The sequence below is a fragment of the Oncorhynchus clarkii genome, chromosome 18 (assembly GCF_045791955.1).
Source record: "Oncorhynchus clarkii lewisi isolate Uvic-CL-2024 chromosome 18, UVic_Ocla_1.0, whole genome shotgun sequence".
NCBI lineage: Eukaryota > Metazoa > Chordata > Actinopteri > Salmoniformes > Salmonidae > Oncorhynchus > Oncorhynchus clarkii.
Window position 1 is genome coordinate 39,828,725 of NC_092164.1, and position 130,431 is coordinate 39,959,155.

General features: G+C 42.7%; 6 protein-coding genes across 13 annotated transcripts; 5 read left to right on the plus strand and 1 right to left on the minus strand.

Annotated features, from left to right (window-relative positions):
- The first annotated feature begins 1,897 nt into the window (after nucleotides 1–1,897).
- LOC139372321 (secretagogin-like) lies at nucleotides 1,898–10,064 on the plus strand. Its single transcript, XM_071112049.1, has 11 exons — nucleotides 1,898–2,027; nucleotides 2,210–2,280; nucleotides 2,626–2,718; nucleotides 3,224–3,313; nucleotides 3,465–3,521; nucleotides 7,022–7,099; nucleotides 8,124–8,179; nucleotides 8,283–8,328; nucleotides 8,483–8,542; nucleotides 9,591–9,659; nucleotides 9,936–10,064. Exons 1-11 carry the CDS (start codon nucleotides 1,958–1,960, stop codon nucleotides 10,062–10,064), a joined length of 819 nt encoding a protein of 272 aa, XP_070968150.1. The 5' UTR covers nucleotides 1,898–1,957.
- An 18,087-nt stretch (nucleotides 10,065–28,151) lies between these two features.
- Nucleotides 28,152–73,744, plus strand: LOC139373478 (protein MTSS 1-like). 4 transcript variants are annotated; one of them, XM_071114035.1, is made up of 15 exons: nucleotides 28,172–28,659; nucleotides 33,828–33,889; nucleotides 36,140–36,213; nucleotides 58,672–58,756; nucleotides 59,017–59,108; nucleotides 59,689–59,763; nucleotides 60,308–60,319; nucleotides 64,877–65,034; nucleotides 65,806–65,913; nucleotides 66,099–66,196; nucleotides 66,718–66,928; nucleotides 68,585–68,836; nucleotides 69,224–69,379; nucleotides 70,564–70,720; nucleotides 71,006–73,744. In XM_071114035.1, the coding sequence occupies exons 1-15, from the start codon at nucleotides 28,588–28,590 to the stop codon at nucleotides 71,641–71,643; spliced, it is 2,250 nt and encodes a 749-aa protein (XP_070970136.1). In that variant the 5' UTR covers nucleotides 28,172–28,587; the 3' UTR covers nucleotides 71,644–73,744. The 4 variants fall into 4 exon arrangements, with proteins under 4 accessions (XP_070970137.1, XP_070970136.1, XP_070970138.1 ...); XM_071114036.1 differs by lacking the exon at nucleotides 60,308–60,319 and having other exon boundaries at nucleotides 28,152–28,659; XM_071114037.1 differs by lacking the exon at nucleotides 68,585–68,836.
- LOC139373480 (NADH:ubiquinone oxidoreductase subunit B9) lies at nucleotides 72,947–77,487 on the minus strand. The gene is made up of 4 exons (XM_071114040.1): nucleotides 77,342–77,487; nucleotides 76,799–76,991; nucleotides 74,932–75,045; nucleotides 72,947–74,300 (listed from the first exon to the last, which is right to left on the minus strand). The coding sequence occupies exons 1-4, from the start codon at nucleotides 77,428–77,430 to the stop codon at nucleotides 74,169–74,171; spliced, it is 528 nt and encodes a 175-aa protein (XP_070970141.1). The 5' UTR covers nucleotides 77,431–77,487; the 3' UTR covers nucleotides 72,947–74,168.
- LOC139373479 (TatD DNase domain containing 1) lies at nucleotides 77,464–81,638 on the plus strand. The gene is made up of 12 exons (XM_071114039.1): nucleotides 77,464–77,796; nucleotides 78,279–78,344; nucleotides 78,547–78,596; nucleotides 78,871–78,934; nucleotides 79,060–79,203; nucleotides 79,364–79,406; nucleotides 79,540–79,625; nucleotides 79,717–79,757; nucleotides 79,888–79,964; nucleotides 80,069–80,139; nucleotides 80,246–80,372; nucleotides 80,596–81,638. The coding sequence occupies exons 1-12, from the start codon at nucleotides 77,730–77,732 to the stop codon at nucleotides 80,696–80,698; spliced, it is 939 nt and encodes a 312-aa protein (XP_070970140.1). The 5' UTR covers nucleotides 77,464–77,729; the 3' UTR covers nucleotides 80,699–81,638.
- Nucleotides 81,639–82,136: 498 nt separating this feature from the next.
- Nucleotides 82,137–86,847, plus strand: LOC139373481 (E3 ubiquitin-protein ligase RNF139-like). 2 transcript variants are annotated; one of them, XM_071114042.1, is made up of 3 exons: nucleotides 82,137–82,446; nucleotides 84,010–85,719; nucleotides 86,089–86,847. In XM_071114042.1, exons 1-3 carry the CDS (start codon nucleotides 82,284–82,286, stop codon nucleotides 86,121–86,123), a joined length of 1,908 nt encoding a protein of 635 aa, XP_070970143.1. In that variant the 5' UTR covers nucleotides 82,137–82,283; the 3' UTR covers nucleotides 86,124–86,847. The 2 variants fall into 2 exon arrangements, with proteins under 2 accessions (XP_070970143.1, XP_070970142.1); XM_071114041.1 differs by having other exon boundaries at nucleotides 84,010–86,847.
- A 4,781-nt stretch (nucleotides 86,848–91,628) lies between these two features.
- LOC139373482 (transmembrane protein 65) lies at nucleotides 91,629–115,691 on the plus strand. Of its 4 annotated transcripts, XM_071114045.1 has the most exons (9): nucleotides 91,839–91,941; nucleotides 92,472–92,709; nucleotides 101,042–101,116; nucleotides 104,764–104,808; nucleotides 106,717–106,784; nucleotides 108,917–108,971; nucleotides 111,408–111,450; nucleotides 112,873–112,978; nucleotides 113,208–115,691. In XM_071114045.1, exons 2-9 carry the CDS (start codon nucleotides 92,565–92,567, stop codon nucleotides 113,325–113,327), a joined length of 657 nt encoding a protein of 218 aa, XP_070970146.1. In that variant the 5' UTR covers nucleotides 91,839–91,941; nucleotides 92,472–92,564; the 3' UTR covers nucleotides 113,328–115,691. The 4 variants fall into 4 exon arrangements, with proteins under 4 accessions (XP_070970144.1, XP_070970145.1, XP_070970147.1 ...); XM_071114043.1 differs by having other exon boundaries at nucleotides 91,629–92,709; XM_071114046.1 differs by lacking the exon at nucleotides 101,042–101,116 and having other exon boundaries at nucleotides 91,835–91,941.
- The last annotated feature ends 14,740 nt before the right edge of the window (nucleotides 115,692–130,431 follow it).

The following is a 130,431-nucleotide window of genomic DNA, read 5'->3' on the forward strand; positions in this document are numbered from 1 at the left end:
GCCAAAGCTGCCAGTCTGCAAGGAGCCGCCAGAGCTGCCAGTCTGCAAGGAGCCGCCAGAGCTGCCAGTCTGCAAGGAGCCGCCAGAGCTGCCAGTCTGCAAGGAGCCGCCAGAGCCGCCAGTTAGCATGGAGCAGCCAGGGCCGCCAGTCAGCATGGAGCAGCCAGGGCCGCCAGTCAGCATGGAGCAGCCAGGGCCGCCAGTCAGCATGGAGCAGCCAGGGCCGCCAGTCAGCATGGAGCAGCCAGTCAGCATGGAGCAGCCAGTCAGCATGGAGCAGCCAGAGCAGCCAGTCAGCATGGAGCAGCCAGAGCTGCCAGTCAGCATGGAGCAGCCAGTCAGCATGGAGCAGCCAGAGCTGCCAGTCAGCATGGAGCATCCAGTCAGCATGGAGCAGCCAGAGCTGCCAGTCAGCATGGAGCAGCCAGAGCAGCCAGTCAGCATGGAGCAGCCAGTCAGCATGGAGCAGCCAGAGCTGCCAGTCGACCAGACTCTTCCAGATCTGCCAGTCGACCAGACTCTTCCAGATCTGCCAGTCGACCAGACTCTTCCAGATCTGCCAGTCGACCAGACTCTTCCAGATCTGCCAGTCGACCAGACTCTTCCAGATCTGCCAGTCGACCAGACTCTTCCAGATCTGCCAGTCGACCAGACTCTTCCAGATCTGCCAGTCGACCAGGATCTTCCAGATCTGCCAGTCGACCAGGATCTTCCAGATCTGCCAGTCGACCAGGATCTTCCAGATCTGCCAGTCGACCAGGATCTTCCAGATCTGCCAGTCGACCAGGATCTTCCAGATCTGCCAGGATCTGCCGAAACCACCAGCCAGCCAGGATCTGGTAGATTCATCAACCTGCCTGAGCTTCCTCTCACTCCTGAGCTTCCTCTCACTCCTGAGCTTCCTCTCACTCCTGAGCTTCCCCTCAGTCCCGAGCTGCCTCAGTCCCGAGCTGCCCCTCAGTCCCAATCTGCTCCTCAGTCCAGTGGGGTTCTGGGTGAGGACTACTAGGCCATGGTCGGCGGCGAGGGTGGACTATCCAGGGACGCGAGGAGAAGGGGCTAAGACATTGATTGAGTGGGGTCCACGTCCCGCGCCGGAGCCGCCACCATGGACAGACGCCCACCCGGACCCTCCCTATTGTTTTGAGGTGCGTTCGGGAGTCCGCACCTTAGGGGGGGGGTTCTGTCACACCCTGGTCAAAGTATTTTGTGTTTATCTTTATTTATTTGGTCAGGCCAGGGTGTGGCATGGGTTTTTGTATGTGGTGTGTATGTATGGGGATTGTAGCTAGTGGGGTGTTCTAGTTAAGTCTATGGCTGTCTGAAGTGGTTCTCAATCAGAGGCAGGTGTTTATCGTTGTCTCTGATTGGGAACCATATTTAGGCAGCCATATTCTTTGAGTTTGTCGTGGGTGATTGTCCTTAGTGTTAGTTTGCACCAGTTTAGGCTGTTTCGGTTTTCATTACGTTTATTATTTTGTAGTGTTTGTATTTTGATTCGTGTTTTACGTTTGTTTAATAAACATGGATCGCAATCTACACGCCGCATTTTGGTCCGACTCTCCTTCGCATCAAGAAAACCGTTACATGAATACACCCCTGATCACACACAAACAGTTCACTTTCAAAGCCACATACAAGCAGCTCGTTGTATTCCTTCTCATCTCTACACGCTCTCCTCCTCTCACCTATATATTTTGTATAGTTTTATCTAAAAATGATAACTTTTTAAATGTTTATCTATTTTAATTTTTTATGAAATTAACTGAGGAGGATGGTCCTCCCCTTCCTCCTCTGAGGAGCCTTCACTGTTGCACACCTACTTGAGCATCGTAGTCAAGTTGGTCTCCCTTGTTTGCGTTTGGTGGAGTTTAAACTGAACTACAGGGAAGGAAACATCATCAGTCTCTGCGAGAAATAGACTTATGCATACGGATAAAACTATCTTTTGGGCACCATGGACAGCGCTTTTGACAACCTGGATGCTACAGGCTTCCTACACATATGGCAACATTTCGATGTTGACAGTAAGATCTTACTCTTGAATAGTTATAACTATGTTGCCTTTTGTTTACTATTCATATTAATCTGTGTTAGTTTATCAGGCAATGCTTTCATCGAAATTCAGACTGAACTTTGCACCATGTCTTGAAGATAAAACAATACGGCCATTTTTTTTATTTTATGTTATGCATTTGTTTGTTTATAGATAATGGTTATATTGAAGGAAAGGAGTTGGACGACTTTTTCAGACACATGATGAAAAAACTTGGGATGAGTGTAAGTAGGCTACTATTCCTTTACCTTGTCATGGCTAATGCATAATGTGTACTTTCAGACTCCCTCCCCCCCCCCCCCCCCCTCCAAAAAAAAAATTATACTACAGTAGGCTTAGGCAAGTAATATTCTAGAATCTTCTAAACAGACCTACTTTGCTGACCTTTGTTGACGGCATTCAACCGGTGTCAAAATTAGATAACCTCTCTGAATCCAATCATTAGTCACGTTTTGTCTTTCATTGAAATGGAATGAATTCCCGAAAGGGATTTTGCACAGGTAACACTGAATGAAAGACACAAATAAGTGTAACGAATATGTTCAAAAGTCACTGTGTTGTTCCTAAAGGATGAAATAACGGATGACAAAGTTGGAAGAATGAAAGAAAGGTTCATGTCAGCTTATGACACCACAGCTGATGGTCGCCTGCAAATCCAAGAGGTGCGTTTACTTGTATTTCCTCAAACTTTTATTTGTCTATGTAGTGCATTTAGTATTAAGTATACTTAGAACCCTGCAGGTGTGTTTGTGTCAGAGAGAGAGAGAGAGAAACTGATCAAACAACAAGTGGTAATTGGATTGTAATCAAAATGCCCTAACAACACCTTCTGTGTGTGAAGCAGCCTTGAAATTACATAATTGCTCTGTCATTTGCATCATGTTATTGCCTTGCTTCATCTAAGAGCATGCAATGAATTAGAATGAGTTTATGTCGAAAATGTAATTGAATTGCATCTCATTTCATCTTTCATTCTTTTTCTCAATGTTATGTTGACAGAGGAGTAAATGCCCCTTGAAGCTGAATGGACATGTACCACCTTAATTCTATCAATTTGTAGGAAGAAAATACACAAGATTTAGTTTGACAAAACATTTCCCATCAGTGACCGAATAATGCCTGCCTGTGAATGTTGATAACTTATTTGATTGAACATAAATGTTCCAGTTGGCCACCATGATGCTACCGGAGGAGGAGAACTTCCTACTACTGTTCCACAGAGAGACGCCATTGGACAACAGTGTGGAGTTCATGAGGGTAAGGTCAAAGTGTTTCGGTCCAAAAACCTTCAACATAAATGCACAAAAAATACAACCTATTATTGGTTGGGTAGTGTGTCCTGTATTCTCTAGAACACTTTCATCAAAACTAAATCTGCCTCTCCCCCCCCCCCCCCCCCCCCCCACAGATCTGGAGAAACTATGACACTGACAGCAGTGGATACATATCAGCTACAGAACTCAAGGTACAGTTGAAGAATGCCCTTCTCCTAATTTCCATGCGTTCAGTGAGACCCTTGCCATGGCCCTCTCAGAGACATTGTCTTAGCTAGTTGTTGTCCACTTTCTAAGTAAACATCAATGAGTGGCCAGAGTTGTTCATGTTCATGTTTACACAGTTGCTCTAGGTCTATGTTGACACGTTTTGTTTTAAGGGTCTTTCAGAAGGATGCCCCCTGTCCTCTTATGTGGACAAGGCAATAGGGTCGGGCCAATATACGATTCAAACGAATATCGTGATATTTGACATTGACAATACATTGTGATGTGCAAGACTAATCTATTTGAACTTTTCTAATCAAAACAGTGCAGTTTTATCAGTTAGTTTATATCAATATGTTGAAAATAAAGTCTAAATGAATGAACTTATTGTTCGCCACACTAAGGTTATTTCATTAGAATGTGACCATAATATCGTAAATAAGCACAAATACTGCACAGTCTGGAATAATCTAGCAATTATCGACGCGAAACCATTATATTGGATACCGCGATATTTGGAGTAGCATATCGTAGAAGAGCTCTCCCCAAATATTGCACCAACCCCACAAGGCAAGGCACAAGTACTTTTCTTAGAATTTCCAAACAAACACATGGTTTATAATCCACAGTACATTTTCTGAAGAGTAAATGGACAGGATGTACATACAGTACATGATACTATTTGTGAACACTTTGATTCAGAATAACAGACAAAAGTGTTGTGGCACACATTTCTCCCCTTTTTTTATTCGGAGTGTCTGCAGATCCGACTTCTCTGGACCCCTCTTCCCGACAGCTAAAGGTCAGAAGCTTCTACGCATTGCAGGATTCTCTACTTTACGCATAGTCTCCACTCTGCTCGTTTAATAAAGTTAGATCAAAGCTGAATCAATGTCTGCAAAATCACGTAATGATAGTATTCTACATAACAGAACTGAATATAATAGCATAGTATAACATTACTGTAAGTAAAATTGTTTTTTTAAAAACACCACCTAATTTCTTATGAGATTTGTGAGAACCGTCGCATTATTCTCTCGTGTGGCCAAAACTCAACAGTGTACGACACTAGCCAAAACATGTGTTTTGATTTAAACTAAACACAGGTATGCTACATTTGTACGTGAAGTAGAGGTAAAGAAACACTTGAGCAGAATGTAATTCAAATCTTCAGCTCTGGGGACAAGGGTTCCAGGGGGCAGGACGGGGCGGTTACCTACGGATTTGCAACTTCTGACTTTTTTTATTTTGTATCTATTTATCCTTTATTTGACCGGGGGACGTCAAGTTGAGAAACCACCTTTTTTTCACATGAGACCAAGGCCATGTTTACCAAGCGTCTCAGACTAGTAGGACTACTTACAGTATTCAGGATCGGTTTTGTCTTTTAGATTATAATGAATGAATCCTAGATCAGGATACTTACTATACAGTTGAAATCGGACGTTTACATACACCTTAGCCAAATACATTTAAACTCAGTTTTTCACAATTCCTGACATTTAATCCTAGTAAAAATTCCCTGTCTTAGGTCAGTTAGGATCATCTCTTTATTTTAGGAATGTGAATTGTCAGAATAATAGCAGAGAGAATCATTTATTTCAGCTTTTATTTCTTTCATCACATTCCCAGTGGGTCAGAAGTTACACTCAATTAGTATTTGGTAGCATTGCCTTTAAATTGTTTAACTTGGGTCAAACGTTTCGGGTAGCCTTCCACAAGCTTCCCACAATAAATTGGTGAATTTTGCCCATTCCTCTTGACAGAGCTGGTGTAACTGAGACGGGTTTGTAGGCCTCCTTGCTCGCACACGTTTTCAGTTCTGCTTACACATTTTCTATAGGATTGAGGTCAGGGCTTTGTGATGGCCACTCCAATACCTCGACTGTTGTACTTAAGCCATTTTGCCACAACTTTGGAAGTATGCTTGGGGTCATTGTCCATTTGGAAGAACCATTTGCGACCAAGCTTTATCTTCCTGACTGATGTCTTGAGATTTGCTTTAATATATCCACATAATTTTCCTTTCTCATGAGCCATCTATTTTGTGAAGTGCACCAGTCCCACCTGCAGCAAAGCACCCCCACAACATGATGCTGCCACCCCCGTGCTTCACGGTTGGGATGGTGTTCTTCGGCTTGCTAGCCTCCCCCTTTTTCCTCCAAACATAACGGTGGCCATTATGGCCAAACTGTTATATTTTTGTTTCATCAGACCAGAGGACATTTCTCCAAAAAGTACATTATTTTTCCCCATGTGCAGTTGTAAACCGTAGACTGGCTTTTATATGGCGGTTTTGAAGCAGTGGCTTCTTCGTTGCTGAGGGGCCTTTCAGGTTATGTCGATATAGGACTTGATTTACTGTGGATATTGTAACGTTTGTCATCGGAAGGAGATCAAGGTGCAGCATGGTAAGTGTTCATGATACTTTAATTACTCAAAACACCAAACAAAAAAATAATGTCACGCTCTGCAGGCTTCACAGCGCTAACAAAAAACAAGATCCCACAAACACCAAAAGGGGAATGACAACTTATGTGTGATCCCCAATCAAAGACAACGATAAACAGCTGCCTCTGATTGGGAACCACTCGGCAAAAAACAAAGAAATAGAAAACATAGAAATAAACTATAATGCCCACCCTAGTCACACCCTGGCCTAACCAAAATAGAGAATTAAAGCCTCTATGGCCAGGGCGTGACAGATAGATACTTTTGTACCCGTTTCCTCCATCTTCACAAGGTCCTTTGCTGTTGTTCTGGGATTGATTTGCTATTTTCTCACCAAAGTACGTTTATCTCTAGGAGACAGAATACGTCTCCTTCCTAAGCGGTATGATGGCTGCGTGGTCCCATGGTGTTTATACTTGCGCACTATTGTTTGTACAGACTAATTTGTACCTTCAGGCGTTTGGAAATTGCTCCCAAGGATGAACCAGACTTGTGGAGGTCTACAATTATTTTTCTGAGGTCTTGACAGATTTCTTCTGATTTTCCCATGGTGTCAAGCAAAGAGGCACCGAGTTTGAAGGTAGGCCTTGAAATACCTCCACAGACACACCTCCAATTGACTCAAATGATGTCAATTAGCCTATCAGAAGCTTCTAAAGCCATGACATTATCTGGAATTTTACAAGCTGTTTAAAGGCAGAGTCAACTTAGTGTGTGAGTAAACTTCTGACCCTTTGGAATTGATACAGTGATACAGTGAATTATAAGTGAAATCATTTGTAAACAATTGTTGGAAAAATTACTTGTGTCATGCACAAAGTAGATGTCCTGACCGACTTGCCAAAACTATAGTTTGTTAACAATAAATTTGTGGAGTAGTTGAAAAACGAGTTTTAATAACTCCAACCTAAGTGTATGTAAACTTCTGACTTCAACTGTACCTATCCTAGATCAGCACTCCTACTCTGAGACACTTGATAAATATGGGCCCAGCTCATCTCATCGGCTGTCTTCCTCTGTGTCCTCCTAACAGGGTTTCCTGCAGGACCTGTTCCTCCAGCACAAAAAGACCATATCCCCCAACAAACTGGAGGAGTACACCAACACCATGGTAACAACAAGCCCCAGCTCCTTTACTCTGTGCCTCAATCTGAGGACTCTTGAAATGTTGTCTCTCAAATGAGTATATACTACCTTGTTCAATGGGCAATTAAATTTGGATGTAAAACTGATTTTGTAATTTAAGTTTATTTCCTCTAAAATGATGATTGGTAGAGAGCTATACACTGAGTGTACAAAACATTAGGAACATAGACTACTGACCAGGTGAATGCAGCTGAAAGAAACGGCCCCTTATTGATGTCACCTGTTAAATCCACTTCAATCGGTGTAGAGAAAGGGGAGGAGACAGGTTAAAGAAGGATTTTTATGCCTTGAGACAATTTGAGACGTTGCGTATGTGTACCATTTTTAAAGGGTGAACGGGCAAGACAAAAATATTTAAGTGCCTTTGAACAGGGTATGGTAGTAGGTAGCTATGATAGTAGTAGCCAGACAAACCAGTTTGTGTCAAGAACTGCAACGCTGCTGTGTTTTTCACACTCAGCAGTTTCCTGCGTGTACCAAGAATGGTCCACCACCCAAAGGACATCTAGCCAACTTGACACAACTGTGTGAAGCAGTGGAATCAACATGGGCCAGCTTTGGACAGCCTTGTAGAGTCCATGCCCCAATGAATTGAGTCTGTTCTGAGGGCAAAAAGGGGATGCAACTCAATATTAGGAAGGTGTTCCTAATATTTTGTACACTCGGGGTATATTGTAATGCTACTATACCATTCAGTGTAGATAAGGAGTGCACTAAATTAGTTATTTCTCATTGAAGTATGTCATTGGCTGTAATAGTCTTGCCTATGAATCCCCTCAATAGTATTAGTAATTGGATGGTACTAGACTGTGCTGGAGGGTGATCAGCTCTTTCAGTACTGTTGTCCCCAAATAAAATAATCACCAAGTAAAATTCTGAGTATGTGTAAATGTACCTGGCGAAGAAAGGTGATTCTGATTCTAATGTTTCTGTGCTTTAACAAAATGGCTAATGAATCTGATGCTTTATTATGTTTATTTTCCCAACAGATGGAGATGTTTGACAAAAACAACGATGGCAGGCTGGATTTGAATGACCTAGCCAGGTACTAATTATCAAGCAATTGTATTCCCCACATTGCTTGGTGGCTCTTACTGTGTGTCTAATTGTTTGTGAGTCACGGAGCCGAACTGTTTTCCTTCTCCCAGAATCTTGGCTCTAAAAGAGAACTTCTTGCTGAAGTTTGACATGAATGTAAGTATAAAAATGTTTGATGAATTTCACTGATAACTTTCAGTCAGATAAGACGTTGTCAATTCACACTCCATCTTCAATTACTTACTGTCGTCCTCATTGGCTTGAATTAGAGGAACTAAATTGTGGGTGTTGTGGTACCACTCTGTTTCAGGCTTGCAGTCAAGAGGACCGGAAGAGGGACTTTGAGAAGATATTTGCTCACTATGATGTGGTAAGTCATTATACAGTACGTTTAGCCACAACATAATTGCCTTCAACTTCAATTGGAATTGTATGGTTCATTGTGATAAGCATATTTCATTAAATTACAATTCTGCTTATAATGACTTGTTGTGATTTTACTGATGCTTCATTGGCCTTAATTATAAAATATAATATTAGTATAAATGAGATAGAATACACAGCTGGATTGAAAGTGGATCAGTACAGTGGCATAGGCACGGGTGGACTTGGGTGCCCACCCACTCAGATTGAGCAACATTTTTTAAATTTTTTTATCTTATCTTTTTACCTAAACATGCAAACACCATCACATAGAATTCATAGCAAGCACTGCACTGGGTTAGTCAGAGTTGATTTAAATATAACAGAATAGATGACTTGGAATGACATTCACGCTCACAGGAGGGGTTGCCAAAAACAACTAACTGAAAGCCACACCCCCAATAATCCATGAATATTACTGAATTGAGGCATAATATGTCACTGTGCTTGTGTGGATACATGCACCATTGCACTGCCTGTTTCATTTGGTCATTTGGCAAACAAGACAGCTCATGTATTGCCTTATTCACAGTCAACACATGCTAGATTTTCTCTCAGCCTTTTGGCAAAATATGTAGAATAGCATTAGATGAGCTATAAAACTGCACATTTTCCTCTCTGCCCCATGGAATTTTTTTTAGAATTGCAGGAAATTACCTTTTAAAACAGAAAAAAAAATCTCAGCCTCATGGCAAAATGTGTAGAATAGCATGAAATTAGTTATACATTTCTGCAGGTCCACCCACCAACGAATTCCTGGCTACACCACTGGATCAGTACTAAGATGTATTCACAGTACTTAATGAAGTGGTGGTCCTGTTGCAGTGCCATGCTCCTCTGTGCTTCGTGATTGTGGATGTAGTACATAGTCCCATTTAAAAAAAAATCGGAATTCTAAACAGAATTTATATGCTGTCCTCTTTATAATCTCCCAAGGCACACCAGGTGGTAGATTTCATTGCTCTTTCTGAAGTCAGCCATTTTGTTGTTTACAGAGTAAGACGGGTGCTTTGGAGGGTCCGGAGGTGGACGGCTTTGTCAAAGACATGATGGAACTGGTCAAAGTAAAACATGTTTTTGCTATATCCTATTCTACAAATGTAGTTATATAAACGTATTATGTATTAACTAAGATATCTGATGCTGTTATATTGATTCTGCATTATTGTAAGTTAAGGTCTCCCACTTCTGACACCATGTTACTTTATATTTATATGGGTGAAGCAACAAGAATTGAGTCAAGTTAACAGTGGGTCCAACTGTATTAGACTGTGAAGGATTTGAACTGTGATCGATCTTGAACTAATGGTTTGAATATGCTTTCTATATACCCAACACAGCCTATCATTAGTGGAACAGACCTGGACAAGTTCCGCAAGCTGCTCCTGGGTCACTGTGACATGAACGGTGATGGAAAGATCCAGAAGAATGAACTGGCACTGTGCCTCGGCCTGAAATACTCCTGTTAGTAGTCCTCCACGGGAAGAATGACAGACATTTTCATTGCCCTAGTTAGCACCACAGGCTAACCGCTAACTCACTGATAGCATGTCGCAATGCCATAGCTAATACCTTTTGGACAACCCAAGAGCATTGCATGATGGCTGGTTGAAAGGAAGTTGTTGCATAGAGTAGACCCATTGGGGAATTGGTTTTGTGATCCTTAATTTTGTTTGACTGTATCTGTTTTGATGACAATTATGATTAGCTTTGAGAGTGTTGTGTGTGTGATCCATGCACGTTGCATATGCCTATAACTTGCAGACATGTAGTGGTGATGTAAGTGTTTTGGGACGGAAGTTGTATTGGGATATTTGTGGGATGTATGTTGACTTTATTACCATGATGGCTGCATTTACTTTTCAGAACTGTGCTGTTTTTGATGTGCAAGAAAATATGATGAAAATAACTGTCAAAATGGTTTGACATTTCACCTCCTAGTTTAAATAGTATTGGTAGACAACATGTAATGCAATACAGTGTATGATATGAGCCACAATCTCTGTGTCCCTGGGCATCTGCATGTTTCTCCATTCTGTAAGAACAGTCTGCAATCATAAGCACATACAGCTCTGTTAATGAACAAACTATTTATATAACCATAACTCAATTAGTAGTGCATGTCTGGTGTATACCCGTTGAATCAGAGCAGACAAATCTGTGAGCCTTGGGCACAAAGGAAATATTGACCCGCAACCGTGATGATGTCCGTGCTTCCATTCTCCATGAACTCAGTTCTTTCGTGCAATAATGGATTTTCACAGAGTTTCATTGCTTTAATGCTTGGTAACCAGAGCATTTCAAAAGCACAACACACAAAATGCTATGGAAACTGATTGAACAGGAACTCCAAGCACCCATTAAAGAGATATACAAAGCAAACATGGTCTGTAGTAAGTAGACCAGTATGCCTTTAAAAGCTTTTCATGAGTTCATTGGGCACTGTGTTATTCTGTGAAACCATAGTACACTGTTATTTGTGTCTAGTTGTAGGCTGATGTCATTGCTAAAAGCCCCACCAGATGCCTGCCTGATTATGGCAAGTGAAGTGTCTCTAACTTAACAGCCGCTCACCAGCAGGACAATTACAGAGGACTGCGGTAAAGAGAATAATTATTGTGCCACTTGCTGTGCCCTCTTTGAAACTTGCTGTGCCCTCTAAAATTCCCAACCACAGTATGTATTTTTTGCTCTTAATTCAGTAGGAATAAATTAGTCATGGTACTCAACAATACATGTATTTAGTCTCTTGTCTTAAATCAGTGCTTGTCCTGAGTGAAGTTGAAGCTTTCGAGGCACTTAAAAGAAAAATGTCAAAAAATAGATATCGGTCATAGAGATACTTCCTCCTAAAATATATAAATCAAGGTACATAGACTGCTATTTAACTAGTCAGTTACCTGGCCTTGCCATTGTTAGAGAAGAGGCCAGCAATTGAGAGAAAAAAAATCCAGTTCAGATATTTGAGATGTATTCATTCATTACCTCCTGGTTAATCACATTGTGGTTATGCCCTGTTCTTAAGGTGACCTATAGCGGTTTGGCATGTGCGACCATAGATTGAAACCTGAAAATATCATGTCACAACCCATTCCTTGGATGGATCTTCCACCACGTTGCTAGACAAGATATTAATAGATTGGAATGGGTGGAATGTAATCAATGGAATTGAGCAAACACGTACTGTACAACCAAAAGTTGTGTTCATAATTGTTTTTCCACACTAGAAAAATGAACACACAACTTTAATTTGCATGCGCTTGATACTGTTCTATTCATTCCATTCCAGCCATTACAATGAGCCCGTCCTCCCTGTTGCGTCCTCCAGCCTCAGTCAGTCCATTCTCTCTCCCCCGTTGCGCCCTCCAGCCTCAGTCAGTCCATTCTCTCTCTCCCGTTGCGCCCTCCAGCCTCAGTCAGTCCATTGTCTCTCCCCCGTTGTGCCCTCCAGCCTCAGTCAGTCCATTCTCTCCCCCCCGTTGCATCCTCCAGCCTCAATCAGTCCATTCTCTCTCCCCCGTTGCGCCCTCTAGCCTCAGTCAGTCCATTCTCTCTCCCCCGTTGCGCCCTCAAGCCTCAGTCAGTCCATTCTCTCTCCCCCGTTGCGCCCTCTAGCCTCAGTCAGTCCATTGTCTCTCCCCCGTTGCGCCCTCCAGCCTCAGTCAGTCCATTCTCTCTCCCCCGTTGCGCCCTCCAGCCTCAGTCAGTCCGTTGTCTCTCCCCCGTTGCACCCTCCAGCCTCAGTCAGTCCATTCTCTCTCCCCCATTGTCATTACAGGTGATTTCCCCATACGGCCACCTGATTCCTGTTATTTCCTCCAGCCCAGCCGGCACTGAGGGTAATGACACTGTGTGCTCCCTCTCCCGGTGCCTCCCCTTCAGACTAAGCCATTCTCCAATGTATCGGAAGCCTGTGCCATCACAAATCAGCCATAGAGGAAATGAAGACTGCCTCTAATCAAGATGTCTGTATCAAGGGATGATGGGAGGATTATTGGGCCGGATTTGGAGTTGAGAGGAAAGAGGGGGATGCCAAAAGAGGCTTGCTGGTTGCAGGCTCTGCAGCTGAGCCACAGAAGACAGAGTTGGTGGGGTCTGATGGCTAAATTAAAGACTATGTAATACTCGCTGATAGCCTATAGCCTGGAGCTAATAATGTGCCCTTAGGTTCTCTGGGGTTCATAATCAAACCCCTCCTTGACACATGATTGTCGACCTCTTGCCAGGCTCCTGTTTATATGTGAAGATACTCCAAAACGGTTCAAACCTGTCCAATAAGAAGTGTTTCATGTAGCAAAACATTTTTGCTACAGTGTGGATTAATAAACAGAACCAGGTGAGTCCAGGTGAAAGCTATGACCCCTTATTGATGTCACTTGTTAGATCCACTTCAATCAGTGTAGAGGAAAGGGAGGGGGCAGGTTAAAAAATGATTTGTAAGCCTTGAAAGAATTGAGACATGGATTGTGTGTGTGTGCCATTCAGAAGGTGAATGGGCAAGATAAAAAATATTTAAGTGCCTTTGAATTGGGTATGGTAGTAGGTGCCAGGCGCACCAGTTTGTGTCAAGAACTGCAACGCTGCTGAGTTTTTCATGCTCAGCAGTTTCCCATGTGTATTAAGAATGGTCCACCGCCCATAGGATATCCAGCCAATTGGTCACATACACGTGTTCAGCAGATGTTATTGCGAGTGTAGCGAAATGCTTGTACATCTAATTCCGGCAGTGCAGCAATATCTAAGTAATATCTAACAATTTCACAACAAATACCTAATACACACAAATCTAAGTAAAGGAATGGAATTAAGAATATATAAATATTTGGACGGCATAGACTAAGATACAGTAGATAGTATAGAATACAGTGTATACATTTGAAATGAGTAATGCAAGATATGTAAACATTATTAAAGTGACTAGTGTTCAGTTTATTAAAGTGGCCAATGATTTCAAGTCTGTGTATGTACCATCTTGTCATACCAAGATGGCATAGCAGTCAGACGTCCTTTGTCCTCGTCTTGTCGTGTCCCGTGTACCGTATATATATATATTTTTTTTTAAATCGCATCTTTTATATATTTTATTTTCCAAAAACTCAACTTCAAAACTCTGTCCTGCAACCCATCAATTAAAAAAAAAAGTATTATTTACCTCAAATATGAAATCCACAATAGAAGCTAACCAGAAGCTAGACAGAAGCTAACGTTAGTATTCAGCTAACCACAGTTTGTGGTCATCAGCTATCCTTTAGCTCGAAAAGCTATCGCCAGTTTTGTACAACGCGACTCAGACCAGAACATACCGGATCTATTTTTCTCTCCATATCCCCGGATTTCAACCGCAAGCTCTGGACATTTACACTGGGATCTCACAGCTAGCTAGCTGCTATCCGTGTGACTATTGGCTTACGTCGTTCCCAGAGCAAACATCAATTATTCCGGAGCTAGCCAGCTGAAGAGTTCCATCAGCCACTCCTGGGCTACAATCACCTATCTGTGATTGTAGCCCAGGAGTGGCTGATGGAACTCTTCAGCTGTTTTACTGCCAATGCGGAGCCCCACCGGGCCTTCACGACTGGACTACCGATGTAATCTGCCCAAGGGAGTTATCCAACTGGCCCCTCCGTTGCGACGTTTCCTGAATGCCCATCTGCGGCCCGCTAATCATTAGCTGTCTTATCGGCTGCTATCTGAATAGGTCTATCGGACAATTCTTCTTGGGTCACTATAACTATAACTATTTTGCCAATTGGATTGATCCCCTCTACCACACGGAACCCCACTAATCTACCGACGGAAACGCACGAGGTGGCTAAAAACAGACCTCCATCCTATGCTAGCTTGCTACCGATGGCCCGGCTAGCTGTCTGAATCGCCGTGACCCCAACCAACCCAACTACTCACTGGACCCTTATGATCACTCGACTAAGCATGCCTCTCCTTAATGTCAATATGCCTTGTCCATTGCTGTTCTGGTTAGTGTTAATTGGCTTATTTCACTGTAGAGCCTCTAGCCCTGCTCATTATACCTTATCCAACCTTTCAGTTCCACCACCCACACATGCGATGACATCACCTGGTTTCAATGATGTTTCTAGAGACAATATCTCTCTCATCATCACTCAATACCTAGGTTTACCTCCACTGTATTCACATCCTACCATAACTTTGTCTGTACATTATACCTTGAAGCTATTTTATCGCCCCCAGAAACCTCCTTACTCTCTGTTCCGGACGTTCTAGACACCCAATTCTCATAGCTTTTAGCCGTACCCTTATTCTACTCCTCCTCTGTTCCTCTGGTGATGTGGAGATGAATACAGGCCCTGCAGTGCCTAGCTCCACTCCTATTCCCCAGGGGCTCTCTTTTGATGTCAAACGCTCCCTGAAACATTTCAGCGAGCAGGCCTTTCTAATCGACCTGGCCGGTGTATCCTGGTAGGATATTGATCTCATCCCATCAGTAGAGGATGCCTGGTTTTTTTTTTAAATGCCTTCCTCACCATCTTAAAAAAGCATGCCTGTTTCAAGAAATGTAGAACCAGGAACATATATGGTTCTCCAGACCTGACTGCCCTTGACCAACACAAAAACATCCTATGGCGTTCTGCATTAGCATCAAACAGCCCCCTTAATATGCAACTTTTCAGGGAAGCTAGAAACCAATATACACAGGCAGTTAGAAAAGCCAAGGCTAGCTTTTTCAAGCAGAAATTTGCTTCCTGCAACACAAGCTCATTAAGGTTCTGGGACACTGTAAAGCCCATGGAGAAAATAGAACACCTCCCAGCTGCCCACTGCACTGAGGCTAGGAAACACTGTCACCACCGATAAATCCATTTTAATTGAGATTTTCAATAAGCATTTTTCTACAGCACTGCACCCCCCATATCAACTCGCCCAAGCCTTCCCCATTTCCCCTTCTCCCAAATCCAGTCAGCTGGTGTTCTGAAAGAGCTGCAAAATCTGGACCCTTACAAATCAGCCGGGCTAGACAATCTGGACCCTTTCTTTCTCAAATTATCTGCCGAAACTGTTGCAACCCCTATTACTAGCCTGTTCAACCTCTCTTTCGTGTAGTTTCAGATTCCCAAATATTTAAAAGCAGCTGTGGTCATCCCCCTCTTCAAAGGGGGTGACACTCTTGACCCAAACTGCTACAGACCTATATCTATCCTACCTTGCCTTTCTCAGGTCTTCGAAAGCCAAGTCAACACACAGATTACCGACCATTTCGAATCCCACCATACCTTCTCCGCTATGCAATCTGGTTTCACAGCTGGTCATGGGTGCACCTCAGCCACGCTCCAGTTCCTAAACGATATCTTAACCGCCATCGATAAGAAACAATACTGTGCAACCGTATTCATTGACCTGGCCAAGGCTTTCGACTCTGTCAATCACCACATCCTCATCGGCAGACTCGATAGCCTTGGTTTCTCAAATGATTGCCTCGCCTGGTTCACCAACTACTTCTCTGATAGAGTTCAGTGTGTCAAATCGGACGTCCTGTTGTCCAGGCCTCTGGCAGTCTCTATGGGGGTGCCACAGGGTTCAATTCTTGGACCGACTCTCTTCTCTGTATACATCAATGATGTCGCTCTTGCTGCTGGTGAGTCTCTGATCCACCTCTACGCAGACGACACCAGTCTGTATACTTCTGGCCCTTCTTTGGATACTGTGTTAACAACCCTCCAGATGAGCTTCAATGCCATACAACTCTCCTTCCGTGACCTCCAATTGCTCTTAAATACAAGTAAAACTAAATGCATGCTCTTCAACCGATTGCTGCCTGCACCTGCCCACCCGTCCAACATCACTACTCTGGACGGTTCTGACTTAGAATATGTGGACAACTACAAATACCTAGGTGTCTGGTTAGACTGTAAACTCTCCTTCCAGACTCACATCAAACATCTACAATCCAAAGTTAAATCTAGAATTGGCTTCCTATTCCGCAACAAAGCATCCTTCATTCATGCTGCCAAACATACCCTCGTAAAACTGACCATCCTACCGATCCTCGACTTTGGCAATGTCATTTACAAAATATGCTCCAATACCCTACACAATAAATTGGATGCAGTCTATCACAGTGCCATCCGTTTTGTCACCAAAGCCCCATATACTACCCACCACTGCGACCTGTACGCTCTCGTTGGCTGGCCCTCACTTCATACTCGTTGCCAAACCCACTGGCTCCAGGTCATCTACAAGACCCTGCTAGGTAAAGTCCCCCCTTATCTCAGCTCGCTGGTCACCATAGCAGCACCCACCTGTAGCACGTGTTCCAGCAGGTATGTCTCTCTGGTCACCCCCAAAACCAATTCTTCCTTTGGCCGCCTCTCCTTCAAGTTCTCTGCTGCCAATGACTGGAACGATCTACAAAAATCTCTGAAACTTTAAACACTTATCTCCCTCACTAGCTTTAAGCACCAGCTGTCAGAGCAGCTCACAGATTACTGCACCTGTACATAGCCCATCTATAATTTAGCCCAAACAACTACCCCTTCCCCTACTGTATTTATTTATTTATTTTACTCGTTTACACCCCATTATTTATATTTCTACTTTGCATATTCTTCTACTGCAAATCTACCATTCCAGTGTTTTACTTCCTATATTGTATTTACTTTGCCACCATGGCCTTTTTTTGCCTTTACCTCCCTTATCTCACCTCATTTGCTGACATTGTATATAGACTAATTTTTGTACTGTATTATTGATTGTATGTTTGTTTTACTCCATGTGTAACTCTGTGTTGTTGTATGTGTCGAACTGCTTTGCTTGGCCAGGTCGCAATTGTAAATGAGAACTTGTTCTCAACTTGCCTACCTGGTTAAATAAAGGTGAAATAAAAAAAATAAAAAAATGTAGGCAGTAGCCTCTCTGCTAGTAATGGCTATTTAACAGTCTGATAGCCTTGAGATAGAAGCTGTTTTTCAGTCTCTCTGTTCCAGCTTTGACGCACCTGTACTGAACTCGCCTTCTGGATGATAGTGGGGTGAACAGGCAGTGGCTCGGGTGGTAGTTGTCCTTGATGGTCTTTTTGGACTTCCTGTGACATCAGGTGCTGTAGGTGGCCTGGAGGGCAGGTAGTTTGCCCCCGGTGATGCATTGTGCCGACCGCACCACCCTCTGGAGAGCCCTGTGGTTGTGGGTGGTGCAGTTGCCGTACCAGGTGGTGATACAGCCCGACAGGATGCTCTCAATTGTGCATCTGTAAAAATGTGTGAGGGTTTTAGGTAACAAGTCAAATTTATTCAGCCTCCTGAGGTTGAAGAGGCGCTGTTGTGCCTTCTTCTCCACACTGTCTGTGTGGGTGGACCATTTCAATTTGTGCGTGATATGTACGCCTGAGGAACTTAAAACTTTCCCACTTCTCCACTGCTGTCCCGTTGATGTGGATAGGGGGGTGCTCCCTCTGCTGTTCCCTGAAGTCCACGATTATCTCCTTCGTTTTGTTCACGTTGAGTGAGAGGTTATTTTCCTGACACCACACTCCGAGAGCCCTCACCTCCTCACTGTAGGCTGTCTCGTCATTGTTGGTAATCAAGCCTACTACTATTGTGTCGTCTGCAAACTTGATGATTGAGGTGGAGGCGTACAGGACCACACAGTCATGGGTGAACAGGGAGTACAGGAGGGGGTTGAGCACGCACCCTTGTGGGGCCCCAGTGTTGAGGATCAGCAAAGTGGAGATGTTGTTTCCTAGTTTCACCACCTGGGGGCAGCCCGTCAGGAAGTCCAGGACCCAATTGCACAGGGCGGAGTTCAGACCCAGGTCCTCAAGCTTAATGATGAGCTTGGAGGGTACTATGGTGTTGAATGCTGAGCTATAGTCAATGAACAGCATTCCTACATAGGTATTCCTCTTGTCCAGATGGGATAGGGCAGTGTGCAATGTGATGGCGATTGCATCGTCTGGGGACCTATTGGGGTGGTAAACAAATTGAAGTGGGTCTAGGGTGACAGGTAGGGTGGAGGTGATATGATCCTTGACTAGTTTCTCAAAGCACTTCATGATGACAGAAGTGAGTGCCCAGGGGGCGATAGTTATTTAGTTCAGTTACCTTTGCATTCTTGGGTACAGGAACAATGGGTGGCCATCTTGAAGCATGTGGGGACAGCAGACTGGGATAGGGAGTCAACATGGGCCAGCATCCCTGTGGAACGCTTTCAACACCTTGTAGAGTCCATGCCCCGACGAATTGAGGCTGTTCTGATGTTTTTTACACTCAGTGTAGTACCTGAATGTACTAATAATATTTTTTAAAGCTGTGAGTGAAAATATAATCAGGTACAAAATGGAGTAAATAAATGTTATCACACCTGGCCTGATGATATGAAACATGCTACATCCAGTAAGAAATTCAACGTGTTATTTTCTAGTCACAGAACTTGACTGCAAATATCAGAATATCCATCAGGCCTTGAGGCTAAGATGCCGTAAATAGCCGACTACTAGGTAGAGAGTGTGAGGTGTTCCACACGTGTTAATTTTATTGAAATACATATTCCTGAGGGAATTGGTTATATACTTTTCTTATTCAATTGCATTTTCCAAATGTCTGATTTCTGATCTCTCAGCCGCAATGTGTTTTCATTGTCAATATTGCATGCCTGATTTATTGTGAGGAAAATAAAGTATCTCTTGCAGCCTTTGCCATTTTTGTAGTCATGTGAGGACCTCTTGTGGTAGTCTGTAGTACAGTACAATTAGTACCTTCCCTCATTCATAACCAATTAGAACCACAATCCTAACCCTAAACTTAACCCTAGCTTCATGTGCACATCCCAGTTCAACCCTAACCCTAGCATCAACCACAACCCTACCCCTAACACTAGCTTCATGTCCACATCCCAGTTCAACCCTAACATCAACCACCACCCTACCCCTAACCCTAGCTTCATGTCCACATCCCAGTTCAACCCTAACCCTCAACCACAACCCTAACCCTAACCTTAGCTTCATGTCCACATTCCGGTTCAACCCTAACCCTCAACCACAACCCCAACCTTAACCTTGGTTTATTCTACTTCATTTTGGTTTATCCTACTTTATTCTACATTGTATCCTACTTTTCTCTTTGGGCCTGTAAGGTGCTAAAGCTCAGCTCTACCTGGCTCTCCCTTTGGCACTTGGTGCAGGAGGTCAGCTCTGGGTAGCTCTGGGTAGCTCTGGCTCAGTTACATCAGTTCAGTGAAAACCTTTCTGGGGACTTAAGCTTATTCTTATTTTGTTATGGAAACATGGCACTCTCCGCTCCTTAGCACACATGCACTCACTCAAGCACACGCATACACTCCTCCACCCATCCACTCACACACATACACTCATCCACCCATCCACTCATCCACCCATCCACCCACACATATACATTTATGCTACACACACATCACAACTCTACCAGACTCTTAGTGTTATTGCAAAATAGAGCACAATTTAAACACTTGCCCCCCAATCCACCCTTCCCCAAAACAAGTGTCAATATTGGACAATAAATTGTGCCTTTTTGTATTGTACGTATGCTAAAATGTTTTTGGGATTCTATTGAGCCATTTACTTTATGTTCGTATTGTTGCTGCATTGTCGAGGATGATCCATTTCGTTGGACAATACATTGGACAATACATTGGTGCGTGTATAAGATGTGTACCCTCCACATACAGTACGCCTAATTAAACTTGAAACTTGATGGCGATAGTGTCAGTAAAATAACCACTAGGTGGCCATAGCTGCATTGGTCACACAGTACAGTACATTTCAACATAAATAGGATAATGAAAACTTTGCGCATCTTGGCTTACCACTGTAAGGGGTAATGAGGCCTGGTTCAGCTTTGTGTCAATTTACTATGATAAAGTATTATGGCTAGAAAGGAGATGGAATTATATTTATTGACATTTCCTAAAGATTGGAAAGCTGCCGCCGTCACCCCCCTCTTCAAAGGGGGTGACACTCTAGACCCAAACTGTTACAGACCTATATCCATCCTGCCCTGCCTTTCTAAAGTCTTCAAAAGGCAAGTTAACAAACAGATCACTGACCATTTAGAATCCCACCGTGCCTTCTCCGCTGTGCAATCCGGTTTCCGAGCTGGTCACAGGTGCACCTCAGCCACGCTCAAGGTACTAAACGATATCATAACCGCCATTGATTAGAAACAATACTGTGCAGCCGTCTTCATCGACCTGGCCAAGGCTTTTGACTCTGTCAATCACCGTATTCCTATTGGCAGACTCAACAGCCATGGTTTCTCGAATGACTGCCTCGCCTGGTTCACCAACTACTTCTCAGATAGAGTTCCGTGTGTCATATTGGAGGGCCTGTTGCCCGGACCTCTGGCAGTCTCCATGGGGGTGCCACAGGGTTTAATTCTCGGGCTGAATGTTTTCTCTGTATATATCAATGATGTTGCTCTTGCTGCTGGTGATTCTCTGATCCACCTTTACGCAGATGACACCATTCTGTATACTTCTGGCCCTTCTTTGGACACTGTGTTAACTAACCTCCAAACGAGCTTCAATGCCATACAACACTCCTTCAATGGCCTCCAACTGCTCTTAAACGGTAGTAAAACTAAATGCATGCTCTTCAACCGATCGCTGCCCGCACCCGCACCAGCCCGCCCAACTAGCATCACTACTCTGGATGGTTCTGACTTAGAATATGTGGACATCTACAAATGCCTAGGTGTCTGGCTAGACTGTAAACTCTCCTTCCAGACTCATAATAAACATCTCCAATCCAAAATTAAATCTAGAATCGGCTTCCTATTACGCAACAAAGCCTCCTTCACTCACATTGCCAAACATACCCTTGTAAAGCTGACTATCCTACCGATCCTCGACTTTGGCGATGTCATTTACAAAATATCCTCCAACACTCTACTCAGCAAACTGGATGCAGTCTATCTATAAGTCCCATATACCACCCACCACTGCGACCTGTACGCTCTCGTTGGCTGGCCCTCGCTACATATTCGTCGCCAGACCCACTGGCTCCAGGTCATCTATAAGTCTTTGCTAGGTAAAGCTCCACCTTATCTCAGCTCACTGGTCACCATAACAACACCCACCCATAGCACACGCTTCAGCAGGTATATCTAACTGGTTATTCCCAAAGCCAACACCTCCTTTGGCCGGCCTTTCCTTCCAGTTCTCTGCTGCCAATGACTGGAACAAATTGCACAAATCGCTGAAGTTGGAGGCTTATATCTCCCTCACTAACTTTAAGCATCAGCTATCTGAGCAGCTTACCAATCGCTGCAACTGTACACAGCCCATCTGTAAATAGCCCATCCAACTACCTACCTCATCCCCATAGTGTTTTTATTTACTTTTTTGCTCTTTTGTACACCAGTAGTTCTACTTGCACATCATCATCCTCACATCTATCACTCCAGTGTTCATTTGCTAAATTGTAATTACTTCGATACTATGGCCTATTTATTGCCTTACTTCCTTACTCAATTTGCACACACTGTATATAGATTTTTCTATTGTGTTCTTGACTGTACTTTTGTTTATCCCACGTGTAACTCTGTGTTGTTTGTGTCACACTGCTTTGCTTTATCTTGGCCAGGTCGCAGTTGTATTCAAGGTCGCATTCAACTCATTCAGGGCTTGATGATTAATTGACCAGTTGAATCAGGTGTGCTTATCCAGGGTTACAATAAAAATGTGTACTGTTGGGGTTACTCAAGGACCATGGTTGGGAAACACTGCCCCCCCCCCATAGCTATCCCTTCTCGCATGTTCCTCTTGATCTGCTCATCATCTTCTACTTCTACTTCTACTTCTAAAATCTCACAAGAATAACATGCATTAATACCATTGTTTCATAGGCTTCACATTCCTTAGGTTACAGTATTACAAGTATAATTGATCACATGTAGAAAAAAAGGAGGAAGGGAAGCGCTGCTAAGGTACAAAATAGTAGGATTTGATAGACAGAAGGTGCTCTTTGGTAAAAGGGGTAAATTGGTCATCAAAAAGAAAGGAGGACCAAGGCACTCTTCATATAATTAATTAAAATGCCTTAATTTGTATGGCATGTTCAATGGAAACAATGTTTAAACATTCCGATGCGTTTCGGCTGCATGGTCTTCAACAGGGAGTAAATAGGTGATCGCATATTTCAAATGAGCCTACTAGTTTTACAAATTAGGTTGCTGACAATGGCTAGAGGTTTATGGCTGTTTGACAGAGTTGTCACTGGCTGAATCACAATACACATTGTTGTTGGACATGATGTAGGCCAGGGTTCCCCGCAAGTTTTCTGAGCAATTTATATATATATATATATATATATATATATAAATAAGACTGTTGGAAAAGCATTCCAGGTGAAGCTGGTTGAGAGAAGGCCAAGCGTGTGCAAAGCTGTCATCAAGGCAAAGGGTGGCTACTTTGAAGAATCTCAAATATATTATATTTTGTTTAACACTTTTTGGTTACTGTCACACTGACCTTAGATAACTTTTATTTCTCTATTTTGGTTAGGTCAGGGTGTGACTAGGGTGGGTAGTCTAGTTTTTTATTTTCTATGTTGGCCTGGTATGGTTCCCAATCAGAGGCAGCTATCTATCATTGTCTCTGATTGGGGATCATATTTAGGCAGCCTTTTCCAACCTGTTGTTTGTGGGATCTTGATTGTGTATTGTTGCTTTTTAGCCCTACAAAGCTGTACGTTTCGTTTGTTACTCTTTCTTGTTTTGTGCCGGTTATCATAAATAAAAATGATTAACCTACCCCACTCTGCATCTTGTTCCGACCATCCTTGCAACAACGATCGTTACAGTTACTACATGATTTCATGTGTGTTATTTCATAGTTTTGATGTCTTCACTATTATTCTACAATGTAGAAAATAGTACAAATAAAGAAAAAACCTTGAATGAATAGGTGTGTTCAAACGTTTGACTGGTACTGTGTATATACAGTGCCTTGCAAAAGTATTCATCGAGTTTGGCGTTTTTCCTATGTTGTTGCAATACAACCTGTAATTTAAATTCATTTTTATTTGGATGTAATGTAATGGACATACCCAAAACAGTTTAAATTGGTGAAGTGAAATGGAAAAAATAACTTGTTTAAAAAAATTCTGAAAAATAAAAAACGGAAAGTGGTGTGTATATATTCACCCCCTTTGCTGTGAAGCCACTAAATAAGATCTGGTGCAACCAATTACCTTCAGAAGTCACATAATTAGTTAAATGAAGTCCACCTGTGTGCAATTTCAGTGTCACATGATCTGTCACATGATCTCAGTATATATACACCTGTTCTGAAAGACTCCAGAGTCTGCAACACCGCTAAGCAAGGGGCACAACTAAGCAAGTGGCACCATGAATACCAAGGAGCTCTCCAAACAGGTCAGGGACAAAGTTGTGGAGAAGTACAGATGGTTGGGTTATAAAAAAAATATCAGAAACTTTGAACATCCCACAGAGTACCATTAAATCCATTATGGCACCACAACAAACCTGCCAAGAGAGGGCCACCCACCAAAACTCACGGACCAGGCAATGAGGGCATTAATCAGAGAGGCAACAAAGGGACCAAAGATAACCGGGAAGAAGCTGCAAAGCTCCACAGCGGTGATTGGATTATCTGTCCATAGGACCACTTTAAGCAGTACACTCCACAGAGCTGGGCTTTACGGAAGAGTGGCCAGAAAAAAAGCCATTGCTTAAAGAACAAAATAAGCAAACAAGTTTGGTGTTTGCCAAAAGGCATGTGGGAGACTCCCCAAACATATGGAGGAGGTACTCTGGTTAGATGAGACTAAAATTGAGATTTTTGGCCATCAAGGAAAATGCTATTTCTGGTGCAAACTCAACACCTCCCATCACCCCAAGAACACCATCCCCACAGTGAAGCATGGTGGTGGCAGCATCATGCTGTGGGGATGTTTTTCATCGGCAGGGACTGGGAAACTGGTCAGAATTGAAGGAATGATGGATGGCACTAAATACAGGGAAATTATTGAGGGAAACCTTTTTCAGTCTTCCAGAGATTTGAGACTGGGACAGAGGTTCACCTTCCAGCAGGACAATGACCCTAAGCATACTGCTGAAGCAACACTCGAATAGTTTAAGGGGAAACATTTAAATGTCTTGGAATGGCCTAGTCAAAGCCCAGACCTCAATCCAATTGAGAATCTGTGACATGACTTAAAGATTGCAGAACCCCTCCAACTTGAAGGAGCTGGAGCAGTTTTGCCTTGAAGAATGGGCAAAAATCCCAGTGGATAGATGTGCAAAGCTTATAGTGACATACCCCAAGAGGCTTGCGGCTGAAATTGCTGCAAAAGGTGGCTCTACAAAGTATTGACTTTGGGGGGTGAATAGTAATGCACGCTCAAGTTCTGTTTTTTTGTCTTATTTCTTGTTTGTTACACAAAAAAAATGTTTTGCATCTTCAAAGTGGTAGGCATGTTGTGTAAATCAAATGATACAAACCCCCCAAAAATTCATTTTCATTTCAGGTTGTAAAGCAACAAAATAGGAAAAATGCCAAGGGGGTTGAATACTTTCGCAAGCCACTGTAAATACAGTGCATTCAGACAGGATTCAGACACACATTTTGTTACGTTACAGCCTTATTCTAAAATGGATTAAATAGATTTTTTTCCCTCATAAATCTACACACAATACCCCATAATGACAAAGCAAAAACAGGTTTGGAGAAATGTTTGCAAATGTATTAAATATAATAAACTGAAATATTACATTTACATAAGTATACAGGCCCTTTACTCAACACTTTGTTGAAGTACCTTTGGCAGCGATTACAGCCTCGAGTCTTCTTGGGTATGACGCTACAAGCTTGGCACACCTGTATTTGGGGAGTTTCTCCCATTCTTCTCTGCAGATCCTCTCAAGCTCTATCAGGTTGGATGGGGAGCGTCGCTGCACAGCTATTTTCAGGTCTTTCCAGAGATGTTCAATCGGATATAAGTCTGTGCTCTGGCTGGGTCACTCAAGGACATTCAGAGACTTGACCCGAAGCCACTCCTGCGTTGTCTTGGCTGTGTGCTTTGGGTCGTTGTCCTATTGGAAGGTGAACCTTCACCTCAGTCTGAGGTCCTGAGCGCTCTGAAGCAGGTTTTCATCAATGATGTGCTTTGTTCTGTTTATCTGTCCCCTCAATCCTGACTAGTCTGCCAGTCCCTGCCTCTGAAAAACATCCCCACAGCATGATGCTGCCACCATCATGCTTCACTGTAGGGATTGTGCCAGGTTTCCTCCAGACGTGACACTTGACTTTCAGGTCAAAGAGTTCAATCTTGGTTTTGTCAGACCAGAGAATCTTGTTTCTCATGGCCTGAGAGTCCTTTGGGTGCTTTTTAGCAAACTCTTAGTGGGCTGTCATGCGCCTTTTACTGAGAGCTGCAGAGATGGTTGTCCTTCTGGAAGGTTCTCCAATCTCCACAGAGGAATGCTTGAGCTCTGTCAGAGTGGCCATCGGGTTTTTTGGTCACCTCCCTGACCAAGGCCCTTCTCCCCCGATTGCTCAGTTTTGCCGGGCAGCCAGCTCTAGGAATAGTCTTGGTGGTTCCAAACTTCTTCCATTTAAGAATGATGGAGGCCACTGTGTTCTTAGGGACCTTCAATGATGCACACATTTTTTCCTATGCTTTCCGAGATCTGTGCCTTGACACAATCCTGTCTCGAAGCTCTACAGACAATTCCTTGGACCTCTTGGGACCTTATATAGACATGTGTGAGTGCCTTTCTAAATCATGTCAAATCAATTGAATTTATCACAGGTGGACTCCAAGTTGTAAAAACATCTCAAGTACAATCAATGGTAACAGGATGCACCTGAGCTCAATTTCGAGTCTCATAGCAAAGGGTCTGAATACTTATACTACCGTTCAAAAGTTTGGGGTCACTTAGAAATGTCCTTGTTTTTGAAAGAAAAGCAATTTTTTTGTCCATTAAAATAACATCAAATTGATCAGAAATAGAGTGTAGACATTGTTAATGTTGTAAATGACTATTGTAGCTGGAAACGGCAGATTTGTGATGGAATATCTACATAGGTGTACAGAGGCCCACTATCAGCAACCATCACTCCTGTGTTCTAATGACACATTGTGTTAGCTAATCCAAGATTATAATTTTAAAAGGCTAATTGATCATTAGTGTCACATTCGTTGTAAGGATCGGACCAAGGCGCAGCGTGAGTAGAGTTCCACATAATTTTAATAAATCGAAACTCACTGAACAAAACAAACAAATGAAACGTGAAGATACTGATGTGCACTAAGGCAATACATAGACAAGATCCCACAACAGAAAGTGGGAAAAAGGGCTGTCTAAGTATGATTCCCAATCAGGGACAACGATAGACAGCTGCCTCTGATTGGGAACCACACTCGGCCACAAACAAAGAAATAGACAACATAGAATGTACACAACATAGACTGTACAAAACTAGAGTAGCCACCCTAGTCACACCCTGACCTAACCAAAATATATAGAAAAACAGAGATATCTAAGGTCAGGGCATGACAATTTGAAAACCCAATTATGTTAGCACAACTGAAAACTGTTGTGCTAATTAAAGAAGCAACAAATCTGGCCTTCTTTAGAATAGTTGTGTATCTGGAGCATAGCATTTGTGGATTCAATTACAGGCTCAAAATGACTAGAAACAAAGACTTTCTTCTGAAACTCGTCAGTCTATTCTTGTTCTGAGAAATGAAGGCTATTCCATGCGAGAAATTGCCAAGAAACTGAAGATCTCGTACTACGCTGTGTACTACTCCCTTCACAGAACAGCGCAAACTGGCTCTAACCAGAATAGAAAGAGGAGTGGGAGGCCCCAGTGCACAACTGAGCAAGAGGAGAGGCGACTCCGGGATGCTGGCCTTCTAGGCAGAGTTGCAAAGAAAAAGCCATATTTCAGACTGGCCAATAAAAATAAAAGATTAAGATGGGCAAAAGAAAACAGGCACAGGATGGAGGACCTCTGCCTAGAAGGACAGCATCCCGGAGTCGCCTCTTCACTGTTGAGACTGGTGTTTTGTGGGTACTATTTAATGAAGCTGCCAGTTGAGGACTTGTGAGGCGTCTGTTTCTCAAACTGGACATGCTAATGTACTTGTCCTCTTGCTCAGTTGTGCACCGGGGCCTCCCACTCCTCTTTCTATTCTGGATAGAGCCAGTTTGCGCTGCTCTGTGAAGGGAGTAGTACACAGCGTCAGTATCTTGGCAATTTCTCGCATGGAATAGCTTTCCCACTCATAATATAGAGAGATATGTGATAGTATACAAATGTAAGCAAGATTTGGAATTATTATGTTTTAGTCAAATAATATGTATGTTTGGGCTTCTTGTAGTCAATTTGCAGTCGATAAATGATGTGAAATCTAAATATCACATGACATCTAAGGATTAGGTCTACTGTATAAAATGTGATATAAAAAAGTTTCGTTTTTTCCAAACCCTTTGTAATGTATTATGATCCATGCACCGCGATGCATAGAAGTAGGCCTACAGTAGTATCCTTGTACTAGCCTCAAAAGGAGGGGCGACGCGGACGCGCGCTCAAGGTTTGCATGCTGGCGCGCGTGGGTAAAACACTTGCAGTATCGCATGTCAGCTGTGGCAAGAAACTTCATTAAACCTCGACTATGCCGTGATAGTACTCGAATTGTTTTCGTTTTTTTGTCACACGTTTTTAAACAAGTGGTATTTCCTCTAGGATTTCCTATTTGTATTCTTCTTTCAGTATGGTCTTAAACGCAAAAACATGGAATGTATATCTGTGTGGAAACTAACGTGGGGTTTAAATCTCACGGCTGTTTTGCTTTCCATCGTTCGGGAGTGCTGCCTACAGGATACTGCAGCAAGTCTTTGAAAGGATATTTGCCCTTAAAATATACTTTACTATTGAGTTTCTTTTTTCAGTCAGTTTTGGAGGACAGAATACACATTTTTACTACAGTTTTGGCAAGATAATACATTGCTGAAAATGGAGACTGTCATTGAAAGAGAATGCAGTGCGCTCGGAGGACTTTTTCAAACAGTGATAGGCGACATGAAGGTAACACTTCGGGGACTCATGTATTCATTGTTTATCTTAATACCCTACGAAACCTAAATAAATATTATCTTCATTTTAATTTTTAATAGAATAATACGTTTTTATTGATATGGCAGTACGTGCCCTTATATGTTTATACCTAATCGATGTGACATTGACTGTGATAGATAAAGGGCATGCAATTATATTTGATTTTGCAGAATACGATAAAAAAATTAAGAGTGGCTGGTAGGCAAATTATTGTGTACAGCCTAGGCTACTAAATTGCGCTCACGGAGGGACTGCCTAGAATCGAGATACGCACGGTGGGTGTGTTCTGATTCGTTGACAACAAACGGATGCATATAAAAGGCTAAATGATCCAGGATATGGATTAGAATAGAATGTTCTAAAACCACGTCAATCAAGTAGCAGTAAATGCATGTCCTGAAGGTTTCCCCTTGACTTTTGTTCTGAGGAGAGCAATAAAATGTGTCACTGTTGAGATGTTAAACTCATTTAGGCTACGCATCTGTTTTTATTTTGCTTTTATCTTACACTCAACAGTTGGAAATGAAAGAAATGCTATTTTTGCACAATGTCATCTCCGAAGGAAGCATGACAATGTGTATTTTCTATGCTTAGCCTAACAAGCAGAGAGAGAGAAAATAATATAAAATATAATATTGTCGCACGCTCCAGTCTGCCCGAAAGTGTTGGCGCGCCTATTCTTACACGTTCCCACCTGTTCCTCTGACAACTGAATGCATTACCCCCCCCCCCCCCCCCCCCCCCCCCCTCATATTACAACCTACAATGTGTTGTGATAATTGCGTTGTTTGTTATTTCATATACCTTGCGACCGTGATATATAGGCGTAAAGGGTCGAGACAATAAAAGGACACAGTGGAAGTATAAATTCAACCACACCTTTGTTTTATCACAAAACCAGATAACAACCTATTTCCAGTGAAGTCCACAAAGCATATTGCATGTACAGTAACAGACAGTTGTTACATGACCTACAGCATGGTCAAGCAAGTTAATGTTTCCAACTTCAATATTTCAACATCATAAAATCACCTCTGCCTAGTCTAATACAGTGGCAACTAAAATATATCAAAAACAATTTAGTGCAATCAACGTAAGCTAAATATGTGGCTCGCCATGGTTCTGATTTGTGTTCGTGCAAGTAGAAAAACATGTCGACTCACCCTACTTGTAGAGAAACGCCAACGCCATCTTCCTCTCTTGACGAAACGGTCTATCACTCTGTCATACAGTACACACTTTTATTTTTTTGTTGTCCTAGGCTACCTAGCTAAAATGCTTACTCGCTAGCCAAGTTAACATTAGCCTTCTACATCTAGCTACTTATTGAACTTCCATCCTCTCAGGCCAGGGGCACAACAATGTATGTATGGTTGGATCAGAATCGCCTTTATAATCATTGGCCAGTACTGGAGAATTAAGTAAAACTACAAGTCCAAATCTCCAGCCATGGCTTATGTAGGAAAGGAACAATTTTAGCCACCAGAGGACAACAACACAACGAAATGCAACAATTAAAGTTTTCGGTCAAATCTTTTGTCAAGGGAGGTCGATGCTCGCTGGCTTTCCTTGCCTTCAATGCTACCGGCGGCAACAATGTCATATCGTTTTGACCAGACAGCGTAAGATAGAGGGCCTGCACATACCGAGGGGCTCTGTTTCGTGCTTTCTCCGGTGAAATACATTCAGCCTTTTGCAAATTGTAGGAAAATTATGAAACACAGAGAGGCGAAATATATATTTTTTTTAAATTAAAAATATTGGTCAGTTGTTTTGGGAAGCCAGGCTTCCTTTGGCATCCATGAATACAGCCACTGGTGGTGGATAAACATTTGATGTAGGAGAATAGAGATTGAGATTCCAAACAAATGAAAACCACGATGTCCATGATCTGGTTTGAGAAACTTTTGCAAAGCCATGTGATCAACTCTGCTTAACTATAAACTATTTCAGAGAAATGGGCAACGTTTGTAGATTCTGATGACGACAAATGCTTTCCTGTGGTCTAACATTAGGCAGAAATATGTTTATTGATGATAGCCTTCTACAGCCATTTCAGACAGGTTTTATTAGACCTGTGTAATAAACCATTTTCGTAGGTGGAGGGCTTTTCCAAAGGGCACCAGGAATTACACTCTGGTTTGCTGGCGGATGTGTACATGTGTGGGTGGGGATTTTCTGTGTGCCTATATTTGCTCGCCAATGTTTGTGCTTAAATTGAATCAGCGTGCTGGATGGTGTGTGTGTGTGTGTGTGTTAATACATCATTCATTTAGATACTGTTCACACATCCCTTATTGTCTAAGCAGACATATTACCATTCATCTGTTTAACTGGAACCAATCCTACATGCCTTTCCTGAGCTCCAAGCGTTCTTTAAACTGTGTATAAATACTGCAGTATGAATGACAAAGAAATCATGGAATTCAGTGGTAATTGAATCATTTCAGAATTGGTTCTATAGAGGTGCACTTTTAGGTATTATTTGTGAGTTGTGCTACTTCCTGGATCTGTTTTCTGGATACATTAAGCCTAGTCCTGAAATAAAACACAGGCTACTCAATGGAGAGTCTAGGACTATTTTTAGTCTAGGCCTAATACTGTATGTGTCTGGGAAACCGGCCCATAATGCTTTATTCTCTATTACCCCTTCAAATGTATATGTGTTTGAGCACCATTACATTATTAATCTGTTGGCTCGAGGTTGAAGGTAATGCTATCGAGGGCATTGGATGTAGGCCTACTTTGGTTTATTAATAAGTATTTATATTAAATCAGAGTGGATCATCACTCTGGCTAAAATAATCCTCTCACTGGGGGGTTGGGGTGAAATTACTAGATGAACCATAGAACTGAAATGGATGGAAAAGATAACCAGATACAAAGCAGAGCTCTAGGGTTTATGACCATAAATTGATGGATCCATGCGAAGTCTTGTTGAGCATAGAGCCATGTTCTTTTTACCCATTTTCATTTCTGAGATGAGCACCATGCGTTAGAATTGCCTGAGTCAAAGCCTGATCTTTTTGTTTGCCTGATTCAATGCATTTTAAATGATCTGCATTTATTCAGTCACTGCATTGAATTTGAAATGCCGTTTGCGATGCTAAAATGATCTCTCAGTAGGAAATCAAGGCACAGAAGCCATATAAGTGAGTGGCGTGGTGAATTCAAGCAGTGCATATTTCATGTAATTCCTCGCCCAGCGACGTAAAGGATGGGTGCCAGGGAGAATGAAGTGCAGCGTCACTGCCTCGATCGTGTTGTCACGGTAACCAATGTGGAGGGCTAGTGCCGTGGATGAACAAAAGGATGCCTGAGTGAGGCACTGAGAGACGGCAGACTTCACATGTATTCCTCCTCTCAGGGGAGTGCGGCTAGGGCACTAATCAATCACTCAAGACACATCACCTTGACAACGACAAGTCTGACAGTGTGCTATCTCGTTAACCCCACCGCCCCGTAATGTGATTGTTCGGCCCCATTATCAACTCATGGCTGTGATCCATTGCTATCACAGTAAAAAGGCTTACGGTGTATATTTTCTACGGTGTTTTCTATGTTCAAAACAATGGGGTTGTGGGTAGTTATTTGAATTGAGTAGTCTATTCAGAGAGTGAATTGAAATGCACATCTTGTATCTCAAATACACCATGTTCATGTATTATTACATGTTTACTCAGAGTGGAGGAAGTTGAGCTGGAATTGAATTGACCCACCGAAGTAGTTTAACCCCTGTCTGTCTTCCTGTGCAGGTCTCCTCATCAGTCGTGGATACACTTATGAACTTTTACACACACCACACACACACACACACACACACACCACTAAGAAGACACTTGTGTTTGTCCACTCAGCGAGCATGTCACCCCCAGCTAGAGGCCGTTCCCTGTTGACTTCCACGGTCTCTTGCCTTCCAGCTGTGGTGAGGCCTTGTTAGCTTCACCCAGACTGCTCTGGTGACAGATGTTTACTGCATGTCCCCCAGACTATAGCTGGCTATCTACCACTCTGGCCTTTCACCACCACAGCCCTGAATTTAGACATTAGATGCCTGGGAGGGGAGGACAAGGTGCTTCAACCAGAGGCCAACATGTCATTAGACAGGCAGGCTAACCTACAGTCACCTGCTTCTAAGACGAGTGTCAGTCCTATATGGTACATTTCAGGTCCCGTGTTGCTCAGTTGGCAAGAGCATGGCGCTTGCAACCCCAGGGTTGTGGGTTCGATTCCCACGGTGGACCAGTAAGAACATGTATGCGCTCTGGTTAAGAGCGTCTGCTAAAAATGACTCAAATGTCAAGTAAAAATATTTCGGGAGGCAGGTAGCCTAGTGGTTAAGAGCACTGGGACAATAACTGAAAGGTTGCTGGTTTGAATCCATGAACCGACTGGGTGAAAAATCTGTCAATGTGCCTTTGAGCAAGGCACTTAATCATAACTGCTCTGGATGAGAGTGTCAAAAATGTACATTTGCAATGTTCTTGCACCTCATACTGAATAAGCCTTCAAAGTCTCAGCACTAACAACAAAGGCAACACTCAATCGATGGGATTTCTATGATGTTTGAAGTCTATTTAAGCAATAAGGCCCAATATACCACGGTTAAGAGCTCTTCTTAAGCACGACGCAATGCATAGTGCCTACCACAACCCCCCCCCCCCCCCCCCCCCCCCCCCCCCCCCCCCCCGAGGTGCCTTATTACTATTATAAACTGATTACCAACTAAATTGGTATATGGTCTAATACACCACGGCTTTCAGCCAATCAGCATTCAGGGCTTGAACCACTGTTTATAATCCACTTTTTAGAACTCTTCGGTTTAGTGTAGTTCAACTTCAGTCATGGTAGCCTACATTCTCAACAGAGATACCGCAATGCACTATTGGGACTTTGAATTGAACCCAATTTGATCCTAACTGTATCCATATTGCCTGTGGGCTATTGTTTTACATACACTGAAAGTGAGAGTGGGGTCTACAATCTCAGTATGGGTCTATGGATTTACTTTATTGATCTCTCCCATTGTTGCTCTTGTATATGTGAGATTTTTCAGACATGAGCTTGCGGACATGTTGCATTAGAAATGTTTTTGTGTGTACTCCTCGTCCTCACATGTTTCTCTTTTATGTCCTCAGAGCAGTTACCCAGTGTGGGATGACTTCATCAGCAAGGCCGGGAAGCTACAATCACAGCTCAGGTAAACAAACAAACAAAGCAAAACAACACAACAAAGAAACACGGGACTTACTGCACATCTCTACACACACACACACACACACACAGGCACACTCCATTTACCCAACCTCATAGAAACAAAAACAAAAAATCCTTCTTCTTCAAATGTTCTTTGTTATCTGTCTAGAATTTCACACACACACTGCCCTAGGTCTGGTGAGCGTGTTTCTGGATCACAGTTGCACACAGTCACAGCTGAAGGTCATGAGGGAAGGAAGAAAATACAAAAAAAAGGGAAAAACTTAATGAACCTTTCATCAACTGAGATTAACGATCAAATCATAAAGTCATTATCTCAGCGTGGTGGATCAGCGCAGCGCGCCAGACGCTTTTATTTCAGGCCAAGGGTTACACCGGGTTAACCCGCTGAAAAACATCTCTACTTCCTTGTCCCGCTGAGGTTTGTGGAGGAAAAGGGTTCCTGAGAAATCCTGCCACTGATGTGACGGAAGCCAGCTGGAAATGTCCTCCTAGCCTCTTGGCCTTTTTCTCATTCAACAAGTCGTCTTGCATCCATAGCTCTATAGTCTCGCCTTTTACTCTCCGCAGGGAAAGCGAAACATGCGAACATTACAAACAGCACATGCATTTTTCTAGTTTTCTATTTTTGCAGCTCTTTCTCACCACATGGTAAATGGTGTGTCTACAATAGCATGTTGTGTGAAGCAAATTCGTGTTTTTATTTTTAAATTTCATCTGTGTACAGCACTGTGCATGTACGTGCTTACGTGACACACACCTCTGTAATCTAGAACAGTAGCAGTGGCAGGGTGCACCAACTACATGCTATAGGGAGGGAGTTCCAGAGTGCCAAAGGGCAGAGACACATAACCTCTGCAGTGCCAATTGTGTGCGACCTAGTCCGGGTGTTTTCCTAACACCATTTTAAAGGAGAATTTAGCTTTTTAAAATGGCATGTTATAGAAGGGTCCAGACCCTTGTTTTTTTTTTTGGCGATTTCCTCATCCTCGTTGTGCAGCTCTGGGAAAAAAACATGAATTAATGCTCCGAAAACAGCCAAGTAAGTCCTTTTAGAGCCCCCATACTGCACAACGAGGATGAGGAAGTGAATCGCTGGTTGGGGTAAGTGAAATTGCTATACAAATAATGTGTCTGGACCCTTCTACAACTTGCCATTTACATCCAAAATAAAAATGGGGTATAAAACGGCCAAATTCTCCTTTTAAATATCTCATCTGAATTTAGAGTAGACACTCTTTAAGAAACCATGCTCTGCTTTAAATAACGAAGAATGCGTGCATCCACTTAGCCTTGTGTTTTTCTGAGCTCAAATGAATAGTCGTTACTTCATTAAGAATGAGAGAAAAGCAACCCTTTGGATTGCACATTGTACAACAGACTACCATCATGCAGCATGTGGCTCCGTTGAATTCCTTATCCTGAAATGATTTATGACATCAAATTGGTTGATGATACCTTGCCTACCTACTGACTTCAATTTCAGCTCAGTTTCTTGTCAACAAAGGTCAGTCTCTACTTTATACAATTTCAGGGAGGGCTGGAACAGACAATTTAGTAATGGATTTGTTTCTCTGGCTGCATGGTAATCTTAAAATGCAAGAGCATAGAGGTAAAAAAAAAAAAAAAGCCTCAACAATAATCCTGATTAAATCTACTGTGACCCCTTCATCCATAGTTTTGTACCCCCATGCAGTGTGGTTGCTTATGGTTACCACCTAAAGGGGTTTGAAATTGTGTAAATACGGGGATGGTTGAAGGTTAACATCTTCATATAGTTAGATGGTGAATACTCATGAAAGGTCATGCAAAAAAAATGGGAATCTAGTTGGATGCAACCCCAGTCTTTCCCCAAATTCAATTTCCATGTGGGGTGCAAAGGCCCCTAAAGCAACATCCATCACCCATCCGGGCCCTCTGGCATCAAATTGTCAATTGAAACCAATTTCAATACGTGCGGGGGGGGGGGGGGGGGGGGGGGGGGGGGCGCATTAGAGCTAGATGGAGGGACCCACCGCACGTATACAATTGTAGGGTAAACACTGACCCAACCTTGACCAGACTACTAACTCTGTCCACCCCTTTCCCAAAGCATATGGTGCTACTGGTAAAGTGATTCAAACCATGGTGAATATGGGTGTTGTATGGTTGTAGGCCGATGTTGTACATACTGTATGTTCTGCTGCCAATAATAATCAGAATGGTGACCAGCTGTGTCTTTCTCATCTCCCAGGACGACAGTTGTCGCGGTAGCCGCCTTCCTGGACGCCTTTCAGAAAGTGGCTGATCTGGCAACCGGCAGCAGAGGTAAGCAGATGTACCTCATAGTCGGGGGGCTATGAAGTGTGTGTGTGTGTGTGTGGTGTGTAGGTGTGTGTGTGTGGTTTGGAGGACAAATGGCAGTGGAGTATTGTGGGGCCTGGTCGTGATGCTAAGGACACATATTGACAGAGGAAATCACGTTTTCTCCTGGTTGTTGTTGCAATCTTTCATGTTCAAATACCTGGATAAGACTTGTCATAATCATTTAGAATGATTTACAAAGACCCACATTGTAATAATGTATGTGCCCCTCTTTAGCCAGCTCTCTGCTTAACCTTTCATTTGGACTTCAAAGAGCCACTAATAGTCATGCTCAGTCACCCTCCTGTTAACCTCTAACCTCTAACCTGCCTTTCTGGCAGACACTTGAGCACTGAGCTGTCCACCTCATTGATGGATGCATGTACAGTATGTTCATGTCTTGGAAACTATGTTTTCCTCATACCCACTATCCTAATACACTATGATAGTGTTTTCGTCAACATAACTGGAGCTGCCTTGTCATTTCTGAAGGCATGACACTACCTAACTGACGATGTGGGGAATATTTTTGCCATACACACTTTTATGTGGTAATAGTGAGTATTACATTTATGTAATGCTATATGAATGTTTTCTGAAGGAGTAGTCTCCCTCGCCCTCAACAATCGGAACTGTCAATCCAATGCAACGTCAAGCTTCCATCAGCAGGATTTGTGGTCCTAATGTTGTTGACAGAGTGGTTGTGAGATGCAGGAAGAGTGGGTTTGTGGTCAGGTCGAGGTTGGTCTGTCTGCCCACTACAGAGCGCTGTCATGGCCACTGACTGTCACGGTGACAGAGCGAGCCACGACCAGGCAGTCACTCTTCGCTTGGCTAATTTAAGGGTTAGTAGGTCAGTGGAGCTTTTTTCATTTAATGTGAGGGGTGTCACATCTTAAAGAACTGTCATGTTCAGTCAAACACTTTTTAAAAAGTGTTTCAAGTGTTAACATGAGAATATGGTTCAAGAACACGGTCACACCATCCTGGGCGGTTGAACCGTGGTTGTGGTCGCGCCTATGACGGTGCAGCTTTGTTTTGGGGCGAGACTGGGCACCTCTGAGGGTTTACTGTTGAAGTTCACAGGCAGGGCATGTCCTGAACAGAATGGACTTCATTTGGAGACTTTTGTCACTTTAATTAAGTGGTAAGGCGGGATACCACGGCAGTGGACAGAGTGAAGTGAGAATGGTGACTTCCTTTTCCTCTCCTCTCCTTCTTTTCTCCCTCCTTTCTAATATGTAGGCTACTACCCACAATGATTTCCAAGGTTTTATGACATAACAAAGGAAGCCCATATAGGGCCTTTATTATCAATATGTAAAATGTAAGCAAAAAAAATCGGCATTTAAAAAAAAATCTCCCTTGGCTTTCATTATAAAACCCCTCTGATTCTTCAGTAATATGTTTTCCATTTTTCAATACCTCAGTAATGACATATTGTAATGCCACATGTTTTTATTCAATCCAGTAATGGCTATTGAATCTGGCTGCCATAGGTTCAGTTCAATCATTACGTAAGCTACATAACCCTATTTATACATTTCCGCATATTCATATCCTCTGCTGTAAATTATTGCAGCTAGACAATCAGACGCTCACAACTCAAAGGCCACAGTGGGAGGCCTTTCAACACAAAGGATGAAAGGTCAACATTTGACAATACCTTTTCTACCGTGTAGGTGTATGGGAATATCAACCCAACACAGTGGAAATAGCCACCTGTGGTAAATAAAAGCATTTTCTTATGCTGAGCACCGCAATCCAGTTTGTCTATGTCATTTCTTTCAATACCAGTTTTTGAATAGGCTATTATATAATATGGCCGAGGACAGCGATTCTCAACTGGTAGGTCGTGAGGTTTTGAATGGGTCATGGGTATCTGAGTAAAAAAAAAAAACTTAAACCAGGTAGAAAGTGTGTTGACATTTCAGTGTACTTACATTTTTAAATAATTTAATCTCTGAACAATATTTCTTCAATCCCAGTGTTTTCAATATAGAGTTTAGAAACGCTATTTGGGTAGATTTTTTTTGGTCTCAAACCAGTGAGTTTAACTTTCTTCATCAACAATGTGGGCAAAATGTTTTTATTGACAATGAAAGAGGTGGGAATGTTGTTCCCTTGTTATATAATTGCTACAATTTAATATCAATATAGCATTAAAAAATAGTTTTCCAGATTGTATTTTGCCGATTGTTTTTCGTAATGCTAGTATTGCGTCGCAACTGAGACAACCTGGTTCAATTTGGGTCCCGAGGCAAAACCAGTTGAGAACCACAGGCCAAGGAGAGGAGGTTGACGAATGAGATTGTCTGCCACAGTGTATGTATGTTTGCAGATGTTTTTGTTGTACGATAGGACCGTCTTTTCTCCATGTCAACATACATTGTCATATAGACATGAAAATGTCATTATGGGAGGTTCCGTAGTTAGCCACACTGCACCATGATTAGCCATTGGCTGTTTTTGTGTGCTAGTCCCTAGACTGGGGAGATTGACTGAGTGTAGGGAGGCCCATTTCTCAATCTAAAGTGGAGTACGCCGAAAATAGCAGTGCTTTGCCCTCTTTTCATTCTTCCCTTTCATTACTCGGTCTGACTGTCTGGGTATGGTGTGAGGCAGCCCGTATGATGACCATGTAAGGTCAGGGCCCAGCACAACGTCCAGTCACGGTTTTGTTTATGCGACACACAAGGCCACTAAGGTTTGTTTATTTTGTGCCCTTTGTTTGTGCCTTGTCTTTTGTTCCAATGCGTGTTGCATACAGTATTATCCACTTACGCAATCGCACAGCCTTTTGAGGAACCTCGAGGTTTCTAAAGGACAGGCCTACAATTGTCAGTGCACCTCCCAGATTGTTTGAACTAAGACAGCCACGCTACTCCAGTCCGCACCCCTGTCCTTTACCGTTGATCCAGGATAAACAGTCCTTCAGTAGGCTACGCTAAACCCCCCCCCCCCCCCACCTCATTTTCATATTTATCTGCGTCTCAAAGAGTCCGTCTCGAACGGATGGCCATAAGTGCTTGGCTCCTGTCCTGTCCTTCCACACAGCAACTAGTCACAGCCAGACCGGTGCTCATGGCAACAAGTATGGAAATCAGGAGGGCTGGTCCCGCCTCTGGAGCCATGCTGTAGGAGTCCTTAGCACCTCAACGGTGGGACACGGCATAAACAATAGAAGGTAGACCATTGTGAAGAGCCGTGTGTGAAGACACCTGACATAGGACTTTGTTCATGTTGATGCACCCTTGTTCAGTGTGATGGGAGTTTGATTTCAATTTCCAATGGATATGAACATAGGTACAGTCGCAATGAGGTTTGCTTGCATCGGATCATGTGAGCAGCCCTTTGTGTTAATTAATGGCCATTTGGCACTCAACTCTACGGCTACATGCATCATAGAACTAGAAATTACAGAACAGTCATCACTGCCAAAAGGATGTGGTAAGCACATGTTTGCTACACATTGAAGTCTCAGTTTGTATGCAACAAGCATTCAACAGCTAAATCCGGCCTACTTCCTCTGACACAGCACCGTTAAGGTCTTTATATGAAAACTAGGAGACGCAGTCATTCTGTCTGCTCTATTTCTACATCCAGCACCTATTTGCTCTGTATTGTGTGGCTGTGGTTGCCATGGCGCCCCACTGCCAGGAAGGATTCCTTTTTTTAAGAGCTCGGGGTGTTGTGGCAGATGTCAGCAACCCTTCTGTGTTGCCTTTGAGATAATTAGATCCTGCAGGTAAAAAGGGCTAGCCTGGTCCCAGATCTGTTTGTGCTGCCTTGCCAGCTCACTCACGTGACGATGAGTATAGGAGTTGTCAAGACAGCACAAATAGTGGCGTAGTGGAGTTTCGCGGGGCCTCCCACAAGGTCCGAGCAAGGCCCCCCCCCCCCCCCCCCCCACCCCCCCCCCCATTGCCATGAGGCTGAAAGGAAGTGTTGCTGTTTTAGAACTTAGGGATTCTTGAAGGATGGGACAATCTAAACTATTTTCCCCCACAAATATTTGTCTTACTATTAACCCAAAAAGGTATCTATATTTTGATAGACCAAAGTATCAGCCATCAAACCATGTAAAGGAACAACCTTCTATTGATTTATTTTTCATAAAATGTAACTAACTGGATTTTTGTCAACTCCGTCAGTCACCATGAAAGGCATTTCATTTTTACAATTATTGGACAAATCTGACCCAGTTGACCAAATCTCCAAACACATCTTTTAGGAATCACAGTTTTGAGATACATATTCTTTAAAGTCACAAAGCGCTATTGCAAGAAACTACCTTAAGATAATATATATATATATATATATATATATAGCTTTTTTGGGAGTTTGAAAATGGGATCCTTTGCGCCAGACATTGAGCCGACATTAATAATATTGAAAGTATTTAGAAAATTCTCAAAACAAATCTTTTCCATAATAAAATTCCCTTAAATGTCAATTTTCTAATGTAACAAAATCCATTATTTTCAACTATAAACATAATTGTCCCTGCTAGACAAGGATTGTCCCGACTTTCAAGAATCTTTGAGATAATCTCCTGCTATTCTAGCATTGGGGGCCCCCAAAGCTCGTGGGCCCCCGTCTTGCGTGCGCTGCAAGGGTGTGTGTGCTACGCAGGTGCACAAACAGATCCAGGACCAGGGTAAGAAATAGCCTGAATGTAGGTGACAGAGGTGAAAGGGTTTGGAGAATTACTAAGATATACTGTAAGGTCAAGCGGTACGGAGAAATGACTGGCATTAACAATAGAAGGTAGATGCATCAGGACTAGCATTAACGTCACATGCAGTGGTTCAGATTGGAGGGACTGGAGGTCTACCTTCTTAGGTTTAGAGACAACCGTTAAAAATGGTCCTTGAAAAACAAGTCCGTCTGAGAATATGAAAATTAGAAAATGTGAATATCCACATATGCTACTTGATGATTGTAAAATGTACTACAACGTACATAAAACTTTACGTCAGATGATATGTAGTTATTAGGTAGATCAATTGGTGGCCCACGGTTTCAAAACCGGTCCACGAGCCGATTTGATGTGGCCGGCCAAGGCCTTTTTGTTTATGTGGGCAAATCACTAGAGGATGCACAGTGAGTGGTCCCCATACAGACAGAAGGACAGGCATGCCAGTCAGGGGGAAAAGCCTCAGTGCCATCAACTGTACAGATGGACTCCTTTGGCAGCTTCTGATTTTATGATCTCATCTCTGCAAAAGGGAGAAATCATATTTACTGCATTGCGCAAGACAGGGCATTTTTATCATTTCAAGGGATTTTCAGTGCTACTTTTCACACTAAAGGGGTAGATTTGTGGAATTGTTTTTGTTAGGTTCTTTGATATCAGTGCAAACTAGCAAATCACATTTTGTGGATGAATTCAATTTGTGGGTTTCTTTTGCTGAATCCACTTTCCTTAGTAGCTAGCAGTGGTGGAAAAAAGTATCCAATTGTCATACTTTAAAGTAAAGGTACCATAATAGAAAATGACTCAAGTAAAAGTGAAAGTCACCCAGTAAAATCTCACTTGAGTAAAAGTCTAAGTATTTCGTTTTAAATACACTTAAGTAGCAAAAGTAAATGTAATTGCAATTATATACTTTAGTATCAAAAGTATACATAATTTCAAATTCCTTATATTAAGCAAAACAGAAGGCACCATTTTCTTGTTTTTTTATTTCCTGATAGCCAGGGGCACACTCCAACACTCAGACATAATTTACAGATAGCCAGGGGAACACTCCAACACTCAGACATCATTTACAGATAGCCAGGGGAACACTCCAGCACTCAGACATCATTTCCTGATAGCCAGGGGAACACTCCAACACTCAGACATCATTTCCTGATAGCCAGGGGAACGCTCCAACACTCAGACATCATTTACAGATACCCAGGGGAACACTCCAACACTCAGACATCATTTCCACATTGCCAGGGGCACACTCCAACACTCAGACATCATTTCCACATAGCCAGGGGCACACTCCAACACTCAGACATCATTTACAGATAGCCAGGGGAACACTCCAACATCATTTACAGATAGCCAGGGGAACACTCCAACACTCAGACATCATTTACAGATAGCCAGGGGCACGCTCCAACATCATTTACAGATAGCCAGGGGCACGCTCCAACACTCAGACATCATTTACAAATGAAGCATGTGTTTAGTGAGTCCAGATCAAAGGCAGTAGGAATGACCAGGGATGTTCTCCTGAAAAGTGAATTAAATCATTGTCATGTCCTGCTAAGCATTCAAAATGTAACAAGTACTTTTGGGTGTCAAGTACATAATTTTCTTCAGGAATGTAGTGAAGTTGTAGTAAAAGTTGTCAAAAATATAAATAGTAAAGTACAGATACCCCAACAAAAACGACTTAAGTAGTACTTTCAAGTATTTTTACTTAAGTACTTCATACCACTGATAGCTGGGCCTGTTAGACAGAGACTTGCCTGGTACTTTGGCCACTGTCCAATTTTATCAACAGTCAATGCCGACGAACTTAGCAGCACCCTCAAAGTAAACCTCCCCATAGTCCCCACAGTCTCTTTTTCTAAGCCCACGAACTATGCCTGAAACCTTTTTAGCCTTAATCCTAGGCGTTGCACTCGACCTACAAGTCCATTCTCCCTGCAGTTAACTGAAAAGTATTTTTGTGGCGATGGTGTGGCCAGGTCTCTTCCTGTTGCGTGCCTAAACAGCCCTATAGTGTCATGGCTGGCTCGTTCCCCCCTGAATTCATGTCCAATAAGGTACACTGGGAAATACGAGACCTCTATGTGTCTACTCTACTCTCAACTCGGTGGCTACGTTCCAACAATCTCACATATCCTCCTAACTTTGTCTCCTCGCCTTCAGCGCTGCTGTTCTGAAAGGACTTGTTCCAAACAGTCTCAAATATCCTCCTTCCGTCATCTCCTCTCCTTCACACCTACTGATCTGAAAGGACTTGATGGGTGAAAGCATCAAGGCAAAATCATATTCCATGCATTCACATGTCGGAGGCCACAAAGGAAAGGAGATGAGGAAAGAAAGTTGTGTGTGTGTGTGGTCTGGCAGTTAATAGGTCACCGATCCCCACCTGTCCCTCTCCATATAGATTCTACTGGCATTAATTGATTGTGTAATAGTACAATTACAAGCGGGCTGACATGGTATGCAGCATAGCAACAGCCGGCGGAGTTCCTGACGTCACTGTGCACTTGATCCACTGTCGGTGTGTTTTTGGAGGAGAGGGAGCATGCTCTGCCTCTCTAGATGCATACATGAAAAGCCTCCCGTAGATTCAGTGCTCTGCGTACGACGCAATTTACACGGTTGGCTGGGCTAGTCGAGGGAGGGGTGGTAGTGGAGATCTGAGACATAAAGGACAAGTCTTCTCAGACTGCCTGTGATGTTAGAAGTGGCCATCGGTAGCCTATATGAAGGACCGGAGTGTTGACATAAACCCATAGCTTGTGGCACCATAATAACTGTAAGAGAGGGGTATAACACTCTGTCTTTCTCTCTCATCCATCCATGCATTTAGTCGAATCCAGTTATCATTCAATACCCTCAATTGAGATCCTAAACATTTTGCTATCTAATTCCCTTGAAAGCAGTGTGTGATTTTTGGTAGCTGGCGAAGAACGCGCAATATGTGTAACAAAACAGCGGCTGTCATTTTGTCTTTGTAACCAAGCCGATAGTGAAAATAGCTGAACACCTCAACTATTCAACGTTGTCCTTTCTCCTGTAGAGTGTATGACCATGTTCTTCCCCAGCTGACCGTACAGCCAGAGGACATGTTTGAATTATTGACTAAGATCACCCAGCAGGTGAGTCTGTTCTTTCATGTGCTTCACAACGCCCAACCCCCCCCCCCACCCTTTTAATTAGTTATGAAGCCCTGCTCGTCTCCGCTCGTTAGCGTGAATCAAACAGCATAATTTACCGCCCGTGCGTCTGTTGATAAGTACTTTATTGAGGGTAATTGTACTTACTATGACTGTGATATGTGGTTGTCTCACCCAGCTGTCTCTAAATGACTAAAATGTAAATGCTACAATGATAGTCTGTTATCGAGGACCAGTATGGCCCAGTACCTGTAACCACAATGGAGTAGATAGTAGAAGCTGGTGATAGAACTGGTCCAGAGTCAGATATTATATTTAGGTTCCTAATGTTTGAGGTTAAGGTTGGGGGTAGGGGGATCTGATCCTTTATCTGTGGTTATAGCTGTATGGGGAGCTCCGTATCATGGTAATGAAAGAGGGAAGTTCTACCAGTGCAATAACAATACAAGCCCTCACAATCGCCATTGGCACCTGCCATGAAATATGCAGCCCACATTATGAGATACTACTTCTTGTTTATACACGGTTGTTCATTGTCTAAAGCATGTCGTCACACAAAGTGGCAGTCTACTGGTGGAGTCCTATCGTGACACAGCCCACAGAGAGGTGAGATGCCAGAGGATCCTAAGGGAAAGCTTAGTGGTCACCAGGGGAGCAGCACATTTTGTAAAGGTTGAACAGGTATTCAATAATTCATTTCATGCTGCAAGACTGACTCACAAAGACTCGCAAAGCACAAGTGGTCTAATGTTGAATGTAGGTCCAAACAAAGTTGATAGTAGGTCACTGATCTCTTGATTGACTCTGTTTCACCAATCGTTTTGCTGTAACATGTTGTCATTGAACGTGAAACGGATGCACTGCTATCCAATGAACATTGTGCTTGGGTGGCATGTAAAAGAGAGAGGCTACCCTCTTCTAACTCAGAAACCATTATGTTCTATTTATAATTATATATATATTTTATTCTTTTTTTATTTATTTTTTTAAATGTAACCTTTATTTAACTAGACAAGTAAGTTAAGAACAAATTCTTATTTACATTGACGGCCTATAATATGTGGGATTCAAATCCCACATTGGGACTGTTGACAGTAAACTCAGTACAGTGTTTGTGTTAACTCTCACGGTGTACCATTTCCTTGAAATGCACTGTTGTTGTCTCACATTAGCCTAAATGCACAATGGGCCTAGAACAATGCATCATAGTATTTTAAAATGAGAATACCTCAGGAAGGGACACAGTTACTGTATGGGAGGGGGGTAGGGTTGTCTGACTACCTTTTCTCAGTGCTTTGTTGCACACCACAGTACATAATAATTCAACCATTTACTGCTTTTGTGGTACTTTGGCGCACAAACAGCACATACCTCATCCGACACAATTTCCACCAACAGCACCACTCACATGTTGCTAACCTTCAGGCAGCTAGCTAGAGAGATCATGAATCTAGTGGCCAGGGACTTTAATGCAGGGAAACTCAAATCTGTTTTACCTCATTTCTACCAGCATGTTAAATGTGCAACCAGAGGGAAAACAACTCTAGACCACCTTTACTCCACACACAGTGACATGTACAAAGCTCTCCCTCCCCCTCCATTTGGCAAATCTGACCATAATTGTATCCTCCTGATTCCAGCTTACAAGCAAAAACTAAAGCAGAAAACACCAGTGACTCGGTCAATAAGAAAGTTGTCAGATGAAGCAGATGCTAAGCTACAGGACTGTTTTGCTAGCACAGAATGGAATATGTTCTGGGATTCTTTAGATGGTATTGAGGACTACATCAGTCACTGGCTTCATCAATAAGTGCATTGATGACATTGTCCCCACCGTGACCGTACGTACCACAACCAGAAGCCATAGATTACAGGCAACATCCGCACTGAGCTAAAGGGTAGAGCTGCTGCTTTCAAGGAGTGGGACTCTAACCCGGAAGCTTATAAGAAATCCCGCTATTCCTTCCAACGAACCATCAAAAAAGCGAACACTAAGCACTAACCTGCCTAAATGACTACAGACCCGTAGCACTCACGTCTGTAGCCATGAAGTGCTTTCAAAGGCTGGTAGTGACTCACATCAACACCATTATCTCAGAAACCCTAGACCCCGTCCAATTTGCCGCCCCAACAGATCCACAAATGATGCAATCTCTATTGCACTCCACACAGCCTTTTCCCACCTGGACAAAAAAAACATCTATATGAGAATGCTATTCATTGACTACAGCTCAGCGTTCAACACCATAGTGCCCTCAAAGCTCATCACTAATCTAAGGATCCTGGGACTAAACACCTCCCTCTGCAACTGGATCTTGGACTTCCTGACGGGACGCCCCCCAGGTGGTAAGGGTAGGTAACAACACATCCGCCACACTGATCCTCAACACGGGGGCCCCTCAGGGGTGCGTGCTCAGTCCCCTCCTGTACTCCCTGTTCACTCATGACTGCATGGCCAGGCACAACTCCAACACCATCATTCAATTTGCCGATGACACAACAGTGGTAGGCCTGATCATCATCAATGATGAGACAGCCTATAGGGAGGAGGTCAGAGACCAAGCTGTATTGTGCCAGGACAACAACCTTTCCCTCAACGTGATCAAGACAAAGGAGATGATTGTGGACTACAGAAAAAGGAGGACCGACCACGCCCCCTTTCTCATCGACGGGGTTGGTGATGGTGTGGACATCACCAACAAACTATCATGGTCCAAACACACTAAGACAGTCGTGAAGAGGCCATGACAAAGACTATTCCCCTCAGGAGACTGAAAAGATTTGGCATCGGTCCTCAGATCCTCAAAAAGTTCTACAGCTGCACCATCGAGAGCATTCTGACTGGTTGCATCACTGCCTAGTATGGCAACTGCAAGGCACTACAGAGGGTAGTTTGTGTGGCCCAGTACATCACTGAGGCCAAGCTTCCTGCCATCCAGAACCTCAATACCAGGCAGTGTCAGAGGAAGGTCCTAAAAATTGGCAAAGACTCCAGCCACCCTAGTCATGGACTGTTCTCTCTGCAACCGCACGGCAAGCGGTACTGGATCGCCAAGTCTAGGTCCAAAAGGCTTCTTAACAGCTTCTAACCCCAAGCCATAAGACTCCTGAACAGCTAATCAAATGGCTACCCGGACCCCTCTTTTACGCTGCTTCTACTCTCTATTTTCTGTGCATAGTCACTTTTTGATTCTATGGATACTGCAGATTGCCCTAAATCCAAGATATACTAGATAGCTAGATAGCTATACTAGATGCTATCAGATCAAAGCCATAGGTTTGGCAGTGGAGGCCCAAACAGAGAGTGAAGCGGTGCCCAAAGCCAGCTCTGTGTGGTAAACATTACGCAACGGTAATATGTATCACGGTGTAAACCTAGGCCTCCCAGACAGTTTTGTGTGTGTGTGTGTGTGTGTGTGTGTGTTGTGGAAAATTCGATCCAAAGACTAAGGCAGAGATTATTGAATGATATAATAGACAAATCTTTAGTTAGAAGCAGCTACAAGGGAGATCTATCTCTGATATCACAGGGAAGAACTCAAATAATATATGGTTACATGCCTCTTTATACTGTATAGTGGGAGGTGATAGTACAATCATATTGTTTACACAACAGTTCTTTCAATACAAGCAACAGCCCCGGAACACAATGTCCTTGTGTTAGGGTGCAGACATACTAGGAGTCTATGAAAGGCATAGTCCAACACAGAACGTATCCCTTGAGAAGTTGCAACAGCTCACCCCAAGTTCTGCCGCCACAGTATTATCCAAGTGCTTTTGTCTGGGTACTGGGAATTCAGAAAATCAGTTGAGTAACTTTTTTTTTCTATAAATAATCAGGTGTAGACTAACGGGGGGATTCTTGTTTTCGGGCCCTCCCCAACAATGCAGAGAAAGAGAAAATAAAGAATGAATAGAAAAGTAAAATGCGTAATAATAAATAAAAACACAATGAGAAACGATAGCTTGGCTAATATGTGATATTCCCACCTATACTCAATACAACACATGGAACTTTATTTTATTATTAGATTTTATTTTTAAATATGAAAACATACAATCTACTTGCAGTGAAGCCGCTCAACATCGACATCACATGCAATCACCTAACAGACTCCATCCAGAGTGACCACAGAAGTCACTTTGTGTGCATTTCTTATTTGATGGGACGACACGCAGGGAAAACATGGTACAGTACAGTGCCTTCGGAAAGTATTCAGACCCCTTGACTTTTTCAACCAAGAGAATGAGGTTACAGCCTTATTCAAAAATGTATTAAATATATGTTTTCCATCATCTACACACAATACCCCATAATGACAAAGCAAACACTTATTTTAGAAATGTTTGCGAATTTATTTAAAAAAATGTTTTTTTAAATATCACATTTACATAATTATTCAGACCCTTTACTTAGTACTTTGTTGAAGAAATGTTGACAGTGATTACAGCCTCGAGTCTTCTTGGGTATGACTCTACAAGCTTGGCACACCTGTATTTGGGGAGTTTCTCCCATTCTCTGCAGATCCCCTCAGGCTCTGTCAGGTTGGATGGGGAGCGTTGCTGCACAGCTATTTTCAGGTCTCTCCAAAGATGTTCGATCGGGTTCAAGTCCGGGCTCTGGCTGGGCCACTCAAGGACATTCAGAGACTTGACCCAATGCCACTCCTGCATTGTCTTGGCTGTGTGCTTAGGGTCGTTGTCCTGTCCAGCCCCAGTCTGAGGTCCTGAGCACTCTGGAGCAGGTTTTCATCAAGGATTTCTCTGTACTTTGCTGCGTACATCTTTGCCTCCATCCTAACTAGTCTCCCAGTCCCTATAGCTGAAAAACATCCCCACAGTATGATGCTGCCACCACCATGCTTCGCCGTAGGGATGGTGCCAGGTTTCCTCCAGATGTGACGCTTGGCATTCAAGCCAAAGAGTTCAATCTTGGTTTCTTCAGACCAGAGAATCTTGTTTCTCATGGTATGCGAGTCTTTAGGTGCCTCTTGGCAAACTCCAAGTGGGCTGTCATGTGCCTTTTACTGAGGAGTAGCTTCCATCTGGCCACTCTACCATAAAGGCCTAATTGGTGGAGGGCTGCAGAGATGGTTGTCCTTCTGGAAGGTTCTCCCATCTCCACAGAGGAACTCTAGAGCTCTTTCAGAGTGACCATCGGGTTCTTGGTCACCTCCCTGACCAAGGCCCTTCTCCCCAGATTGCTCAGTTTGGCTGGGTGGTCAGCTCTAGGAAGAGTCTTGGTGGTTCCAATCTTCTTACATTTACGAATGATGTAGGCCACTGTGTTCTTGGGGACCTTCAATGCTGCAGAAATGTTTTGGTACCCTTCCCCAGATTTGTTCCTCAACACAATTCTGTCTCGGAGCTCTACGGACAATTCCTTCGACCTCATGGCTTGGTTTTTACTCTGACATGCACTGTCAACTGTGTGACCTTACATAGGTAGATGTGCCTTTCCAAATCATGTCCAATCAATTGATTTTACCACAGGTGAACTCCAGTCAAGTTGTATAAACATCTCAAGGATGATCAATGGAAACAGGATGCACCTGACCTCAAGGATGATCAATGGAAACAGGATGCACCTGGCCTCAATTTCAAGTCTCATAGCAATGCGGTTTTTTTTTTCAAAAAATACTTATTTTTGCGTTGTCATTATGGGGTATTGCATGTATATTGCTTAGGATTTTTTTTGTTTATCCATTTTAGAATAAGGCTGTAAAAACATAACAAAATGTGGAAAAAGTCAAGGGGTCTGAATACTTTCCGAACGCACTGTATATTGCTTTAGGAATGCTGCAGTAGGGTGAATTGGCTACAGAGTATAAGAGTTACTGAGTTCCTTTGATCCTGGGAGTAGCCGTGCCTATCAGGGCGTATATGTTGCTCTTTGCCTCCCTGTCATGCTCCCAATGTTCCTAACTTCCAGGTTTTATCTGCTAATGTTTCTGAAAGCGTTACCGAGCTTGGCCTCAACAGGCTTCAACCCCACAGACCACACACACTTTGGCTGTGGCCCAATTCTCTTAATAGACATAAAAGCAGTTAACCCCCCCCCCTTTCTTTCTCTCTGTCTGGTCTGATATGATGAATTTTTGGTTGGTTTGCTTAGTAGGCGTTTTGCTTTCGTGGCTAGCCAGCCATCCAGAAGCCGACCGGTCAGAAGTGTGTTCCACTCCGGAAATTGGGTCTCGTTAAATCCATGCTACCCCGAGGGCACGATCACCCCTGATGCGCCAGCCTGATATTTCCATATCAGACACACATGTGGGCATAGACACACTCATGCACATGCTTGGAAACACACATGCGGGGAGGGAGGGAGAATGTCCTACACCCCCCTCATTCTGGTTCTCTGTCTAATTTCAAAGCCCCAACAGAATTAATGAAACAGACAGGGAGATATCTGGCTGCACTAGAGGATGGAGGAGAACGAAGATAGTGGCATATTTTTCAATGGATCCTCTAATAGAGCTGTTTCTATTGGGGGATTTTCGGCGTGAAACGATTTGGCTGGTGTCTTCATAGTGTCTTTCCCTTTCCATTTCTACCTCTCTGAGAATCACCTCAAGGTTTTTTCAATAAATTAAAGCTAATTAAAGGCGAGCGGCGTTCGGGAAGCGGGCCCATTGGTACCGCCACCGCCTCACTCACGTTTCAAAGTGAACAAACACGCCAATTAACACCCCAAAATAAGCACGCCACGCACCAGCCCCTCGTGCGCCTTACCAAATAACTATGCTAATCACAGCTGATTACGAAGGCTCGATACAGTACAGTGGAGTTGTCTCGGTAGTAAAAAGAACCATTTACGTTTAAATGCTCTCCCTTCCAACCTCCATTACTCCACAATCTTCCAGACTGCAGCCTCCGTCTCCTTTATTTTCTCCCTTATTTTATCACGTCTCCGTTTTCTCATTCACAGCCCATTGACTTTTATCTGGCTATAGCTGAGAGTAGGCTTATCATCATAACGGTGTCCCTTCTGGTTCAGAGATGGCCTGGTAATATGGGAAGGCCGTCAAACACTTGAGCAAAGACGGGGATTAGGGGGAAACTTATTTTAGCCTCGGAGGCCTTTCAGCCGCGGCACGGGTCGGCTCGCAACTAGGACTAAACGGTGTCACGTTGTCTCGCATTAAGTCCGGTGAATAATCCCAGATCCAGATATGTGTGTCAAAGGGATGAAAAGAAGAGAACTAGGCCTCTGTGGCAGGGTCTTGGAAGACGACAAATTGAGTGGGAAACTAATGAAGAGATAGAAGTGTGTGTGTGTGTGTGTGTGTGTGTGTGTGTGTGTGTGTGTGTGTGTGTGTGTGTGTGTGTGTGTGTGTGTGTGTGTGTGTGTGTGTGTGTGTGTGTGTGTGTGTTGGATACTCTGGGGCTTATTCGTTTAGCATTCAGCTGCAATACAGGAAACAGAGCCATGAATGTAATGCCAATGGGTAGTAGTGACTGAGGCTGCCAGTGGAAAAGTGTTTTCCTGTCCTCACTGGGGCTTTAGCTACAGATTACTGCTCTATTGAGGGAAATTATTTTGCTTAGAGACTGGTCACGAGAACTAGGTCATATTCATCAGGGCAAGCCTTAGCAAAACAAAAATGAGTATTTCTTATTCAGGTAATTGCTCCCTGTTTCGGTCCGTTTTCTTCTATTTGGTGCGAAATGAATATGACCGTGAATACGAGTGAAATAACATGATGGGAGGGATGAACTTGATCAATAAATGATGCTGTCTTCATTGGTTGACCCGCATCGTTATATACTGCAATTCGGAAAAGGTCAACACAATCCTGTCAACCTGAACGTTATTTTAAACCAAACCCTAACCGCTGCACTTAACATACAGATGAAATATCATATTAGTCCCACGGTCTCCCAAACGGCCTGCTTTGGTTTTCACAAGCCGTGCCCTTCACAGTTTTTGTCTTACGCTCACAGTTTGCGAGGCCTGTTCTGTCTCCCAGTCGTCTCATAGTCGTGAGCCATCCTCAAAAGCCCTTATGAGGAAATACCAAGGGGCTGGGATGTCTCTCAAACCCTACCCGTATTCTAGGGCTGTCTGTCTGCCTGCATTCCCATAGCCGCCCTGTCTACCACCCCTACTCTCAGCTGTCAGTAGTAATCCAGTCTCCATGCCCCCCCCCCAGCCCCAGGCAGCTATAGGACCGCCAACGTACCTAATATAGAAGGGAGAGCCTTCTTCAATCTGATAGTCTGCACAGACGCCAAAACCTGGTTCAAATAACCTACCATTTGTTTTATTGGGGCATCGGTTTGCAATTTTGAACTTTTGGGACTAAGTACCGTTGGTTCCCTTGCGCCAGGTGAGCTCAATCAAGCTCAGCTTAAGTATTTTATGGATTAGTTGTATTATTTGAACCCAGTCTGTCTTGTAGAGTCTGCCCCATCATACAAACACCATATGTCTATGGCATGAAGATTGACAAGGCTCTACGGGGCTATAAGCTGGGCTAATGGGGTGATAGGATGAGTGGGAGGGAAGGAGGTTAGGGGGTTCTCTGGGTCTTATTTAAGGAATCTTGGAGGAATGTGAAGACTGTGCCCCCACCCTTGAAGCTATTTGGAATGTGTAGTTCATTAGTTTCCGCCCTCACTGTTTTGAGGAGGAACACCCTGGGTAAGGAATTTAAAAAAGGAGTTAAGTTGATCTTGAGGGCTGTAAAGAACTGATGTAACACCCTGCAAAACTGTGATTTGATATCGACAGCTTTTAGATACTCCTGTCTCATGACTGGGCCTGTCCATCGTCCCTCAGCCAATCAGAGCTTCCTCAGCAGCAATTGTGACATGATCACAATGGGGTGTTTTTGTTGACTTCACAGGTTGTCACGACAGCGTAGTGGTGTCCATTGTCAATTTTGCAGTAGAATTAGCTAAATTGAACCACATCCTTTTCCTCTAATGTGAACTTCTTTTGGAAAAATAGTTCTGTTTAGCTAAGAACTTAGAGCCTGTTTTTTGTCCTCTTTTTTTTGTCCTCAAACCTTGTGGGACTTTTCTCTATTTCAAGGAAGGCATCTGCTCATATTCCTTACTTTGTCATGCCCCAGTTAATAAAGTTAATTAAATGTCTGATTCTGAGGAGGAAGGGCTTAGTACCTCAGTGCTCTATCCATTACCCTGGCTACAATAGGACTCATGACAATTGACTTGATTAATTGACTCCCCCCAAAAAATTTAAGAAGAAAAAAAAAGTCAAAGCCCAGACACACACAATCTAAAAGAGTTCGCTTCGTGGTGGTGCACTGAATCCAACCGTTGCCACGCTGAACCATCCTCATCATTTCCACTGTATGCATTGGGTCTTTGGCTCTGTCTGGCCCCATCTCTCAGCCTCGGCCATGTCCTCGTCCTCATCTACTCTAATTCCCCGTCCCGGTTCTCTCCCTCTACCACAGGCCCCTGTGGCGGCATGGCTGGGATGGTGCTAGCACTAGCGTAGCGTCACACGCTAACACAGGCTAACACATAGGGACAGGGACAGTTCTGCCTGCCTTCCCAGACTCTCGTCTCAGTAAAGGGTGATTGTAGGACACTGCTGTATCTAAGCAGATATATAGGCAGTGTTATGTTTCACTATCATAAGAAAAGCTTGGTTGATGGTAGCTGAAATGTGGTGCTCAACAAGGAAATGGATTTAGTCTTCCGCTTCAGTTTCCCTCCGATAAGAGCCTTCCCACTTTTACACCCACTGACAGCCACAACAATCCATTCAAAACAAACCACAGACAAAACAAAGTCTACACGGCTGTTTCTCATCTACAATATGCTCTTGACTCTGCATCTTCCCCCCTGAGTGGGCCTCAGACTGCCAGTAGTAGTATGCTGAGTCTTCATCCCTGCGTTCTGCGCTTGTGTGTGGTGCCCTGCCCTTACCCATACCACCCCCCCCCCCACACACACACACACACACACACTCTCTCTCCACACCACAGCATCCCAGAGAGACGCCACACATTCCTCATGCCCTGTCACATTGTGTGAGCAGTGGGAGATGGAAAGGACAGCTCCATCTCTTCTACCTACTCAGGGGAAGGCTGATGCACTGACATACAGAGACAAGTGGCTGAATGGGCTTTCAGAGTGACCTAAAGAAATACACCGCAGATACTGTAGAACAACATTGGTAATAACTAGAAGAAGGATGTGCCTTGAAGCATCACTCCCTCCCCTGATTGTCCCACGGATCTTGATAAAGTAGTCGGTGACATACTGCAATTTTATGGTAAGTAGTATGGAGATTAGCCTCATTATAAGTGCACTTCACCGTTTTCAACATCGTATTCATTATCTCCAGCCCCACACCAGTGTCGACATGTGAAAACGGCCATTTTCTACATTCTGTTGTCAAAAAGATAAGAAGGAACTGTCTGTTGCTTTACAGATGGCTAGATATCACGCTAAACATATTTGGTCACTGGGCAAACAACATACATGTCTAGCTACATTTTGCTGACTTGTCTAGACCAGACAGAATTATGGCGACACACGTTGGTAAACACACTGGACTGTTAGCGCTGGTCTGGACAAAGAGGTGAATCGATCAGGCTGATTGTCATTAAAATGCCATCAACTCTGCTATGGTCAATACGTGTGTGACAGCTGTAGCCTGGTTGGCCAGAGGGCGTTGGCCAGCCTGCAAAGTCAGTACAACTTGGCAACACTAAACTGCAAAATGGCACCCTATTCCCTCTATAGTGCATTACTTTCCACAGGGCTCTGGTCAAAAGTAGTGCACTATATAGGGAATAGGGTGCCATTTCACAGAAACTATACCAGCTTCCATTGCTCTGTATATTTCTAGCCCTCTGAGAGCCTATACTGTAGCTATGTAGGTCTCTTTCTGGTTTGTAATATATTACTTTATGTAGGTCTCTTTCTGGGTTGTAATATATTACTTTATGCAGGTCTCTTTCTGGGTTGTGATATATTACTTTATGCAGGTCTCTATGGTTTGTAATATATTACTTTATGTAGGTCCCTTTCAAACTAATCTGGGCCGACTGTTCCGCAACTAGATCAGACCCTTCCTTATTTTACGATATTTTACGACAAAGCTCATAAAAAAGCTTTGCATTTTAAGCTTGTTGTTAGTGTCTGCCTATTAAGTTTATTCGCAGTCGGTGAATCATTTGTCATCTACAAATGATACATCAGCATACACAGTTACCCTTTGTCTTCAGTAGGAACAGGCTATGTCTACATGTTTCTATTGAAATGCTAGGTCATTCTACAAAGACCAGACTGACAGATGGAGATACCAGAGGCAGTCTTCCTCTTGCATCAAAGAGGTGGAGAGAAGAGGAGAGAAGAGGTAACTCACAGAAGGCGAGTGAAGGGGAGAGGGAAGGGGAGGGTGAGCGAGGGCGTGAGGAGAGGGTGAGAAAGAAGGGAGGTGTTGGTGCAATGCAGTGCTCACCATGCCACAGGGCCCCCATGTCACAGCTATTAATAAGGAGTGCTATTCCATACATCAGCTATTCAGGAGGGATCCTGGCAACCAGAGCCCCCGCGCCAACCAATCGGGTTATTTATAGATTTGGGGGTCAGGAGATTTTTTTTTTGAGACTGGCATTGTAGGGGCGGGACTTCACATACTAGGAGTAGGAGACAGTGTGTATGTGCGCGTGTGGTGGGGGTGTGAGGAGATTGGTATGCGTGTGTGCGCGTGCCTGTGTGTGTGTGTGTGTAGAGCAGGAAGTATGTCCGGAATTTTCCAAACCTCTTCTGGACTTCAATTAGATGTAAACACACCACCACCAAAGTATTGTAGCATATAAACACGACTCCTTATGTAAGATAGTGAGCGAAGGACGGTGTAGAGAAAGAGTTGAATTGTAACGACTGGTATAATATTTGGGGAAGAGCTGGAGATTTATTACAGACGGATGCCATTCAGCAGAGGGAGTCAGATGCATTTGTTCTGTATGTCGACAGGGATGAGGACAGAGAGCGAGAGAGAGATATTGAGATTTATGTTGACTGCTGCTGTCTCCATGGCAACCCTCGAGCATCATGGGGCGGAACATTGTATTTTCCCCCCCTTCTCGTTGTTGTCACTTGCAGGAGACCTGTCACATTGACAAGGCGCTGAGGCGCTTACGTTAGAAAAAAAACACAGCTTTTCACTGCTTCTACAACAATGTAGAGATTTGAATGGCAGTGGAGCAAGTTGCCAGGATAGAACTGTATTAATCCATCGGCAGCTAACTTCTGAGTTTGCCAGCGTAAAGTGCCTATACGAGAAAAACCTTACAGTTATAGATCTGACTGTCCAGTGGGTACTTGAGAATAAAGAGCCCCGTGTTACACACAGACATGGACGACTCATAATAGGAGAGTGGTGAACAGAAATCCCCCTAACAAATGTTGAGCTAAAGGAGCACTTTACAGCTGTAGGATCTTAATTTAAACCCGTTTTCTACAGCAGGAAAATAATCCTGCAGCAACAGGAGAAGTGAATTATGACGTGGATTGTAAAATCAGTGGACATTTATTGTAGGGGTCGGTGCATTTTCTTGGTAAGGGAAAATCAAGTTTTGACATTTCCAATTTGAAATGACAAACTTCAGAAGCCTTTTTAAGAGTTCTCCTGCAACAGGCTGATCATATTAAGATCCTACAGCTGCGCATGATACTGTCACACAATACCCCCAACCGCCCTTTAAAATAATGTAACTCCAGGGTTAATTTTCAATAGCTTTACATGGCCAATCTCTGCAGATGGAAATAACGGTTAGAAATACCGGGCAATAACGTATGGAAATATCATACCACAGCACATGATTATATATCTGTTAATGCAATAGTAGATGGATGACAGAGGGGTCATGCAAACAGAGTGATGACAGTCAGACAGCCAATACACAGAAACCTAGTGAATGATGGATGAGGATGATATGAAAAGCTGGGAGCTGGAAACTTGAGAAGGGAGAATGTGAACCGTGGCTGATGAGCTTCCAGTTCATGGTTGGATGAATTGACAAGAATGGTCTTTTTAATAATTCATCGACTTAACCCTGGCTATGGATATTGAAATGCATCACGGTACTTCCTAGGAGATCAGTGACAAGTGCAATGACATGGATTTTGAGCACGAAATGGATCTGGTTTGAGAAACATCATCCGAGCTTGTACTGAATTGGGTAAAATACTGTAGAAAAACTCATTTGTTTTTACAGTAATGACTAAATGCACAAGCTGGTTTCTGTAATCCCCACGGTTTGAAATGATGGTCATCAGCCGTGGTTGCAAGTGCAGAAGTGCAATATGAAACCCAAATAGATTAGTTACAGTGGATCTGGCCATCATTGTCCACTGCACCATTGAATCACACACCCACTTGTTATAATGGGATGTTTTTGAAGAACTTCCTCCTCCATAGAGCAGCCTGGGTCTTTACTGATGAGGCTTGAAGTCCGAGGAACAATAGCCCAGGAGGGAGTCTCTGTCTGGGGGAGAGAGTGGCCATCTGTCCCATGGTGCCTGCATAGCTATTAGCCACTGCTAGTCTGCTACTGTTGAGTGCTAGTCAGTCAGCACAGGGGGGGGGTCAGGAGGGGGTGTGACTTTTTTACTGTCCCAGGGAAACCAGGGGGGGCTTTGTGGAGGATTACACAACTTTTTCTTCTAGCGAGGAATTTTTCAACACTTCACACTCTCCTCTACTCCCTCCTGTTTTTCTAGAGAGGTGAGGTCAGAGGCTTTGTTTGATTTTCACTAGAAACCCTAACGGTCACACTTAAGTGATTACGGCTCTGTGTGTGTGTGTGTGTGTGTGTGTGTGTGTGTGTGTGTGTGTGTGTGTGTGTGTGTGTGTGTGTGTGTGTGTGTGTGTGTGTGTGTGTGTGTGTGTGTGTGTGTGTGTCAGTGAGTGATGGAATGAACCGTGTGCTACCTCTCCCCTAGCAAGCTCCTCCTGATAGTTCTAGACTTCTAGACAGACCAGGCCAAATAAATGGAACGGGTGTGCTACAAGTAGTAGCATTTTGAGAAACCACCAAGTCAGCTAAGTGATGTGTGCTTGACTGTCTTTTGACCCCTGTCCAAAGGACCAATCACTGCCTCTGTTGCTTCAGCCTTCCACTGTGGAACTAACTCTCCTGTTCGTGTACATATTTGGACACTGTATGAGTCATTGACGGCGTACCGTTATGTTGGCCTCCGCTGCTCAGGGATACAGCATCCAACTACTGTACGTTATGAGATACTTAGGTTTCACTTACAGTATTTTTCACAGTAGCACTCTTACTGCTTATCAGTTTGTTGACGCTGTAACACAAAGCGGTTGAAACTGGAATCGGCTGTAAATGATCATATCAGTGATTGGGCTTGAAATTCATGTTGATATTCCAGTTGAACGCGAAAGCACTTCTATGCATGCTCTGGCTGTTTGTGATTTAGCTCGTGAACCCGTTCGACGATTTCGACAACCTTCCATCATTTGTACAGGGGAATTACAAATCGTCATAACATATTATGAGACGAGATCCCTCTTCAACAGACTCTGCCTGACAGCTTGTGTTGTTGGTCTGGTTTCAGGTGGCACCAGAGACATCGGTTCAGCCCTCACCAGGATGTGTATGAGGCACCGGAGCATCGAGGCCAAGCTCAGGCAGTTCTCCATGTGAGCCCTCATCTCCTCCTCTTCATTCAGCCCTTTTTCTCTCTCTCTTTTCCATCCTTCTGTCTGAACGGGCCCCATTTAGCTCGTTTTGTGGAGAGGGTGAAATAGGCAGAGATGATGGAGATGAAATTGCGTACAGTGTCTACACACCACACACCTAGAGGAATGCCCCCCCCAAAAGTAGCCTTGTAGCAATTTTTCGCTGCTACAGATCGTTATTCTCTGCTCTGTTTGATTTGAGTTGTAAATCCCCACCCAAGGGTTTTCATCGACTGCCTGATTAACCCTCTGCAAGACCAGATGGAGGAGTGGAAGAGAGTGGCCAACACGCTGGACAAGGACCACGCCAAAGGTAGGGGCTACACACACACACACACACACACACAGTGTACTACCTCCTACCACTACAACACACACTTTCTCAAACCTCTCCATTTACAGTCTATACTCCTTCACCCCATTATTGCCTGCAGTGCTACAGTATAATGGTTAGCTAGATATCTCCCTTTATAATCCATGTATGTCAGAACAATCAAATCACAAAGATGCTAGAGTCGTTTATCACTAGAAATAGCCTCTTTGTGTTTAAAGGCATTACTTTGCTTAGTTAACACTAAAATAGTGCTTTTATGTGCTTCAGCTAACCACCTCGAACCCAATCCCCATCTCCGCTCAATAATCCCCAACCTAGGAGTTCAGTTCTCCCCCTTAGAGAAACAGGGTGCTCCCTCGTTGCAGGGTTTGATTCCAGCCACTGCGTATCATAACGAAGTTACAGTAGGATGGAAAGCGCGTCGCTCAGAACAAAGATCAATCAGATATTATTCCTTTTTAAGAGTCGCCCACGTTTTGGGTGTGCTGCCGCACTTCAAAGCACTGACAATGGCAACGTGCGACACGTTGTGTCCACTGTGTTTCCCTTCCTTCCGCAGAGTACAAGAAAGCCCGTCAGGAGATCAAAAAGAAATCCTCCGACACTCTCAAGCTGCAGAAGAAGGCTAAGAAAGGTAGGGTGACTCTGAGGATGCCTGGTGTCGGGTTTGGACTGCTTACGACTGGAACTAGAACTTACGACTTTGACTTTTGAAGCTAAATCCGATTTTCGGGTGTGGTGGAAGGAAACTAAAGTGTTGATACTGAATTCTACCAAGACACATCTCATACTGTCCCAGGTGACTTGTCAAATGGTCAGAATAGTAATGGGATGAGAGGCAGCTGAGACACATCATTTTGGGAAGTTATGTGTCTGGATTTAGGAGGGACTATATTGTGCAAATAACAGGATAGGATAGAATAGTACTCAAGTCACTAATCCTTGCTGCATCTTGGCAAATCCTTTGGATTTTATTACATTATTACAGACCTTATATCTTTACAATTTTGGGCCAAAGTCTAATGTACTGGGCAAGATGATAAGGATCTGTGACAATTCTGCAACCTGTACCCATTGAAGAACCAGTCCCCTTCTCCTGGGTCTAAACTGACTGAGATTTCTCCTCTCTGCTCCAACAACTGCCATGTTGCATCCGATCACGCCCCTGTTCTTTCCAGCTGACGTGTTCGGTAAGTCACTGCCCCCTCTAGCTCCCTTTGTGTCACGGTTCTCTGTTGACCTCCGTTGACCTTTCCCACCTGTGTGTGGTCTCGTCCCTGTCCCCCCACTCCATGTACCCTGTCACATTGTCTACTGGTCTGTTTCATATTGTGCGGTCACATTCCTCACTCAAGGGTTAAAAATCTCCTGAATGCCCAAAATAGTTCATCTCCCTGCTTCTCTTACTCTTCCGGTCTCCTCTGAGGTCCCCTCCCCCACCCACTACCCTCACTGTGTCATGAGTTTGGTCTGCTTCCAAATATACCTCACTGACTCCCTTGGGCTTTTGACTGTGGCTTAATTTTGTATCATCAGGGGAGATCGGGACTGCGGCAAAGTCAGTAAATAATTGTGGAGTTCATTATTTGTCTGGCTCCAATATACAGGTAAATGCCAAAATAAAGGAAACACCAACATAAAATGTCTTAATAGGGCGTTGGGCCACCACAAGCTGCCCGAACAGCTTCAATGTGCCTTGGCATAGATTCTACAAATGTCTGGAACTCTATTGGAGGATGCGACACCATTCTTCCACAATAAATTCCATCATTAGTTTTTTTGTAGATCGTGGTGGAAAAACTGTCTCAGGCGCTGCTCCAGAATCTCCTGTAAGTATTTGTTTTTGTTCACACACACACACTCACACACACACACACACACACACACACACACACACACACACACACACACACACACACACACACACACACACACACACACACACACACAATGCTCTTTTGAGATCCCTCCTTAAAAGTCACTGAGATCTCTTCTAGCTATGGTAGCCAAACATTTTGGCAACTGGGCATTTTTATAAATTTTTATACAACTCAGCAACCACACCTGTGTGGAAGCACCTGCTTTCAATATACGTTGTATCCCTCAATTACGCAAGTGTTTGCTTTATTTTGGCAGTTACATGTAGATCTCCTCTGAAACCCAGTCACAGCCAACAATCAGGGCCTCTTCTTTGACAGCTATGACATTATATAGATTTGTGAGAAGCTTGTCAAGAAAATCGCTTGTTGTTTAGAGTTATGTTTTGACCTGACTCCTGCACTGTCTCACCCTGACCGTATTCTGCCTGTTATGAAACCAAGTACAGCTTAGTTTGTATCTTGTATTGTGATATACGTGTTTACATCATTTGTAGAGTTTAGGCGTATATCATTCTTGTTTGTAGAGGTTTGGAATGTTGTAATATTCAATGTGAGAGAATGATTCAACATTTTGAATGATACTCCTTTGCATACATTCACCAAACACAAATCATTTGCAATTACAACAAAAAACAAGACATTTGCCTTTTGAACCAGTCTGTTTGTCTGTTTTAGTAGCATAAAAGGCCTATTGTGATTATAAACAAGGCCATATTATCCTGACCGTCAAAAGAGTTTGATTTCCAGCTTCAATCTCACATGTAAGACAAAACAAACAGGACCGATAACTGACCCCTGAGGAACCTCAGATGTGGTCAGAGCTCTCTGGTTCAATAGTCTCCCTAGCCTGTTATATAGCACAGGGAAACTCCCCCAGTGCATTTCTATGAGTGAAATAGAGAGCAGCAACATGCCCGAATGTGATCCTTCAGCACACAGTAAATACTGTGGGAAACCAAACGTTGCATTCTGTGTCCTGTGAAGGAATTCCTCTGCAGTGCTTTCCCTGGAAAATAAGAAGGGCCTCCATCTATCAAGCCTTAACCACATAACTAGTACTGGCTCTTCTAAGAAATGTAAAACTTTAATTGCATGTTTACGTCATTAAAGCCTACAGAGGAGATTATTGAACCTTTCTCTACAAGTTCAGACTAGAGTTTTATCATTTTAGCACACAATGTCTTGATACTTAATCTACTTAGGTTGTGTTCTTAATGCCCTTTCAGTGTAAGAGCTGTTTGAAAAGGCTGACCTAAAATTTCAGCCTGTTTTGTGGGATGGAGTTTTGGCCTGCCTGGTGGCATCACCAGGTGGTCAATTAGTTAATAGACCAATAAGAAAGAGTTCACCTGCTACCTGCCAAATGCGGGTAGATTTTTTTCATTGGCGAGTAAGAATGTCTATTTCACCAGCCATGTTGGCGGGTGGTCACACAAAGGATTCGGGATATATATTTTTTCAAAGGCCACATGTAGAAGTTGGTCGAATTGACAAAAAATGGCTACTAAAGTGTGACTTTGCCCTCGTGTTTCTTGGCCAGTTACATTGTTTTGTTCACAGGCTAGGTTAGTTGCTGCAACTGTCTGATGCTAGGAAGGTGTCACAGTCAGATATTTTTTCATCACAGACATGCAAGTGCCCAAGTTGTCACGGTAAAGGCTTGTCCCTAGACATTTTTGTCTCACCTAATGATTGTGCTTGATTGAGCATGGATCAGTCCTAAAAACTTTTAGTCATTTCTTATAATTAAAACACTCATATGTAAATTGTTCTCCTAGACTTATTTGTGTTCTTTTACATTTCTAGTTACTGACGTAGTCCTTGTAAAAAAAACTGTCCGCATAGCCGTAGACCGTAGAGCCCTGAACAATAATAATAATGAATAAGCCATATCAATCAGCCTTTTGTGGCAGGGTTGGCACTCTGTTGATTCTTGATGTTCGGTTTTAGAGCTGTCTATCTGTTTTTACTATTGTATCTATACTGAACAAAAATATAGGTGTTGGTCCCATGTTTGATGACCTGAAATGAAAGATCCCATAAATGTTCCATATGCACAAAAGCTTATTTCTCTCAAATGTTACACACATTGGTTTATACAGACTATGACACATTTTATCAATGGCAATTTGATTGCACAGAGATACCGTGACGACATCCTGGGGCCCTTTGTCGTGCCATTCATCCACCGCCATCAGATCATGTTTCAGCATGATAATGCATGGCCCCATGACGCAAGAATCTGTACACAATTCCTGTAAACTGAAAATTTCAAGGTTCTTCCATGGCCTGCATACTCACCAGACGTCACAAACTGAGCATGTTTGAGATGCTCTGGATTGATGTTGTACAACAGCGTATTGCAGTTCCCAACAATATTCAGCAACTTCGAACAGCCATTGAAGAGGTGTGGGACAACCTTCCATAGGCCACAATCAACAGCCTGATCAACTCTATGCGAAGGAGATGTGTCGCGCTGCATGAGGCAAATGGTGGTCACACCAGATACTGACTGGTTTTCTGATCCATTTAACTACCTTTTTTTAAAGGTATCTGTGACCAACAGATGCAGATCTGTATTCCCGGTCATGTGAAATCCATAGATTAGGGCCTAATGAATTTATTTAAAATGACTGATTTCCTTATATGAACTGTAACTCAGTACAATCTTTGAAATTGTTGCATGTTGCGTTTATATTTTAGTTCAGGGTAAATTATTTATTTGAACATACATTGGTTTAAAGATGCAGGTCACACATTAAATTAAGCAATATACCCCATTACTTCTTACTAGTAATACATACATTCTTTTTTAGAAAAACATAAATCATGCTCATCTGTTTATATGTATATTTTCTGGTGTAATTATGGCAAAAAAAAAATTGAATTGGTAAAAAATCTGAATGGCTGGTAGATTTTTTTAAATTTACCTTCCACGGACGGTAGCTGGTGGACAAGAAAGTTGATTTCCCACTCTGGTTCCAAACCTCTGTGCCACTAACAGCTAGTTTTCAGTTTTCCCCACCCAGACCACTCCCAGACAGTCCTAGCAAAATTCTTGCTTGAGAAATTGATCTTTGCTAAGAAGCTATTTTTGTTAGTTTTTGACCATTTTAGTTGAAAACAATCACAGTAAGTTACTTAATTGTTACCCAGAAATACTTAGATATTGAGACAAAAATGGCTGCATTGGACCTTTAAATAAAAAAGTCACACTTTTTATATTAAAACATGGCTAGATTTTTGAATGTCAGTAAAACCAAAGACACTGATTTGATACGATTAAGTGGTTGAATTTGAGAGGGTAAAATGTCCAAATCAGAACAATGCTCCATTTTGTGAAGAGCGATTACATAAATGCACTCCCATCTCCTAAGGCGATGGTACTTCAGTGTGTTCCCGAATCGTAAGTTTGTCTAATATTGTGAGGGTGTGACCCCGATGTAAACACCAACTGGTTCCACAACATGATTTGATTGGTGCTTGAGATAGCACTGTGAGGATTGTACTAATAGATATACATTGTCTATGATCACACAGACCATTAGTGACCAAAAGATTAAGTGTGAAGTAGTGCACGGGATTGATGGTTAAATCTATATAACCATATATCTAATGGTGATGACGATGACGACTGGAAACCACAACAATTAAATTAAAACATACCTTTAAGAGACATTGGTGTCTTTTTGTGCTGTTTTCACCTCACACGGCCACATGTTCCTGTGTACTCAGAGAGACCTTGTCCCTCCTAAACCCTAAATTAGGATAAAACTAACAAAAGATGTGTGTGTGTGTGTGTGTGTGTGTGTGTGTGTGTGTGTGTGTGTGTGTGTGTGTGTGTGTGTGTGTGTGTGTGTGCCGCAGGCCGGGGGGACATCCAGCCCCAGCTGGACAATGCCATGCAGGACATCAGTGATAAGTACCTGCTTCTGGAGGAGACAGAGAAGCAGGCGGTCAGGAAGGCCCTGGTGGAGGAGCGGAGCCGCTTCTGCACCTTAGTCTCCATGCTGAGGCCCGTCGTGGTGAGTCCCCCACCAACAGTCTGCGTAGTCAAACACACATCATTTTGTTAAGGGGGGGGGGGGGTCTGGGCTGAAGAAAGCATGTAGAAATGAAGTCGGACCCCGCGTACACAATTGCTCCAACACATTAGAACCAATCATGTTGTTCAATAAAGTGAGTTCCCAACCAACAGCGTTTTTTGTTATGAACGTTAATATACAGTGCACTTTGCGCGTCCAAACAACCATCTCATCCTTTTAAAGTGAACTATTTGGCGATTTTATTTTGGTGAAGGTGTACGTGACTCAAATGTTGCATTTGTAAGTAAATGTTTATTCTGGAAGTAGACACAACCGGCAGTAGTCCATGCTGGTCAGTTTACTTTAGTTTTTTCTTCTGCTATGCACCTGTGAACGTGATTAATGTAATCTATTCTAAGTGTTTCTATTGCCAGTGTATCTTGCTCTCCAAAGAGATTTGGAAAATCCCAGTAGAGAGGGATGACCTGCTTCAATTCACAGTCTAAAAGTAGAAGTATTGAGTTAATGGAGAACAAGATCTCCTTTGAAATGGATACCACATTCATAAGCTAGCACAATCCCTTACACCAGGGCTCTCCAACCCTGTTCCTGGAGAGCTACCGTCCTGTAGGTTTTCACTCCAACCCTAATCTAGCAGGTTAGTTACAACTGGGGTTGGAGTGAAAACATACAGGAACAGGGTTGGACAGCTCTCCGGGAACAGGGTTGGACATCCCTGCCTTACACCAACCCGCCATTCTTGTTCATCAGGAAGAGGAGATGTCCATGTTGGGGGAGATCACTCACCTGCAGACCCTCACTGACGACCTGAAGGCTCTGACCATGGACCCCCACAAGCTTCCCCCTGCCAGCGAGCAGGTCAGTGATTTGGTCCGCACTCTCAGGACAGGGCTTAAATAGTCCTCTTTTTGCATGTTACACTCATGTCCTGGATAACGGTTAGTGTCTCTGTGTTACTGATTCACACGATTGGAGGTACAATGGTAAGGAAATCCATTTCCCTCTAGAAATAGGGCTTGTTGTTCTGATGTTCTTCCTCCAAGGTCATTCTGGACCTGAAGGGATCTGAGAGCAGCTGGTCCTACCAGACCCCTCCTTCCTCCCCCAGCACCACAGCATCCAGGAAGTCTAGCATGTGCAGGTTAGTGAGCATGCCCACAAATCACCACTACTACACCACTACACCCAAACCTCTCCGCTGGTTGAGAACATAGTATGGACTGGGAGTGATGAATCAGCCTAGCATTCAGTCCTCCTACTCCATCTTGTGGATTGGAGGTGGTACTGTAGCTTTGACATTTTTGCCATAATCTGAATGTTTACAAATGTGAGGCTGCAGAACGCCTCCATAACGAATGAGTTAACTGTCTCAATAATTTATGTGAAGTGTGAGGCGTTAGGGCCAAAGAAACCATCATATTTGTGTTCTAGGCGAGATTGTTAGCAACCTCTGCTTGTGGCTGGCGCTGTAACTTGTTCAAACTGTAGCTGTTTGCAATGACCTAGTAACATTATTTTAAAAACCTTAACATGTAAATATTGTTTTGAATCAATATATATTTATTTATCTATTTGCTTAGTTTAACCAGGCATTTCAGTTGAGAACCAGTTACCAATATCCATAGTAACCAAAAGACTGTGTTCTCTCATTGTCTCTCGCAGTAGTCTGAACAGCGTCAACAGCAGCGACTCTCGCTCCAGCGGCTCTCACTGCCACTCCCCCACCTCCCACTACCGCTACCGGAGCTCCGCCCTCCCTCAGCAAGGCCCCGCCCGCCTTTCTAGTGTCTCTTCCCACGACTCCGGCTTCATCTCCCAGGATGCCTACCAGTCCAAGTCGCCCTCGCCCATGCCCCCTGACACCCACCCACAGGTACTGCGGAGAGACGAGAACAGGAACTTGTGGGTTTACGACTGCTTTATCAACACCCCTCAAACCCTAAACCGCTAAGAAGCAGCAACATACTCTATGAACTAAAACATATGCACACACACAGTAACGGTGGCATTGTATTCCACCCAACACTTCACTCTCCACACCTGGGCTCTGTTGCTGGTGAGAGACAATCCTCCCAGGTTGCTAGGTAACGGGGCTCATTAGACAGCAGAGGTTGGCGTCACTGTGAGAAACGGTGCAGATAGATCTCGATGAGTCACCCTCACATTCAAACCCACATTACATTAGACCAGTAGGGCCACAGGGGTGAGCAGCAGCCCAACCAGCCAGGCACCCTGCTCACAGACCCAACACACACCTGGGTCTGATTGATTGCGCACCCACGCATACACACACACACACAAAGTGTGTGTTTAGTCACTGCACGTAGATCATGTAGATTACGTATTGTATACCTGTATGACAACTACAGTGTTGCTTAGATACAAGATAAGGCTTGTGGGGTCTCAGTGGTGGCTGGAAGTATATGCCTTTGTTGTGGCTGCTCAATTACCACTGAAATGGCTGTGCTATGTGGAAGGCTTTTAGTGGCTGAGCAGCTCCTCTGTTTTCTGAGGTGTGTACATAAGCCCCCCCCCCCCCACCCACCCACCCACCTTAGACTCAGCACCTGCTGTATGACTCTACTATTATTAATACGGTCCATTGCAATCTCTGCGTCTGCATACTGTCAGCTGTTTAGTGTGTGACAAGTCATGCTGATTTGCATAACTTTCATGCTTCACCGTAGTGCTTATAGCTTTTGTAAGATATGTTTCATATGTTTTTCTTCTTATCGATGTTGCGAACCCAGAATGTTTTTCTCCTGTTCTTTTTCTCTGTACTTCTGTCTGTGCGTCTTGTCTTTCTTACGTGTCTCTTTGTGGCTGCTTTGTTTTGAACTGCTTCTTTATGTGTGTGTGTGTGTGTGTGTGTGTGTGTGTGTGTGTGTGTGTGTGTGTGTGTGTGTGTGTGTGTGTGTGTGTGTGTGTGTGTGTGTGTGTGTGTGTGTGTGTGTGTGTCTGTGTCTGTGAATCTTTTCATGTATATTTGTGTGTGTGTGCGCCTTTCTGTCCTGCTGCACGGCTTTGCTGCAGACCTCTACCTCTTCATCCTCGGCCATCTCTGAGACTTGCCAGCCTGTCAGTGAGGGCAGCTCCTCCTCGTCCTCCTCTTCCTCACCTGCCTCCTCTAAGGAGACCTGCTCCAGCACTAGGGTGGAACAGGTGAACACACGTTTAGACACTCATAGACACGTACAAAACACGAGCAGTGTTATTAGGTGCACTTTTGCTGGTTGATCAAACCTCCCTCATTCCTGTCACATAGACAACAGCGTCATGTTCAGTGGGCCTCAAATACAGGAGCATTCTTATTGGACAAGTAGTAGCCTACCTTCTCCATTTCTCTTTTGTTTCTAAATGTACCTGCTGAACATGACACAGGTGTCTGCTACCAGGATTGTATGTTATTAGATTCCATCTGGTGTCAGTCGTGTGCATCATTTTGACCTTCCTTTTTCATCACCAACAGCTGCCATTTTGACTTATGATTTCTCATTGTTGTGTCACTTTGTCCTCCACTCACATTCAGCTGTCAAACGGGTATGATCATCATCATCAGGGGCCCTCCGCAGCCCCCTATCTGTCTGGCGGGGGCATGCAGGAGGTCTACCCCGACCTCCCTCCATCCTCCCCCTCCACCCCCCTCGCCTCGCCCTCCTACTCTCCCACCTCCCCCGAGTGGGCATGGTCGAGACCAGGTTCCGCCCTCCTGGTGGACAGCCCCCCCTATTGCACCCTGGGACCGGGCATGATCCCCTCCTCCAAGGTCCTCACCTGGAAGGTGCGTCCGTTCTGTCATCGACCGCCTCCTCCTCTTCCTCCTTCCTTATTCTCCTCCTTCTCTTCCAGTCTCCTCTGTGGATGATCAGACACTGATACAATCACGTCTCACAATCACGTCTCACAATCACTTCTCACAGTCACTTCTCACAATCACAGGGAGATTGCAAACACTCTCCGGTTACATTATGCAAGTCTTTATATGTGAAGTCATACAGTATAAATGTCATTCATAAAGGCATGAATGCTATAAAAACCCAATCAGTTTCAGTCCTTTTTCTTCCGTTTCTTGCATAATGAACACAACAGAGCTATCAGAGCTACACAACAGAGCTGAGCTATTTTTGGTGGGCATTGCTCAAGAGCTTTGTCTCTCTGTGTTTGGTAGGACTGGGCCAAGCCAGGGCCCTACGACCAGCCCATGGTGAACACCTTGAGGAGGACCAAGGAGAAGAGGGAGACTCCAGATCCCAGCAGCCCCCAGGCCACCACACCAGGGGATGAGCCCCAGAGAGCCAAGGGCACCAATGCAGTTATACAACGGGTGGGTCTAATCCTGAATGCTGATTGGTTAAAACCGCATTCCAGCTGGTATCCATTCCACAAGTTACCACCGGCTAAATCTATGAAGTTAAAATGCCTATTTACTCTGTTCCATCAGCTCAGCCAATCAATTTAAAAATTTGATCTCCACTATAAAAAGCATCTAGACATTTATTTTAGACTAACATTTAGTTTTTTCAAAGCAGAGATTTGTATAAACCTTGCTATCTGTCTCTCTGACATTTGTTTTTATCATTGTTTCAATATTCAAATTCGATCTCCAGCTGTCCCCTAGTAATAAACGTGTAGGTGTCGGGACGAGGCAGGCAGACAGGCAGACAGGCAGGCAGCGTTTCTCAGCGGGCGAAATCATGAATCCGCTACACCCATAATTACAGAAACACGTGGATGCTAATACCTATATCCTTAATGTAGAGGTGTACAGTATATTAATGTGTTTTATGACCATGTGAATGCCATGTGTGTATTTTTATTGTACGAAAGACCTGTCAAATGTTTACTGTATACTATAAGGGAAACTAAATCAAGCACAGCTCAAGTATTTGACATAGTATTTAACCCAGGTCTGTTGTGCGGCTGTTTAATGCAGTTGTCTGTTTGGTGTGAAATATGTGTTTTAATATGTATTTTGCTGTATGCTTGAGATAACATGGACTTAATATAATGTGGACTTAAGTCCATATTAAAGGGAAACTCACCCACTTTTCTATCTCATATTCCCCATCACAATACCATTGTCTACATACTGTATGTGAAAACGGCGCATTTCTACATTTTGTAGAATAAAATATACCCGATGACATCCCCAAAATGTTACAACATTTTATTAACGGTGATTTTCAAACACTATGAGATTCACGGTGACGTGTGGGGAGCCAGAAAATATCCTCCCTCGTTAAAAACTTGTAATCCTACTCTGTGAGGTCACAGATAAGCATATTTTTTTAGGACCTTTCTTCTTATCATCTTAACCACAGATCATAGCTCATAGACCGTGCCGTTTTCAGATCTGTAGACACTGGTATGGTGCTGGAGATAATGAAAATGAGATTGAAAAGTGGCAGGAATTGTCCTTAAAGTCAACTTATCCCAAGTCTGAATAGGGCCCGTATTGCATAGGTATGTATGTATAAGCTATACGTCTTAATATGTGTGTGTCGGCAGGAGGAGGCGGAGGCCCATGAGGAGCTGGCCCTGGCTCTGGCCCGCGGGTTGCAGCTGGATATCCAGCGCTCCAGCAGGGACTCCCTGCAGTGCTCCAGTGGCTACAGCACCCAGAACACCACGCCCTGCTGCTCTGAGGACACCATCCCTTCACAAGGTACCGTAGTGTGTATGTGTGTCTCCCGCTGCATGTTAGAGGTAATCGCCGTCAGTCCTTAATATGTACCGTAGAAGGTTAATGTATGGATATTTGATAGGGATCCACTCACTTTGAATTATAGTGAACAATAGTAGGTGTTAGTCGTGTTTTGAATAAGGATCTGAACCTCTGTCTAATGGCATTTTCTTATTAATATCCATACGGATGAAAAATGTGTATTTGAAGTGTACTGTGTGTGTAGGTGACAATGATCCTCATCCACATATTATCTCTTCCCGCCAGTGTCCGACTACGACTACTTCTCCGTGGGTGGTGACCAGGAGACAGACCAGCCCGACTTCGACAAGTCCTCCACCATCCCCCGCAACAGTGACATCAGCCAGTCCTACCGCCGCATGTTCCATGCCAAGCGGCCGGCCTCCACAGCGGGCATCCCCACCACGGCCCCCTCCCCCGCCAGCATTGTCACCCCCGGGGTGGCCACCATCCGCCGCACGCCCTCCTCCAAGCCCAACCTACGCCGGCCCTCCGGAAGCTTGGGTCTGGGCCCCATCCCTGTCAAGCCCCCCATGATCCCCGTCAAGACGCCCACTGTGCCCGAGCACCCCGGGGTGTTCTTCAGAGGAGAGAGTGAGGGAGGGGGACCACTGAGCCCCCGGAGCCCACTCTCTTCAGCGGGTGACAACGGGTTGTTGGTGTCTCCCAAGGCAACTTGGGACACTCAGGCCCCCTCCGATCCTCCCACTTCCCCACCTCAGTCTGGTAGTAGGCTGTCGGAGTGGGACCGCGAGGCCCTGCCAGAGGTTCAGGAGGAGGAGCCCGGGTGCGGCGAGGGGGAAGACGTGCTCTTGGCCATACGGCGAGGGGTCAAGCTGAAGAAGACGGCATCCAACGACCGGTCGGCGCCGCGAATAGTGTGAGATGCTTTGCTTAGTGTACAATGTCCACTGCCCCTCAATGTAGCAGATTGAATCACATACAGTATCTGTGTCTTCACCCATAGGTTTAAGAAAAGGGTGGGAGTCTAGACACGGGAAAGTTGGGGAGGAGGGAAACGGAGCGACAACTGCTTTGATTATTTTCAAATGACGGAAAATATATAATCTTTAATTTGTATGTACATATTTATATTTTGATGCGTTTGTATGTTTCGTGTTCAATGCTCCTCTTCGTACCGTCCATTGTCATGAAAGGTGCCAAAAGACTTAGAGCTGAATTAACTTAAAATACTTTATTTTACTGAATATGATTCATCTTCTCTGTGAATGCACAGCAACAAAACAAACAAAAAAAGATTGGAGGGAGAAAGATATAGAAGGTAAGACTGTGTGGAGAAGAGGGGTACATAGGGAAATAACCACAATGGAGAGCAACATTTTACTTTCCTGTAATAGCCAGTGTTTTATCTATTTTTTCTTTTGCCATTGAAAAATAAATCAAATTGCATGTTCTACCCCAAATAATTGCAACCCTAATAAACTAGACCGCCAGAAGATTCAGAGCGAGAATAAATCCAACCCACTGTCAATAGGAAGCTTCTTGTCAGCAAATAAGGACGCAAAGACTTGCCACACTAAAAATTCTTAACAATCGAAGGAGTGGTTGTCAACGGGTGTCACATCATTTGTCAATAGTAAAATATGTTGCAAAGGGTTTCTACCTTGACTGCAACTCTGGTGTCAGTGGAAGCACTCATTGATTGGTGGCTATAGGATAGGCTTATTTACTTTCCTGTTTTTCTCTAGAATTAGAGCCCGAGAGTTTCCATTACGCTTGAGACTGATAATTTATTTCAATGCAAGTGATGCTGTGCTAAATGGCATACAGAGGATTAATACGCAAATATAACAGGAAAACGTAACAAGTGCTTCTTCCTGCTGTGAAAATACTAGTAGACTCTGTGAAAGCTAGTAACTAGAAGTCATTCGAAACGCAAAAACAAACTAATAGTATTAGAATATGTAAAGAAAAAATATTAAAAAGTGAAAGGTAACATAGTGGAGTTTGTTAGCTTGTGTTAAGCACCGTGAACTGAAGACAGAATTCACTATTGCGACTACCTAAAGTATTTCACAAAATGACATGGCCTAATATGTGTAGATATTCTAAACATTGTCATATCTTCCACTATAATTTTTCATGAATGCCAAACCTTAGTTTGTGGTGTTGTAGACCAGCTTCACTGTCAAACACACAGCTCGTTAAATGAGATCGAGTAATGCATGTTATTTTTTACTCAAATGTGTTAAAGCTCATTTTTATACTGAACCTATTTATCCCAATACATTTCCCCCATTTGAGAGCAGTTTGACTTTCTGCATAGTGACTGCAGCCTGATTATTTTTCCATTCAAGACAGGTAAGGCAGGGGAAACTAAAGTGTGGCCGATGCAACGACATGCATATGAAGCTGAAAATACTGTATGGCTCACAACTCAATTATTCTATACAAATGGTCTGATATTGTCCATGTAAAACTTAGCTGTAATATACTGTAGTATTTTTTTGAAAGTACAGCCGTTGGTGTAAAGATACGTTGCTAAATCTAATGTATGCTAAATGGTTAGAAGTCATCAAAGTTAAACTCACACCTTGCAAATACACGAGGTTTTGTCCCAATAGTCTGCAATAGTTTCCTTCTCTCAATTCCTTTTCTTCATGGTCAGATTCAAGAGGACTTAGCCTACTTATATGTGACAGGTAAAAGTAATATGATGTAAACATAATGTTAATCTAATGTGTTCATCTTGAAGTTCACGGACACGAGGGAAAAGAGGCAAGGAAATGAAGGGGCATTGGGACGCAGATTGTGGTCTAGATTGACACACACTAGTACTTTAGCCTTGTGAGTCAGTTGCTGATGACCTAGAGACATGTTTTGGACAGAGTTGACCTCTTTCTGTACCACTGACGTTGTCTAAGATAATTATTGTTCAGTTCCGGAATTCTGTCTCCTATTTTCTATGTAACAGTTGTTTCAGCTAAAAATAAAGATGTAGCAGAATGTGCGTCTGTTGAAAAAGGTTCTAGAAGTGTTTCTTTGATTTTCTGCTTTCTACATTTCACATCAAAAGTCTCATTTTTGTTGTAGTATGATTTCCTGACTAAATGGAGATCATAAAATTGGTATCACTTGCTCAAGATACTCAACACTATAATGCCAATACTGCATATCAAGAGACACATGAATGATACTCATTTATTTAAACAGATGTCCTTGTACAGGAAAAGAAGTACATTTGAAAGTCATTCAGGCAGGGTGGAATATCTTTTGACAAAACATACTGCAACCTCTTCCAAAACGACTCCATTATATAATTATCTTTACAGATGGATAGTAATTCACCAGGAGGTGAATCTGCATGCTGTTGTGTGGTAGTAGGTACTGTTGTGAGCTGCCATGTGCCACTATGGAGTTATCACCAGGTAGTGTCATCCGGGGGCTCTTAGACGGGGCGCTCCCTGGGGCGGGTGACGTACTGCCACCACAGAGGGGGGAGGTCACCGTCCTTGCGGGCCGGGGGCAGGGCCTCGGTCTTGGGCCCAATGGCAGGGGTCTCTTCCTGCAGCTGCTGAACCTGAAACGAGAGATGACACCAGCTTAAGACTCAGAACAGTTCAAATTTCAACAATTGATGTAGATTGATACGGCGGTCTGAAGTGAGTATAATCAATTGGGTTATTTAATTCATATGAACGTTTGATAATGTCATATTTCTAATCCAACAGGAGGGAAGTAATTATAGAACTCCAAAGAAAATATGCCAGGGCCCTGATTATGACTTGAACGAACATTGCATAAATCAAATGTTCCCAGACTTCCAACTCAGACCCTTTTTGGAAGATTTAGGTTGGGGAGTGTACTTGTCGGCAAATATAAAGATATAAAATAAAACATAAAAGTACCTTTTGTAAACTAACACTTGCCCTTGGCTTTCCCCCCCTACTAGCAGTGACTTTTCTGATAGCTAGGTGATACGACCACATATCACAATCATAGTAAGTACATTTTTCTTCTAAAATAGCTATCTTAAGATGAATGCACTAACTAAGTCGCAATGGATAAGGGCTTGTGCTAAACTACTAAATGTAAAAACAGACCCACTGGTGAACATCAAACCATGCATTCTTTAACTTTGATGCTTTGTTTAGCACAGAGAATGGACAGAATTCTTCACTTCATGGAAAAGGGACTGTAGCCTAACTCACCTCTCCTGCCCAGCTCTGTTCTCGCAGCTTCTTCCACTGCTCCCTCTTGGCAAAGTAGTCAGGATACATGGCCTTCTCTGACGGATGCCAGTGATCTAGACACCATTCGGGGACCTGTACAAACAGAATACAAGAAATCAGAAAACTGCTTCTCCAATAGAATTCCCAGATCAAGCTTGGAGATGTCACGGCGACTTTGGCTAGCTAAACTCATGCACAGAAATCGTAATCGGTTCTAACGGTCATCTCGTGCCGAACTGCGCATGTGCAGGCCGTCAAATGCAGTCCTTCGATATGAAGTAGTTTTTTGAAAATGAAAATGTGTCAGCTATAATAACCTGTTCAGCAGCAGCTACTTAAGATATTGGCTCAAATCTAGGTTGTACCTTTAGATTGAGAAAATGAACAACTAAGAATTCCGTGTAAACTTGCAAGTTAACACGACCCCTAAGTTTATCTAAACAAGTGGCTGAATTAATAAGGTCACAAGGCATCAGTGTTCGCATCGTCCGTGTTTGAGAAGTCAATGCCCTTTGGATGAGTTATCTGTACAGCTGCCACTGCATGGTTTCCTTGAGTTTTTTGTCCTGTCCGTTCTCAGCCCTGTCTACTCCTGCCACCTCTTCTCTAAGCAAAGCAGGCAGGACCGTTGCACTAACCGTTGCTCTAGCGACTCCAGACTCCGCACAGGCACAGCGTGTACACATGCTGCTTCAGAGCCTGTACTGTTCTTCTTTCGACAAAACTTTGTGCAAATGAACAATGTCTCTCGTTCACATTCGCTTGTAAATGTCCAAAGTCACCAAAAATGACATTCAGTAGCTCCTACCTACAGTACCAGTCAAAAGTTTGGACACACCTACTCATTCCAGAGTTTCTTTATTTTGACTATTTCCTACATTGTAGTGAAGACATCAAAACTATGAGATAACACAGCCAAAATGTAATTAATTTAAATATAAAATATTTGAGATTCTTCAAAGTAGCCACCTTGACAGCTTTGCACACTATTGGCATTCTCTCAACCAGCTTCATGAGGTAGTCACTTGGAATGCATTTCAATTAACAGGTGTGCCTTGTTAAGTTAAGTTATGCAATGTTCTTTCCTTAATGCGTTTGAGCCAATCAGTTGTTGTGACAAGGTACACAGAAAATAGCCCTATTTGGTAAAAAACAAGTCCATATTCTGGCAAGAAGAGCTCCAATAAGCAATGAGAAATGACAGTCCATAATTACTTTAAGACACAAAGGTCTGTCAATCCAGAACATTTCAAGAACTTTTAAAGTTTCTTCAAGTGCAGTCTCAAAAACCTCTCTTCTTGGCCCAAGAGACTTGCTTGGGCAAAGAAACACGAGCAATGGACATTAGACCAGTGGAAATCTGTCCTTTGGTCTGATGAGTCCAAAATTTGAGATTTTTGGTTCCAACTGCTGTGTCTTTGTGAGACGCAGAGTAGGTGAACGGATGATCTCCGCATGTGTGGTTCCCACAGTGAAACATGGAGGAGGAAGTGTGATGGTGCTTTGCTGGTGACACTGTCTGTGATATATTCTTGAATGAGTAGCTGTGTCCAAACATTTGACTGGTACTGTAACTAAATGAGCTGTAATGTCTGTCTTTGTAATTTGTTTATTTTCATTTGCGCTCGTTATCATATTCAGCTAGCAGCCTCCATGGAGATTTGCTATTACTTGTGCTAATTTTGTTTGCATTGTGGTAATAGACGCCCAATCAATGGGCTTTTATGCATCTTTTTGGTGCCCCCTTGTGTACTTAACTAGTAATACCGTAAATCCCAGGATAAAAGATGGACCATAATCCGTAACACACAATGCACATGTTTGACAATCTCCTAATTTAGTTTACCTTGTACATTTCATATCTTTCATATGAAGTTCCTCCAGGAGAGTCAGGGAATAGGTAAGGCTGGGGGTGTTGGTTAGACCAGAATTCCTCCTCTCCTGCCTTCAGCATCATAGTGGCTTTGACCATGTCCTTCTCATCCTTGGCCTCGTCGAAGCGTGCCCTCATCATACACGCGTAAAAGCGGTATTTATCCCTGTAATCCAAATTAGTACTGTTAGGTGGTGCCAACGTTGATGTCAACAACGATAGGCTACACTGACTGTGCGTGTATGATGGACAGCTAGCTAAACACATTAGCTATCATAGTACAGAGGCAAACACCAACTTGAATCGAGCAGATAGCTAGCTAATGTATTGTTTATCCATCAGCTAGTTACTATAGCATGTCAGAGAGCTTATCGTTACATTAGCACCGCGCAGGGGTAAACAGAGGGTGACCTAGCTAGCTAGCTAGCTAGCTAGCTAGCTAGTTGGTTCCATGCAGTCGATAAGAACATTGCACATTATTCAATACGACTCCATAACTAGAACTACTTTGCTTACCTAAAAATACACCATGATTCAAGGTGCCTCAAGGATTTTTTGTACAGCCTCAAGACTTTTTGGTGGTGAGTAAGGTACGCAGTTGCCATTTTTTCTGTCCCCTGTCACCTTCGGCGGCGATGAGGATTGTGGGACATTGGATGTCTGCGATTTGGCATTACAGTTTACACCTACGTGATGCGTAATATACATTTTTACTATTTTAGCAATATTGATAATAGCAAAGAATATATGATAATGATCTAGAGTGGCTGTAATAATACACAACACATACTATTTCCTTTTGTTGTTATCATTTTTCGTCACCTGAGACAAAGGTAAATATAAAATATGCGCATCTATTTGGTTAGACATGGTAATTGTGAATGAGGTTGTAGAATAATGGGAAATGCTCAAAATTGCATGTGGAGTTTCTTTCAGCAGCCTGGCAAGGATGGCACACTTAAAATGTATAGGTAAGACGTTACCAGGGATCGGATTGAGCAGTGCTGCCATATACTACAAGCAACTATACGTTGTCTAAATTAGAGAAGTGGGTGTTGCTGAATGTACAGTACTACTGATAGCTATTTTAGCTTACAGAACCCACCACAACTGCGGAACGACAGCTAGTCTAGCCAGTTTTCTGAACTATGCCCCTTGATGTAACAATACATTATTACATTAGCTGTGCATGGAAGCTTGTACAGGAATCATCTACAGAATCAGAGATGGTCTATTGTTACTGTGCCACTTGACAATAGCCTAACTTTATACACGGTTCAAAATTGCTGTTGAGCTGCCTATTTGTGGTAAAGCTGAACGTGTTGTAAGGTTGTCTTGTGTGAATTATGTAAGTACTAAGCTGCTTAGTACTTACTATAGACATGGATGCCTATAAAGCAGGGGATATATATGATTTCTGAGTTATGATTATGTATGCCATTCTGCTCCACAGATATCGGTATTAACCTAACAGACCCTATGTTTCGAGGAGTTTACAGAGGAAATCAAAAACACCAAGGTAGGTGTGAGTTGAACATGCATTTGGGCTACATAACACTGCCAAATGAAACATCTGATCAGATATGTGCAATATATGTTACATTTGATAGGCTGATTGGGAATGTATTAAGCATTTCTAACATATCTGTACTTCATTGTTGCCTAGTTATATACTCATAAATTGGTCAACTTTTTTATTTAAAAAAATAAATAATTTGCAGGTGACTTTGATCAGATAATTGACCGTGCTGTCAAAGTTGGAGTCCAAAAGGTAAGATTTGTGTCGGTTAAATTTCATGTCAATATCATAAATATGATATCGTGTGAATAGCCTATATCAGGGCTATCCAACCCTTTTCCTGGAGAGCTACTGTCCTGTTGGTTTTCACTCTAACCCTAATCTACGGCACCTGATCCTAATAATTAGCTGGTTGATACACCGACTTAGGTTAGTTACAACTGGGGCTGGAGTGAAAACCTACAGGAGCGTAGCTCTCCAGGAACTGGGTTGGAGAACCCTGGGTCATGTTCCTTAATGCTTACAGTTCATGATCACGGGGGGAAATCTTGAAGACAGCAAGGAGGCCCTCAAATTAGCAGAGTCCAGAGGTAATGATGATGTATCAAAATGACTAGGATTAAAATGATTATTCACTCGTGTTTAATACATTTTGTCAGCGCTATCAGAGTTATAACAGTTTCATTATGGTCATCCAATTTGTTTCTATGCACAGAGGAATTTTACAGTACGGTTGGATGTCATCCAACACGCTGCAGCGAGTTTGAACAGAGTGGACCAGCTCAGTACTTCACATCACTGAGGGAGTTGGCAACATCAAACAAGGGCAAGGTGGTGGCCATTGGAGAATGTGGATTAGGTAGGATGGCAGCCATATATTGTCATCATCTCCAACTCTTAACAGTCCCTGTTATACATGTATGTTTTAGTGTTGTTTACAGTTTCAACATACTGGTACATGTACAATAAATGGGTCAAGTTCTTTAGCCCACTATATGCCTCTGCTCTCAACATCACAGATTTTGACCGGTTGGAATTCTGTCCAAAAGAAACTCAAATGAAGTGAGTTACCTTTTTTCTTTTAGAATAATGTTTCTAGACTGCACCAATACAAATAATGTACTGCACTTAACGAAAGGAAAAATGTCAAAGTTAAGATTATAAGTTGCATCAAACCACTTTTTCCCTGTGACAGGTATTTTGAGAAGCAGTTCGACTTGGCTGAGGAAACCAAACTGCCAATGTTCCTTCACTGCAGAAACTCGCATAAGGACTTCCTTGGTATGTTTGTTGTCTCACACATGTACAACATCTGCCTCTTGATGCCATGACAATGGCTAATGTTTTATATTGTCATTTGTTTTCTTGGCAGACATCATGAAGAGAAACAGAGACAGATGTGTCGGAGGTGTGGTAAGGAAATTTCTCAATCAGATGCTATTTTGTAGTTGAGAACCATTCATGTAATGAATACATTATTTCCCCTTGACCCCTAGAAAAGTTATACATCAGAGTGTCATTGGATGCTTTTCAATTCTACCAGGTCCATTCTTTTGATGGAACTAAAGAAGATGCTGCTGCCCTCACTGACCTGGATCTATATATTGGCATAAACGGCTGGTGAGATCATTTTGAGGTTGAGAAGTTATTATGGAGAATAGTGACCTGTGTAAATATTGTCTATTTCATGCCAAATCTTTGTTTTTGTTCTCTCACCATTTCAGTTCTTTGAAAACAGGAGCAAATATTGAAGCGATGAAGTCCATTCCCAGTGAAAGACTGATGATTGAGACAGGTTTGTGACTCTGCTGAGAAAAAGTGCTGATATTAAATCTGTCTCATTTTGCTTCAGAACATTGGGAGAATGCTAGTTTGAGTGAATGCTCTCCTCTCATTTCTAGATGCTCCATGGTGTGGGGTGAAGAACACTCATGCGGGGGCCAAGCACATCAAAACCACATTTCCCACCAAGAAGAAATGGGAGGCAGGACACTGCTTGAAGGACAGGAACGAGCCTTGCCATATCATGTATGTCAGTTGGTCCCTAGGTTGAAAGGGATAGTACAAAATCTGGGGGTCTCGTTAGCATATAGTATGTTACAGGGATGACCCAACTTGGACTTGTTCATTCATTCATGCTAATCTGAGCATTACCAGCTGAATTGATTAGCCCTGTGATCTCATTGTGTTGTTGTTCAGGATGATATCTGACTTTTTTGTAATGTGAATCGCTTTTTATCCTTTGTTCCAGACAAGTGCTTGAAATCATGGCTGCTGCAAGGAATGAGGATCCTGTGGAGATGGCAAACATCATTTACAACACCACTATGAAACTGTTCTTTACTGGAAGCTGATTACTTTTCCTAAAATACATTTTCCCGGACCTAATTTGAAATGCCTTTTGCCCTTAAGGCAGAGCATTTCATGCTACTCTTCAAGAGTGGTTTATGTTTACACCATCTGCCAACTGGCTCCAACTGCTCATGTTAGCACTTGCTGGTGTCAATCAGTGAAGTCCTCAGAAATGCCTTATCACTAACTTTGCATGGAGAATTTAGTTAGCATGGCCTTAAAATGCCTATTTGCTCTGTTCCACCTGACTATGCAATCCACTGTTTCATCAGCCCAGGGAGGGACGTTATAAACTTGATCTCCACAATAAAAATAATCTAGACATTATCTCACATTTATTTTAGACTAACATTTCGTGTTCAACAGAGGAAAGCAAGGGATAAGAACATTGTCAGCCATTATGGCAATGGAACATTTAGAAAGAACAACATTCCATAGATACAGATCAAAAAGACTGAACGACTGGGTCGGGTCTCTGGCAACCGAACCAATAGATCGAACGACCAGCCGGCTTGGGTAGCAAACCTAGATTTGTATCGGGACTATCTTGTGGAAGTGTGAAATAGTATGAATTAATTCGTTATTTTAATGTGTTGTATAAAAGGGGTAATGCCCTCGAAGCCAGCCTGAACAACACCCATGCTAATATATCCTCCAAACACCGGATTCGAGGGCATTATCACTTAAGTATAAGTATTTTAACCTTTATTTAACTAGGCAAGTCAGTTAAGAACAAATTCTTATATACAATGATGGCCTACTGGGGAACAGTGGATTAATTGCCTTGTTCAGGGGCGAACCACAGATTTGTACTTTGTCAGCTCAGGGATTCGAAAGGTTACTGGCCCAACGCTCGAACCACTAGGTTACCTGTTGCCCCTTGTGTTCCCCATGTACCTTTTGTATTGATGTAATATTGTAATAAAGTATCCTATTTCCGACTAGCACGTGAACGCGGCAGAAAGCACCATAAAGCCACATATAGGACAATGCGCCAGATATTTCACCAGATGTCTAAATGTGAAGCATCCGGTTGGCGTTTCCACTCACTACCAAATATGGTGATGAGAGGAAGAAGCCCTGTGGCCGGCAGCGGGAAAGATGGAGCAAGATGGATTTTGGCCAACATTCTGCAGATTTTCTCATCAATAAAACATTTGATCTACATACAGTATTCTGTTTCCAAAAACTAAAATATGTAACAAAAAACGCGCCAATAGAATCTCAGTAGCTGGTGCTTGGCTCTGCCCATCATCTCCCTGCTTGTTCTACCCACTATGATAAAATCACTCCCTTTGGAAAAGACAGGCTCTGGTTTATCTTGGGTTAGTTATACAAATCTTTGATGAAGCACGTCGATACGTCACAGACTACACCTTTTTGACGTCAAAAACGTCACGAGGGTTTAAAAAAAGTAGCAACTTCCGCGTTCTTTGCATAGCAACAGGAGGGCAGCGAATATGGCGGATTGTACGGACCCCGTTAAATAACGTGTGGGAAGTTGACACCAAAAGAAGCGAGAAGCTGGAGTTTTTAACTCTTTAAGCGGAGTGACCGAGTACTCCAGGACTTACGCCCTACTAAGCCATGGCCTCAGCTAATGTCCGAATCGGCCAACAAGCCTTGACCGTGCTGGATGTGGCATTTCGAGTCCCTTGTATCTTTATTATCGACGCCATTTTTAACTCTTACTATGATCCTGGGTCAGGATGGGCCGGAACAGCGGGCAAGATTTTAATCCGAGTAATGGGTAAGATTATTAGTAGTTGTGGACCCCTACATGCGAGCTGCTGTCACCCTCTTGACAGCTAACTAGTTACTATTGCAGACGTCAGTGTGGCTGACTCGTGTCACCTGTCAACCGCGAAGGGCCTGGACCACAGCCCAATCCTCCCAAAGCCGTTTTATTTTTGTTATTTGACCTAGGCAAATCAGTTAAGAACAAATTCTTATTGACAATGACGGCCAAACCACAACCTGGAAGACGCTGGGCCAATTCCTGTGCGCCACATTATGGGACTCCCAATCACGGCCGGTTGTGATACAGCCTGGAATCGAACCAGGCTCTGTTGTAACGGCTCTAGCACTGAGATGCAGTGCCTTTGACCGCTGCGTCTGTGCCACTCGGGAGCCAGTGATAACAACACGAAGACCATGTTCTTTGCAGTTGTTAGCCAGATAGGAAGCTAATAACCCTACCCCTTACTCCTGGGCTTTCTAGTACATTTAGCTAGCCAGTGTTAGGCAGGCAAGTAACGTTAGGCAGGCATATGACCAACACATTGGCTATCAGACAAATTAATACCAGCCAGGTGTTGTAGGATAATTTACCTCTGGCCAAGTAGCTAGTAAGTAAGGTTATGAAGTATGGGTAAACCTGTTTTGTCAATGCAGGACAAATAACTGATGTTGTGGCCTTCATTTTTGGCCTGTCAATACTGTCACAGGCAAACAAACACGTCTAGGTAGTTTGCTGACCTCGGTGTGTGTTTGATCAGTTACTTTTTGGCCATACTTACTGCCCTCAAGTCCAACACTATGTTTGCATGACCCTTGTCAAACAGCCTACCTACCCTGCAAGTTACCATACTACTCTCTCCTTGCAAACATGTCAATCGTTACACTTAGACCTATGTAATGTTTTCAGACAGTTTTAGATACCGACCCTACCTTTGCGCTTGATTACACTGAACTACACTGGGGTCGGAATGCAATCATGGTTACATTAAGACACAGTGGAGCCAAAGTGAGATATGGGTCTGAAAACGTACCTCCATGCAGGGAAGGGATATGCCACTGTATATCAAGTTACACTTCATCCACACTGATACATAGAGAATGTTGAAATACTGTTAGTTTTCCTGGAACACTGCCCTTTTCATCCTCATATTAGCAAACAGTAAACACTGCAGCCACATTTGAAATGGCAGTGTCCGCCATTGTTCAACGTGACGTGCCATTTCATAATGGCTGCTAGGGCTACCTCGTATTAGGACCAAAAGGGTTTGTTTTCCAGGAAAACTAGCAGTATTTCAATATTGTCGATGCATCAGTGTGGATAAAGGTACAATTTGGAGTACAGTGGCATATCCCATCCCTGCATTGAGGTAAGTTTTCCGACCCCAGTATAGTTCAGTGTAATCAAGCTCAACGGTAGGGTTGGTAGTTTGCCTAAAGTAAGATACTACCAAATTACTGATCCCTCTCCAGCTAAATGTAGTTCTAAACCTTATCATAAATCAAGACCTTTTGTACAGTAGATCGTCTGTTTCACTTGATGTCATGTTGACACTATGGTTTGAATTTGTTTCAGGTATCGTGGTCTCCAGTGTGGTCCTGGTGTTGTCCCAGAAGGCCCTTTTCAAGTTCTACACGCTATTCTTCGCTGTGCTCCTGGGAGTGGTGGCGGTTCTAATCAACTACTACGCCATATCTCACATAGACTTCTACAGCGCCTACTACAAAGCAGCGCTGGGCTTTAGACTCATACCACGAAACGGGCCCACCCTATGGTTGGGCATGGCCGTGGTGCAACTCCTTTTCGGCATGGGCTATGTGGTGCTGCTAAACATTCAGTCTGTGTTTGCTGCTCTTGTGGTCCTGGATGTCATGATTCCGCTGTGGGGGCTCATCATCGAGCTTCCCGTGGATGTACGGCAACTGGTAGCGGTGGCCTCGGGTCTGGCTCTGGCTCTGAACACGGCTGTGTGCCTGGCCCTTAAGCTCAAGTGGTTCTACTACTCCTGCCGCTACGTCTACCTGCTGGTGCGCCACATGTACCGCATCTACGGGCTGCAGCTTCTGGTGGAGGACACCTGGAAGAGGATCCGCTTCCCGGACGTGCTGCGTGTCTTCTGGCTCACACGCATGACAGCGCAGGCCATCATCCTGGTCTACGTAGTCAAGGTGGTGCGGCACGAGAGCGGTGAACACAGGTACCTGACGTGGGACGTCTTCTGGGACCTGTTCAGCAACCTTATCATCAGCGGCTGCGACTCTACACTGACCGTGTTGGGCATGAGTGCCGTCATCTCGTCCATCGCCCACTACCTGGGCCTCAGTATCCTGGCATTCATCGGCTCCACCGAGGAAGAGGACAAGCGCCTGGGCTTCGTGGCGCCCGTTCTTTTCTTCATCCTGGCCCTGCAAACGGGCCTGAGTGGTCTGGACCCTGAGGAACGGCTGGTGCGGCTCAGCCGCAACATGTGCCTTCTGCTGACTGCCATCCTCCACTTCATCCATGGCATGACGGACCCCGTGCTCATGTCGCTGAGTGCCTCGCACGTCTCCTCCTTCCGCCGCCACTTCCCGGTCCTGCTGGTGTCACTCTGCCTCTTCGTGCTGCCTGTTGTGCTCAGCTACACCCTGTGGCACCGCTACGCCCTCAACACCTGGCTGTTCGCCGTCACGGCCTTCTGCGTGGAGCTCTGCCTCAAGGTGGTGGTGTCGCTGACGGTCTACGCCCTGTTTATGGTGGATGGCTACTACAACGTGCTGTGGGAAAAGCTGGACGACTACGTCTACTGCGTGCGCTCCACGGGCAACGTCATCGAGTTTGTCTTTGGCGTCATCATGTTTGGAAACGGCGCCTACACCATGATGTTCGAGGCGGGCAGCAAGATCCGCGCCTGCATGATGTGCCTCCATGCCTACTTCAACATCTACCTGCAGGCCAAGAACGGCTGGAAGACCTTCATCAACCGCCGTACGGCTGTCAAGAAGATCAACTCCCTGCCGGAGGTGAAGGGTGGCCAGCTGCGCGTCATCGAGGATGTCTGCGCCATATGCTACCAGGAGTTTGCCACGTCGGCACGTATCACGCCATGCCAACACTACTTCCACGCACTCTGCCTCCGTAAGTGGCTCTACATCCAGGACACGTGTCCCATGTGCCACCAGAAGGTGTACATTGAGGAGGAGGCCCAGGACAGGGTGCCCTTCAACAACAACGGCTACGTGGCGCCAGGCGGGGACCTGGGCCAGTTTGCAGAGCCCGGCGGGGCAGAGGCTGCAGCAGCCGCAGGTGGGCCTGAGCATGAGAATGAACTACTGGAGGATAATGATAGTATTGAGTATGACGAGGATGAGTGGGGGACAGAGAACGGTGAAACGCCCATAGAGGAAGACTATATTAATGATGACACAGACTCTAACGGGGACTGATCAGCCCTATAGAGATAAATATATTATATATATTTAAGTACATGTTCTCAACATCAGGGATGTCACTCATTGTCACTCTTAAGATTTGTTTCCTTTTTTGTTTGTCTTTGGGTTAGCTCCTCCAAGGGCTTGCAGAGGTGTAGCTGCTATGATGAAGTGTGCCTAGGTGGTTGGGTGTCCCAACAGGTGCAGTTCTGTGTGAGAGACCCACATTCCTTGTGTTTTGTAGGGATGCTGTTGGTCGTGTGTTTGCTGTTTTGCTGAAAGAAAGTAAGCAGGGAGCCGAGAGGGCCTCCAAGAGCTCCGGCGCCAAGAAGAGGTTTAATTAAAACGTGAAGTTCTACTGTAATCACAGATATACCTCTTATTACTACTGGTCTCTTGTGTGACCTTGCTTAAATTGTGTACGTTATTGTACATGTAATAAAAATACACTTTCCCTTAGAAAAGAGAAGGTTGTATTCAAATGAGTGTTTTGAGAGATGCTACTTTACTCGACTTCAAGAGATGTTTGAGTCTTACCTTGGAAATGAAACCGCAACATTGCACCATGTTTTGCTCAGACCATGTGTTCATTAAGAGATCTCTGCACTTCAACTCACTTGGTTGAAATAGTTTTGTTAGTGATGCTTATCCGCACTTTTGCCGTTTTTGAAAGGGCAGTTGATTTTACATTTTACAACTGAAATGACATTCTTTAGAAATGGCAACAGCTTCCGGAGCAACTAAAGATTACAATGTTATCTTCAATACAATATTAGTTATTATTAATCATGGTGAATTGAAATTACTGAAAGTATCACTTGTCCTAATCAGGAATTGAGAGGCATCTTATTTAATTGAAAAGCTGTGCTTTCAGTTTGTTTCAGCAATGAAGGACTTTGATTATTGGTTTAGTTGTTTGCTTTTAATGACAGGTAAAGCTGTTCATTTTGCATTTTGTATTAAAAAAAAAAGATTCATGTAAATAAAATCATCTTTAATAGTGGTTTGGTCAATAAGTGCTCAAGAATAACTTCAAACACTGTAGTTAGTACACGCTAGTGAGTTACCTTTTCATATCAGCATTACATGAGCTACATTTCCATCCAATTTGCATCAGATTTTCATGTGAATATTCTGAAATCTGCATAAAATAATGTTGTATTTTCCATTCGGTGTTAGAATTTAACAGCGAACGTTATTTTTATGTGCACGACGTCATCACGCACACACTTTTATCCTCAATAGTTAGATTTTTCGCATTTTCAGAAAAACTGTTGGGTTAACGTTATATAGAAATCAATTCGCAGCTAGGTAGGTAGGATACCTACATGAGATTATTATGGATAAAAGCGATATTTGTATTTGTCAAACGGCAGCAAAGCATCGATCACCATGTCATCAGAATAAGACCCTCTAACGTTACATATATTGGAAAGGAGTGTCAAACTCATCCACGTGCACTTTGACCAACCTGTGAAGTTCATAATTTATTTAATCTGTAGCCTAATAAACTGCATGGTTTCACGAGTCGTACTGTGAGGAACACACAACATATAATTGCGTGATGGTTATTATATCCTTATTTGCGCATAAAGGCGTTTCCACCGCAATTTATCGCATAATTAATTTTACAAACAGAAAAATCCCACCATGTTGAACGAACAAATTGTCTTTCGGCATTTATAAAATTGTACCGGCATATACTGTTTCCATCAACCAGTCGAATGTGACTTTTTTCATGCGTCAGGTAATTCATCCACATGAAATGGCTGGATGGACCTGGTTACTGATGATGACCATGAATTTCTTTGATAAGTACCTAGGCAGAACTACCAGGGATTAGGGAACAACATAGTCCTGCCCGCTCAACCCTGCTTGCAACACACAAACCAAATGTAAACCTTATGAAACAAATGCTAAATCCTCACACACAATATATACAAAAGTATGTGGACACCTTCAAATGAGTGGATTTGGCTACTTCAGCCACAACTGTTGCTGACAGGTGTATAACATCGAGCACACAGCCATGCAATCTCCATAGACACATATTGGCAGTAGAATTGCTTTAGTGAAGAGCTAAGTTACTTTCAATGTGGCACCGTCATAGGATGCCACCTTTCCAACAAGTCAGTTTGTCTAATTTCTGCCCTGCTAGAGCTGCCCCGGTCAACTGTATGTACTGTTATTGTGAAGTGGAAACATCTAGGAGCAACAACAGCCATGAAGTGGTAGGCCACCAAGCTCACAGAATGAAACCACAGAGTGCTGAAGCGCGATACGCGTTCCTTGGTTGGAACACTCACTACCAAGTTCCAAAGTGCCTCTGGAAGCAACATCAGCACAAGAACTGTTAGTCGGGAGCTTCAAGAAATGGGTTTCCATGTCGGAACAGCCGCACACAAGCCTAAGATCACCATGCGCAATGCCAAGTGTTGGCTGGAGTGGTGTAAAGCTCGCCGCCATTGGACTCTGGAGCAGGAGTGATGAATCACGGCTTCACCATACTGCAGTCCAAAAGACTAATCTGTTTTTGCGGATGCCAGGAGAACGCTACTTGACCCAATGCATAGTGCCAATTGTGAAGTTTGATGGTGGAGGAACAATGGTCTAGGATGGTTTTTCATGGTTTGGGCTAGGCCTCTTAGTTCCAGTGAAGGGAAATCTTAACACCACAGCATAAAATGACATTCTAGACGATTCTGTGCTTGCAACTTTGTGGCAAAAGTTTTGGGTTGGCCCTTTCCTGTTTCAGCATGACAATTCCCCCGTGCACAAAGTGAGGTCCATACAGAAATGGTTTGTTGAGATCGGTATGAAAGAACTTGACTGGCCTGCACAGAGCCCTTACTTCAACCCCATGAATTAGAACACCAACTGCGTACTACCTCACTAATGCTCTTGTGGCTGAATGGAAGCAAGTCCCTGCAGCAATGTTCCAGCATCTAGTGGAAAACCTTCCCAGAAGAGTGGAGGCTGTTAAAGCAGCAAAGGGGGTACAACTCAATATTAATGCCCATCATTTTGGAATGAGATGCTCAACGAGCAGGTCTCCACATACTTTTGGTCATGTAGCGTAGATGCTTGACAATGCAGCAATTACTACACATTATTTTGCAAAACAAAGGTACTTATTATTATCATCACACGTGGATACTAATGTAATAAGAAAGATAAGTATAACTAACCCTGCATAGTTAATCTGTGTCGTTTATAGTAGGAGCAAATTAAGCACAGTGGCCAGAAGAGGCAAGGGTTAGGGTTAAGGTCAAAGCCAAGCACGAGTTTGCAAGATGCTATTTCCGTCAGGGAACGCCTCCTCTGAAGTGGGCGTGTTGACAAACTAAATTCGATCTGGCACTTCTAAACAACGTAATTAAAATAAAAAAAACTTTGGCAAATCGTCAAGTCTATAAAACGTAGTGCATTGTGTTCGTGACATATTTATTGAGATCAGATGTTTCATCGATGAGAAAATTAGCGGCCCAGTTTCAAATAGTTCCATCCTCGCCCACTATCCACGACTGGACTTTCTCTCACTACCATATTTGGTGGAGAGAACGTTCTGCGTTACCCCCTTCTGTCTGTGCAGGGTTGCCATGTTTGTAGTTTAGGGCTACTTTGACAACGTAGTGGTGAAAATCTATTGGTCGCGGGTTGCGTGTTTTTGGGCTATTTCTAAATTGCACCGCGGCCCCCATGGCATTTCTCTTAAAAAATATATATTTCACTGTGACCTTCTGCTGACCGTCAGGCAGTGATTGACGCAATTACTGAACTTGAGGAAAGAGTAGCACGCGCGCACATCGTGACTACGTTTTTACCATTTGTAGGTAGGCTATTTAGATAATAATTATGGGGACACCTATTTCCAAAACTTTTTCCTGCACATCAAGAAATAATGGAGGCAAAGTAGTGGAAAACGACTTTGGGCGCACTACAGCTCGTTACATCAATATTCTAATGTAGACTTTGCCTTCAAGCGAAGTGTTTTATGCGTGCTCAGTTCTTGGGTCTCGGGGGCTCCCGGAGTAGAAATTATAAATGGAAGTTCGGGAACTCCCTCGCGTGGTTCTTTTATGTGGAGAATGATACATTTGACTCTGTTGTAGCCTATTCATTTGTATACCATTGTAGACTACCATTTGATACAATAAATATGTTGAAATTATGATATCATTTAGTCATTGCAAATCAATGTGCCACTTGTGTAGCCTACATGGGGCTGGCAAACCAATTTAATAAATAGCCTATAACTGTTGTAGCATTGTGTTATTATGCAATTATTAATGGGAATGTTTAGTTAAATACATTTGAAGTTATCTAAACTCTATCGCAATTGCCGGTCAATTGTTAGAATTGATTAGATTGACGGTAACTAGTCAGATTAGGCTACAGGTTTTTTTTTTTAAATATCCAAAACACTGGCTGTTGTTGACAAGCATATTCTGTTCCTAATACACTAACATCAAACGTTTTAGAACACCTACTCATTCAAGGTTTTGATGTCTTCACTATTATTCTACGATGTAGAAAATAGTAAAACATAAAAAAAAAACCTTGAATAAATCTCCTGTCTGATTTATCAATATTTATGCACATGCACAAAAGGGATTTAATTACAATTATAAACCTGGTTCAAACCCTGAATGCTGCTTGGCTGAAAGCCTTGGTATATCAGACCATATACCACCGGTATGACAGACATTTACTTTTTACTGTTCAAATTACATAGCAATAAGGCACCCCAGGGGGTTGTGTTATATGGCCAATATACCACGACTAATGACTGTATTAGCAGTGTATTAATAAACAAATTAGGCACATTTGGGCAGACTTGATACAATATGTTGAACAGAATGGAATGGTTCATTGGATCAGTCTAAAACGTTGCACATACATTACTGCCATCTATTGGCCAAAGTCTAAATTGAGCCTAAACTGGAATAATACATTGTGGCCTTTCTCTTCAATTTCAAATATGATTAAAAATAAATTAAAAAATACACGTTTTTCCTTTGTTTTATCTTTTACCAGATATAATATGCTATATTCTCCTACTTAATTTCACATTTCCACAAACTTCAAAGTGTTTCCTTTCAAATGGTTTCAAGAATATGCATATCCTTGCTTCAGGTCCGGAGCTACAGACAGTTAGTTACATTTGGGTATGTCATTTTAGGCGGAAAAAAAAAAAGGATCCGATCCTTTTCCTTTATAGCAGTCAAACGAGTTAAATTAACATCCATTGATGGAAGATGATCGATCTGGCGAGTTTAATAAAGGCAAATGATCTTTTCTCTTATGATATAGTCAAATGATTTTATTATGTCATGTCATAGCTAGCAACAATTATTATTTTGAGGGAAACCGAATTTTGCTTCAAATGTTGGTATGCGTTACTACGATATTCCTTCTTAGTTGACTCGATAACAATATGGGAAAAGGTTTATTGTATAAAAAGGGCTCATTTTCAGACCTTTTGCGCAGTTTTTAAGTGGTCATTGGTCAATACATTTTAGCTGTTTAAAACCACACTGTGGTAATATAACAGCCGTTTGAGTAACTTTGTTTGACAAAAAGACAGCACGGGATGATTCCCTAGTTGTCTGATTGCCCTTTTAGCCGAATGTATGTACATTGGAATAATGTACATTTTATATTTGTAATGAATTACATGTTAATTGGATACGTTTTGTGTTGCATTTTGGTAAATGTGGTTTACTACTACTCGGGCCGAATTTCATGATCAAATTTGGAACAACAAGTATCTCAGGACACGTGGTAGCTAGGAGCAAAAATAATGTATCTAGATGAATACATCTAAATGATATGTCAGCTCAATATACTAAATTAAGATTGAGGAAAAACACGAGAGAAACCATAATGTTTTCGGGAGAAGAAAAAAACTACATTGGTCGCATGTGGAAGTAATCGAGGAACGCTTCCAGTCGACGATAGTTTATGACGTTGAGCTCTATTTTTTTTTGGTCCATATCAATACTTTCTGATGAATTGCACGGACGTTTGCCATTGCAAATGACTTATTTCTCAAGCCAAAAAGAAAGAGGACCCGCTAACGCCACAATAGTAGCAGGCATGTCAGAGTCTGGTCACACGCGGTTTTGTGCAATTAACGTTAGCTAGCTACTGTGTTTTCCTTTCGTGAACTGCTCTGTCTTGCCAGACATATTTAGTAACGTTAATGTATTATTGCAGAAATGTAACAAGAGTCGACTGTAGTTGCTAGCAAACGTTACATAAAACCAGTCTTACCAAATAATAGAAGAGGAGAGAGAGGACTTAAACGTTACATGTTGGGCATTAGCTACAAGGTAGCGTTGCAACTTGGCAATAATACTTAACGTCACCTAGCTTAGCTTTACTTGCTAGCGTACTAGTGTGGGTTAGCTACTTTGACAGCTCTCATTACTCGTAACACTTGCAATATTAGCTACTAATGTTACTACAGCGAACACCTTAGTTAAAGTTAGTTAGCTCGCTGAATTATCTGGTTGGCAGTGCCGTTGAGCGTTCAACGGGTAACGAACCTAGCCATCTTATTTTAAGTTATTTGTACGAACATATTTGCCCTGTTTTGCCACAATGTTCAAGCTTTGTCTTCAGATAGCTCTACGACCCACCATCCCAACAAGAGCAGTGCTGGAAAGTGTCACGGTCAGAAAGGTTTTGAAGGTGTCCCACTTGCAAAGTTGTTGGATGGGAACGCTCGGACGCAACGAGCCGCGGGAACCCCTAAACTCTCCGAAAAGAGCGAAAGAATTCATCTACAGCCTTCACCCCAAAGAAAGAACATGCTTGCTGAAAGAACTGCAGAGCTTTGAATCCATAGCTATAGCTCAAGGTAAGATAAAAACAGATCTTGCAAGTTCCTCTCCCATTTTTATAATGATTGACATTCCCTCCCTCCGCAGGCAGGGTGACTTTGTGTTTCCTATTCTTATAGTGATGTCAGGAATGTTGAAACTTCCCACCCCAAGTTAGTCGCTATCGTGGTGGGAACAGTGTCCTCCACTTTTATCTATTGGGATATTCTGGGCAACATTTCAGTCATACATTTGTCATCCTTATTTTTGTATTTTCAATAGTCACTATTAGGATAAAGTAATTGCTGTTGTCAAGTCAACTGACAGGCTACCATTTCATTAATTTCATTTTTCTTAACTTGTGTTTGACCAGCACAACTATGGGTGTTTTTTGTTGTTGTTTTTATCATGAATAAGTTCCTAATACGGTGTAAAGTGTCCCTCAGCTTTGTAGTTTAACATTTGTAGCCTTTTTGAATGGCCTTCAACAGGGAAAAACGTAGTGCAATGGTCTTCAAGTGCAAAAACTTTGAAGGTGTCCCACTTGCAAAGTTGTGGCAGAAATAATTTCATCCACAAACACATTAAAAAAAAAAAATATATATATATATATATATATATATATACACACACACACACACACACGTATGTTGACAACACTTAGAATTATTGGATTTGGCTATTTCAGCCACACCCGTTGCTTACATGTGTATAAAATCGAGCACACAGCCATGCAATCTCAATTGGCAGTAGAATGGCCTTACTGAAGAGCTCAGTTACTTTCAACGTGGCACCAACAAGTCAGTTCGTCAAATTTCTGCACTGTTAGAGCTGCCCCGGTCAACTGTAAGTGCTGTTTATGTGAAGTGAAAACGTTTAGAAGCAACAACGGCTCAGCCGTGACGTGGTAGGCCACACAAGCTCCCAGAACGGGGCTGAAGTGCGTAGTGTGTACAAATCGTCTGTCCTCGCTTGCAACACTTACTACCGAGTTCCAAATTGTCTCTGGAAGCAACGTCAGCATGAGAACTGTTTGGCTGAAACTTAATGAAATGGGTTTCCATGGCCCACCAGCCACACACAAGCCTAAGATCACCATGTGCAATACCAAGCTTCGGCTGGAGTGGTGTAAAGCTCGCTGCCATTGGACTCTGGAGCAGTGGAAACACGTTCTCTGGAGTGATGAGTCATGCTTCGCTAGCTGGCAGTCCGACAGTTTGAATCTGGGTTTGGCAGATGCCAGGAGAAGACTACCGGCCCCAATGTATAGTGCTAACTGTAAAGTTTGGTGGAGGAGGAATAATTGTCTGTAGCTGTTTTTCATGGTTTGGGCTATGCCCCTTAGTTCCAGTGAAGGGAAGTTTTAACGCTACAGCATACAATGACATTCTAGATGATTCTGTGCTTGCAACTTTGTGGCAACAGTTTGGGGAAGGCCCTTTCCTGTTTCAGCACAAAGTGAGGTCCACACAGAAATTGTTTGTAGATCGGTGTGGAAGAACTTGACTGGCCTGCATACCTTTTGGATTAATTGAATGGCCTCCGCCAACTCAAGGACAGTCTGTGGTGCAACGTGGTGTTGGTGGATGGAGCGAGACATGATGTCTCAGATGTGCTCAATTGGATTCAGGTCTGGGTAACGGGCAGGCCAGTCCATAGCATCAATGCTTTCCTCTTGCAGGAACTGCTGACACACTCCAGCCACATGAGGTCTAGCATTGTCTTGCATTAGGAGGAACCCAGGGCCAACCGCACCAGCATATGGTCTCAAAAGGGGTCTGAGGATCTCATCTCGGTACCTAATGGCAGTCAGGCTACCTCTGGCGAGCACATGGAGGGCTGTGCGGCCCCCCAAAGAAATGCCACCCCACACCATGACTGACCCACCGCCAAACCGGTCATGCTGGAGGATGTTGCAGGCAACAGAACGTTCTCCACGGCGTCTCCAGACTGTCACGTCTGTCATGTGCTCAGTGTGAACCTGCTTTCATCTGTGAAGAGCACAGGGTGCCAGTGGCGAATTTGCCAATCTTGGTGTTCTCTGGCAAATGCCAAACGTCCTGCACGGTGTTGGGCTGTAAGCACAACCCCCACCTGTGGACGCCGGGCCCTCATACCACCCTCATGGAGTCTGTTTCTGACCGTTTGAGCAGACACATGCACATTTGTGGCCTGCTGGAGGTCCTTTTGCAGGGCTCTGGCAGTGCTCCTCCTGCTCCTCCTTGCACAAAGGCGGAGGTAGCGGTCCTGCTGCTGGGTTGTTGCCCTCCTACGGCCTCCTCCACGTCTCTTGAAGTACTGGCCTGTCTCCTGGTAGCGCCTCCATGCTCTGGACACTACGCTGACAAACACAGCAAAGCCACAGCTCGCATTGATGTGCCATCCTGGATGAGCTGCACTACCTGAGCCACTTGTGTGGGTTGTAGACTCCGTTTCATGCTACCACTAGAGTGAAAGCACCGCCAGCATTCAAAAGTGACCAAAACATCAGCCAGGAAGCATAGGAACTGAGAAGTGGTCTGTGGTTATCCCCTGCAGAACCACTCCTTTATTGAGGGTGTCTTGCTAATTGCCTATAATTTCCACCTGTTGTCTATTCCATTTGCACCACAGCATGTGAAATTTATTGTCAATCAGTGTTGCTTCCTAAGTGGACAGTTTGATTTCACAGAAGTGTGATTGACTTGGAGTTACATTGTGTTGTTTAAGTGTTCCCTTTATTTTTTTGAGCAGTGTATATTTCCACGCTGAGTTTTGAATAATACAGTGAAAGTGATGAGAATTCCCATTTTAGTGTAAGAGCTGTTTGAAATGGCAGTTTGAAATTTCAGCCTGTTTTGGTGAGGTGTAGTTTTGGACTGCCTGGTGACATCACCAGGCCAAACATTTGTTAATAGACCAATAGGAAAGAGTTCCCCTCTGCCAACAACAGCTAGTTTTCGGTTTTCCCCTCCCCACTCAGACCACTCCTAGACAGTCCTAGCAACATTCTTGTTTGAGAAATTGCAAATGATATTAATAACGACCTTATTGGACCTTTTTAAGTAGCCTAGTTGAAGATGTTATTGATCAAACCTTGTGAAACTGACACATTTTCATTTTCGTCCAAAACAACTTTATATCGTATGATTGGCATTGATTTGACTGCTTGCACATGTGCAATTTGGCGCAGGACTGTTTTTCTGCACATGAGCTTAGCTAGCCAATGTCACCATGACATCACAAGTTTTTGCATATTTTCATACTGCATTTGTTTTTGATACAATCGTGAAGCCCATTCGAAAGATTGGGGGGACATGATACGGAAGCAAAGAGGAAGGGATGGTTACTTCCACCGGTATGGCAGCCATGCAGTGCATGTTCATTGCACAACCTTCCCAAATGCTTATGCCATTTTGTGTGTTTGTTGCTGCAGTGGTATCTGACGGCATTTGGAGTACCATACTATGCTATGGTGTCTCTGCAGCTGAATGTCTTCTCATTCCAAAGTATGCCGCATCATACACATTAGCAATAGGCCTACTTCAGGGATGAAATCAGACTTGACAATGTAGCCTATGGGTCATGTATGACTGCCATACCATGTAACTCCCTGGTGGGGACTTCTTGTTCCATTCATCCTTGTCAGTAGGGCTGGGCGATATTATGATTGTATCGGATATCGAAGATGATTTACCGCTATCGTGATGTGACAGACAATTTCAACTTGACTGGCACCACGCAGCCTACAGCAGGGCAATGCCAAGTGGCCTATTCCTTTGCTATAGCCTGAATAACCTATTTCAATAACTGTTATAAACTACAAGCTAAGATTTTTACCAAAGCAGCGCATTCTCAATGTTGGATGATCTGGGCAATATAGCTGAAGCCCATTACATTACAACGATTGTAACTAGCTAGCCAGTTCACTTCGGTTACACCAACCTCATCTCGGGAGTTGATAGGCTTGAAGTCATAAACTGCGCAATGCTTGACGCACAACGAAGAGCTGCTGGCAAAACGCACAAAAGTGCTGTTTGAATGAATGTTTACGCGCCCGCTTCTGCCTACCACCACTCAGTCAGATACTTAGATACTTGTATGCTTGTATGCTCAGTAAGAGTATATGCAACGCAGGACACGCTAGATAATATCTAGTAATATCATCAACCATGTGTAGTTAACCAGTGATTATGATTGATTGTTTTTTATAAGATAAGTTTAATGCTAGCTAGAAACTTACCTTGGCTTACTGCATTTGCGTAACAGGCAGTCTCTGTGTGGAGTGCAACGAGAGAGAGGCAGGTCGTTATTGTGTTGGACAAGTTAACTGTAAGGATGCAAGATTGAATCCCCCGAGCTGAAAATCTGTCGTTCTGCCCCTGAACAAGGCAGTTAACCCACCGTTCCTAGGCCATCATTGAAAATAAGAGTCTGACTTGCCTTAACTGACTTACCTAGCTAAATAAGAGTATAAAAAATAATAATAAAATTTAAAATATCGGCAAATTGGCGCCCAAAAATACAGATTTCCGATTGTTATGAAAACTTGAAATCGGCCCTAATTAATCGGCCATTCCGATTAATCGGTCGACCTCTATTACGTATGTCCCCATTACCAGTAAAACATAATCAAAACCTATTTCTTTCACTTGCTGTGCGACACGTCAAATAACACTATTCGACACGTCATATAACACTATTCGACACGTCATATAACACTATTCGACACGTCAAATAACACTATTCGACACGTCAAATAACACTTCGACACGTCAGGACCTGAATACGACTGCACGTCACATAATAATTGAACGCGTTCATTCATTTTTTTAACGTTATTACACATTGAATACACTCACTCGTATTTCATATGTCACAACGATTCATGACCAATGCTAGTCATTAAAAAAAAAGCTAGCTAGCTCATGGATGCAAACAATGTTCATCCCCAAAAACATAGCAAAACGTCAATCTGTTTCAGTAGCTATAGTTAGCTAGCTAACTATATAGCTAGGTGTCATCATCTAAAATAACCCTAATTTATAAGACAGTTCTTACTTGATTAATGGTGGTCGGAACCATCTATGTGACGCTAGCCACAATAGTTGACTTTGCGGTTAGCCTTCAAAATAAAAGTATGTCATTGACAGTGATGCAAATTAATACAAATAGTATAATTATGCCATAATTGAATAGATGCTAAACATGGTTGGAATGTTATATAAAATCAACAATTTGTTAATTTGACAATCTGTTGAAATCACACTAGATGTATTATACTTTAGAATTGCTTTCGGGGCATACTTATTTCATTGTACAGCCTTACCTATGGATTGTGGATCAATGACATGGGGTATCAGTCTACTCAGTGACACCCAGAGAACATTAGCACCATAGCCCTTTTTGCTGGACTCATAAACAACTGTGAATTGAGCCACATTTATTGTCAACCTATGTGTGTTGAACACTATTCCTAAGCAAAAACAATACTGCGTGGATGTTTTGGAGTCTAATAACTCTGAGGAGGACTTTTGGAAAAAATATCTTGCGTATTGAGTTGACTGATACCCCACTTCATTGATCCCCAATCCTTAGGGAAAGCTGTACAGTGCAATATGAATGTCAATTCACACAATAGGCTGACTGGGGAGGTGATTTCACACAGTCACAGTCCCGCGATAAGAGCTACAACGCTAATATTTGCGTAAACTCTTCACAGTTGTGTTCTGTGGGTGTCACTGAGTAGACTGATACCCCATTTCATTGCTTCACATTCCAACCTTGTTTAACATTATCTAGTCTAAATATGGCATGATTCCACCAATTGTAACCTTCTGTATCACTTTCAAAGAGGTACTTTTATTTCGAAGGCAAACCGCAAATTCCACTATTGTGCCTAATCCTTATTGTGGCTAGCTTCATAACACATAACCCGGTCCGGTTGAGCCTCACTAGCCAGATGAAGCTATCTGGCTGCTTATAATGTTAGCTTTGGGCAACAGGGTTAAGTAGCTGGCTAGCTATTTATTTTCATGAACTGAAGTTCAATTTCATTAGGTAACCTAGCTAATACTTACTCATAAGGATTCCTGAATCGTTGCTAAGAATAATGAAAATTACTGCAATTTCTACTGGTCATTGTTTTCAGGCTGATTGTATTGGGGCAAGCTAGGTACCAAGCTAAAGCTAGCTAGTTACCTCAGAAGTTGCGGTCAAACAAATAATGCTTTATTACCAACGCGGTATTGTAATCACATCGTTCGTGTTTGCTTGTTTGCAGACGTTTTTGTACAGCTTTGACAGTGCTACTGATTGTAGTGGTGGAGCTTGGCTTGCATGTGCAAATTCAGAACACACAACATTCTATAATAGAACTGGGTTATTTGACGTGTGAAATTAAAAGCTTATTTAACTCGTCAAATAGTGTTATTTGACGTATCTTTTTTTTGACACCCAAACGGCGTTCCATAGTATGTCATGAAGCTAATAGCAGTGACACTATTACTGTGTAACTCCGGTAGGGCAACATCTGAAAAATAGCGCTCTTGGTAGTGTGTACTGGTGCTCGACCAGTTGCCGAAAGCCAAAATCACCCTTGACAAAGAACGGTTGATTGTCAAGGGCAATGAATTCCATTATCTTTGCATTAATGGATTTCGCCTTTGAGTTGTCTCGCTGAAACGTTCTTACTCTTTCAAATGACTGCTCGACTTGTTGACTGCTCGATCCACACAGCAGACATTGTGGGCTAATTTAGGAATTCTGTGTTGCACGTGTAGCGCAACATTTTAGTTGACGCCATTACGTCATGTACCTACGTTATATAGGTATGCACGTCAGCTTTGACATCGGTTTTTAACATCGGCGTTAAATCGGGCCGATACCGATATTGTCATTTTTAGCTAATATCGTCCAATTCCGATATGTTCACCGATGTTTTTTAAATTTGATTTATTATTATATATGTATTATTTAAAATCATATCGTGCATCCCTTGTAAACTGTCATGGTCAAAACCTATAGATTCAATGTTGTTAAGATAGGGAGAGGTTTGTCCATAATAAAGATGCTCTGCTTTTTTGACACCACACCGCACAGAGCACGTCCTGCAGGCTTTAGTTTTATCTAATCTTGATTATTGTTAAGTCATATTGTCAAGTGCTGCAAAGAAAGTCCTAGTTAAGCTGCAGCTGGCCCAGAACAGAGCGGCTCTTCATTGGCTAAGAGTTGAGGAAAGACTGACTGCATCACTTGTTTTTATAAGAAACATTATTGTGTTGGAAATTCCCAATTGTTTGCATAGTCAACTTACACACAACACTGACACACGCACACTTACCCCACCACTTACCCTACCAGACATGTCTTTTCACAGTCCCCAGGTCCAGAACAAATTCAAGGAAACGTACAGTATTATACAGAGCCAGGAGTGCATGGAACTCCCATCTTAAATAGCGCAAGTGAACAGCAAACCTGTTTTTTTTTTTTTTTAAACAGTGACCTTCTTGTTGTGTGTATCTCATAAATGCGCACACACACTACATGTTTATGTTTTTAAATGTATGTAAATTGTAAAGTATTTTGTCTCTAATGTATGTTTTGTAATGTCGGACCCCAGTACGACTAGCTGTCGCTAATGGGGATCCTAATAAATCAAAATCCTCGACTTTAACCCTGGGAGAAATATGTAAGCTTGAAGTACAGTGACCTTTTCCAGAGCTCATTCCTGACCCTCCCTCATGCCAGCTGGTCTCTCTTGGAGCAGGCCTCTGACAGATGGGCTCTCTCCACCATGTCCCTGTTATGCCAGCCTCTGGTAAATACCCAGGAAACCACTTGAGCACTATTAGCCCTGATGCCTCCTTGGTCATGCATTCAGAGCTTTAAATGGACAACCATCATGCAATTCAGGTTCTCCTTTTCCCAGAAGTGTTCATTCTATATATGAATGAGTGCAGTGGCTAATGAGAAGAGCCTAATGTTTTGCACTGGTGCTCATTATAGTTGTATTTTTATAGTAAAATTGTAGAGGGTTCACGAAGGTAGACCTAGGCGTTTATCTTCTTTAATTGTACATCCAATGTCAATGCATTATGAGGATCATTTTCTCTTGCTGTTTGAACTGAAATGATAAAAGCCACCCAGTCAGGTGAGTTAACTTTTGACATCCAGTACATAACGTACCTCATAGCTTATTATTTAATGATTGAGGAATTGAGGAAGACCTACCCAGTCAGGTGAGTTAAACTGTAGTGTGACAATGTACTTCAGCTCTCAGTAGATGAAGCCCTTTTTCCATAAAGGTCCCAGTGAAACTACTTTTACACACACAGTCATGCCCAACTCTTCTTTTGATGTGCCCCGTATCCCCCTTTTTCCCCCCTCCAGACTCTGAGGTGTCCAGCTCCACAAGCCAGTTGCGTGGCCAGAGTGAGACACCTGAAGGAGAAGTGGGGTTACAGGGTACAACAATGTGTGTTTTTCTCACGGACAGACTGCCAACATTTCCCTTGCCTGCTTTGTGTACCTTCAGTGTTTCCCCTAAGAACACAGGTTGGGGTTTTCAGGAATTGTTGTTTTCATTTTATCTCCTGCTCTCAATGACATCACCAGCCAATTCTATATTAACCCCAAATGATGTTTTGCTAACGTAACGTTACTGTAACTTAGCTAACAATTATTACATACTGTACATCTATTAATAGGGTTGGTTCATGGAGATAGTTAGAGGATGCCACATGTCTGTGAGAGTACATTTTCTTGAGTTGGAGTGTGTTTGAATCGGTATAAAGCCTAGGTTGGTGATTTACTGCCACCTGCAGTTATAGAATGTTTGCTCATGAGTCTAATTCATTGGCTGATCCCTCCTGATGACCAGGATGGAATTATGTGATCCTTCCTTAACCAATAAGACTGGGCCCAGTGACTCCTTAAAAATGGTGAAAGTCCTTAATGGCGCTGCCCATGCTAAAACAGGCTTTTGGGCAAGAGTCTTCTATCTACATTATCTCTGGGTTGGCTACACTAGTTACCTTGGAGGTTTCTCGGACGATCTGATGAGAATCTGACAAAGATATATAAATTGGAATATTTTTGTTGTTCCGGCAATGATTTAGCAGCAGCAGTGTGCTGCTGCTAAATGAATATAGGGGAAACACTGACGTTACTCAAGTTTGTCCATACTGTTGCTACATTATCATCTGGCATGACAATCCAATGCTGCTGCCTTGTTCCATGTTACTGTGTTCAACATGAAATCCCCAGGAGATTCAGTTTAGTGATTCAGGTAACTCTTTTCTTTTTTCACATTCTTGTTTGTCACTAGTTGTGAGGCTTGTGATTACAACATCGGCCTAAACAGCGGTCAACACAGAAATTGCCCTGAATGTCAAGGGGCACTGTGGCATTTCAGTAATGGGCTATTTAATATGTTAATCCTGTGAACCAAACCTTAAGGCCATATTCCCACTACGAGATATGAAGGAGAGTCTGAGGAGCGGAGTGGCAAGAATGATTTCTACTTTTCAATTCACATTACATCCTTACCTTTCGTTGTGGCTGGCGATGCGACACTCTTGGTCCGCAGCTCAAATTGACCTTAAATATCACAGTAGTCAGTAAACACAAACTATTCAACAATGACAAACTTTTCTTTGAAAACATTTTACACTATTGAATAATGCAACCAACCCATATGACAATTTACAAGCATGTGCAGACAAAGGGTTTATTTTCTTGTCTGTAGGCTACAGTAATTTCATTTGTCTTGAAGCTAAATTGTAGAGTTGCTAGCTGCATGTCTTCATCAAGTAATGTTAGCCTATCTAAAATTAACGATTTTAAACCTCAAGTACAGTAGGCCTACTTTACAACAAACCAGGCTTCATGTTTTTAATCAATATCATACAAATCATTACATGTGCTAAAAGCAAATTGCAACTGAAAAAATGAGGAATAATAGAAAAGGCACTGCGACAAGCGGTTTTATATGGAAGCCCAAGCCCACTACCAAAATAGTTTTTATAAATTGCCTTATGATTTGTCAATGTGCACAATTAGTCTGTGCTTCAGTCTGATCAACTGTAGCTTACTGATAACAACTACAGCTGCAGGTAGCCTAGAGAAGCCTAAGTAAAAAATAAAACATAAATGGAAGGAAATATGGAAGTAGTTTAGTGGCTAAAATAAGGGGTTAAATAGGTGATCTTTCTTATCGCTCAGATACAAGACACTTCACAACAAACTTTTATTTATTTTTTATAATTTTTTTATAAATGTTTATGGTCTAAATTCAACGTTTCATCCATAGATTTTTTTTAGTACCTTAAGGAGTCTTAAAATAGAATAGCTAAATGATTACCATCCCCCCCGCCGCCGCTGACTTAGTAATGGCTTAGACTCTAGAGAGGGATTTATTAAACGGGTTTCTTCTTTTCAGAGCTCTTTGGTGAGCATTTTGATGTTCTTGTGTGGTTGCTATAAAGTCATAATTTTATTTTTATATTGTTGTGGTCCTTAGGTTGTCTGAGCAAGATAGTAGTTAGATTCCATAGAGATTGTAAAATGAGTGCACTGCCCTAACTTCTTCACTGGGAAACAACCCTGTTCCGCTCCAATTTAATTTGGGAAATATTTACATCCACTACTTTAATTGGGGAGAATTAATTGGCCCTCAAAAGAATAGCAGACTAAAGACGAACACATCTCCTCTCCAATTCCGTCCTAGCAGCAGGTAGTCCTGCACTTCCCCTGTTAAGCCTTTCTAATGTGTTGGAGTGCCAGTTCCTCAGAACTGTGACAGCGGGCAGATGGTGGTGACTATTGCCACAGACAGCAGGAGTAGACACTTCTGTAATTAGGCAGTTTCACATGCACCACTTCAGCTAAGCTCTGAGGGAAATGACTCATCAGCACTGCTGCTGCCTGCTGTGACCGTTATTGTTTAGAAGGGTAATATAGCGGGAGGGGTTGGACATTGGAGTGACCGATGACAAATATGTAGCCTTATGCTATATCTCATTGAACATTGCCTGAAGTCATTGCCGGAAGTCTAGTGGCTGCAGATTGCACAGATATCAATTTTGTCATCTAGAAGTTTATTGATATTTTCCCATCAGCCAAGTGTCCTCGAGTCAACAGAAATTAAATAAGCTTTTGTTGTGCCGCAAGGTGTTGTTGCATGGCCTTTAGCCGCAAGGTGTTGTTGCATGGCCTTTAGCCGCAAGGTGTTGTTGCATGGCCTTGTGCCGCAAGGCGTTGTGTTGCATGGCCTTGTGCCGCAAGGCGTTGTGTTGCAAGGCCTTGTGCCGCAAGGCGTTGTTGCCTTAGGGTTACCTACAGACTTTGACCATGCCCCCTGCTCAACTCGTTTACTCGGACACTAGCAAGCAGTTTATGGGTTTTATAGCGACGCTCTCCCTCAGTGGGAGGTTCTACACTCCACACTGAAAGCCTGTTCTCTTCTATGAGCTGCTGTGCAGTCATGAGCATATTGACCCGCTGTTCTGATTTAATTAGTATTCCATGACGGTCAATAGTATTTCCATTCTCATTAAAGTCAGCTGGCGGTCACCTCGCCTTAATCTTGGGTTCACTTTTCCAGAAATAGCACCCCAGCCCCTCTTGTCTCAAGGTAGGGTCCTTGACCTTTCCAAACGGCATTCATGTTAGAGGTGTGAATCTGTTTAGCACTGGGGTTTGTGTTAGTCTTTCTCAATGAATGAGAGACTACGTAATTTGATAACTGTAATGGGAGACTTTCATGTATGTCTGAATTCACTCCCACAAAACAGTTGACTGGCTAGTAGTCCTATGACTTTTTAAACACACTAACACATTCACTTGGAACATGCCCCTTTAGTTCTCCATGAATATCCTACCAGGAATCTGTTTCTCACACGACTATAGAATACGGAGCCTCTTGGACACGGCTGAGTAGTCAGCATTATACAGTGAACATGTTTATATTTGTGCTGAAGAGTTTGCAGTCTACACCTCTGTGCCAAACTTTTTGGGAGAGAAAGCATGAGGGTTGATCAGAATCTGAAATTTCTACCCCAGTGCACATCATTTTCCAGATATGAATCTTTGTTTTTGATCTTGTCTTTCAGAGACTCAAGAGGCTTCACCGCTTACTCAAGCTCAGATCAAATACGGTAAGATAAAAGCGGTCTCTCAAATTATGAATGTAATTTTCTTTATACCATAGAGATTTATAGCTCAAAAGTGCTCAGTGGGATCAAAAGGGTCTATGCTTCCGTAGTCACATTATACCCCTTTGAAAACGGTTTCTCAAAACTAATTAATTATGGCCTTATCAGCTTTTGTTTCCCAGCAGCTCTACCTGTGCTATTTCTCTTAATGAACCCACAAAATAAACTTAGCAAAAGAAGAAACGTCATCTCACTGTCTACTGCGTTTATTTTCAGCAAACTTAATGTGTAAATATTTGTATGAACATAAGATTCAACAACTGAGACAAACTGAACAAGTTCCACAGACATGTGACTAACAGAAATGGAATAATGTGTTCCTGAACAAAGGGAGGGATCAACATCAAAAGTAACAGTCAGTATCTGGTGTGGCCACCAGCTGCAATAAGTACTGCAGTGCATCTCCTCATGGACTGCACCAGATTTGCCAGTTCTTGCTGTGAGATGTTACCCCACTCTTCCACCAAGGCACCTGCAAGTTCCCGGACATGTCTGGGGGGAATGGCCCTAGCCCTCACCCTCCGATCCAACAGGTCCCAGACGTGCTCAATGGGATTGAGGTCCGGGCTCTTCAGGATGAGCCTGCAGGAGGGTACCACATGGAGGAGGATGTCTTCCCTGTAACGCACAGCGTTGAGATTGCCTGCAATAACAACAAGCTCAATCCGATGATGCTGTGACACACTGCCCCAGACCATAACGGACCCTCCAAATTAATCCCGCTCCAGAGTACAGGCCTCGGTGTAACGCTCATTCCTTCGACGATAAACCCGAATCAGACCATCACCCCTGGTGAGGCAAAACCGCGACTCGTCAGTGAAGAGCACTTTTTGCCAGTCCTGTCTGGTCCAGCGATGGTGGGTTTGTGCCCATAGGTGACATTGTTGCCGGTGAGGACCTGCCTTCCAACAGGCCTTCAAGCCCTCAGTCCAGACTCTCTCAGCCTATTGTGGACAGTTTGAGCACTGATAGAGGGATTGTGCGTTCCTGGTGTAACTCGGGCAGTTATTGTTGCCATCCTGTACCTGTCCCGCAGGTGTGCTGTTCGGATGTACCGATCCTGTGCAGGTGTTGTTACACGTGGTCTGCCACTGCGAGGACGATCAGTTTTCCATCCTGTCTCCCTGTAGCGCTGTCTTAGGCATCTCACAGTACGGATATTGCAAATTATTGCCCTGGCCACATCTACAGTCCTCATGCCCCCTTGCAGCATGCCTAAGGCACGTTCACGCAGATGAGCAGGGACCCTGGGCATCTTTCTTTTGGTGTTTTTCAGAGTCAGTAGAAAGGCCTCTTTAGTGTCCTCAGTTTTCATACCTGTGACCTTAATTGCCTACCGTCTGTAAGCTGTTTGGTTCTTAACGACCGTTCCACAGGTGCATGTTCATTAATTGTTTATGGTTAATTAAACAAGCATGGGAAACTGTGTTTAAACCCTTTACAAAGAAGATCTGTGAAGTTATTTGGATTTTTACTAATTATCTTTGAAAGACGGGGTTCTGAAAAAGGGACGTTTCTTTTTTGCCGAGTTTACATTAGAAAGTGTATAATGAGGGGAAATGTTCATGTCAGCCATTGAAAAATGACTGCATGGTGTCTGTCAGTAAATACATTAGGATTTTCCTCAATGTCAGTAGGACACTGCCCCATAAACTTACAGTACACACAGGCACAAGCAAGCAGGCATGTGTGAGTCCCTTAGTGACACGTGTGTTCTGCTGCCAGTCAATTCCATTACTCAATGGAAAAATGTATATTCACATGCAGAGACCTAACTCCCAAGACAAGTTGATCTTAGCAGCAAATGATAAGAAAATGTTTGTTTTTATTGGGGTTCTATCTTGTTTGCAGTGCTTCTACACAATGCGATCCCCTTTATTGGTTTTGGCTTCCTGGACAATGCCATCATGATTGCAGCAGTAAGTGGTATGACTTTTTCTGGTATTTAAATGTACCTGTATTCATTGTTTAATTTGAACTAGCATTTAAAAATATATTTTGTATTTCATGTTGTGTTCTTTAGATACTGGCCGTGTCTGAATACCCATACCCTTCACGTACTACATAGTATGCAAAAAAAGAAAGTGACATAGTATGTGACATTTCGAAAATAATACTCTGACTGTGTCATCTAATGTGCGATTGCGTTGACTCCCGCCATTTGTTCATTTTGGTACAACCAGTCAATTTATCTGATTATCAGCTGTTGTCAGACATGTAAATCAGAAGAGACGAGTGAATTCTATTAGATCTAACACCAAAATGAGTATGCAGTTTAAGTACAGTGCCTTGCGAAAGTATTCGGCCCACTTGAACTTTGCGACCTTTTGCCACATTTCAGGCTTCAAACATAAAGATATAAAACTGTATTTTTTTGTGAAGAATCAACAACAAGTGGGACACAATCATGAAGTGGAACGACATTTATTGGATATTTCAAACTTCTTTAACAAATCAAAAACTGAAAAATTGGGCGTGCAAAATTATTCAGCCCCTTTACTTTCAGTGCAGCAAACTCTCTCCAGAAGTTCAGTGAGGATTTCTGAATGATCCAATGTTGACCTAAATGACTAATGATGATAAATACAATCCACCTGTGTGTAATCAAGTCTCCGTATAAATGCACCTGCACTGTGATAGTCTCAGAGGTCCGTTAAAAGCGCAGAGAGCATCATGAAGAACAAGGAACACACCAGGCAGGTCCGAGATACTGTTGTGAAGAAGTTTAAAGCCGGATTTGGATACAAAAAGATTTCCCAAGCTTTAAACATCCCAAGAATCACTGTGCAATTGATAATATTGAAATGGAAGGAGTATCAGACCACTGCAAATCTACCAAGACCTGGCCGTCCCTCTAAACTTTCAGCTCATACAAGGAGAAGACTGATCAGAGATGCAGCCAAGAGGCCCATGATCACTCTGGATGAACTGCAGAGATCTACAGCTGAGGTGGGAGACTCTGTCCATAGGACAACAATCAGTCGTATATTGCACAAATCTGGCCTTAATGGAAGAGTGGCAAGAAGAAAGCCATTTCTTAAAGATATCCATAAAAAGTGTCGTTTAAAGTTTGCCACAAGCCACCTGGGAGACACACCAAACATGTGGAAGAAGGTGCTCTGGGCAGATGAAACCAAAATTGAACTTTTTGGCAACAATGCAAAACGTTATGTTTGGCGTAAAAGCAACACAGCTGAACACACCATCCCCACTGTCAAACATGGTGGTGGCAGCATCATGGTTTGGGCCTGCTTTTCTTCAGCAGGGACAGGGAAGATGGTTAAAATTGATGGGAAGATGGATGGAGCCAAATACAGGACCATTCTGGAAGAAAACCTGATGGAGTCTACAAAAGACCTGAGACTGGGACGGAGATTTGTCTTCCAACAAGACAATGATCCAAAACATAAAGCAAAATCTACAATGGAATGGTTCAAAAATAAACATATCCAGGTGTTAGAATGGCCAAGTCAAAGTCCAGACCTGAATCCAATCGAGAATCTGTGGAAAGAACTGAAAACTGCTGTTCACAAATGCTCTCCATCCAACCTCACTGAGCTCGAGCTGTTTTGCAAGGAGGAACGGGAAAAAATGTCAGTGTCTCGATGTGCAAAACTGATAGAGACATACCCCAAGCGACTTACAGCTGTAATCGCAGCAAAAGGTGGCGCTACAAAGTATTAACTTAAGGGGGCTGAATAATTTTGCACGCCCAATTTTTCCGTTTTTGATTTGTTAAAAAAGTTTGAAATATCCAATAAATGTCGTTCCACTTCATGATTGTGTCCCACTTGTTGATTCTTCACAAAAAAATACAGTTTTATATCTTTATGTTTGAAGCCTGAAATGTGGCAAAAGGTCGCAAAGTTCAAGGGGGCCGAATACTTTTGCAAGGCACTGTATGTAGTACACTAGTATGGGTATTCGGCCACTGCCACTGTGAGGATGAAAGGGAACATTGCAAAAAAACATTGGGTGGGAAAGTCAACATGATTGTTAGCCCACCAAGAAACAAATGTCCACGTAATATTTCTGCTTTCTTGACTTTTAGGGAACCCAGATTGAGTTGTCTATAGGTGTCACCTTTGGATTATCTACCATGGCAGGTAAGACTGTTCAATTGTGATCTGAAATGTTCAAATTTGGCAGTAGCTCCTTCAATAAACATTGGTCAGAATACTTCTCAACCTTACAGGGGTCAAATATTTTTCAATGTAACAAAAGTCTAGCCAGCCTCTACCAAATGGGTTAGATTAACTGGTGTTCTGGAGATCACATCAAAAGATACAGCATATTGTCCTTATTTCAGAGCTAAACCAAATTAGGTTACCATCCAGTCTTGAAAGTGATACTGGTCAATTTTTGTTTGTTTTTGTCACCACCATGTGTATTGCTCCTCTCGAATCACACTGTGGCAGTAGATAGCAGTCATTTTACCCTCACTATGGGGCCTTGATGGTATTTTGTAGGCTATGTTTTTGGAAGCATGTAGGCATCTGTCCCTGATTTTATGAACCTCTTCAACTAACATACTTTGTCTATTTGAGCCCTGCTTGTTCCATGGATGGTTACTGCAGCTATTCACATTAGACAAAGCCCCTCCCAATAATTGTGGGATGGTTTTGTTTAGGCTATATACTTTTGTTTAGAGTGGACATACAATGCCAGACGGAAGCCACTCCTCAGTAAAAGGCCCGACAGGCCGCTTGGAGTTTCCCAAAAGGCACCTAAAGACTCTCTGACCATGAGAAACAAGATTCTCTGGTCTGATGAAACCACGTTTGAACTCTTTAGCCTGAATGCTAAGTGTCACTTCTGGAGGAAACCTGGCACCATCCCTACAGTGAAGCATGGTGGTGGCAGCATCCTGCTGTGGGGATGTTTTTCAGCGGCAGGGACTGGGAGACTAGTCAGGATCAAGGCAAAGTACAGAGAGATCCTTGATGAAAACCTGCTCATGATCTCCGACGGGGCGAAGGTTCACCTTCTAACAGGACAACGACCCTAAGCACACAGCCAAGACAACGCAGGAGTGGCTTCGGGACAAGTCTCTGAATGTCCTTGAGTTGCCCAGCCACAGCCCGGACTTGAACCCGATCGAACATCTCTGGAGAGACCTGAAAATAGCTGCACAGTAACGCTCCCCATCCAACCTGACAGAGCTTGAGAGGATCTGCAGAGAAGAATGGGAGAAACTCCCCAAATACAGGTGTGCCAAGCTTGTAGCAATATACCCAAGAAGACTTGAGGCTGTAATCACTGCCAAAGGTGCTTCAACAAAGTACTGAGTAAAGGGTCTGAATACTTATGTAAATGTGATATTTTTTTCTAAATTAGCAAAAATGTATAAAATCCTGTTTTTGCTTTGTCAGTATTGCCAAGGACCATACGATACGATATTCTCACAATACTTTGTAATTGTGATTTGACACTGTGATTGCGATTCGTTCCAAAAAAAATTTATGCAGAAGGACGAGAGAGCCACGAGAAAACAATACGTTTTGATGAGTCATGGAAATAAGAGCTCCCTATTTAAAGCTGCAATATTCATATTTTTGGGGCGAATTGGCCAAATTTACATAGAAATGTGAGTTATAGATCTATAATTTACATCCAAATCAAGTCTAAGAAGAGGTATATGTTCTATGTGTGCTACTTCTACTTTTGGTTTTGCGCACCAACTGAAAATACAATATTTGTTGTTATTGAAGAGAATCAAGTGGTTTAGATGGTACAATGATTCTCTACACTAAACTGAAATTATGTAAAGTACTACAATTTTAGTAACTAGGAAATGGAGGAGCGATTTCTGCATATTGCACCTTTTTTTAAAGATGGAGAACAAGCTATACTGGAATTTTGGTGCATGTACAGCAAACTAGCGTAAAAATAATATTTAAATATTTTTTTATCCCCCCCCATATCACTAGATGCAGCACTAGTATGTGGAACAGAATACCTGGACCATTCTAGTGCCTTGGGGATCATTTTTGTAATATCACCACTGTCGAATGAATAACAGTTTGATAATTGAAAACAAGAACATATGCTAGCCAATTCCAATCCTCATAATCAGTGCTGTCTAATGCTGGCACACATTTAATATACATCAATCTACTTGAATGAACTGTGCTTGATATTGGCTTGTCTCATCCACGATTTACCAAGTGCCACCATACATCCACAATGCAATTTACAGTCGCTTCTCATCCCAGTGCGATGCACAAGCAGCGTTTTCATGAGGCTTTCACGGTTTATAGCAGTTGGATCTATGCAATTCATTGGGCCTGGTTCATATTGTGACTGACTGCTTATGAAATGAAGTGATGATACAATTCAGTACACTGATCCGATTTTATAAACTGTGGAGACAGTGGCTGACCTTTTTGAACGTTTGAAAAAGGAATCAACATGCCGCAACAGCTGTTAAGCATGGTTTACATGTTTAAACAAGCATCAGGAGCAGTTGTATTGAAAAATTATCTGATTTCAAGAATCGTTTGGTTTAGAGACTGTGAAATCTCATTCGTCTTCTGTTACAGCTGCAGCTCTTGGGAACCTAGTGTCAGACCTGGCTGGACTTGGGTAAGAGCACCAACCACTTCTCCATTCGGTGTAATATTTAGTCAGTTATGTAACTTTCAAAGCCTTGCAAGTATTTCAGGGGTGGGGATCACAAGTTACTGGGTAGACTGGTATGATTTTGACATACACTACATTACCAAAAGTATGTGGACGCCTGCTTAAGTTGGTCCCCACTTTGCTGCTACAACAGCCTCCACTCTTCTGGGAAGGTTTTCCACTACATGTTGGAACATTGCTGCAGGGACTTGCTTCCATTCAGCCACGAGCATTAGTGAGGTCGGGCACTGATGTTGGGTGATTAGGTCTGGCTCGCAGTCTGCGTTCCAATTCATCCCAAAGGTGTTCGATGGCGTTGAGGTCAGGGATCTGTTTGGGGAAGGCCAGTCAAGTTCTTCCACACCGATCTCGACAAACCATTTCTGTATGGACTTCGCTTTGTGGACAGGGGCATTGTCATGCTGAAACAGGAAAGGGCCTTCCCCAAACTGTTGCCACAAAGTGGAAGCACAGAATCGTATAAAAGGTTATTGTATGCTGTAGCGTTAAGATTTCCCTTCACTGGAACTAAGGGGCCTAGCCCGAACCATGAAAAACAGCCCCAGACCATTAGTCCTCCTCCACCAAACTTTACAGTTGGCTCTATGCATTCCAGCAGGTAGTGTTCTCCTGGCATCCGCCAAACCCAGATTAGTTTGTCAGACTGCCAGATGGTGAATCGTGATTCATCACTCCAGAGAACGTGTGCGTACCCACTGCTCCAGAGTCCAATGGCAGCAAGCTTTAACCCACTCCAGCCAATGCTTGGCATTGCGCATGGTGATCTTAGGCTTGTGTGCTGCTGCTCGGACAAGGAAACCCATTTCATGAAGCTCCAGAAGAAAAGTTATTGTGCTGACGTTGCTTCCAGAGGCAGTTTGAAACATGGTAGTGAATGTTGCAACCGAGGACAATTTTTACGCGCTTCAGCACTCAGCGGACCCATTCTGTGAGCTTGTGCGGCCTACCACTTTGCAGCTGAGCCATTGTTGCTTCTAGACTTCCCACTTCACAATAACAGCACTTACAGTTGACTGACTGGGGCAGCTCTAGCAGGGCAGAAATATTATGAAATGACTTGTTGGAAAGGTGGCATCCTATGACGGTGCCACGTTGAAAATCACTGAGCTCTTCAGTACGGGCCATTCTACCGCCAATGTTTTGTCTCTGGAGATTGCATGGCTGTGTGCTCGATTTTTATTTTTTATTTTTTAATACACCTGTCAGCAACGGGTGTGGCTGGAATAGCCAAATCCACTAATTTGAAGGGGTGTCCACATACTGTATGATTGTGATTTTTTTTTTTTTTTTATTGAAATGGAATGGTAATTCAAATTTTACGTGACTACCACAGCTGTGTTTCTTATATTGTCTGTCTGTGGGCAGTCTTGCCGGATACGTGGAAGTCCTAGCCTCCAGGCTAGGGATGCAGGTTCCTGACCTCACACCCAAACAGGCGGACATGTGGCAGACCAGGGTTAGCTCCCACATGGTGAGTGATTTAGAAATGATTACCTTTTATGGGCTGGTCTACTCCTGTACTAAAAATCTTAGTCTGGTTAGGGGAAACTGGCCCTATAAGGTTGAGATATTTAGATGGGTGGGTTACTAGCGATCCATGTTCAAAGATTTATGATAACCTTAATAGTAAGAGAAACATGCACAAAACTCAAACTTGTTGAACTTCCATTTGACATGCATTTTTCTCCCGTTGTGTGCAGGGAAAAGGCATTGGAGTCACAATCGGATGCATTCTCGGAATGTTCCCCCTGTTATTCTTAGGGGATGATGAGGATGAGAGCAAGAAAAAAGAAGCACACACCAACACCACAGACTCTTAACAGCATGTGAACCAGCTTTCTGGTCTCAGGGTCAATTGCAAGCTGCATCATCAGCATGATTTTAAATGAATCTCTAACTCTGGAAAACCTTTCTTCTCTATTTCATAATATAATACATGTAATTTATCCAAAGCGACATAGTCATGGGTGCACACATTTTACTTTCGGGTGGTCCCGGTAATCGAACCCACTGTGCTGGCGTTGCAAGCGCCATGCTCTACCAACTGAGCTACCAAATAACCTTCCAAAAATGTACTATGAGCCATTAGGCTTACAAAGTAGTTGCATTTGATGGCAAGTGGATTTTGTAGATGAATTTGCCTAGGAGTTGAAAATGACTTTAAACCAATGTTTTAAGATTGTGAAACAAAGGAACACGTGTGAACTGCTACCTCGATGGCATTTTATTTTTAGGGATTTGAAACGGCAAGAGTTGAACTAGCTTGTGCAATATATATTTTTTCCAAGGATACGGCTTTTTTGTTGAGGAATTTCTGTACAGTATATTATGCATTGAACTTTATTGATTTAGTTTGTCAACAAGGAAAAAGCAATTATGCTATGATTATTAGCACTACCAACCCTGTTTTTCAGACGCATAATTACAAACATACCTCTACTATACGTGCACTAAATTGAGTGGGTGTAATGCCTTGGGTTCCTAGCATGTCAGGCTTAAGTTGCCTATCTATTCTAACTGCTGATCTATGTCTCTTAGCTTTCACATTTCTTTTTAGCAAAGCCAGTTTTCACAGTCCATACCATAGTGCCTCACTTTATTTTCTTCACATCACTCTAACCAAATGTATTTTTATGACCTTTTAGCACGTAGGAGATTTTATTTTGTGAAGTATTAAACTTCATGTTTGAAAGAACGTCATTGTTAATATGCTTGATTTTAAAGAAATTAAGGAAACGAAGTAAGCTGAACAACAGAGTCAAACTGCGCACTCACTGTTTGTTGAAATGCAATTACAGCACCTACTATTCCGTTGCCATTATGATTGACTTTTTGTAGGATAGTTACTGTTTGTTCACTGATAGACAACCATTTGCTTATGGTGGCCTAATCAAACTAGTCATTTATTGTGTGAAAGGATCTTCTTTGTGTTTTCTGTCTATGAATATTGGTGTTCGTTTTTCCGTTTGCCTTTTCGTATTACAGTAAATGCAGTACTTAAACTGGAATGCCCCTCAACATGCTGCTGTATTTTCTCATGAACTGTAGTGAATGTTCATAATGACCCTTATTATTTAAACTGTTACTGCCAAATGCAGTTTTTTTTGTCACAAGTACTTGGCTGTAAAAAAAACCTGCATATTTCAGCACAACCATACTGATAAGAAAACGGGCACCAAGGTGTAACATAAATGCTTTGATGGGTTTTGTTTGAAAGCAATGGAAATGTTCTGTTCTGGGTGGCTAGTATTTCTGCAGTTTGATCATGGTCTCACTCCATCCTTTTCTTCAGCGCTAATAGAAGCCATGCACTTGTTCCTCACCTCCTCTGCCCTCTGGTGGACGGAGACATTTTGTATCTGCCCCGACTCGTTCTCCCTACTGCTTATCCTCCTGGCGTCCTCTGGTCTTGCTTGTTGCACCACTGTTCTGGGCTTGCTGGAGACTCCTGGTCACATGTGCCCTTCAGCTGTTTTAGGCTCTACGGCTCCAGAGACCCTTGATCCACACGCTCTGTCCTCTTCTATTTGGTGTTTGTCTAACTCCACTCCATTGGTCTCCTCTATAGTCTCGGAAATCCCAGACATATGTTGGAACATGTTAATGTGGAAGGTAAGCCATCTTGCATCTCTGGGATGTATTTGGCTCTTGCCAATTTTCTCCTGCAATCTTCATGGGATGTCTCCATCTCTTCTGTCTTTCGCCTGAACACTTTTTCTCTATCCCAAACATGTACATCAAGTTTCCTTCAGTCTTGTTTGGTGTTCTGTTCTCCAGTTTGATTCCTGTGGTATGGTTCTCTGTGTTTGTCTGTTTTGCCATCTGTATCTGAACCTCACTCCCTGTCATTGCTTTCCAACTCTTCTCTCCCTTCTTGGCTATTGGTCCACCATGATAGTGGTGTCCTCTCACCATGATGTCAAAGCACACCTCGTCTGATTCTTTTTTCTCTTTGTTACCATTAACGACATGATAGAAAGTCTGGCATGGTAATAAGAACTATTCATTTAAACAAACATGGACTTATCTAATGCTCATCCCCACTCCCATGTAAACAACAGGCACATAAAATGTATGAATGCTGCCATGTTTACATACTTATACCAACAAAAATAGAGAAAATACTGTTTGATCGCTCTTGTATTTTGCAATGATTTAATAAACCGATTTGAACTATTTCACCATTTGACCTCTAGGCTTTATGGGTATTATGACTCATACTGTGGTACTCTATACTAATCAACTGAAATATGTTAATCCCATGCTAAATTGGCCTGAGTGGGGCTACATCATTTGTGGGGGATGACATGTTTACTGTTGCCTTGTTTCTATTGTGGCATTGTGTTTCTGTGCACCAATGGAAATGAGTATCCAGCCTATGTATTGAATACATGGAATTGGATTGTGATACTGATGAATGAATCCTGCACACAATGTGCATATATATATATATATCTCACACACACACACACACACACAGTGGGGCAAAAAAGTATTTAGTCAGCCACCAATTGTGCAAGTTCTCCCAAATAAAAAGATAAGAGAGGCCTGTAATTTCATCATGGGTACACTTCAACTATGACAGACAAAATTAGAAAAAAAAATCCAGAAAATCACATTGTAGGATTTTTAATGAATTTATTTGCAAATTATGGTGGAAAATAAGTATTTGGTCAATAACAAAACTTTATCTTTTGGAAACCAATGTACGTTTATCTCTAGGAGACAGATCGCGTCTCCTTCCTGAGCGATATGACAGCTGTGTGGTCCCATGGTGTTTATACTTGCGTACTATTGTTTGTACAGATGAACGTGGTACCTTCAGGCGTTTGGAAATTGCTCCCAAGGATGAACCAGACTTGTGGAGGTCGACAATTCTTTTTTTCTGAAGTCTTGGCTGATTTTACCATAATGTCAAGCAAAGAGGTGCTGAGTTTGAAGGTAGGCCTTGAAATACATCTACAGGTACACCTTCAATTGACTGAAATTATGTCAATTAGCCTATGAGAAGCTTCTAAAGCCATGACATCAGAGAAGAATGGGAGAAACTCCCCAAATACAGGTGTGCCAAGCTTGTAGTGTCATACACAAGAAGATTCAAGCCTGTAATCGCTGTCAAAGGTGCTTCAAGTACTGAGTAAAGGATCTGAATACTTATGAACATTTGATATTTAAATGTTTTCTACATTTGCTTTGTCATTATGGGGTATTGTGTGTAGATTGAGGGGGAAAAAAACAATTTAATCTATTTTAGAATAAGGCTGTAACGATATGTGGAATAAGTCAAGGGGTCTGAATAATTTACGAGTGCACTGTATGTCTCATGTACTGAGGGAGCGTGCAATTGGCATGCTGACTGCAGGAGTGTCCACCAAATCTGTTGCCAGAGAATTTGATGTTAATTTCTCTCCATAAGCAGATTCCAATGTCGTTTGAGAGAACTTGGCAGTATGGCTAACCGGCCTCAACCGCAGACCACATTTATGGCGTTGTGTGGGTGAGCGGTTTGTTGATGTCAACGTTGTGAACAGTTACCCCATGGTGGCGGTGGGGTTATGGTATTGGGCAAGCATAAGCTATGGACAACGAACACAATTACATTTTTATTTTATCAATGTCATTTTGAATGCACAGAACAACCGTGCAGAGATCCTGAGGCCCATTGTTGTGCCATTCATCCGCCTCCATCACCTCGTCTCAGCATGATAATTCACAGCCACATGTCTGTACACAATTGCTGGAAGCTGAACATTACATTTGTCCAGTAATTGTCTTAGTGGCCGTTCTTTTTTCATCACTCACAGCCGAAGATATTGACATTTTAATCTTCATACAATTTCTGTCATGCGTCTGGATAATGTGATGTGCTGCTCAGGCGTTATTGGCTCTGTAAACCAGATGGCAGCGACCATGAAATGTGAGTAGATTACACTGAAAACGATGGCTGTCCATCTCGGAAGCAATCTCCAGTTCCTTTATACCTCAATGGTCTAGACAGAGGAAATACACCATCTTCAACACAAATAAAGTACAGTACATGTTGTGTAGAACACACAACTCACAGTGACAGCATACAGTGCCTTCGGAAAGCATTCAGACCCGTTGACTTATTCCACATGTTGTTACTTTACAGCCTTTACGTGCCGACCTCACTGCTTGTGTTACAAAATAAACGTACACATACATCTTATTCAATGATTAAACCCACACTGCTCGCTCGCGTCAACGTTTTGATATTACAACCTGCGTGTCCTGGTCGCGTCTGGTGTGGGTGGACAAAGTCAACATGTGAGCGATGGCGCACGAGCGGGCTGTCATGTGCCTTTTACTGAAGGTTGGCTTCCGTCTGGCCCCCGGCCTGATTGGTGGAGTGCTGCAGAGATGGCCGTCCATCTAGAAGGTTCTCCCCATCTCCACAGAGGAACTCTAGAGCCCTATCAGAGTGACCATCGGGTTCTTGGTCACCTCCCTGACCAAAGCCCTTCTCCCCTGAATTGCTCAGTTTGGACGGGTGGCCAGCCCAAGGAAGAGTCGTGGTGGTTCCAAACTTCTTCCATTTAAGAATTATGAAGCCCACTGTGTTTTTTGGGGACATTCAATGCCACAGAAATGTTTTGGTACCTATCCCCAGATCTGTGCCTTGACACGATCCTGTCTCGGTGCTCTACGGACAATTCCTTGAACCTCATGGCTTGGTTTTTGCTCTGACATGCACCTTCAACTGTGGGACCTTATATAGACAGGTGTGTGTCTTTCCAAATCATGTCCAATCAATTTAATTTATCACAGGTGGACTCCAATCAAGTTGTAGAAACATCTCAAGGATGATCTATGGAAACAGGATGCACCTGAGCTCAATTTCAAGTCTCAGCAAAGGGTCTGAGTACTTACGTAAATAAGGTATTTCTGTTTTAAACATTTTCATAGATTTGCAATCATTTATAAACCGGTTTTCACTTTGTCAATATAGGGTATTGTGTAGATTGCTGACGATTATCTTTTGAATCTATTTTAGAATAATGCTGTAATTTAAGAAAATGTGGAAAGTCAGGGGGTCTGAATACTTTCGGAAGGCACTGTTTACTACTAGTGAAACAAGGAATTCTATTGCATACTTTCCATTTGAATGTGTAAAACGAGGTTTTGGGGGCCAAACGACACCATTCACAGGTGAGAATGCCTTCCCCTCCAAATCCTTTCATTATGCAAAGTAGCCACATTCTCAAATAAATGTGATGTCCATAACTGAGTTGCTGTTTTTAAAACTGATGCAGGTTGAGTGTCCTGGGGCTTCTGCGCATTTGCAGGATTCTCTACGTTTCACACATTCTCTCCTCTACTCACAGAGAATCTTCCTTTACATTTCTCACTGTCAATCGTGAATGGTACTTCTCACGATTTTACCGGTGAAACGTCCATGCAGCATCTGCATACCAACCGGATGGCGTTAACACACTGTACCATAGCCTACCTGTATTTAGTTTCGATCAAAGCCCATATTTGGCCTCGTGGAGCGTCCCCCACATGCACAGAGGCTTTGGGACCTTAAGCAGTCGGGAGGAAAGGTCCGGAAATGTCGGATCCGCAGCCAATCCGTTAAAAGAAAGATCTGAAATCTAAATGAGCAACTTGAAAATGAATTCGCTCCCGAGTCTCATTTTTGTCTGAATACATTTTTTTTTTTACAAACTATTTGGAAGGCATCATTTCCTCAGTTTGTAAACTTGAGTTCAGATCTGGTTTCAGATTTATCTGAGACGGTGGGTGTTGGCCACGTCGAATTGACATGGAATGTAGACGTGTGAATGTGGACCCATGTACACAGCAGTAGGATGAAGCAGATGAGTTGTATCCTGCTGTCTAGGCCTGGTACAACAGCATATGTTCTCCTTTTTTTTCTCCGTCTGTCTATGAGGATGGAAAAGGAGCTGAAATCATAAAAAGGCTGTGCGGCAGCAACCACACAGGAAGCCCCAGCCAGGACCCCAGCAAGGTGCACCTGTGCAATGATCATGCAGTTTAATCAGCTCATTAACAGGGATGTGAACAAACATTTTTTGAGAAATAAGCTTTTTGTGCGTAAGGAAAAGCTCATGAAACACAGGACCAACATTTTACATGTTGCCTTTTATATTTGTGGTCAGTGTAGTTTAATCAACTGTGTTTGCTTGGGATGGGGGGGGGGGGGGGGGGGGGGGGGGGGGGGGGGGCTAGTTCTGCTCTTTTTTTACCTTCAAGTTTTAAAGTGAACTGAAGTCCCAACACTGATAAAGCCTTTTGCACAGCTGTAGCTCAACTGAAGTGTTGTTTTGTAACTGATTTGATAATAACTGTTTGTCTTCATAGTGTTTAAACTGACGAAGATGAAGTTCATCTGCCGAGGACCTTACATCCAGACCAACAGCATAGCCCGTCAGCAAAGACCCATTCCCCACGTAAAAGAGTGCTGGCCTCACCCTCTCTCAAGTCCAAAGTACCACGGCTCTCAACCCCAAGCGAAACCGCTCGCTTACCACACAGAACAACCGAGTCAGATCAGCCACACCAGCCATGGAAAAACGAGGAAGAACCTGACGAGGGTCCTCAATCTATGAGATTTTGTCCAAGCAGACCTCCTAGACCTCAAGTAGATCCCTCAGCCATGTACTCACCGCTAGACGTATTCCACTTGTTTTTCACCAAAGCCACAGTCAGAACCCTCTGCGACAATACAAATAGAAAAGTGGCTAGAAACATTTGTAGAGGAAAAAAGTTTAAGTGGATAACTGTGAATGAGTTTTACAAATTCATTGGATTGGTCCTGTTTACTGCGCTGGTTAAGACCAGAGCCATCAGTGATTACTGGAAAACAAACTCCATCTTCTCGATTCAATTTCCAGCTACTGTGATGAACAGGGATAGATACAGAATCATAGCATGGAACATTCACATGAGGGATCCTGATGAGGACGCTATCAATGACAGTAAAAAGGGCACACCTGAATATGACAGGCTATTCCGACTCAAACCATTAATGAATGACATCCGTCATGCCTGCCTGTCCTGTTTCCACCCACATAGAAACCTGGCTGTAGATGAACGGATGGTGGCATCAAAACTAAGAAATGGGTTGATTGAATATATCACGTCAAAGCTGACTAAATATGGCTTCAAGATTTCTGTGTTAGCTGACGCCAGCAATGGCTATACAGTGGACTATGCTGTGTATATTGGCAAGAACACATTCCCCGTTGGCTTTGGAATGTCTTACGATGCAGTGATGTCACTCGTAAGGCCCTCTATCCTTGGCTCAGATCACCATGTGTACCTTGACAACTACTTCTCCAGCCCAAAACGATTCTAGGACTTATTTGACATGGAAATGGGAGCGTGTGGTACCTTGAGGGAAGGCAGATTGGGCTTCCCAAGATCAGAAGAAAATGCACTGACCAAGAAATCCCCAGGAGGATCTTTACGGTGGATAAGGGATGGCTCCCTGCTCTTTGTGAAGTGGAAGGATGCCCGGGAAGTATCGATGGGCTCCACCATTCATCAAGCGTATGGAGGGGAGACAATAAAAAGGAAAGACAAGGGTAAGTCTCATGAGTCAATTCCAGTACCCACCCCGATTCTAGGAACATTCCCTGTCTTGGTAAGCAACTCTAGTGTAAATTTGATTGTTGTCCTGCTGAAAGGTGAATTCATCTCCCAGTGTCTGGTGGAAAGTAGACTGAACCAGGTTTTCCTCTAGGATTTTACCTGTGCTTAGCTCCATTTCTTTTCTCTCTTATCCTTTATCCTTAACTCCACTGTCTTTATTGACTACATGACGCAGCCACAACTATGCAGGACAATATGGGGAGTGGTACTCTGGATTTGTCCCAAACATAACTATATGTCCTGAATACAAAGTGTTAATTGGTTTGCCACATTTTTTGCAGTATTACTTTAGTGCCTTGTTGCAAACAGAATGCATGTTTTGGAATGTCTATTCTCTACATGCTTCCTTCTTTTCACTCTGTCAATTAGGTTAATATTGTGGAGTAAGTACAATGTTGTTGATCTATTCTCCAGTTTTCTCCTATCACAGCCATTAAACTCTGTAATTGTTTTAAAGTCACCATTGGTCTCAAAGTGAAATCCCTGTGCGGTTTCCTTCCTCTCCGGCAACTGTGTTCGGAAGGACGCCTGTATCTTTTTAGTTCCTGGGTGTATTGATACACCATCCAAAGTGTAATTAAGGGATATTCAATGTCTCCTTTTTAAAAAATGTACTCATCTACCAATAGGTGCCCTTTTTTGCGAGGCATTGTAAAACCTCCCTGGTCTTTGTGGCTGAATCTGTATTTGAAATTCACTGCTTGACTGAGGGACCTTACAGATAATTGTATGTGTGGGGTACAGAGATGAGGTAGTGTATTTATTGCACACAGAGTGAGTCCGTGCAATTTATTATGCAACTTGTTAAACACCTCCTGAACATATTAAGGCTTGCCCTAACAAAGGGATTGAATACTTATTGACTCAGGTAATTTCAGCTTTTCATTGTTTTTTATTAATTTGGAAGAATGTCTACAAACATAATTCCACTTTGACATTAGGGGATATTGTGTGTAGGCCAGTGAGACAAAATCTTAATTTAATCAATTTTAAATTCAGGCTGTAACACAACAAAATGTGGAAGGGGTGTGAATACTTTCTGAAGGTACTGTATTGCCTATCTGTCACAGATCAGAAGTGCTGTTAGGCCTGTGCTTCATTGCAATATTTGTCTATTTCAAAGCCTTTTTGTAAGCGATTGTCAACATTTTTCTCATCTCATTTTTCTCATCTCATTTTGACATTTTGAATAATCATTGTGTTTTTCCAAGATGGTGGTATCCGAGCAGAAGTTAGTCTGTACCTCTGCAATTTGAAATTGACACGGCAGCGGGTGTGAAGTCTGAACGAGTAGGAAAAAAGTTACAGATATATGGTTTTTGGAATGTGATATTTGTAAATAACTTGTTATTAAATCATGTGCTGCTTTTCTTCAACAATGTTGTGTTCTGGTATTCTAGTATGTTGTAAAATCATGCGTGACTGTATGCCCTCACCTTCACACTATTGCCTTCTGTTAGATCACAATTGATCTGTGTCAGATTACATAGTCTGCCTTTTTTTCCCACTGATGTAATAACTACATTTACTGGTCAATGATGTGGAGTTGAAACATACTGTATATTGCAACCCTGTGGCTCATAATGTGGGGACGCTACTATGACCAACAATGTATTTTCAGCTGTGTGAAAGAATCGACCTCGAAAGAACCCAGGTTCTCACTTCATTTTACTGGGTCATTCTCAAAAAAAGAAAGAGTAGTTACTACAAGAGCCAAAATGTACCTCTAAGATGAACCAACCGTGTATATTATTTGTCAAGTCTCTCTTTTCTACTGTGTAAAAATGTGTTTTTGTTTTCTTAAGGACAAACAGGAAAAATGCCAACTGCATTGGGTAAAATAAACCTAACAGACTGTCCCCACTTTGTTGTGTACCCCATGGCTGCTGCAAAGTTAGTAATGTAAAGTAACTTTGAAGTCAATTTATGTTTGGCATGAATACATTTATGACATCAAATACAACTGTTATGTAATATTCATAATATCAACTAGGTTTAGAATTGATAAGGAAAGCGATCGTGTAATGCCCTCCTGTAGAGCCTATGTAATGGCAGGTCATTTAAGGGCTAGATCACAAAGGGGATCTTGTATATTCTTTCGCAAACACTGTTGTGATATCAGGTAATCCCTTTTTTCAATAGCTTGAGGCAACTGCTGTATTGTGTCACATGTACAGACCGTTCAGTCAAAGCACATGGGGGGGGGGACTAGGGGTGCAGGTGTGAGTCACTTTCAGACAGGTAATGAGGGAGATTGATTAGGCTGAACCAGGGTGCACAGGGCTATGGCCCGTTATGTGACCAGGTAAAATTGGGCGGCAGGGTAGCCGAGTGGTTAGAGCGTTGGACGACTAACCGGAAAGTTGCAAGTTCAAACCCCCGAGCTGACAAGGTACAAATCTGTCGTTCTGCCCCTGAACAATGCAGTTATCCCACTGTTCATAGACCGTCATTGAAAATAGGAATTTGTTCTTAACTGACTTGCCTAGTTAAATAAAATTAAAATAAAAAAAGTAATCTGACCCGCCCGGTCATATTATCAACGAGCAGTACGGCGAATCGTTCATACATTCCTTTTCCATAAAACATTTTCCAAAGCAAACGCATGTGAAAATATATTTAGGTGAAAACTCAGAATCCTTATTCACTACTCCATGTGCTTGACATAGGCCACTTTGTTTTGAAATGACAGGGAGGCAGCCCCGTTATGAAACACATATTATCTAAAGCCAGAGACCCAACATCGCCAGACTTCTGGGAACACGGGCGAGGCAGACTAACTAGAGCAGACTGGGGTTTGGGGTTTAAGAAGTCTTTGGGCTTGTTTGACAGTGCAGGTGACTGCTGACTGACTGATCTACAATGAACCTTGTATCATAAATAACTACTCATTATTATACTAGGGGCGGCAGGTAGCCTAGTGGTTGAAGGGTTGAATCCCAGAGCTGACAAGGTAAAAAAATAGAAATCTGTTCTGCCCCTGAACAAGGCAGTTAACGCACTGTTCCTAGGCCGTCATTGCAAATAAGAAGTTGTTCTTAACTGACTTGCCTAGTTAAATTAAAAATAAAATACTGAACAAAAATATAAACACAACACTCAAAGATTTTGTTGAGTTACAGTTCATGTAAGGAAATCAGTCAATTGAAATCAATTAAATTAGGCCCTAATCTATGGATTTCACATGACTGGGCAGTGGAGCAAACATGGGAGGGCAGAAGCGATGTGTGAATGAGTTAATGAATTAATGAGCTTTTCCCCACAAAGGGCTTTATTACAGACAGAAATACACCTCAGGGGCCAGTTACCCCCTAGTAATTAGATAAACTTACCACGAAATCTATTTTGTTGAAATATCTCCAAAAGTTATGATGACACAGAGGAAAAGTTTTGTTGAGCAAGAGCAGTGGCAGCCAGGGAAAGTGTTGGGACAATAATTTGGTGACATCTTGTGGTGTTAATGTGAATTACAGGTTACCCCCTAGTACCCGAAAGAACAAAGGTTTCATAATTAAGGCAATGTTAACTGACTGATATTAGAAACAAAACGTATAAGATCTCCTAAGCCTGTGTTAACCTCAGACTTTATTTTTGGTGCCATTTATCCCTTATTTTTTCCCCATTCATTTTTGGTTATGGCTATAAGGGATCCAGCTTTTGTCAGAATATACGTTTCGTAGCAAGTTGAGGAGAACGTATGCAGCAGGTTAAGAGAATTAGTGTGGCAGGTGAGGATAATTATGTTAGGGTCAACTAAAATGCTAAACAAAAAAATAAACGTTATATAAATATGACAAAAGCTGGGTCCCTACCTAGACTTGACCTTCATTTTCCAATAAGAATGGCTAAACGAACCAGAGAGATCAAATTTCATGGTTTTTGGACTACAAGCTGGCAAGCTGGAAATTACCACCTTCCCATTTGGTTATGAATTCAGCATTACACTAGGATTCCTTTATTTTCTGCTAACCCTACCACCCCTCCCCTAATTGGTGTAAACTAATGGACAACAGCACTTAGGCTATGACCTGGACTTTGGTGCATATGAAGGATGTATGTCCTTCCTTCTGTAGAAAGTAGAGTACTACAGAATATGGAATTCAGCGCCCCCTATGAAAATACTTTATTTGGAGCAAATAATTGTACCTCAGCCACGATAAATTGTCAACCACAAGCAGAGCAGGCTATGCCCAAACAAAGCTTAATGTGTGGGTTTTAACAGGTTTACTGATGTAAAACATGTTTGGTTAAGCATCGGAGCGATTTTGTTGTGTAAAATACCTTGTGTTAGCCGAGTATTTTAAATATGAGGAAGCCAGGGGGAAGTAAGTAACCCTTGAACAATATAGACCTGTCCGAGCCAGAATGGCCCTGTAGCGTGAGGCAGCTTTATGTAGGCCTACAAGTACACCCCCTCCACAGGATGCTAGTCTGTTGCAGGACCTTACACTTTAATGCTGAGTGCCAGGCAGAGAGGCTTTAACCTATCGCGTGTGTCTTATACTTGTCTGAATGGAAAATGGATCCAGTACTACCTGGTGTTTGATCAGTCGGTTCTTAGTCAATGGGGCCTGGCTTTTTTTTTTTGTGTGTTCTTGTTTTGGATTTACTTACAAAAGAACCAGAGAGTGTTCATGTTGCTCGTCAACACACCTGTGAGCAGTACATCACCAACGGTTGTAGTAGGATTTGAGGCTATTATAACTGTTCTAATCATTGGATAGATGTTGTTACATTTTATTATGTTACTTCCTTTCACTATTCATTGATGACTAATTGTTTGGTCTTTTTTACCTGTTTAAAATGTTATTTGGGTCCCATGTAGCCACTTATGACAGATTCCCTTGTCTATTGATTGAACATGTTCTCTTCTCTATGATTAATAAACGAATCATTGAATTAAAGTTTCTTCTTTGGTCAATTTACTACACAAAAGTGTCTGCATAAAAACACTGGGCCCGGGATTCAATTTGAGAGCAGGTTATCGGCATTGTGATTTCTCAAGGCAATGTTCCTGCTTTCGTGGAGTTCCCATTCACCATGAACGCTGCATATGTCGGCTCTTATCGGGAATTTCCTTTAAAAGCTGCAATGCCTGTAACCCGCGGTGGGCTTGAATCCCGGCTCTACACTTACTCATCAATAAACGACGCAGAAGCTGCCATCTCCATCTGCGCTGCACAGTGCGCAATAGACCCCATGAGGGTGCCAAAGATCTGAGTTTTAGATGGGCATGTGGCTGCAACCTGAACCATTTCTTATTTTTAATCCACCCCCAAAAATATGGTTTATTCTTCTCCAAGTATATCATAAAATCACATTCTTGACCTTTTGCAAGCTGTTCTGGTTCCAATTTTATGTTACATGAAAGATAAATGACCCAGATGTGCATTTGAAGTGATATGAATACCACATTTCTTGGCAGGAAATGTCATAGGACAGACTTCACCTTTTTATTATTTGAATTTTTAAAAACATGTTTTAGAAACTTTACATTAACATGCTCGGAACAACAGAATCTGACAGGCAAGGTATGGTTATAATCTAAATTATCTATGTAAATTAGTGATTTCGATTCTTATAATATAAAGCAATCTTAATGTCTGATCAGACCAAGTAAAAAGTGCAATTTACTGGACATGCAGAGGACATGGTCCACTTGGAGCAGTGTGATTTATTCATAACCTTACTCTTCACCCAGGGGCCGATTCCGATTTAGGAAATTAGGCCTTTCTTACACATCTTTCAAACACATTCTCAGTAGTTGGTATTCAGACTTCCCTTATGAAGTTGTATAACAGGCTTTGCAGGCGTGGTTCCCTTGCTCGCACTGAATACATGTATTTCAACTGCTGAAAACCCTCCCACTTGCTGGCCAACAGATTTTCTCCAGGAGTTTTCATTCAATAGGGGTTTCAGCACGTTTATCTTAAGCCATCCCTTTAAATACGGTGTGCCTTTTTTCAATTTGAATTTTGCTGACAGACTCAATAGAAAATATTGAGAGAACGGGTTCAGAATCTAAGAAAGTCATCTAAATATATGCATATTCATATCTGTTTCAGCAGCAATTTGTAGATTTAAAACTACTCTGATCGTGTAGATTATTTAGGGCTAGGGAAGTATTTATTAATCATTAAACTGGTTTTGAGAGCCTTTGCACATGAAAGAAAAAAAGCGGTGGTTTGATTAATTCAGATAATTACCACACGGTAATGTTGGAATATTAGTGTACATCGACTTATAATAGGGAGAATAGTGTACAACGATAGACTGGCTACCTTCATTTATTGCCTGCACTAACTATGGAACTGTGTGAAGACACAGCCAACAAGTATTGCGCCATGCGTCCAGTTCAAACGGTTAGGGCTTGGTTTGCGTGCTGCGTGCCGTAACGGTTTAATTATCCTACACTGCCTTCAAAAAGTATTAATACCCCTTGACTTATTCCACAATTTGTTGTTAGAGCCTGAATTCAAATTAAATAGATTTATTTTACACAAAATACCTCACAATGACAAAGTGATAACATGTTTTTAGAAATGTTTGCACACAGCAATGCAGAAATGTGTTCAGTTATCTACGTTGTGTTCCCTTATCGACTTTGTAGAAGCACCTTTGGCCGCGATTAGAGCTGAGAGTCTTTCTGGGTAACTCTCTAAGAGCTTTGCACACCTGGATTGTACAATATTTGCACATTATTCTTTTTAAAATACTTCAAAGCTCTGTCAAGTTGGTTGTTGATCATTGTTAGACAACCATTTTCAGGTCTTGCCATAGATTTAAGTCAAAACTGTAACTCGGCCACTGTATATTTGGCCTTGTGAAATGTTTTGTCCTGCTGAAAGGTGAATGTCTCCCAGTGTCTGGTGGAAAGCAGACTGAACCAGGTTTTCCTCTAGGATTTTGCCTGTTCTTAGCTCCATTCCGTTTCTTTTTTTTTTTATCTTGGAGTCCTTAATGATTACAAGTAAATAAATATCAAATTACAGTCCCATTCTCATTTGCTTCTAACAGTACCAAACAATAGAACAGGTCATGGTAAAAATAGTTTTAGTTACTTAGCTCCGTGGTCCTGGAATTCTCTCCTGAACATTTAAAAATGTTATGATCTAGTTTCGTTGGTGGAGTTTAAACACTTGATCGGTGTATATATCATAGAAGAGTGTAATTGTCTTTAGGAAAGCTGTTTTTTTTGTCAAGACTTTCGTGTTTTTTTGTAAAATGTTTTTGTTGTACTGTGTGTTTATAGTTTTGTTTAATGTTGTGTTAGTGTATGTAAGTTGTTTTGTCTGAAACATTGTTCCACCTGCTGCTATTGCACCAGGTCTCTCTTGGAAAAGATATGTTATCTCAATGAGAAAAACCTGTATAAATAAAGGGAAAATAAAATAAAAAACAAGCATACCCATAACATGACACAGCTGCCACTATGCTTGAAAATATGGAGAGTGGTTCTCAATAATGTGTTCAATTGGATTTGCCACAAACATAACACTTTGTATTCAGGACAAAGTTAATTGCTTTGCCACATTTTTTTGCATTAATACTTAGGTGCCTTGGGGCAAACAGGATACATGTTTTGGAATATTTATATTCTGCGCAGGCTTCCTTCTTTTCACTGTCAATTAGGTTAGTATTGTGGAGTAACTACAATGTTGATCCATCCTCAGTGTTCTCCTATCACAGCCATTAAACTCTAACCGGTAACTGCTTTAAAGTCACCATTGGCCTCATGGTGAAATCCCTGAATGGTTTTCTTCCTCTCCGGCAACTGTGTTAGGAAGGATGTCTGTGTCTATGTAGCGATTGGGTGAATCGATACACCACCCTAAGTGTAATAAATAACTTCACCATGTTCAAAGCGATATTCAATGTCATTTTTTACATTTTATTTTTACTCATCTACCAGTAGGTAGATTTCTTCAAGAGGCATTGGAAAACCTCCCTGGTCTTTGTGGTTGAATCCGTGTTCGAAATCCACTGCTTGACTGAGGGACTTTACAGATAATTGTATGTGTGGGGTACAGAGATGTGGTAGTCATTCAAAAAGCATTTTAAACACTTATTGCACACGAGTGAATCCATGCAACTCGTGACTTGTTAAGCACGTTAGGCCTACCGGTGGTCGATACTGATAGTGACTAATATTTGACATCATAGGAAACAGTCTGTAGCCCATAATTAAGACATTTGAGTGCCCATCCCTGCACCTTAACAGGCCATACATTTTAAATTCTGCATAATGGCACAGCATTTCTGAAACGTTACTGTGGTAAAGGTGATGTTATACTTGTTAGCTGCCATATGACTGGTTTCACATTTGTTTCCAGTTGATAAGGGAAAATATTTAAAAACAAGTGTCATATATTTACAATTCCCTTTTCCAAACGGATTACTCATTTACCTAGCTCTTATCAATAGCTCGTACGAAGATGTACATTACAGTGCGTGGAAAATAGTGAGAGAAAAAATGAAGTAGATGCTTTTCCCACTTGGAACCAGTAGGTTTGCGCGATCATATTCATGGATTCCTCGTGTGTAAAAGTTGTGGAATTAATTCAAAAGGTCCGAATAAGGACACACCTCAATTGTTTCGATCTCCACCTGAACAAATAGCAGGTGAATAGCACTCTATTCTCATGCTTAAGTTCAAGGTCAGAATGTGCAGAGAGAGAGATCAGTGGGAATTAAAAAGGGAATTACTTTCCATTCACATTCACTTAACTCTGGTCAGAACTGGGCCCTTGTATGAACTATTTGACACATGTACAACATGCATTTGAAGAGCATTTTATTAGATATCTTTTCAAATTGGGACATACAGCTGTGTTTAATAGAACTCAGGAGCATCTGGGCCATAGTTCACCTGTGAAAAGAACTCACCACAGAGATGCAGGTGACCGCTGGTTTGCTATATTTACAACAACAAAAAAGCAAAACCTCAAGTGAGTGGTATGATACATAAGATGTCAAATGAAATACATTTTAGATGCATGTCTGAGCATTCTTCTGAAGCGATATTTATAGCAATTGAAAAGGTATACATGGCAGAAAGCACTCCAATGGAACCAGCACACACTCAATCAACTCACTTGTTAAAGTCTTGGTTCCTTGCACGCACGCACACACACAAGATGCTATTACTGTATTTAAGGAAAGTTACACCCCAAAACTACCTTTCGGTATTTGTTTCATTAGTCCATTGTTGATATAGTACCAACATGAAACAAATACCAATATAGGTTGGGTGGAGTTTTAACATTTTTACACAGTAATAGCAAA

What these genes read in the sequence shown, in the direction of transcription:
- LOC139373480 (XM_071114040.1), bottom strand. Translation starts at nt 77,430, where the DNA reads ATGGCAACTGCGTACCTTACTCACCACCAAAAAGTCTTGAGGCTGTAC. An exon ending in GAATCATGGTGTATTTTTAG is followed by an intron (nt 76,992 to 77,341) that starts GTAAGCAAAGTA and finishes TTTGGATTACAG; the next exon opens with GGATAAATACCGCTTTTACG. An exon ending in AACAGAGCTGGGCAGGAGAG is followed by an intron (nt 74,301 to 74,931) that starts GTGAGTTAGGCT and finishes CTCTCGTTTCAG; the next exon opens with GTTCAGCAGCTGCAGGAAGA.
- LOC139373482 (XM_071114043.1), top strand. Translation starts at nt 92,451, where the DNA reads ATGTTCAAGCTTTGTCTTCAGATAGCTCTACGACCCACCATCCCAACA. An exon ending in TGGATTATCTACCATGGCAG is followed by an intron (nt 108,972 to 111,407) that starts GTAAGACTGTTC and finishes CTTCTGTTACAG; the next exon opens with CTGCAGCTCTTGGGAACCTA. An exon ending in CCAGGGTTAGCTCCCACATG is followed by an intron (nt 112,979 to 113,207) that starts GTGAGTGATTTA and finishes CGTTGTGTGCAG; the next exon opens with GGAAAAGGCATTGGAGTCAC.
- LOC139373481 (XM_071114041.1), top strand. Translation starts at nt 82,284, where the DNA reads ATGGCCTCAGCTAATGTCCGAATCGGCCAACAAGCCTTGACCGTGCTG. An exon ending in GATTTTAATCCGAGTAATGG is followed by an intron (nt 82,447 to 84,009) that starts GTAAGATTATTA and finishes AATTTGTTTCAG; the next exon opens with GTATCGTGGTCTCCAGTGTG.
- LOC139373479 (XM_071114039.1), top strand. Translation starts at nt 77,730, where the DNA reads ATGCTCAAAATTGCATGTGGAGTTTCTTTCAGCAGCCTGGCAAGGATG. An exon ending in GGCACACTTAAAATGTATAG is followed by an intron (nt 77,797 to 78,278) that starts GTAAGACGTTAC and finishes TCTGCTCCACAG; the next exon opens with ATATCGGTATTAACCTAACA. An exon ending in CAAATTAGCAGAGTCCAGAG is followed by an intron (nt 78,935 to 79,059) that starts GTAATGATGATG and finishes TTCTATGCACAG; the next exon opens with AGGAATTTTACAGTACGGTT.
- LOC139372321 (XM_071112049.1), top strand. Translation starts at nt 1,958, where the DNA reads ATGGACAGCGCTTTTGACAACCTGGATGCTACAGGCTTCCTACACATA. An exon ending in TGAAAAAACTTGGGATGAGT is followed by an intron (nt 2,281 to 2,625) that starts GTAAGTAGGCTA and finishes TTGTTCCTAAAG; the next exon opens with GATGAAATAACGGATGACAA. An exon ending in GATTTGAATGACCTAGCCAG is followed by an intron (nt 8,180 to 8,282) that starts GTACTAATTATC and finishes TCCTTCTCCCAG; the next exon opens with AATCTTGGCTCTAAAAGAGA.
- LOC139373478 (XM_071114035.1), top strand. Translation starts at nt 28,588, where the DNA reads ATGGAGACTGTCATTGAAAGAGAATGCAGTGCGCTCGGAGGACTTTTT. An exon ending in CCATGCTGAGGCCCGTCGTG is followed by an intron (nt 65,035 to 65,805) that starts GTGAGTCCCCCA and finishes CTTGTTCATCAG; the next exon opens with GAAGAGGAGATGTCCATGTT. An exon ending in AGGAAGTCTAGCATGTGCAG is followed by an intron (nt 66,197 to 66,717) that starts GTTAGTGAGCAT and finishes TGTCTCTCGCAG; the next exon opens with TAGTCTGAACAGCGTCAACA.